At 41.5% G+C, this 144,179-nt stretch overlaps 3 protein-coding genes across 6 annotated transcripts; 1 reads left to right on the plus strand and 2 right to left on the minus strand.

Moving 5' to 3' along the window:
- Window positions 1-796: 796 nt before the first annotated feature.
- Window positions 797-28,192, minus strand: mrpl1 (mitochondrial ribosomal protein L1). 3 transcript variants are annotated; one of them, XM_078411171.1, is made up of 9 exons: window positions 27,884-28,192; window positions 22,150-22,249; window positions 19,635-19,902; window positions 17,770-17,853; window positions 17,059-17,130; window positions 12,082-12,193; window positions 11,034-11,134; window positions 2,141-2,222; window positions 797-1,001 (listed from the first exon to the last, which is right to left on the minus strand). In XM_078411171.1, exons 2-9 carry the CDS (start codon window positions 22,230-22,232, stop codon window positions 880-882), a joined length of 924 nt encoding a protein of 307 aa, XP_078267297.1. In that variant the 5' UTR covers window positions 22,233-22,249; window positions 27,884-28,192; the 3' UTR covers window positions 797-879. The 3 variants fall into 3 exon arrangements, with proteins under 3 accessions (XP_078267297.1, XP_078267294.1, XP_078267299.1); XM_078411168.1 differs by lacking the exon at window positions 27,884-28,192 and adding an exon at window positions 25,030-25,090; XM_078411173.1 differs by lacking the exon at window positions 27,884-28,192 and adding an exon at window positions 24,090-24,240.
- Window positions 28,193-29,031: 839 nt separating this feature from the next.
- cnot6l (CCR4-NOT transcription complex, subunit 6-like) lies at window positions 29,032-104,393 on the plus strand. Of its 2 annotated transcripts, none has more exons than XM_078402264.1 (12): window positions 29,032-29,153; window positions 56,498-56,620; window positions 58,102-58,288; window positions 66,670-66,755; window positions 68,315-68,404; window positions 69,413-69,481; window positions 84,110-84,267; window positions 88,580-88,734; window positions 94,392-94,540; window positions 97,196-97,429; window positions 97,860-98,062; window positions 99,999-104,393. In XM_078402264.1, exons 2-12 carry the CDS (start codon window positions 56,509-56,511, stop codon window positions 100,206-100,208), a joined length of 1,653 nt encoding a protein of 550 aa, XP_078258390.1. In that variant the 5' UTR covers window positions 29,032-29,153; window positions 56,498-56,508; the 3' UTR covers window positions 100,209-104,393. The 2 variants fall into 2 exon arrangements, with proteins under 2 accessions (XP_078258390.1, XP_078258400.1); XM_078402274.1 differs by lacking the exon at window positions 56,498-56,620 and adding an exon at window positions 58,771-58,844.
- A 2,453-nt stretch (window positions 104,394-106,846) lies between these two features.
- LOC144599917 (C-X-C motif chemokine 11-1-like) lies at window positions 106,847-112,196 on the minus strand. Its single transcript, XM_078411182.1, has 4 exons — window positions 112,092-112,196; window positions 110,229-110,361; window positions 108,699-108,782; window positions 106,847-108,177 (listed from the first exon to the last, which is right to left on the minus strand). Exons 1-4 carry the CDS (start codon window positions 112,150-112,152, stop codon window positions 108,132-108,134), a joined length of 324 nt encoding a protein of 107 aa, XP_078267308.1. The 5' UTR covers window positions 112,153-112,196; the 3' UTR covers window positions 106,847-108,131.
- Window positions 112,197-144,179: the final 31,983 nt, after the last annotated feature.

Genomic DNA, 144,179 nt, shown 5'->3' on the forward strand with positions numbered 1-144,179 from the left:
ATTTAAGGGGAAATCCTTTCAACATTGGGAGCCATAGCTAGCACAAAGGAAGAGGCCAGTGATCAGTCTCTTTGAAAAATTGCCGAACTGGAGCAGTGTTTTCAGAGAAGTACACTATAGGACTCTTCAAAACAAAGTCTTAATATATTTTTGATCGTTAATTTTTGTAAATATTTTAAAGTAGTATTTCAAGGTAGTTTGTACATATTTTTTTGAAACTATTCATGTTCCATTACATTCAATGCAAAATTTTAACCCAGCAGAATCCTAATATTTAGAGCACAAGACATTTGAGCAGCATTAGGCCATTCAGCCGTTTGAGTCCACTCCACCATTTGATCATGGTTGATTTATTTTTCCCCTCAACCCCATTCTCCTGCCTTCTGTCTGTAACCTTTGGTGCCCATACTAATCAAGAACCTATCAATCGCTGTTTTAAAAATACCCATTGACTTGGCCTCCACAGCTGTCTGTGGCAATGAATTCCACAGATACACCACCCTCTGGCTAAAGAAATTCCTCACCTCCATTCTAAAAAGGTTACATCCTTTTATTCAGAGGCTGTGCCCTCTGGTCCTAGACTCTCCCACTACTGGAAACATCCTCTCCAGATCTACTCTTTTTACCACCTGTTGAAAGAGAATCCTATCCATTGAGCAAACTGGGAAGGATTAATTCCATGGAACAGAAAGTAGGATTTTTAAATAAATATTAAGATGCATATACTCGAGTTTAGTTCCCACAACTACTGTTAAAGCAGTTAATGAACTAATGAACTCAACATAATTTATGTCACATTAAAAAAAGATTTATTGCATAACATGCCATATCGAAGCAAAACAATATTTTACAGTCCATCTGTACATAAAATATCAATAATTAACCATTGTGCTCTTGATTCTCTTCATTGTCTTCTGTTATTTGAGGCAAGTAAGGGTCTGCATTAAACAACAAGGACTCGCTGGTTGCACTGCAAATAATGGCTCTTTTAACAAATGGACCTGAGGAAAAGGAAACAATTGAAATTAGCCAGTGTTTATATTAAAAGATTGCAAATTCTAAACTATTCATTTGAGTCATTGGAAATATGTAATTTTTTGTTTTCTTATTGATATTTGAAGCTCAAAATAAGAAATATAATCTAAAATAGCCAGATATAATACAGATTAATTGACATTTATAAATAAATTTGATCATTCCTTCTAATCTGGGAATTTACAAATCATTTCAAAAGTTGTTACATTTTGCCTTAATAAATATCTTTGTATTTGGAATAGAAGAAAAAAACAAAAACGCTGGAATAACACAGCAGGTCAGGTAGCATCTCTGGAGGACATGGATAGGCAATGTTTCATATTGGGACCTCTCTTCAGAATAAAAGACGTAAATATATCTGCTAATTTTATAGAGGCCCTTTCACAATGAAGTGCTGTTACTCTACTTTGAGGTGGGATACAGCTGAATAACACATACACGTTGAGTGGGGATTGCTGCACAAGTAATGAATCTGAAAGTTGGATACAAAATGCTGGAGTAACTCAGTGGGTCAGGCAGCATCTCTGGAGAACATGGATGGGTGACATTTCGGGTCAGGATGCTTCTTCAGACTGATTGTAGGGTGTGGGAAGGATTGTGGGAATAAAGCTTGGAGAGAGGAGGGGCAGGACCAAGTGTGATATGTAGAGACAGGCTGGGGGGGGGGGGGGGGGGGGGGTTGATAAGCAGATGGTTGGAACAAAGCCCAAAGATTAAAACAGAAAGTGTGAGATAAAACAATTGAAGAGTTGTGAAGCCAAAGGAAAGAATGTAGGAGGAGGGAGAGGGGGATGGGAGAAATAGATGCGAGTCCAGGTGTGGCCCCGGGGAGGGGGAGGGGTTGCAGGGGTGACCTAAAATTGGAATCCCAAATGTTCATACCGTTGGGCTGTAAGCTACCCAAGCGGAATTCAAAATGCTGTTCTTCCAGTTAGCATCTGGCCTCATTCTGGCAAAGGAGGGGGCCCAGTTCAGAAAGATCAGTATGGAAATGGAAAGAGGAGTTACAATAGTTAACAATCGGGAGATCCACGAGTCCTTTTGTCTTTTCATCTCTGGCCTTTGTTCCAACCATGTGCCTATCTAAGCTAATATTTTTACTCACCAAAACTCACTGGTCTTTGTGTGCAAACATCCTTGATGATTTCAGCAACATTAGCTGCAATGTGTTCCTTTGACATGTCCAGCTGAAAAACAATTGAACAGCTAATAAGCATGCAACCAAGGGGACTATCATCATGAATAAGGGCCAAATGGTACTGAATTGGTCGCGGGCCTTTCATCGCCCGGTTCGGCCGCGAGACGTTTCAGCGCCCGGTGCGGGGACTGTGCGGGTCGGTCGGGGACGAGCTGTCTGTCCGTGGGCGTGGGGAAGAGAGTGGAAGTTTTGTTGCCTCCATCACAGTGAGGGGGTGTTTGGAGTCACTGTGATGGACGTTTGTGTTGGGGCTATGTGTCTTGTGTTCTTTTTTTCTATGACTGCTATGTAGTTTCGTTCGGTACTTCGGTACCGAACGACAAATAAAGCTCTGTTATACCTGTTATAGTTCTTCATCCCACAACTGTTGAACTTATTGATTGTTAATCGTTCAGATTTTCATTCCATTCCATTCTCCAGCCTTCTACTCATCTAGCAGTTATTTTTTTAAATCGTGCTTCTCCCTCTTATATTGCCTGTACAACTATAGTTTAAATAAGCTCTTTCTCTCCCTGATGGAAGTGCAGTAACTCTACTATTCAGTGGCGTGTTGCTGAACTTTATTTTGTCCAAGTCCAATACTCATAGTCTTATGTTCAGCAATTATTGTGAAAGCTAGTCAATTTTGCCCTCTGGATCGAGATAATATTATCGATCCTCTGCCATTTGAGCAAACTCACCACAGACATGCAAACCAGGATTCACGCTGCTCCCAACTACAGAGCCTTGATTTTTACATTAAAACAAACTCTGCAAATGTGCACAAAACATTGAAAATTTATGCTTTTATGAAAATAAAGATGTCTGAACTGGAGTTGAGAACACTTTAATACTTTTGAAATCTAAAATCTGGCTCTAGCGCTGTCCGAGTTAACAATTATCTCTTTTCTCAACAACCCCTGTAAAACTGCATCAAAAGTAATGCTGTTCAAATTTTTATAAAGTGTTTTAATTAAGACAGAAGCGTTTTGCAATAAAGGCATCACTTAAGATACAAATATTATTTCTTCTGAAACTATTAATTCCCACTATTTGACACCATCTCAACCTGATCACATTTAATGTTGTAACGTTTGATTTTAATTTCGCTCATATGCATCTGAGCTTGGTCGATGATAGTTGAATGATTCAAGTGAGCAAAATCTCAAGTTAGTTCCAATGTCCAAAGTAAGTCATCAGATCAATTGTACCTGTAATAATTAGTGTCAACATGTCAGGGGTACAGAAAGCAGAGAAAAACACAGGTGGAATCTGGATTTCTAACCACTGACACTTCCTGGAAATATATGAGTGAGGTTATCAAGTAATATTACGTGCTCAATGGCAACAGCTCTCACTACAAAAATGAGATGACAATTTCAAACCATACCCAAGGAGTGATTGGGAGAAAACTTAATGAATATCAACAAGTGATAGAATGCATCTTAAAATTATGCCTATCATAAAACCCCTTGTGATAATGTTGAAGAAATATTTCGCTGAACAAAGAATCTTAGCACAAAACTGTAATATAGATTTGGAAATGTATAACAAGTTTTATTCTAATATAAACTAACAACAGGATGTCACTGAACAGCTGCTCTCATTGATACAAGACTGTTATGAATTATATATTCCTCGATTTGTCACAACTGGACCAGAAATCTGCTATTTACTTGTACAGAAAGAAGAATAAGTATATTGATAGATTTTTTTTAAATTAAGGGAATCAAAAGATATAGAGCACTGAATTTGGCACTGAATTTTTCACGAATTTAGCGAATAAATGGTTTTATTCGCTGAATTCACAAGTATCGTGCAATTAATAACCAAGATTTAATTTTACTTATTTTTAGCAATAATTGAATGGGAATGTGTGTAGAAGCGTTTTGGTATTGTAGAAGCCTCTGTAGAAGTCTGTGGTATGACGTTAAAGCTTAATGTCTATTACTCTAATGTTTTTATTCTAATTTTTTACATTAAAGCTGATGGATGTGAGTACCCAAATTCCCATAAAAATCTGTATAAAATATATATCTCAAAATACTTCACTAGGCTTCCAATGTATACGAGCATTAATTAATTCCAATAAACATGGCAGCATCTCCTTAAACCTCCATTCCCAAATAGGTCCAGATATGATGATTAAATAAATGATATGAATTGAAAGCACAAGTATATAGTTATCCCATCAATATATAACCAAAAATAAGGGGGAAAAAATGCTTTTAGTTATTCTCAAATTAATATATTATAGTAATCATTTCTAATCATCACAGATTTCTGATCAATTTTGATGTGGCTTGAAAATTGCTGCTTGCTAATGTACGCTTCAAATGAGTATGAACTAAATGGTGTTTGGAAAACCTCTAAAATTAACATTTAATCTAAATTATTATAAAATTCATAAATAGGTACAAATATGTCGACTAAATAAATTATATGAATTGAATCTGAATCCACTGTTAAATATGCAGTTAAATTATTATATCACAATCTTGCACTAAAATCTATCAGTGTGAATTACAATAATATAACCCTTCACAGGCACAGAAAGTTCACAAGCAACATCCACATCCTTGTTGTGGGGCAAGAGAACTCTCCTATCCTTTGTGAGCACAAATTTAATGCCTACTAGACCAAGTGGACCCGTGGGCCCAAATCTCTCCTGCATTGGTGCAGCACCCTTTCCTCCCCCCTCCCCCTCCTATCCCCCTCCATCCTCTCCCTCCCCCTCATCCTCCCTCCCTCCACCCCTTCCCCCATTCCATCCTTCTCAACCCCCTTATCCTCCATCCTCCCCCCCCCCCCTCCACCCCCCCTCCCTCCCTCTCTAGGAGGCAGCTTTAAACTTTAAAATGTGAATAACTTTAAATATATAACACCGGTTTCAATAAAACTACTTGCATTACTATTAAAGCAATGACAGTGAGTAAGGTGGGCCTAAAATTGTCGCGCTATCGTGTACCGTTTTGGCTGTAGTTCGATCACAAACATACAAACAAACGAGAGTTTTAGTATACAGATATATATAGATTATGAAGGATGAGGTTGCGGAGTATTTAGAAGTTCACGATAAAAGTCAGCATGACTTTGTCATAAGGAATACTAGAATTAGGCCATTCGGCCCATCAAGTCCATTCCACCATTCAATCAAGGATCGATCTCTCCCTTCTAACCCCATTCTCCTGCCTTCTCCCCATAACCTCTGACATCTGTACTAATCAAGAATCTATCTATTTCTGCCTTAAAAATATCCACTGACTTCACCTCTACAGCTTTCTGTGGCAAAGAATTCCACAGATTCACCATCATCTGACTGAAGAAATTTCTCCTCCATCCTAACAGAACGTCCTTTAATTCTGAGTCTATGACCTCTAGTTCTTGACTCTTCCACTTTGTGAAGAGGAAGTCTTACTTGACAAATTTGCTGGAATTCTTTGAAGAAGTGAATAGCAGTACAAAGGAGAGTCGGAAGATGTTGTTTACTTAGAATTTCAGAAAGCCTTTAATAAGGTGCCACACGTTAGGCTGCTTAGGAAGACGAGAGCTCACCGTATCAAAGGGCAGATACTAGCATGGATAGCAGGTTGGCTGGATGGCAAAAGACAAAGAGTGGCAATAAAGGGGGCTTTTTCTTGTTGGCTGCCAGTGACTAGTGGAGTTCTGCAAGGGTCGGTGCTGGGGCCGCTACTCTTCACATTGTATATTATGATTAGGACGAGGGGATTGAAAGCTTTGTGGCAAAGTTTGTGATGATACAAAAATAGGTGGAGGGGTAAGTAGTGTAGAGAAAGCAGGGACTCTGCAGAAGGACAGGTTGAGAGAATGGGCAGAGAAGTTGCACATAGAATATAGTGTAGCAAAGTGTGGAGTCATGCATTTTGGTAGTAGGAATAAATGTGTAGACTATTTTCTAAATGGGGTGAGAATCAAGAAATTGGAGGTGCAAAGGGACTTGCGTGTGCTGGTGCAGGATTCCCAAAAAGTTAATCAGCAAGTCGAATCGGTAATAAAGCAAAGCAAACTCAATTTCTTATTTCAAGAGGGCTTGTATACAAAAACAGGGATGTAATGTTGATGCTCTATGAGGTGCTGGTACGGCTGCATTTGGAATATTGTGAACAATTTTGGGCACCATATCTGAGGAGAGATGTACTGGCTCTGGAGGTTTACAAGAATGATCCCAGGAATGAGTAGTGTAAGAAAATAACTGCAGATGCTGGTACAAATCGAAGGTATTTATTTCACAAAATGCTGGAGTAACTCAGCAGGTCAGGCAGCATCTCAGGAGAGAAGGAATGGGTGACGTTTCGGGTCGAGACCCTTCTTCAGACTGATGTCAGGAGGGCGGGACAAAGGAAGGATATAGGTGGAGACAGGAAGATAGAGGGTGAACTGGGAAGGGGGAGGGGAAGAGAGGGACAGAGGAACTATCTAAAATTGGTGAAGTCAATGTTCATACTGCTGGGCTGCAAGCTGCCCAAGTGAAATATGAGGTGCTGTTCCTCCAATTTCCGGGCTTCACTATGGCACTGGAGGAGGCCCACCAGTGGGAGGGGGAGTTGAAGTGCTCAGCCACCGGGAGATCAGGTTGGTTAAAGCGGACTGAGCGAAGGTGTTGAGCGAAACGATCGCCGAGTAGGTTATGAGTAGGTTAACCTATGATGAGCATTTGTCAGCACTGGGCCTGCACTCGCTGGAGCTCAGAAGAATGAGGGGGGACCTCATTGAAACATACAGAATAATGAAAGGCTTGGATCGAGTGGATGTGAAGAGGATGATTCCATTAGTGGGAGAGTCTAGGACTAAAAGTCATAGCCTCAGAATTAAAGGACATTCTTTTAGGAAGAAGATGAGGAGAAATTTATTTAGTCAGAGGGTGGAGAATCTGTGGAATTCTTTGCCACAGAAGGCTGTGGAGGCCAAGTCAGTGAATATTTTTAAGGCAGAGATAAGTAAATTCTTGATTAGTACAGGCATCAGAGGTTATGGGGAAACGGCAGGCGAATGGGGTTAGGAGGGAGAGATCGATCAGCCATGATTGAAAGGCAGAGTAGACTTGATGGGCCGAATAGCCTAATTCTACTCCTATTCCTTATGATTCTTTTGAGATGTTTATTTTCCACATACATTCCCTCTTTGTGATACCGTCAAAAAATAATTGCACGTGCAATTCCCATAACCCCATTATTCTTGGACTAAGTGAAACCTTCTGAGTAATTAATTCCTATTCAAACAACATATCGATAATGATCCCCCGTAAATCGAAGTGAGGCAAAAAAAAGTTACTTGCCTGCTGGCACTATGATTGTGGAACTTCATAAAATTAAATCAGAATATGTCATCTATTATAGATTTTACATAGTAATTTGCCACAATGTCAACTCTGTGTATTCAAATAACATTGCACATTCACGGTGCTGACCATAACGTTATCCCAAAGATACGTGACTATTAATTAATTGAGCTCAAATCCATTGTTAATTCTCATTGCAGTACTTCAATTCATCATGAGGCAGTGAGAGTAATACTATTATTAAGATGACTACTGCAGTGTCATAGAAACATAGAAAATAGGTGCAGGAGGAGGCCATTCGGCCCTTCGAGCCAGCACAACCATTCATTGTGATCATGGCTGATCGTCCACAATCAACAACCCTTGCCTGCCTTCTCCCCATATCCCTTGAATCCACTAACCCCTAGAGCTCTATTAACTCTCTCTTAAATCATCCAGTGATTTGGCCTCCACTGCCCTCTGTGGCAGAGAATTCCACAAATTCACAACTCTCTGGGTGAAAAAGTTCCTTCTCACCTCAGTTTTAAATGGCCTCCCCTTTATTCTAAGACTGTGTCCCCTGGTTCTGGACTCCCCCAACATTGGGAACATTTTTCCTGCATCTAGCTTGTCCAGTCCTTTTATAAGGATGTCAAAGCCATCTTTAGTTTTTTGTTGTGTGTTATCCAGTCAAAAAGACCATACACCATCTCAACAGGGACAGAATCCCTCCAGTCCTCACTGTCGCATACAGCACATAATCCTCTGGCATTTCGCCACCTAGAATGAGATCCCACCACTAGGCACATCTTCCCATCTCTTCCCCTTTCCACAGAGACGATTTCCTTCCGCAACTTCCTGGTTAACTCATCCCTTCCCACCCAAACCCCCCCTCCCCTGGTACTTTCCCTTGCAACCAAAGGAAATGCAATACCTGTCCCTATACTTAATTTTAAGCAGCTTTTGAAATAATTTTCATGAACAACAATCATGAAGTATTGTTTTTGTCCCCGTATTCTATTACATTTTTTTCTCATTCCACATAATCGATCCTTAAGTTATGAAATTATTCATCCCCACAAGACAGCTCACCCAACACAAACTCATAAGTTTGGAGACTCCTAATGAAACAATTATCCGTGCTCCCAATCTAATGATTCACCCGTTTTAAACATATCAACACATTACTTCTTATTTTACACAACTGGGATATTTCAAATCAAAATCCAAGGATGAGTCTACATAAAATGTTTACTTTATTTGCACTTTTAACCTGTATATCATATGTGCACATGTAAAACCCAATTATTAAATGTTTAATTAGCAAACACTTAGCAAGTCGTGTAACAACTGAGCAAAAGGAATGAATATCAAAAGGGTCATGAACCTGATATGTTAATAATTTCTCTTTCAACAGTTCTTGCTTGACCTGCTGAGTCTTTCCAACGTATACTGTTTTTAATTTCAGATTTTCAGCATCTGCTGTTTTCTTGATTCCCGTTAAGTTATCGGATTCTGTAAATATGCAGGGAAATGAGGGACATGGAAGATAAACACAAAAAGCTGGTGTAACTCAGCGGGTCAGGCAGCATCTCCAGAAAAAAGGAATAGGTGAAGTTTCAGATCAAGACCCTTCTTCAGACTGAGTCAGGGGTGAGGGAACTGAGAGATACACATCTCTACTTAAACTAACTTGTATCTCTGCTTAAACTTGCTGGAAGGAACTGCAGATGCTGGTTTAAACTGAAGATAGACACAAAATGCTGGAGTAACTCAGTGGGACAGGCAGCATCTCTGGAGAGAAGGAATGGGTGACATTGTGGATCGAGACTGAAGAAGGATCTCGACCCGAAACGTCACCCATTCCTTCTAAACTAACTTGTATCTCTATCTGCTTAAACTAACTTGTATCTACCTCTTTCACAGTTCTGGTGGAGGATTGCAAACCTGAAATGTTGACTGTTTCTCTTTCCGCTGATCCTGCCTGAGATGTTGAGGTTTTTGTTCCAGCATTTTTTTGGTAAATTTCAGATTTCCAGCATCTGCAGTTTATTAACAAAATACATATTTATTGTTAAATTCACTACCACATCTCTTCCAGGAATGCTAACCTTGAAGTTCTCCTCTAGTTTCTGGATGGATTTTCACCTGCGCTTTTGTTTTGTTCAACCACAATGGTTTCATTCGTTTCTAGTCTTCAACAATGTGGTGACCAAGACTTGCGTCCACAGCCACATGTTTCTCCTTTGATAATGGCCTACCATTAGCAACATATTACACGAACGATGAAGCTTCACATGCTAGTAACTACAATCATTAAGCTATTCCTTTTTAGATATACTTTCTGATCAACATATCTCTGTCCCACCTTATTAAACCAATTTGTATCTCTTTCCCAGTTCTTATAAAGGGTCATAGTACCAAAGCTGCTTATTTCTCTTTCCACAGATATTGCCTAACCTGCTGAATTTTTCCAGTTTTTATTACATGCTTATTAAAGCTTTTATTTAATGCTTTTATTGTTGGACTGTGGGTGACTGAATTTCGTCCAATTTGGATGACAAATAAAGCTATCTTGAATCTTGAATCTACACAATTCATATTAGCGCCACAAATAATGTTTTAAAGGCTCCGACTATAACAGCCTGTAAAATAATTTCATCCTCCGAAAGGAAGTTAGTTCTTCTAAAAAGTTATGAGCAAGAATATCTGCCGAACATGAAAACAATAATCTTTAATCATCATCATCACACATTACAAATCTCTGTAATTTGTCGTGAAGCTACTAGTTGCTTTTGAAATAATGACCCAAAGAAATAGTAAAATAAATAGCACAGATCAATTTGTAACTTACTCAGGTCTGGTTATGACATGTAATTGAATAATTGCCAGCATTATAGTAATAAACTAACATTAACCAAATCCCATTCACAACTGTTGCTTGAGCAAATCTATGACGACCTTTTCATGTGGGGTATGGATGGCATTAATGCTGATATCATCAGCTCATGGGATACAAGTCATGTGTCCTGCCATGAGTGCCAATGAACAATAAATGGCATGGATTTAGACTTGAGATACAGCATGGAAACAGGCCCTTTGACCCACCGAGACCACGCTGACCAGCAATCACCCTGTACACTAGCACTATCCTACATACTAGGGACAATTTACAATTTTTACCAAAGTCAATTAACCTACAAACTTGTACATCTTTGGAGTGTGGGAGGAAATCGGAGCACCTGGAGGAAACCCATGCGGTCACAGGAAGAACGTACAAGCAGCACCCGTCATCAGATTGAACCTGAGTATCTGCCGCTGTCAGGCAGCCACTGCCTGACCACTGCATCGCCCCATTTCCACCACAGAGTTAGTCTACCTAACAGGATCAGAAGTTCTATTGATTCAAAGGACACCAAGCACCAGGTATTGCAATAACAATTTAGAAGTATGTGACAGGCAGACATCAAGTCAGATAATTGGACTTCAATTTTAAGTGAAGTTGGGTGTAAAAAAAGTATTTGATTTTTAAGTTGAACTCACCGTTCCCACTTTAGAAAGAACAAAACAATCACGCTCCACCTGATATTCATGGCCAGTTTGAAATATTTTTATCATTTCAGGAATATTGTGTCCAACAGAACCTGGATACAAAATTACAGAAAATATACTGAGCTTGCTGCATTTGATTATAACATGCTTTATTTAAAATCCAACAGCAAAAACCTGTCATATTTTTAAATGAGAAAAAATAAGTTAGTATTTCCAGATTGAATGTCAGTAAATTTCTGATGAAGGATTTTTCCCTCCATACTAAAATAATATTTCTGCCTCAAATTCCAAGTACATTACCATAAATAGTTTTGCCTTTAATATTAGTTATGCAAAAGAATTCTGTTAAATGTTTGAAATTGCATACTACTGCAGATTCAGTAGACTAGAGGGATGTAGATTACAGTGCCCTGAACTGTCAGTGTTGGAACCAATATAAAATTATTTACATAAATTTAGTTAGAAGAGCATAGCATGAACATGCTAAATATGAAAATTATCATGAGTTTTGGAGAATGAAGTCAAAATAAATTTCTGAATTCAAGTATATTGATAAGATTTTGAATACAAAACATAGCAAGCTGATCAATATATTACAACAAATGCTGCATCTTAAAAGCAGATGCAACACAAATAAATCAATGGTTTTGGTTGTTAATGTCACATTTTCAAATAACATCAAAGTAAACCCCAAAGCAGAAATGATCCGCGAATTACACTTTCCCTTCATTTCCTTTCACACTGCAGTTTGGTTCTAATTATCAGGAAGAAAGCTTGGAACTGGTTTCAACTATAATAGGAAGTTCATAAGTTCAAAAGTTCATAAGAGATAGGAGCAGAATTAGGCCATTCGGCCCATCAAGAAGTGTAGTTTAACTATTTGAGTAAGAATCATTTAGCGATCTTCTTGGGCTTTGTTAGTTTCTGAAGGAAAGTATTACAATGGGTAATTTTATATAAACTCCAGTGGAATTATTATATAGTCTCACATTTTCATTTCTGAAACACGAGCATATGAACGTAGTCATTATTTTGTTACCCCGTTTGGTCTTGGGAAATTGTTTTCTTAGCTTGTTTTTAAGAGGCACTAGTTTGGATACCATATCAGGAGTAGAGACATAGAAATCCCCTTGAACTTCTTCATCCAAGATCTGAAAATAAAAAAAAGAAAAGATTGAGTGATGAACAATAGGTACTCAAGTGGGAAAAGTTACATATCTGCTTACAATGTGTCCCAATTCAACGTGCTTGTTACGTTAGCTATTTGTATCACAACATCCTTTGTAAGCTCTTCACTGTTTTCATCTTAAAATAATTTCCAGCTATTGGGATATAGTTTTAAAACATCTAATAAAAGACAACCAAAATACTTCTGAGAACTGTTTCCGCATTTAGACACGTTGATGGATCAATATTTCTTCCATATTAGGTGCAAGCATCTTATTTATTTGAAATAAGTTTGGAAACCCAACCCTCATTAAAAGATCCTATAAAATTTGACTATAATAATTTCACAAAACAGCAAAAGGAAAGATGTGAAGGAAATGGAAACATGCACGAGATGAAATATTTCTCGTTGATGTAAATTACTGAGAAAATTATTTAACTTTGCCTTGGTGTAGGTGTGCCAAGAATTTCCAATACTGCCAGGGATTTAGTAGAGCTGAAATCTTCACCAATTAATTTGAGAGAAAAAAAATCAAACTCCAAAACAGGAGGAAACATATGGAATAATACTGTCAATTGATGAAATTGTGAAAAGATTCTAAAGCAATCATTCGTTACTCATGTATACCAATATCAACACAATGTATACAAACAGCTGACTGGATAGCACGTCACAAAAAAAACCTTTCACTGTACCTCGGTATATGTGAAAATAAACGAAACTAAAAAAATCTTCAAAATCAATATTTTAGTTTCTTCCCAAAATTTAGTTAAGAATGAATTTATCCAATTTTCAGTTCCCTTATATAAAGCGGATAGCGGAGTCAGGGGATATGGGGAGAAGGCAGGAACGGGGTACTGATTGTGGATGATCAGCCATGATCACTTTGAATGGCGGTGCTAGCTCAAAGGGTCGAATGGCCTACTCCTGCACCCATTGTCTAAAACCTATACACTCTTTTGCCTTGTTGACCATCTTCACTCATTCAGTCATGTTCCTCCTCCCCATTTGCCAAAAAAGAGAAAGCTGTCTAAACTATGTTTCCTTGCCTCAAAAGTTTATAATTTCTTCAGAAAATAAGATTTGAATGTAGATATATATACTTTTACGCAAATAAACCCATATTGCACAGAACAATTGACGAGAATCTAGTACTGGTCATGTATCATTGAATGAAGAATGTTACATTCTTAATATCCTTGCAAAATCATTTACAATATGCTTATAAAAACGATAAAATACAAGGCACATCTGACAATATAACATGATCAATTTAATGGGGACAGTATAATTCAAAATCCTTATATTTGTTATAACCACACTAAAGAAAGCTCTGCAGGCTACTGATTCATGGCTCATCCCAGGCAGCATTCCCAATCGTCCCATTCCCTCACTCTTCATTTCTCCATTCGCCTGTAAATTGCTTTTCTCTTGCATATGCTCATCGCTGCCTCCCAACTGTGAAAGATTCCAGTTAGCAGGTAACTTACAAATGCCAAATGATCTTCCAACATGTCTTTGGAACCAGAACACCCATAAAAAAATTCAGACAACCATGGAGAGAATGTGCAAACTCCACATGGAGAGGATCAGAGATCGGCATCAAAGTGTTGGAGTCAGCAGTTGTGAACTAACAGAACCATCTCCTGGGCCATGATGCAATTCCTTAAAGAAGAACAGGTTAATCATAATCAGCAAAAATTTGCTCGGGGAAGATTGTGTTTGACTATCTGGCTGAATTTTCTAAGGTAGTACAAGGAAGGCCAAAGATGCACATATGATGGATATGATTCTCTACCCCAAGAATTTTAACAAGTTTGACAAAGTACTCCCTATGGAAGTAATAAGAAAAAGAAAAATGTTTGAATAAATATTGTATTTCTACTTCACTTTTGTAGATCAAAAAGGCATTTCGAAAAACATTGGGTAACAATGGGGCAAGAGCAGGAGGAACTTAAAACAATATCAATAAAGATATTAAGTACCAGGCAAACTACTGAGATGAATAACTGATAAATCCACTGGCCTGATAGCCTACATGTGAGGATTGCTACAGAAATAGTGGATATTCTGGTCAAGATCTTCCAAAACTTTCTACACTGGGAAGTTCCCAATGGATTGGGGAACTGCAAAGGCAGCACTATTATTCAAGAAAGGATGGAGGTTAAGAGTAATCAATCAACTATGTTTTATTGAGGGAAAGAGCACTGAACAAACTTGATTGAATTTCTTCTTTTGGTGCAGATCCCCTGGAGCGAAAACAATTAGTTTCCACTCAGATTTTCTGAGTTCTGTGGTGGCAAATGAAGAAGTGGCTGATCTCTCCCAGAATGTGGCAGACGGTGGCCAATGAGATGTACAACTGGTCACTTTGTGAGGTGGTCTCAACATCCACTACTTATGCCTAGTGCATATTATCAATATTCTGAATACCATTCCAAATACTTCTTCTCCATTTAGAGTGGTCACAGACAAGATATTCCTCCGAATCACTGAGAATGTTACATTTCTTCAAAGGAAGCTTCGAGCACATCCTTAAATCTTTTTCTCTGCCCACCCAGTAACCTAATTTATTAAGGAAATTACTAGCAAGGAAGATAGAGGAGTTGGAGAATGCAGCGTTTTCAATTTCTGAAAGTATTGAAAAAGGTGCCAAGAAAAAAAAGCTTACTTCACAAGATAGTAGCTCATGGTGAGTAATATCAGTGTGGACTGTAAACTGGCAAATGCACAGAAACAGAGGAAAGATAAATGGGTATTTTCAGTTGGCGAGCTGAAACTAACAGAGCATACTGCTGGAAGCTCAGTTATTTAGAATCTATACCACTGAATTAGATGAAGAGGCCAAGCATAGTGTAGTCTTTGTGTTGTCAGCAAACCTGAAAAGATGGAAATTACATTGTGAGATCGACAGAAAATGACTGCAACGGGCTAAGGACAGATAAAGTAAGTGGGCAAAATAATGGAAGATAGTGTACATGGTGGAAAAATACAAGATCATCCTCATCTGGGACTATAACAGATTTTTAAAATTGTGTACACATTAAATGTTAGTTTAAATGTTTGGGCTACAAAATACATTTTCCTTCAATCATAAGCGGTCTAGGGAGATATTCCTGCACATATCATATCATATCATATATCTACAGCCGGAAACAGGCCTTTTCGGCCCTCCAAGTCCGTGCCGCCCAGTGATCCCCGTACATTAACACTATCCTACACCCACTAGGGACAATTTTTACATTTACCCAGCCAATTAACCTACATACCTGTACATCTTTGGAGTGTGGGAGGAAACCGAAGATCTCGGAGAAAACCCACGCAGGTCACGGGGAGAACGTACAAACTCCTTACAGTGCAGCACCCGTAGTCAGGATCGAACCTGAGTCTCCGGCGCTGCATTCGCTGTAAAGCAGCAACTCTACCGCTGCGCTACCGTGCCTTTTAACTGAGTTTATTTGCCAGGAAAGAGGTGAGGATTCCTGGGATTGCACCACTATCCAAAGACTGAATAGAACAGGTACATGGTGTCAATGAAACATTCATGTTTCTGACCGGACTTGACGGACTAGGTGTTGCAAAGACATTTCCCCCGGCAGAGACTGCAGTATTGCAGGTTCAGTATTGAGCACCAAATAACATACACTGCACAATGACACAATAAGATCTAGTGCAGGATCTTAAGTAATGTGCAAATTTTGACAAGACTATGTTTAACATTTGAGTCACAATGAAACCTCTCACCTATAGAAACAAGCCTGACTTTCAAAATTATCAAGGAATATACAGTAAACATTGTTAATAATCTTAAAATCAGCTGAGATTTTGTTCAGAAATTCATCAGTTGCAACAACATCGATTCCCATTCCAAGTCAACAGCATTCAGCCTAATCCATTCTAAGTTCCAACTGCTGATGCTTGAAACAGATTACAACTTCAATGAACTGCAATTCATATCTCCATTTATTAGGACGATCACAGAATAAAAATAAATAAAAAGGGGTTAAGCATGACAACCGGTTGTGATGATATATCAAATCTTCTAAAGGCAAGCTGCAGAATGAATTTAGAGGGATTTGAGAGGGAAACTGCAATTATGTATACGATTAATTGCATTTTCAGGTTGAGTCTTGGGGAAGAGTAACTGATATCTGGGACTCATCAAACAAATCCACCTCTCCAGAAAAGCAGAGACCTGCAATAACTATCGATCTTAACTCCCAGATCCAAAGGTCCCCAAGCTAATGGATCCACAATTAAAAGCCAAGGGAAAGAATGATGCCATTGTCAGAGATGAGGAGTGTGAACAACTGCTCAAAGAATGCAGAGGCATGTGCACTGGGGACAAGATGGCCCCTCTCAATCATTACATGTGGGAAACCAGTCAGCACATGTCTGAAGTGCACTTCAAAAGCAATAATTATTTTTCAAAAGAGTACTCACCCTCCATGATAGAGGAAAAACAAATCATGTTTGAGAGTCATGCTGAGAGTACTCAGTTATAGATAAAGCAAGTTCTCTTCCACTTAATATCCCACAAAAACTATTTTCCTCCAAAACTGTTGCATCCTTGCATTCTGATTTGCACCGAGAATTTTAAGGAGACACAGCCTGCAAAGAAGGCCCTAATGGTCCCTAAACAGTGATAGCTCCAGAAACAGTTTTTTGTGCTGTGCTCCAAAGTCTATGTTATAATAGGGCACAATGCAGGATGGTTCTCAATCATGTAATTCTAAAAACAAAATCACTACATTAAGCAAGCTTCATTCATATTTCAGTATGATAAAAATATTTTTAATGATGCATTCATTTTAAGCTGTGAAAAATGAATACAAATTTATTACATACTTTCTGAATGAGCTCCGTTCCTCCCACGACATCTGCTCCATTCTGCTGAGCAACAGTAACTTCTTCTGGATTCTGCAGGAATAACAGTATTTCAGATACAATATTATCCACCATGGAAGAGATTTTATACATCCTGGTACGTTCAGCAGGGCAGGCGGCATTTGCAGAAACAGAGTTAACTTTCATCTTGCATGCAATTGGATAGCCTCTTTGACCCGAATAATTAACTCTACTTCTCTTTCCACTGATGCTGCCTGATCTGCTGAGTGTTTCCAGCATTTTCTCTTTTTCTTTCAGATCTACAATATCTGCATGTTTTTCAAAAAATATCTTCAGTACATCCTAATTGGAAGACACTATCCTCGAGGTTATCCTATACCTGAACAACAAAATCAAAAGCAGAACAAGCATAATAAAAGTTGCACATTTTTCATGGGATGACTAGTCAACTTGCAGCTTCATGGCAGTCAGAAAAGATATTATGTATAAACAGTAGATAGATCAAAACTGAAATGTTCACTTTTTGGCAGTCTCCCTTCTCGCATTTATCATGGAACTCCAGAATCAATACACACATCATTCATGTTTGTGCATTGTCAGAGTGCTATCCACATTTACACAACATCCATGGGAAACTCAAGAATTTGCATCATTCTCGATTACAAAGTATTTCCGAAACTAATCAAAATTAAACTGCTATACAATTCTTACCTCTGTGAACACAACCACGCTGTTGAGCTGTGTCCTAAAATTATACGGCAACTGTAATATTCTCAAAAATGGATCCACTTTTTTCTGGAATACAAGAAAAAACTCAAGTCATGAATAAAGTATCACAAAGTGGAATGAACATTTCTATCCAAGATGGTGGTGGGGTATTATTTTTTTTGTCACTATCATAACCCGCCTGCCCAAGTTTCTAATATTAAATAGGTTAAGTAGCTGCCATAAAGAAATATTCCAAAGAATAACTTAATAAGAAGTAATCCACAATCCATTCTCACCCCTTCATGCAGCTGACTAATGAACCACCAACAATGGAACCTTTCAGCAATTAATCCTCATGCTCCAATGGAAAATTAAGCAGTGTAAAATGGGGAAAGAAAGTTGAAAGAGGATTTAATTTTAAATTATATATTTCGTATGTACAAAAAAACTAATCTCTCAACCAATTTCATGCAATTTTCCAGCACAAAAAAGATTGCAGTTATTTATCCATTGGCATCACTCTCTACTTACAGTGCCCTTCATAATGTTTGGGACAAACACCCATCATTTATTGATTCGCCTCTGTGCTCCACAATTTGAGATTTGTAATATTTTTAATATCACATGCGGTTAAAGTGCAAATTGTCAGATTTTAATAAAGGCCATTTTAATACATTTTGGTTTCACATAGTTTATAGATAGTCCCCCCATTTCAGGGCACCATAATGTTTGGCACACAGCAATGTCATGTAAATGAAAGTAGTCATGTTTAGCATTTTGTTGCATATCCTTTGCATGCAATGACTGCTTTGAAGTCTGCGATTCATGGGCATCACCAGTTGCTGGGTGTCTTCTCTGGTGACGCTCTGCCAGGCCAGTATTGCAGCCAGCTTTAGTTTATGCTTGCTTTGGGGGGCTAGTCCCTTTCAGTTTTCTCTTCAGCATATAAAAGGCATGCTCAATTGGGTTCAGATCGGGTGATTGACTTGGCCACTCAAGAATTGACCAATTTTGGCTTTGAAAAACTGTTGCTTTAGCAGTATGTGTGGGATCATTATCTTGCTGCAGAATGAGGGGGAGTGGAGGGGAGGTGGGGGGGGGGGGGGGGGGGAGGAAGGGAGGGAGGGAGAGGGGAGGGGAAGGAGAGGAGGGGAGGGGGGTAGGAGACAGTGCTGCACCAATGCAGGAGAGGTTTGGGCTCAACAGGTCTAGTAATCCATAAAATCTGTCAGTCCAGCACCAAAGCCCAATGTATGCTTAACACAGTGTTATGATTAACAGAGTTTTACTATACAACATTTGTATCCAAACGAAAGACCTGCAAAAACAGAGGAACTAATATAGCATGGGGGTTCAACAAATAGTACTGCTGCCGCACAGTTCAGGTGTCGGGTTTAACGCTGAACCTCAGCTGATGTCTGTGTAGAGTTTGCATGTTCTTTCTGTAAACCATGCAAATTTCTGTGTGCTCTGGTTTCTAGCCATATCCCAAAGAGGTGTTAGCAGGTTAAATGGCTGCTGTAAATTACTCCAGGTTTGTGGCAAAAAGAACCAATGTGAAGTTGACAGTCACAAAGAAAGAGAATAAATTCAAAGGGTTACAGTGGAAAGATAAGGGGGAGGGGGGGGGCAATGGTTTTGCTCAGCTGGGAGGTGGCATGGAACCAATGAACTGAAAGACCTCCTTTGGCCATAATAAACCTAAACAGCTATTTTAGTAAAATATTACATAAAACACTTGGAGAACCATCAATTCTTCTTGAAAGCAACATTAAAAAAACAGCAATTTAGCAATCCATGTCTTAAAGCTTTCTATAACATCATACTTTTAGTCAAGAATATAAAGCAGGTACTTGTGTGAACATCACCTTTTTTTCCAATTTCATGTCAAGCTGCAAATCGATGTAAACAGGCTGCTTTGGGTGTGTGAAATCTAACTGCTGAAACTTCTTCAGAGAGTCAATTGCTGTCTCAATGTCAAACACTGGCTTTCGATAATACTGGACCTGATAAACATCATCAATCGGTTCCAAGGCTGTCAAACCACGTGCTCTATTCCTGTAGGAATTGGTCTTTCTCTCAATTTTAGGCTTGTTGCTTTCTCTCTTTGGATCAGTCTGTACTTTTTTGGAAGCTCTGTAATATCAGAACAAATAAGCAAAATATTATGCAATGCTTTAGCACTTTTCATAGGACATTCTGAAACTCTTTTTAAAAAGAAAAAAAAAACTTGGAAAAAAAATACTGGTTTTCTTCAGTGTCTAAAAAAGGGTCCTGACCCAAAACGTCACCTATCCATGTTCTCCAGAGATGCTGCCCGACCCGCTGAGTTACGCCAGCATTTTGTATCTTTCCTCACAACATGCTCTAAGCCAATGAATAACATTTGATTTTCTAGTATCAACACAGTAAAGATTGACAAAAAAAAACCCCGATGTGATTATTTGTTTTTGCTTCAGGGAGAACCAATAAAATTAATCGAAGCTCCTTTAATCTTCAAAATAGTTTAATGGGATCTTTTACATCCAGCTGAGAGGATAACGGAACCTTAGCTGAAGTGGCGGAAGTGGCGGCGCCTAACGGCTGCGGCTCGCTAGCAGTCTGTTCGTCTTTTTTCCTTTTTTTGTTGTTGTGTGTCGGTGTTGGGATGTTTTTTTGTTTTTTTTGGTTGTGTATGTGTGGGGGGTGGTGGTGTGGGTGGGGGGGTGGTGGTGTGGGTGGGGGGGTGGGGGAAACTTTTCTCTTTTAGGTCTCTTCCTCATGGCGCAGGGTGCGGCTCGGCCGCGGGGCCTTCCATCGCCCGGCGCGGCTCGGCCGCTGGACTTAACATCGCCCGGTGCGGCTCGGCCGCTGGACTTAACAGTGCCCGGTGCGGCTTGGCCGCGGGGCCTTCCATCGCCCGTGCGGCTCGGCCGCGGGGCCTAACATCGCTGGTGCGGCTCGGCCGCTGGACTTAACAGTGCCCGGTGCGGCTCGGACGCGGGGCCTAACATCGCCCAGCGCGGCGCGGCCGCGGGACTTTTCATCGCTGGTGCGGCTCGGCCGCGGGACTTAACATCGCCCGGTGCGGCTTGACCGCGGGGCCTTCCATCGCCCGGTGCGGCTCGGCCGCTGGGCTTAACAGTGCCCGGTGCGGCTTGGCCGCGGTGCCTTCCATCGCCCGGTGCGGCTCGGCCGCGGGGCCTAACATCGCCCGGCGCGGCTCGGCCGTGGGACTTAGCTGCGCACGGCTCGGTCGCGGGGCCTTCAATCACCCGGCTCGGCCGCGAGACGTTTCAGCGCCCGGTGCGGCTCGGCCGCGGGAACTTCCATCCCCTTGCGGGGACTGTGCGGGTCGGTCGGGGACGAGCTGTCTGTCCGTGGGCGTGGGGAAGAGAGTGGAAGTTTTGTTGCCTCCATCACAGTGAGGGGGTGTTTGGAGTCACTGTGATGGACGTTTGTGTTGGGGTCATGTGTCTTGTGTTCTTTTTTTTTTGTGTGACTGCTATGTAGTTTCGTTCGGTACCTTGGTGCCGAATGACAAATAAAGCTCTGTTGAACTGTTGAACTGAACTAAAAGTTGCATCCAACACACAGAAATTCCAGTTTGGATTTTTGTCCACATTTCTTTTTGAATGGAGAAAACTTGAACACACAACTACTGATTTAAAGCTTCAGTGCCAGCAACTGAGCCTCAGCTGACAGTTTCAGAGCCAGATTGTTACTAAATTCCACACCAAAAGCAGGCTTCACAATGCAAGGGAAATAAAAATGTTCAATTATACAATAAAAGAAAACGCAAAAATTGGAGGGCGACTCGTGCAGTTCGACTTTATCAACAGGAGTGACATGATAAAAAAGAGCTTGCAAAAAATCAGGCCAACTCTTGCGCATCACCGCCCCTCATCTCTTTCTGCAGGCAACTACCCATCGGTCTGATGAAAAGTCCCACCCTGAAAAGTCGTCTGTCCATTTCCCTCCACGGATGCCGTCTGACCTGTTGAGTTCCTCCAGTACTGTGTGTTTTTTTGTCCATTCAGACATCTACATTACCTCCAGAGGAGATAGAAACTGATGATTCTGTTCCCCGCCTGGCAGTTGAGACTAGATCAACTACGAAATTTAAATCTGAGCTTGAATGACTTTTGTCAAGATATTATCGGTTGTGGAAAAGGTAGGTATTTGGAGTCAGGTTACTGATTACGCATGATTTCGTTGAATGGCAGGAGTGTAGGAGACTCATGAAGACTGCACAAAAAACATCTGAGAGATCAAAGTTACTTCATTAACCTCATAACCTTATACCATTAATGCTGGATAAAGGCCTCATATGGAGGTTAATAATACATCTAAAAATACCCAATACAAAATTAAATGTTTTAATAAATCTAAACAATATCATACTTCACTGCAGCAAACTGTCTGATTGGACACGCTTTCTTCAATAACGATGTTCCACAGGTGTGATCTCTCATTAATGCATGCATGCGGCATCCAGTAAGCACTGAAATAAAAAGAAAATCAGCTAGATCATCCATATCGCCAGTTAGATATTATGCAATGAAGCTTTGCATTTGTGATTATGTCACTACGCCTGCTATTATTACTGCTGTATTTTACATACTTACAGGCAATGTTTGTTTAGCAAGTTTCAGACTAAGATTTAAAGGTCATGCCTGGCTGCCTTCATAGCTCACTCACAATAAATGGAATAAAAGACGGAAAACAGGAAGATGCGTCACTACTTGGCTCTTATTTTTATCTTTACCGACACCCCTAACCCCGAGAATGAACCAAGGAGTTGCAGACGGTGGAAGATGGAAAGAGGTGGAGATGGGAAGATGTGATTAGTAATGGGATCACAATGGAGATGATTGAAATGTTAGAAGATGATGTGTTGGATGCGGAGGCTAGTAGAGTGAAAGGCGAGGACCAGGGAAACCCTATCTTTGTTACGTCTGGTGGGAGGGGAAGCGAGAGAGGAATCACGGGGCACAGAGGAGACGAGCGCGAGGGATCCATCTATGACAGCAGAGGGAAAACTAAGTTTACCAAAGAAAGAGGTCATAGAGTGGGGAAATAGGCCCTTGGACTCAACTTGCCAACCAACATGCCCCATCTACACGAGTCCCACCTGGCCGCACTTGGCCCATAACCCTCTGAACCTATCCTATCGATGTACCTGTGCTAATGTCTTTTAAATGCCATGACAATATCTGCCTCAACTACCAGACCCCAACCCCCCCGCCCGAGTTCCCATTGAATGTTTCTTCCCTCTCCTAAACGTATGTCCTCTGCTTCTCGACTCCTCCACTCTGAGCAAAAGACTATGCACTTACCCAATCTATTCCTTTCATGATCTTGTACACCTCTATAAGATCACCCCTCATCCTGCTGTTCTCCAAGGAATAAAGTCCTAGCATGCTCAACCTCCCCCATAGCTTAGGTCGTCGAGTCCTGGCAACATCCTTTTTTCTCACATCTCATCCTCATACTTCATATTTCAGATGTCCTACAATAGAAAACCTCATTTTGAGAGCCAGGTGAACGAGTGCACGGTGGAAGTTGGTGGTGATGTCAGTGAAATCAACGAATTCAGCATGGGTGCAGGAGGCAGCCCTGATGTAGCAGATAAATAGTTGGTGGATGGTGCCAATGTATGCCTGAAACAAGGACTATTCAACGTAACTGACAAAAAAGCAGGCAAAGCCAGGGCCCATGAGAGTGCCCATGGCTACACCTTTAACTTGGAGAAAGTGAGAGGAGTCAAAAGAGAAGTTGAGGACATGGACAATTCTGGCAGATGGAGGAGAGCATTAGTAGAGGGAAATTGATTGGATCTCTGTTCGAGGAAGAACCGGAGGGCCTCGAGACCCACCAAGTGGGGGAATGGAGGAGTAAAGAGACTGGGTGTCCCTTTACATAAATGTAGCTAAACAAGTTCCTATCAGGTTTGACACCAGATACTTCAGCTCATTTTGACAAGCAGAAACATACGAGGTGAAATTTTATAGATATGTTATTATATCCAGGGAAAGTATAACTGCAGTAGATCCTACAAGCTTAGGATCATTGCCAGCCACCTTCGTAGTGACAATTTGTTTTCTTGCACACCATGAAACCACTATCCCTATCCCTCATAAGACGGAATTTGATCGCAAAAAAACCCCACATCAATTAAAACACTTGATAAAATCACATTTTCAATCTCCCTCCTGTACTCTGACACAACATAATCTGTAGGGACCGAGCGCACAGCTTTGAAGTGCTCCTGTCAGAGGAATTTATTTTTGGGAGGGGGTTATTTAGAAGTTACCTAAAATTGGATAATTCAGTATTCATACCATTAGGTTGTAAGCAGGTCGTAAAACAGAAATACGTGGTGCTGTTCCTCAAGTCTGTGTGGCCTCAATCTTGCAATGGAGGTGGTTTTGGACAGCAAGGTCAGTGTTGGAATGGGACTTAAAATGGTGAACAAGATCCAGGTGTACTTGGCAGACTGAGCGCAAGCATGGCAGCAGTAACTAAACTGATATCACACCTCAAGCCATATGACATGTTGAGTAAAGGCATTCCACATTGGAGAAAGGTGGTTATTTTGAAAAGACCACAAACCCTTGCTTGAGAGAAAGAAAACTATTGGAGGCGAGGGTCGGAAGCTCAGATGAGGGTCGAACTGTGGAGGATACATCAATGAATTTGCAGCATAAGAACATCACAACTAAACACAGATCCTGGAGAAGTAGTTAGGACCAAATCTTCAGAGACTGTCTACTAACCCAAGTACCTAGAAAACCTGGTGTTAAGTAAAGCAGACAGTTATTTTAATGCGTTTCTGCCTTCTTATTAGAGACAAATCAATGTAATATTTAGTGGTCAATGCCTCTTCAATAGTGGTACCAAGAAAACAGCTGCTTTCTGCATGTTAATACAACATATCTTTGTAGAAGCTGCGGGAAAGTCTGTCGCGAAAATGACTGAATGAAATGCTGATTTGCACCGTGTAACATTGTTTTAAATGAGGTGGCTTTCTTAGATTCAGTTAACATCTCGCCTCCTGTGGCGTATTGAATGAATGGTAGATACTCAAGAGCAACGTCCTCTGCTCTGCCTCTCTCCCGGCTACTAATGTCCAAGCGATTCTCTCCCTCCCTCCCTCCCTTTTCCAGCTCCCTCTCTGCCCCACGGTCTCTCCGCTCGTTGCCCAGGCGGTGACAGGTGCAGCAAGCGTTACTGAGACCGAGCTGGAACCTGTCTTGGACCTGAAACCTTTCACCCACTGACCTCGACACCACCTGCCCGCCGCCATGCCTGCTGTCCTCCAGTGTTCGTGTCTTTAACGTCCTCCGCGCTGCAGCTCCCGAGTATTGGTTCCTGCAACTTTCTACCGGCGTGTGCAACCACAACATATCCCCGCTGCTTCCTGAATATTGGAAGATACCCATCATCTCAACGCCTCAGCAACTTGTTCGCCTATATCTTTCTTAGCCAACACCTCAGGCAGATTTTTAAAATTATACTAGCATAGATGGCACATGTCGGTTGGTGTGGACAGGTTGGGCCGAAGGACTTGTTTCCATGCTCTATGACTCTAAGATGCTGCCTGATCCCGCTGAATTCCTCCAGCACTTTGCTCAAGTTTCTTGCAATTCCTTCACAGTACGTGATAATAAAAAACCGTCAAACCATGCTTGCTGTCCTGCCTATTGCCCACTGGAATCTCACTCAGGACCACAGAACCTGTGGACCTGCCTCGACTTTCCTTCCACAGATGCTACCTGAACCCACTGAGTTCATCCATCACTTTGCTGCAGATTCCAACATCAGGGCGGCCTAGGGGCACAGCGTTAGTGTTGCTGCCTCACAAAGAGACCCGGGTTCAATCCCGACTAGGGGTGCAGTTTCTATGGAGTTTGTATTCTCCCTGTGACCGTGTGGGTCACCAGGTGCTCTGATTTCCACCCACACTCCAGACGCACGGGTTTGTAGGTTAATTTGCTTCTATAAATTGTCCCTCGTGCGTAGGATAGAACTGGTATATGGCTGGTCGTTGGTCGGCGTGACTCGGTAAGCCGAAGGCCCTGTTTTTATGCTGTATCTCTAATCCAAGAATAATCTAATGTTCAGTTCCTTATGTCCATTGCTGCTGCAGCAATTTGCTGCGCATTACATTGTTTAATAGGGTATCGTTGCACAAGTGTCAATAGAAACAAAGACAGACATTCTGAAGAAGGATCCCGACCCAAAACATCACTTATCCATGTTCTCCAGAATGCTGCCTGATCTGCTGAGTTACGCCAGCACCTTGTGTCTTTTTTTTGTCAATAGGAAAGATTATCAATTACAATGGTCACCTGCTGGTGTGTTCTTAAGTGACAAGATATTACATGAAAACAGACACAAAATACTGCAATAATTCAGCGGGACAGGCAGTATCTCTGGAGAGAAGGAATGGGTGACGTTTTGGGTCGGGACTGATGTCGGAAGTGGGTGGGACAAAAGTCATTACATGAAGTCATTACATCATTACATGAAGTCAGGACAGCTTTTTTTCTCAAACAGAACACTAAGTACTGGAGGATCGCAGCGGATCAGGCAGCAACTGAGGAGGTAATGTACTGAGAAGGCAAATTTTTGGCAATTTGGCGCAGCAGCGGGTTATTGGGGCCAACAACCAGCTGCTGCTGCTGCTGCTGCTGCTACCGTCGCTGCCGCCGCCGCCGCCACCACCCCCCCCCCTCCTCCCAAGCAGTGGATACAGTGTGGAAACAAGCCCTTCGGCCCAACTTGCCCACACCGGCCAACATGTCCCAGCTACATTAGTCCCATCTGCCTGTGTTTGATCCATATCCCTCCAAACCTGTCCTTACCATGTACCTGTCTAACTGTTTCATAACATTGTGATAGTCACAGACTCAACTACCTCCTCTGGCAGCTTGTTCCATACACCCACTACCATTTGTGTGAAAAGGTGTCTAGAGGATCCAAAATTAAAAAGATCATTTAAAACCATAACTAATAGCATTAATGCATTAAATTTATGCATCCTTCTAACTTGACAAAACTTCTGTGTGGGTAAAGCTAACACAAAGAAAGCTCTGAATTGCAGTAACTGAATTAAACTGTATTCAAATGTATTTCTGAATTCAAAGCAAACAATTTCAATTTAAACTATGAACTTAATTTCACTCTCCATCAAACTACAATTGATCAGTCACTTTGCCACACACACATGGTACTGGGTGTGTCTGATTAGCGTCTAAGCCCCACTCGATTTTATCAGACTTTTTTTTCCCAATATGGCCTGGGGCATTTATTACAAACCAAGGCTTGGATGCCATTCCCATCCAGATGATGGATGTCAGTCCTTTCTTCATGCTTCTGCCAGAAGTCAGCATTCCATTTTTTTTTTCAATGTTCGCAGTTCTTTTTATGTAGATTCTGTCCCGTCCAAGTATGTCACATGTTCATACTTTCTCTCCTATCTTTCTGTTATTTGTCCCAATGTTCACTCTGGTCAGCTCAGGTACCATCCCATCTTTCTTTTCATTTAGTCAAGAGGGATATGGACAAGCGCTGGCAATTGGGACCAGCATAGGTCGGCAAATTGAGAATAAGCAAGTTCGGTATCTCGCTTCTTCAGACTTCTGAAGAATGGTCTCGACCCGAAACATCACCCATTCCTTCTCTCCTGAGATGCTGCCTGACCCGTTGAGTTACTCCGGCATTTTGTGTCTACCTTCGATTTAAACCAGCATCTGCAGTTTTTTTTCTAGAGTTTGAAGGGAGGTGGGCAGAAACAGTTTCCCATTGCAAATTGACAGTTGTGACTGTCACGCACATTCTGCATCCACTTATTCAGGTGATACGCGCTGCTCCCACAGCCCCAAACTGCACAAATGCGCATGGCTTTGCCCAGTAACATATAAAACAAAATAAATAACAAAGTCAATCATATGTTAATTCAAATAAGGTCCTGTAAACATGTCCATTACAAGTTACAATTCAAAAGAAAATCGTCACGATCTCGCTCACTCACCGAAGCATAAAGCTATAAAACCAACAAAATCATCGTAGTTTTGTACAAATTAACCATAAATACACCTAGTTAATAGTTTTGAAAGCAGTGTTTTCTTACCTTGAAGAAGCAAAACTGGAAAATACGGATGAAACGCAGGTCTGTATACATGCAGCAGCTCAGCCGGCGAGAATGTTTAGCACAAGTGATCTATGACCTGGGCATGCGCAGTCGAGATACCGAACTCGCTTGTTGGATCCAACTGATGTAAAATTATGTGCTGAACTCAAGATCCATGAGCTTGGTATCCATGGGCTCTCCTTAATTTATATAAAAATAAGCCTCACATCTTTTAAAGGTTGGTCTGTGTCGTTTCTGAAGCATAGATACAGTGACTTCAAAATGCATGCACATGTGTGTGCATTGATTGTGTGACTGGCGCTGACAATGGCTGCCACAGTGTAGTTTAAATTATAATGTTTCATTCTTAATTGTTTATTGTATGTCGTGTTGTTATTTGCGAGAAAAGCACCAAGGCAAATTCCTTGTATGTATACATGCTTGGCTAATAAATTTCTTCAATTCAATTCAATCACACAGATGGAGGCTCTAAAACAAATTTGACAACAAATGGACCAGTGCTCAAAGGAGATGATTGTTATTTTTTTAATGTGTTTGAGGTTAATTTTTTTAGTGTAGCACACAAAAGTACCTGTGTATCTCAATTAGGTTTTAGTTGTGTAAAAATAATATGGAATCCATGTATACCTCCATGAATAATTATTGTGTATATATTTTCTAGATTGCAATATTTATATAAGGTGCAGTTTGAAAATGTGGATGCATCATGTATCAATCGTGGATGTATCATGGATGTCATATATATTTGGCGTCCTACACTATAAAAATATACAGGGTAGAATCAAACATATTGCATTTTGGCAATGTTTATCTGTGCACATTGTGTAAATATTGCTGTTTCTATATTTAAGAATTGTACTCTGTATACTCTAAATATTGTGAATTGTTCATATAATGTCCACATACTGTGCAAATATTGCACATTTATCATCTAATGTGGACATATTATGCACATGCTACACACATTGTATTTTGTGCAACGTGTGTGTATTCAGCACAGCCTATCCTTCGGGTGCACTGAAAGCATTGGGCAGCGCACACGCTGAGCAGACAGTGCCCAGCGCACACGCTGAGCAAGCAGACAGTGCCCAGGTAGCGAGTGGGTGGGAGGGAGGCGGAGGTATCGCCATGACAGCGGCTCAGTGAGTCGGCGCGGCGCGGCCTGGGTTGGGCTCGGTGCCGGCGGCCACCTTTCGCTTTCCTTGTCTCTCGGACAACGGCGGAGATGTGAGCGCCACAGCAGCTGAAGGTGAGTGCGGGGCCGGGGCCTCTGGACGCGCATCCCCGGTCGGGGAAATCCCGAGGCTTCTGGATCAGCCGAGGCCGACTTGGGGTGGGAGGCGGCCGGGCTGGAGCTCGGCTCCGGTGCTGGGTGAGCGGCGGGGGGAGTGAGGGCCATCCCGGTGTGGGGGCGGGGGGAGTGAGGGCCATCCCGGTGTGGGGGCGGGGGGAGTGAGGGCCATCCCGGTGTGGGGGCGGGGGGGGGAGTGATGGCCATCCCGGTGTGGGGGCGGGGGGAGTGAGGGCCATCCCGGTGTGGGGGCGGCGGGGGGAGTGAGGGCCATCCCGGTGTGGGGGCGGGGGGGGGAGTGATGGCCATCCCGGTGTGGGGGCGGGGGGAGTGAGGGCCATCCCGGTGTGGGGGCGGGGGGGGGAGTGATGGCCATCCCGGTGTGGGGGCGGGGGGAGTGAGGGCCATCCCGGTGTGGGGGGGGGGGGGGAGTGGGGGCCATCCCGGTGTGGGGGCGGGGGGGGGGGAGTGAGGGCCATCCCGGTGTGGGGGCGGCGGGGGGAGTGATGGCCATCCCGGTGTGGGGGCGGGGGGAGTGAGGGCCATCCCGGTGTGGGGGCGGGGGGAGTGATGGCCATCCCGGTGTGGGGGCGGGGGGAGTGAGGGCCATCCCGGTGTGGGGGCGGGGGGAGTGAGGGCCATCCCGGTGTGGGGGCGGCGGGGGGAGTGATGGCCATCCCGGTGTGGGGGCGGGGGGAGTGAGGGCCATCCCGGTGTGGGGGCGGGGGGAGTGAGGGCCATCCCGGTGTGGGGGCGGGGGGAGTGAGGGCCATCCCGGTGTGAGGGCGGGGGGGGGGGGAGAGACTTGCCATCCCGGTGTGGGGGCGGGGGGAGTGAGGGCCATCCCGGTGTGAGGGCGGCGGGGGGAGTGAGGGCCATCCCGGTGTGGGGGCGGGGGGAGTGAGGGCCATCCCGGTGTGGGGGCGGCGGGGGGAGACTTGCCATCCCGGTGTGGGGGCGGCGGGGGGAGACTTGCCATCCCGGTGTGGGGGCGGGGGGAGTGAGGGCCATCCCGGTGTGGGGGCGGGGGGAGTGAGGGCCATCCCGGTGTGGGGGCGGCGGGGGGAGACTTGCCATCCCGGTGTGGGGGCGGGGGGAGTGAGGGCCATCCCGGTGTGAGGGGCGGCGGGGAGAGGCTGGAGGAGGCTGTTGCGGGGCCGGGCCAGGGCCGGGGTTCCCGCTGGCGGCCGCGACAGGTTCACTGTCGGATCCTGCGGAAAGTTGAGTCCGGAGGCCTTGCGCCTCTTGCTCCACGGTCGCAGCCCATCAGCCAACCTGAGGCAGCAAATAACAATAAACTTTCTGCCTGTGAGCGAGGAGTTTTGGAGTTTGATTTGTTTGGCTGGTGATTGGCCGAGGGCCCTGTACACAGGGACTTGGGTCACCTGAGGGGCTGTAGAAACTAATAGAAAGGGAGAATGAAGTAAACATGAACTAAAGCTTCGTGTTCCAACTGCGTTGTTTGATTATCAACCGCTTGTAGACTGTTCTGCAATTGACACCACACATATTTGTGTGATACTTTCAGTTGCCTCAACGTTTTACCTTGCGAGGATTAACGATACGCACATTCACCACATCTGTAATATTAGTGTAATGAATTTAGACATGTCTCAGTTAATCTTGTTGCCGCTTAGTCAGGAGATTACTCCAAAGACGTACAGGTATGTAGGTTAATTGACTGGGTAAAGGTAAAAATTGTCCCTAGTGGGTGTAGGATAGTGTTAATGTGCGGGGATCGCTGGGCGGCACGGACTTGGTGGGCCGAAAAGGCCTGTTTCCGGCTGTATATATATGATATGATATGATTAGACAATAGACAATAGGTGCAGGAGTAGGCCATTCAGCCCTTCGAGCCAGCACCGCCATTCAATGCGATCATGGCTGATCACTCTCAATCAGTACCCCGTTCCTGCCTTCTCCCCATACCCCCTCACTCCGCTATCCTTAAGAGCTCTATCCAGCTCTCTCTTGAAAGCATCCAACGAACTGGCCTCCACTGCCTTCTGAGGCAGAGAATTCCACACCTTCACCACTCTCTGACTGAAAAAGTTCTTCCTCATCTCCGTTCTAAAAATGGCCTACCCCTTATTCTTAAACTGTGGCCCCTTGTTCTGGACTCCCCCAACATTGGGAACATGTTTCCTGCCTCTAATGTGTCCAATCCCCTAATTATCTTATATGTTTCAATAAGATCCCCCCCTCATCCTTCTAAATTCCAGTGTATACAAGCCTAATTGCTCCAGCCTTTCAACATACGACAGTCCCGCCATTCCGGGAATTAACCTAGAAAGTAAGAAACAGGACCAGGGGTAGAATATCCCGCCCATTAAACCTGCTGTACTATTTATTCAGAACATGACTGATCTACTTCAACATCACTTTCCAATATTATCCCTGTATCGCTTGATTCCCTTAATATGAACGAAAGTTACCAGCGTTTTCAATGAATGCCAGAACTTGAGATCTCCGACAGAAAACTCCAAAGGTTCATCACCCTCTGAGTGAAGCAATTTCTTTTCATCACAATCCCAATTGTCCTTTGGTACTGAATTCCCCAGACAGAGGGAATATCCTTCATACATTTAGCCTGTCAACCCCGTTTTAAGAATATTGCAAGTTTCAATTAAATTTCCTCTTTTTCTAAACTAGAAAATACACTTTCCAATCTACTCTGCCCCTCCTCATGTTTTTCCAAGAATCCTTTGAGTGAATATTTGGTCCACATCCTTTATGGCAAATACATTATCCTTGGGCAAGGAGACAAAAACTGCACACTGTTCTCCAGGTGCAGTCTTATGAAGGTCCATAACCATTGACATTCAAACTCTTTTATAATAAATGTTAAAACTATATATTTTTAAATTGCTTGCTATATCTAGATGTTGGCCTTCAGTGACATGTACAAGCGTGCCTTTGAACATCATTCTCTGAACATTTAACAAATGTTCTGCTTTTTTTTTCAAATTCCATGTCCTCACCCACTCCCTAATCTGGTCCATGTCCCTGTAAAGTAATTTAGTGTCACTGACAAATTTGAAAATAAGACACTTTCTCCCTCAAATCTTTGTTATAGATTGTAAAATGTTTGCAGCCTGAGCAATGTGATAATCCCCTAGTCACACCCAGCCACTTTGTTTATTCATCCTCTTTGTTTTGTGTCTGATAACTAATTTCCAATCTAGGTCAGGCCAGGTCCAAAATCTTTGTGTGCCAATCCTGTCCAGGAAGACCATAATGAATCTATATACTAAAACTCTCGTTTGTTTGTTTGTTCCTGAACTACAGCCAAAACGGTACACGATAGCGCGACAATTTTAGGCGCACCTTACTCACTGTCGTCCCTTTGGTCCTAATGGAAGAAGTTTCATTGAGATCGGTGTTATATTTTTTAATTTATTCACATTTTAAAGTTTAAATCTATGTTACCTTGCAATTCACTGGACCGGAAAAGTTCCAGAGATGATAACCAATGCATCCATTATCACTTCTTTCAAGACTGAGATATAAAACATGGAATTTATCATTATATAATCTCACCAATTTTTCTACCACTAATTTTTGACCAGTGCTTTATTCTTGTGTTAATTCCATAATCTCAATGTAAATTGTCCTGACTGTCTGTCTGTCTCCAAGACATCGATATTTGTGCTTGCTAGTCTTTTCCTTTTTATAAACCAGGGGAAGTCTTTTGCATATGTATTTATGTCTCTTGCGAGTCAACTCTCAGATTCTGTCTTGCATTTCTTTATCAATTTCGTAGTTGTGTGTTGCACTTCAGAAACTTGATCCCAAAAATGTACACTGGCTCCAGAGAGGTTCCTTAGCATTGTTGGAAGTGCCATATTTTGGATTAAATGTTGCAATAAACAAGAGATGTATGTGCCGATCATGTAGCAGTGCAGAGGGTTACAGGATTGAAATTCACACACTTAGAAATATATTTGAGCTTTTTCAATTAAACTATGCTTTTGCAATCCACGTTTTTATGTTAAGAGTTACAGAAAATGAAAGTTGGTATCTGTGGGTAAATCTATTTTAGAAACATAGAACATAGAAAAATAGGTGCAGGAGTAGGCCATTCGGCCCTTTGAGCCAGCACCACCATTCAATATGATCATGGCTTATCATCTAAATCAGTACCCCATTCCTGCTTTTTCTCCATATCCCTTGATTCCTTTAGCCCTAAAAGCTAAATTTAACTCTCTCTTGAAAACATCCATTGAATTGGCCTCTACTGCCTTCTGTGGCAGAGAATTCCACAGATTCACAACTCTCTGGGTGAAGAGGTTTTTCCTCGTCTCAGTCCTAAATGGCCTACCCCTTTTTCATAAACTGTGACCCCAGGTTCTGGACTCCCCCAACATCGGAAACATTTTTCCTCCATCTAGCCTGTCCAATCCTTTAAGAATTTTATATGTTTCTATAAGATCCCCTCTCATCCTAAATTCCAGTGAATACAAGCCCAGTCGACCCATTATTTCATCACATGTCGGTCCCGCCATCCCGTGAATTAATCGAGTGAACTTGCACTGCACTCCCTCGATAGCAATGATGTCCTTCCTCAAATTAGGAGACCAAAATTGCACACACTACTCCAGGTGCAGTCTCACCAGGGCCCTGTACAACTGCAGTAGGACTGCCTTGCTCATACTCAAATCCTCTTGCAATGAAAGCCAACATGCTTTCTTCACTGCCTGATGTTCCTGCATGCTTACCTTCAGTTACTGATGTATAAGCACACCCAGGCCCCGTTGCACCTCCCCTTTTCCTTATCTGACACCATTTCAGATAGTAATCTGCCTTCCTGTTCTTGTCACCAAAGTGGATAACCTCATATTTATCCACATTATACTGCATTTGCCCACTCGCCCAACCTATCCAAATCACCCTGCAGGCTCACAGCATCCTCATTGCAGCTCACACGGCCACCCAACTTTGTGTCATCTGCAAATTTGGAGATGTCACATTTAATTCCCTCGTCGAAATCAACCTCACTGAAACTCTATACATATCCTGTAACCCTAAGAGCTAAATCTAACTCTTGAAAACATTCCCTAAACCAAATTTTGGGAGCCATTTGAGTGGAAGGATGTCAAAAGAATAGCATGGAAACAGCTTAAAAGTGCACAAAGATATACTGCTTGGTATTTGGAGGGTGAAGTACTGACTGTTTCAGTGGCCTCGGGTAAAGGGATGTAGAAGATTAACTATGTTTGAGGAGATAAAAAGCAGGAGTAGGCAACCTGGACCTTTGAGACTGCTCCACCGTTCATCAAGGTCATGTCTAATCTTTTAGCTTTGTACCATTTTCTTGCACTATTCTAATGCACCCTGTTATATCCTTAAGCCACTGATATGTTTAAAATATGTTCAATGACTGAGTTCCTGGGGTCTTTGGGGCAGAGAAATTCCTGGGGTCAACCCCCTCTCAACAGCTTTGTCCTCATCTAAGTACAAGATGGCCCACCCCTTATTCTGAAACTGTGATCATTAGTCTTGCACATGTTAGCCATGAGAAGTATCCTCCTCGAATCCACCATGTTGAGTTTTGAAAGTTTCAATGAGGTCACCTTTAATTATTTTAAACACTGGAGAATACGCACACGGTTTACTGAGTTTCTCCCACCACTTTGGCAAATACATCCCATTTTATTGGATTGCTGAAGACCAACACAGTACTCTTGGTGTGGTCTCACTAAAGTTCTATTTCATGCTTCTGTACTTGAGTCCTCTTGCTTGGCTATAAAAGATCAAAGTTCAAGTTAGAAGGCAGGAAATATTTCTTCTGGAGATGATGGAAAGCATTATTTGAGTTAATGATTGAAGCAGAGACTTCTTGGATATAAATGAGGCATTTGAAGGTAATATAAAAACAACTCATGTTTAGGATAAAAGCCTATGCTGTTGAGGTAAATGTGGACTGATTAAGTTGGCAAGCTTTTTCCTTGCTTGTTATTTTATGTAATTCTCTTTAAGTTGTCCCGGGGAAGGCCCTTTTAATGGCATGGTATTGTAAAACAACTGTACCTGTGCTTTGCTGCTCGCCTAACATTTGAAGCTGATTGTTATAACAGCTGTTTGTGGCATTGTAAAGTACTCATCGCCGTGGCATTTTTTAAGAATCAGTTTCGATTAAATTAGCTGACAAGTGGAGTTTGTACTGCCACTGTAAGCAGCTGTTGGAGTAACCAAGTGGAAATGCCTTTCATTCTTGAATAGTTTAAGATGCCGAGAACAAAGCACAATGCCAATTAAAGCTAAAGTTTCATGGTGTGTTGCACTTCTGTTATAAAATAAAAAGGCCTGACCAGGTATAGGCAGAATTCCTTCTTAAACAATGCCTTGAGATATCAATGTCCTTGCCTTTCAGAGGTTAGTACTGCGTATGCAAATTTCTGTATTTCATATCTCATCTGATCTCCAGTTAATGTGAGTAAATCATTGCAAATATGTGCGCAACTCCAAAATGACACTGGCACTATTGTTGCAGAAATTTACATTTTAGTGGCACAGTACATGTAAATGTTGAATGATGTATTTTTAAAGAAAAATGGCAGAACTAGAAGAGGGTGTCGAAGTGGTAGAGCTGCTGCCTTAAAGGCCAGAGACCCCGGTTCTTTCCTGAGTTTGGACGCTCTTCTTGTAACCGCGTGGGTTTTCTCTGGGTGCTCCGGTTTCCTCCCACATATCAAAGACCTACCGGTTTGTCGATTAATTGGCTTCGGTCAAAATTGTAAATTGTCCTTGATGCGGAGGACAGTTAGTGTATGGGGATAATCACTGGTTGGCACGGACTCTGGGCCAAGGGACCTGCTTGTGCACTGTATGTCTAAAGTCTAAACCACTGACCTGTTGGAATCAGTATCACGTGTGATGCTTTAGTCCATTTAAATGATTCGACCTCTTGTTATTCAGTCTCAGATAGTGCTATCACGGTAAAGAGAAGCTCGGCCATTACATCGTGTCTAATAAACTGTTGGAGAAGTGTGCTAACTGTTGTTATATAGGGGGAAATATCAGTAATTTTTTCAACAACCTCTCATAAACAGCATTGTGTTAAATGGTTTGTTTTTGTGATTTTGGTTGAGGCAAAAATACTGATCAGGAAATTAGGAGAATTCCCCAACCTCTCTTGGAATGATGCTGGATTGTTATGACTTTTGGGGCCCTAATTTATTGTCTAAATTGAAAATGACTCCTCTGACCTCCAGATTTTCAGCAGTCCTACAGTATCGACATCCATGAACTGCAACCTTCTGATTGGACTGTGAGTTCCCTCACTAAGCCAACACCAATATTATTACAAGCATTGTTTATTGAATAAGTCAAATAGTTTTGTTTTGCAGGAGCTTCTTAAATATTTACTTCTACTTGATATTGGTTTATTGTAATTCTGGCTTGATGTCATAAATTAACAACAGTTGTTTAGCCTTGGGATTTCATAATGATCTTTCCAATTATGTATGTGCTACTTTCAATTTTTAACCAAAATTCCAAAACCTTCAGTGACAAATAGTTCTGAAGTGAAAAATTCAGTTTGCAATTTTATTTATTTTTGATCCACGTGAGGATGAGTGAATGGATCAACTTGACCTGGCAGCAATTTATCTGGGTCACTGTAGAAAATCTGGAGGTCAGGTCTGACTAAATGCATGAAGACCAATTTGGAGGATGAAATCACAATATGTTTGGGAAGTAAATATGTAGTCTGCATTTTTTAATGACCTGAAAATTGTGCCTTGATGCTTGCAAGGTGCATGTTTTTGAGATCTTAGTTAATGTGTTTATTAAATAGAATATTTCTGCTGATATTCCTTATGGAATGTTTGGGTTGTGGAGCATTGTTGCAAATGCACACACAAAATGTTCTGCGGACATTTGTGTGTCCATTTTGCACTTCAGCATTATCAAGCTAATTGTATTTTGTGAAGTGTTTGAATACATTTAAGATAAATAAGTTGCTCAGGCATTTCAGGCGTAGTTTTGTTTTGACATCAAGGTTGAGAAAGATGTAGCATATTCAGGCATGATATTCAACTACTTTGTTATTCCTACTAGTACGTAATAACAAAGTGCAAATGTCCAAGAAGAATAATCTGAGGATAAATGGAGAAGGGACGGAAGGGGAACCAATTACTGATGATGGTCATTTTGGTTAGCATTTCATGTTTCGAGGCAGAGAATTCCTTGTAATGCTGTGTTTGATAATGTTTTGACATAACCAAAACAAAATGTGCTTGTTTATCTGCATTGTTTCCTGGTGCCTTGAAGTTTAACAAAAAATTGCATTTCCTGTCCTCAATGATTTTGCCCCTTGCCTTGGTAATCTCCTCTGCCCTACAACGAGATGAATGCTCTTGTGTTCTTTGAATGTTAGCCCTTCTACATTTACATTGTCTCTTGGAGGCTGTGGCTTCCACTTTTGAGAACAAATACTCTAGAATTCCATGCATAGCAGCAATCAGCAGCAGAGCAGCAATCAGCAATAGTAGCAATCAGCAATAGTAGCAGCAATCAGCAGCAGTAGCAGCAATCAGCAGCAGCAATCAGCAGAGTAGCAGCAATCAGCAGAAGTAGCAGCAATCAGCAGCATAGCAGCAATCAGCAGTAGTAGCAGCAATCAGCAGCAGAGCAGCAATCAGCAGCAGTAGCAGCAATCAGCAGCAGTAGCAGCAATCAGCAGCATAGCAGCAATCAGCAGCAGTAGCAGCAATCAGCAGCAGTAGCGCAGCAATCAGCAGCAGTAGCAGCAATCAGCAGCATAGCAGCAATCAGCAGCAGTAGCAGCAATCAGCAGCAGTAGCAGCAATCAGCAGCAGTAGCACTAAGCTCTGTTGCTTGGGAAGTATTGTGTGGGGATAGTAAGGAGTAAGACCTGTGTGATCTCCAGGACAAGTTTCGATCGCCTAGCTTGGGGTCGGAGAGGAATTTCCCGGACTTTTTCTCCCAAATTGGCCTGGGTTTTTTAATCCGGTTTTTCGCCTCTCCCAGGAGATCACTCAGTTCTTTTGGGTGGGCGGTTGGAGCAGCGGCCGGGCGGTAGGTTTAGAAACCGAGCACGGGCCTTTGTTTGGGGAGTATGAGTGCCAGGGCAGTTTATTGTTCTGGGTGTCGTATGTGGGGAATCTGGGAGTCTGATAGTCTTCCAGACATCCACATCTGCGCCAGGTGCGACGAGATGGGGCTCCTAAGGGACCGTATTAGGAACCTGGAGCGGCAGATTGATGACCTCCGTCTGGTCAGGGAGAGTGAGGAGGTTATAGATAGGAGTTACAGAGAGGTGGTCACTCCAAGACCACGGGAGGTAGACAAGTGGGTCATGGTTAGGGGGGGCAAGGAGCAGAGGCAGGGACTAGAGAGTACCCCGGTGGCTGTACCCCTTGGAAATAAGTACTCCTGTTTAAGTACTGTTGGGGGGAACAGCCTACCTGGGGGCAGCGACGGTGCCCGGGCCTCTGGCAAGGAGTCCGGCCCTGTTGCTCAGAAGGGTTGGGAAAGGAAGAGGAGAGTGATAGTAATAGGGGACTCTATAGTGAGGGGGTCAGATAGGCGATTCTGTGGACGCAGTCGGGAGACCCGGATGGTGGTTTGCCTCCCTGGTGCCGGTGTCCGGGATGTGTCTGAGCGTGTCCAGGATATCCTGAAAGGGGAGGGAGAGGAGCCAGAGGTCGTGGTACATATAAGTACCAACAATATAGGTAGGATAAGGGAAGAGGTCCTGAAAGGAGAATTTAGGGGGCTAGGAAGAGAGTTTAAAAAAAAAGGACTTCCAAAGCAATAATCTCAGGCTTACTGCCTGTGCCACGCGATAGTGAGAATAGGAATGGAGTGAGGTGGAGGATAAATACGTGGCTGAGGAACTGGTGCAGGGAGCAGGGATTCAAGTTTCTGGATCATTGGGACCTCTTCTGGGGGAAGTATGACCTGTACAAAAAGGACGGGTTGCATCTGAACCTGAGAGGAACCAATATCCTGGCGGGGAGATTTGCTAAGGTAATTGCGGAGACTTTAAACTAGTACGGTTGGGGGGAGGGACTCAAACACAGATAGCTAATAGGCAGTGTGTGAGTCAGGAGGCAGAAAAGGGAAACACTCAGACCCAATATGTAAGAGAGAAAGAAGTGAAAAGAAATAAACTGAGAATAGATGGGTCCCTTAAATGTGTATATTTTAATGCTAGGAGCATTGTAAGAAAGGTGGATGAGCTTAGAGCCTGGATTGATATCTGGAAGTATGATGTTGTGGCGATCAGTGAAACATGGTTGCAGGAGGGTTGCGATTGGCAATTAAATATTCCAGGATTTCATTGTTTCAGATGTGATAGAATCGGAGGGGCAAGAGGTGGGGGTGTTGCATTGCTTGTCAGGGAGGATATCACAGCAGTGCTTTGGCAGGACAGACTAGAAGGCTCGATTAGGGAGGCTGTTTGGGTGGAACTCAGAAATGAGAAAGGTTTAGCAACACTTATAGGGGTGTATTATAGACCGCCAAATAGGGAACGAGAATTGGAAGAGCAAATATGTAAGGAGATAGCAGATATTAGTAGTAAGCACAGAGTAGTGATTGTGGGTGATTTCTATTTTCCGTATATAGACTGGGAATCACATTCTGTTAAAGGGCTGGATGGTTTGGAGTTTGTAAAATGTGTGCAGGATAGTTTTTTGCAACAATACGTAGAGGTACCTACCAGAGAAGGGGCAGTGTTGGACCTCCTGTTAGGAAATGAGACGGGTCAGGTGACGGAGGTATGTGTTGAGGAGCACTTTGGGTCTAGTGATCACAATGCCATTAGTTTCAATACAATTATGGAGAAGGTCAAATCTGGACCAAGGGTTGAGATTTTGGATTGGAGAAAGGCTAATTTTGAGGAGATGAGAAAGGATTTAAAAGGAGTGAAATGGAACTTTTTGTATTATGAAAAGGATATAATAGAGAAATGGAGGATATTTAAAGGTGAAATTTTGAGAGTACAGAGTCTTTATGTCCCTGTTCGGTGGAAAGGAAAGAATAATAATTTGAAAGAGCCGTGGTTTTCCAGGGAAATTTGGACACTTGGTTCGGAAAAAGAGGGAGATATACAATAAATATAAGCGGCAGGGAGTAAATGAGGTTCTTGAGGAATATAAAGAATGTAAAAGGAATCTTAAGAAGGAAATTAGAAAAGCGAAAAAAAGATATATAACAGTATAACAGAGCTTTATTTGTCATTCGGTACCGAAGTACCGAACAAAACTACATAGCAGTCATAGAAAAAAAGAACACAAGACACATAGCCCCAACACAAACGTCCATCACAGTGACTCCAAACACCCCCTCACTGTGATGGAGGCAACAAAACTTCCACTCTCTTCCCCACGCCCACGGACAGACAGCTCGTCCCCGACCGACCCGCACAGTCCCCACAAGGGGATGGAAGTCCCCCCGGCCGAATCGCACCGGGCGCTGAAACGTCTCGCAGCCGAGCCGGGCGATGAGAGGCCCCGCGACCAAGCCTTGCGCAGCTAAGTCCCGTGGTCGAGCCGCACCAGCGATGTAAAGTCCCGCAGCCGAGCCGCACCGGGCGATGTTAAGTCCCGCAGCCGAGCCGCACCAGCGATGAAAAGTCCCGTGGTCGAGCCGCACCAGCGATGTAAAGTCCCGCAGCCGAGCCGCACCGGGCGATGTTAAGTCCCGCCGCCGAGCCGCACCAGCGATGCAAAGTCCCGCAGCCGAGCCGCACCGGGCGATGTTAGGCCCCGCAGCCGAGCCGCACCCCGCGCCGTGAGGAAGAGAAAAGTTTCCCCCACCACCCCCCACCCACACCACCACCCCCCACACATACACAACCAAAAAAAATACAAAAACCATCCCAACACCGACACACAACAAAAAAAAAAAAAAAGGAAAAAAGACGAACCGACTGCTAGCGAGCCGCAGCCGTTAGGCGCCGCCACTTCCGCTGGCAAGTAATGTAAAAGTAAACCCCAAGGGGTTCTACAGATATGTCAATAGCAAAAGGATAGCGAGGGATAAAATTGGTCCATTAGAGAGTCAGAGTGGACAGCTATGTGCTGAGCCGGAAGAAATGGGGGAGATATTAAACAATTTCTTTTCTTCGGTATTCACTGAGGAGAAGGATATTGAATTGTGTGAGGTAAGCGAAACAAGTAGAGTAGTGATGGAAATTATGAGGATTAAAGAAGAGGAGGTACGGACACTTTTGAAAAATATAAAAGTGGATAAGTCTCCAGGTCCTGATAGGATATTCCCTAGGACATTGAGGGAAGTTAGTGCAGAAATAGCAGGGGCTATGACGGAAATATTTCAAACGTCATTAGAAACGGGGATGGGGCCGGAAGATTGGCGCATTGCGCATGTTGTGCCTTTGTTTAAAAAAGGTTCTAAAAGTAAACCTAGCAATTATAGACCTGTTAGTTTGACGTCTGTGGTGGGAAAATTAATGGAAAAGATACTTAGGGACAATATAAACATAGCACAAAAAGTAAGGAAATTTGTGTTTGGTAGATTATTTCTTTGTTGTAACAATGCTTCTTGGCAATAAATCATATACCGTTGGAAAGCCTGTTTATTTCCCTTTTAAATGGTGCCACATTTGTAAGGAACATGCATTTGTGGGATGAGCAGCAGAGCTGAGTATGTGGGTTGCGCCCATGAAAAATCTGCCAAATCTTCTCTGCCAATGCCAAACAGCTTATTCTGCCATTGACTCTTGTTCGGTGTTGTTTGGTAGATTGGATGATTGAAGTCTGAAGAAACAAGACATATTGGCAATTTAACAATTTATTCATTTAATAAACAGGAGCCTCAGTAGCATGTGGAAGAACCATACACAGCCACAACAGCCTGGCACCTCCTCCTCATGCTGGTCACCAGCCTGGTCACACACTGTTGTGGGATGGCATCCCATTCTTCAACCAGCATTTGTCGCAAGTCAGCCAACGTGGTTGTGTTGGTCACTCTGGCACGAACAGCACGCCCAAGCTGATCCCACAAGTGTTCAATGGGGTTGAGGTCAGGACTGCTGGCAGGCCATTCCATCCTCTCCACTCCCAAATTCTGGAGGTAGTCTCTGAGAAACCCTGCTCTGTGGGGGCGAGCATTGTCATCTTGGAGGATAGAGTTCGGTCCCAGACTGTGGAGATATGGGATTGCCACTGGTTGCAGAATCTCATCTCGATATCTCTCTGCATTGAGATTGCCTCCAAAGATGACAAGCCTTGTTTTTCCAGTGAGGGAGATGCCGCCCCACACCATCACACTGCCTCCACCAAAAGATGTTACTCTATCGGTGCAGCAATCAGCATAGCGTTCTCCGCATCTTCTCCACACTTTGACCCTATGATCCAACTGCCGTAGGCAGAATCTGGACTCATCGCTGAACATAACATTCCTCCACATGTTCAGGTTCCAGTGCACGTGTTGCCGACACCAGCGCAAATGGGCCTGACGGTGAAGGGCAGTCATGGCAGGCCTCCTGGCAGCCCTATGAGACCGGAGATCGGCTGCGTGCAGTCTGTTCCGAATTGTCTGGGCAGAGAGCCGTCGGCCATATTGTCCTGCAAATCTTGACTGCAAATCTGTAGAAGACAGCCTACGGTTCCTAAGTGCTGACAGGGTGAGGAAATGGTCTTCTTCGGGTGTCGTCTTCTTGGGACGCCCACTTCGCGGCCTGTCCATAACCTGGCCCCATCCTACTTGACCGACCTCCTCCACAGGCACACTCCCACCTGCACCCTCCGCTCTGCTGCTGCCAATCTCCTATCCCCCCACATCCGGACCAAACTCAGATCCTGGGGGGACAGGGCTTTCTCCATCGCTGCTCCCTCCCTATGGAACTCACTACCTCAAACCGTCAGAGACTCCTCCACACTCACCACATTCAAAACATCACTGAAGTCTCACCTATTCAGTACTGCCTTCAACCACTGAAGGTCACCCCACCCTCTGTCTCCTTTCTCTGTTCGTTTACTTATTTATCTATTTATTCACTTCCCTATGTTCTCCAAATCCCTGTAAAGCATCTTTGAGTATATGAAAAGCGCTATATAAATGTAATGTATTATTATTATTATTATTATTATTATTATTATATGGAACTTGGCCTTCACTTTGGAGATGGTACTAGGGCTCACTCCAAATAATGCCGCAACTTGGTTTTGCGGAATACCAGCTTGAAGTTGCCCTATCGCACGGGCCCTATCCAGATCAGTCAAACGTGGCATGCCGATTCTTGGAGCAGACACCTACTGACCACTAGCAGGGCCCATGCTCACAGATGCTGCCAATCAGGTGCCAATCAGGCACCTGATTGTCAGCACCTGGGGGTACCAGAAGCTCAAAACAAGAGTCAATAGCAACAGCAGAATAAGCTGCTTTGCATTGGCAGAGAAGATTTGGCAAATTTTTCATGGGCGCAACCCATATACTCAGCTCTGCTGCTCATCCCACAAATGCATGTTCCTTACAAATGTGGCACCATTTAAAAGGGAAATAAACAGGCTTTCCATCGGTATAAGATTTATTGCCAAGAAGCATTGTTACAACAAAGAAATAATCTACCAAACACAAATTTCCTTACTTTTTGTGCTATGTTTATATAATTATTTGGACAAACAAGGCCTGATTAGAAACAGTCAACATGGATTTGTGCCTGGAAGGTCATGTTTGACTAATCTTCTTGAATTTTTTGAAGAGGTTACCAGGGAAATTGATAAGGGCAAGGCTGTGGATGTTGTCTATATGGACTTCAGTAAGGCATTTGACAAGGTTCCACATGGAAGGTTGATTAGGAAGGTTAAATCGTTGGGTATTAATAGTGAGGTTGCAAGATGGATTCAACAATGGCTGAATGGGAGATACCAGAGGGTAATGGTTGACAATTGTATGTCAGGTTGGAGGCCAGTGTCTAGTGGAGTACCCCAAGGATCTGTGTTGGGTCCACTGTTGTTTGTCATTTACATTAATGATCTGGATGATGGTGTGGCAAATTGGATTAGTAAATATGCAGATGATACTAAGATAGGTGGTGTAGTTAATAATGAAGTAGAGTTTCAAAGTCTACAGAGAGACTTGGGCCTTTTGGAAGGGTGGGCTGAAAGATGGCAGATGGAGTTTAATGCTGATAAGTGTGAGGTGCTGCATTTTGGTAGGACAAATCAAAATAGGACGTACAGGGTAAATGGTAGGGAATTGAGGAATGCAGTGGAACAGAGGGATCTGGGAATAACTGTGCATTGTTCCCTGAAGGTGGAATCTCATGTGGATAGGGTGGTGAAGAAGGCGTTTGGTATGCTTGCCTTTATAAATCAGAGCATCGAGTAGAGAAGTTGGGATGTAATGTTAAAATTGTACAGGGCATTGGTGAGGCCGAATCTGGAGTATGGTGTGCAGTTCTGGTCGCCAAATTATAGGAAGGATGTCGACAAAATGGAGAGGGTACAGAGGAGATTTACTAGAATGTTGCCTGGGTTTCAGCACTTAAGCTACAGAGAGAGGTTGAACAGGTTGGGTCTTTATTCTTTGGAGCGTAGAAGGTTGAGGGGGGACTTGATAGAGGTTTTTAAAATTTTGAGAGGGACGGACAGAGTTGACGTGGGTAGGCTTTTCCCTTTGAGAGTGGGGAACAAGGGGACATAGCTTCAGAATTGAGGGACAAAAGTTTAGGGATAACATGAGGGGTAACTTCTTTACTCAGAGGGTGGTGGCTGTATGGAATGGGCTTCCGGTGGAAGTGGTGGAGGCAGGCTCGATTTTATTATTTAAGAGTAAATTGGATAGGTATATGGATAAGAGGGGATTAGAGGGTTATGGTCTGAGTGCAGGTAGATGAGATTAGGTCAGGGAGAGTGGTCGGCGTGGACTGGTAGGGCCGAACGGGCCTGTTTCCGTGCTGTAGTTGTTATATGGTTATATGGTTATAACTAAATCTGCTACTTTTCCCTTTCAATCAAACTTTTGAAAATGTATCCTGATAAGTCTTTGCTGGTTCAGAATTTTGAATCAGAACTCTAGTGGAGCACTTTGGAACATTGTGAATAATTAAAGAGGCCAAATAACTATTTAAATTATGTTTAAGCACAATGAAGGGGTTTATGGTAGGCAGATTCATTGTTATTTGTACAAATTTATTGAAGTTAAGGCAAGATAATTTACCTTGGGTAAATCTGAATGTTATAATTCGCAATGTCTTTTTCAATTAAAATAAATCTATATTTTTGTTTTGATTCTACATCTGCAAGCATCCCAATATAACAACCAAAATTACTTTGTGATGTTCAATGGTAAATAATTGTCTGATCGCATAAAGAACAGAAATGATCTTGTTCATTGTTCTGTTGTCTATTTTTAATAAGTTACCAGTTTGATCCAAATATAGTTTGTATTTTGATGTGAAGTATTGATCTAACAAAGTGTGATTACAGGGACAGGCCTTCTTCCTAGGATTTTGAAAAAGTAGTTTTTGTTTCTGGGAGAGATGTACCCGTTTCTCTCTTTTTTTGCAATGTGCTTCTTAGCTTCTCAAAAGAATGGCCTTGTTTCCATTTTAGTATTGTGTACACCTTTTCTACAATCTCCTTGGAACAGATGATACTGTCAGCTACCCTCTTGGTTCCTTAAAAAATTAAGACTGATTAAATTATCCTTCCACTTTTATATTCTCATTCTCGTTTATGTATTCGCTTTGTAATGTACCACTGCTGCACCCATTCCAAGGTCATTATATCCTTAGCAAGGTGTGGTGCCAGCAACAGTACATGATGGCCCAGATGCAGTCGAGGTCTCGTTTCACCCAGCTTTAACAAAACTAGCATCCATTTTTAAACATTATGACCCTCAATGTAAGTGTCTATATTACATTTTTATGTTTTTATATATGTGCACATGTTCTACATGTGCATGTTTTTAAATTTTCATTTACTATGTTCAACTGATTGTGATACATGAAAATGGAATATTTTGGGGTTCCAGTGTTTCTAATTCACAGGTGAATTAATATTGATCTTTCTCTGTATCAATTCATCCGTACACTTGTCCGCTCTGAAGTCTGCCACAATGTCACCCATGTGCTTAATCTGTGAATGTCACTGCATTTTATGTACCTTTCTCTATTAGCTACCACATCATATCTTTCACTATTATTCTCAGTAATCTTATCTCAGCCAAAACTACTTTGATTCCTATTCACTTTTTCCCCAATGTGTATAATATTTGTTTTAAAAGATTATTTATTTGTACGGGTGACTGACTTTTACACCTTCTCCTTTGAGTAATGGATGTGGATGTTTAATAACGCTCGAGCAAAACAGAATGCTAGTTTGGCACTTGGGCATACCAAAGGGATAGTGTAGAGAGCTTCACGTCACAGTGCTGCTTCTGATCTGCTCTGAACACTAATGGTACTGATCATGCTGTATAGAACCCTCGGCTGGCCACCTTTTTTTAGGGTATGGATTTGCGAAGAGGGTCTGGAGAATGGGTCCTTGTCATGGTTTATTGCAAAAAGCTCTCTCATTTATGGGCTGTTCCGAGGGACGCATTTGGAGATGTATATCAAGTGGTGCTGGAAGGCCATCAATTTGCTGAAAGACACTCTGGTCTGCAAAAAACTTGTTGGTCTCCCTGCAGAGATTGCGTGGGATCCAAGAAGAGATGGATGACTGGATAGAAAATTGGCTTCATGGAAGGAAGCTGAGGGTGATAGTGGAAGGTTGCTCTTCAGACTGGAGGCCCATGACTATTGGTGTGCCTCAGGGTTCGATGCTGGGCCGATGGCTGATTGTCATCTATATCAATAGACAATAGGTGCAGGAGTAGGCCATTCGGCCCTTCGAGCCAGCACCGCCATTCAATGTGATCATGGCTGATCATTCTCAATCAGTACCCCGTTCCTGCTTTCTCCCCATACCCCCTGACTCCGCTATCCTTAAGAGCTCTATCTAGCTCTCTCTTGAATGTATTCAGAGAATTAGCCTCCACTGCCCTCTGAGGCAGAGAATTCCACAGATTCACAACTCTCTGACTAAAAAAGTTTTTCCTCATCTCTGTTCTAAATGGCCTACCCCTTATTCTTAAACTGTGGCCCTGGTTCTGGACTCCCCCAACATTGGGAACATGTTTCCTGCCTCTAACATGTCCAACCCCTTAATAATCTTATACGTTTCGATAAGATCCCCTCTCATCCTTCTAAATTCCAGTGTATGCAGTGACATTCACAGATTAAGCACATTGGTGACATTGTGGCAGACTTCAGAGCGAACAAGTGTACGGATGAATTGATACAGAGAAAGATCGATGTTAATTCAATGATTTGGATGAGAAAGTACAAGGCATGATGAGCAAGTTTGAAGATGAGACTAAAGTAAGTATTGAGCATGATTGTCAATAGTTACAGCATGATCTTGATCAGGTGGGCTGAGGAATGGTTGATGGAATTTAATTGTTTGGGCAACCTAACAAGGGCAGGTCCAACACGGTGAATGGCAGGGCTCTGGGGAGTGTTGTAGAGCAGAGGGATCTAGGAGTACAGGTACATTGTTCCTTGTAAGTGGCATCACAAATAGGTTGGTCAAGAAAGCTTTTGGCAAATTGGCTTTCATCAGTCAGAGTATTGAAGTTGGGAGGTCATATTACAGTTGAATAAGTCATTATTCAATAATGTGAGGTCATATTACAGTTGAATAAGTCATTAATCAATATCAATAATGTGAGGCCACATTTGAGTATGATGTTCAGTTTTGTGTCACCACGTTAGGAATGGTTAGACAATAGACAATAGGTGCAGGAGTAGGCCATTTGGCCCTTCGAGCCAGCACCGCCATTCACCGTGATCATGGCTGATCATGCACAATCAGTACCCTGTTTCCTTAAACTGGAAAGTATGCAGAGAAGATTTACGAGGATGTTGCCAGGACTCGAGGGCCTGAACTACAAGAAGAGGTTGAGCAAGCTAGGACTTTATTCATTGGAGTGCAGGAGGATGTGGGGTGATCTTATAGAGATGTGCAAAATCACGAGAGGAATAGATCAGGCAAATACACAGTCTTTTGCCCAGCGTAGGGCATTTGAGAACTCGAGGACATAAGTTTAAGGTGAGGGGGGGAAAGATTTAATAGAAACCTAAGGGATAACCTTTTTACATCAAGCTGCCAGAGGAGGTGGTTTGTGGGAGGCACTATCATAACATTTAAGGGATGTTTGTGCAGGTACATGGTAGGATAAGTTTAGAGGGTTGTGGTCCAAACGCGGGCAGGTGGGACTAGTGTAGATGGGGTAAGGTGGTTGGTGTGGGCTAAAGGGCCTGTTTCCATACTGTTTGACTCTATGACGGATTGAGATGTCTGTCGGGGAATGTTGCCAACTGACCCATTCCAGAGTGCATTGTTATGTGCTGAGGGACACACTGAAGCTTGGTGCAGCCAACGCCCAGGTTCTTTGGGGAAGGACCACAGACTAGAGTTTTTTGATTGCTGGACATTCAGGGGCAGAGTACAGTGGGGCCAACCCCTCAAACAAGTGAACGGATATCACTCCAAGGGCCCAAATGAGTGGCATGGGCATTTTGCTTAAAGCTAGGTGTGAACACTACTGAGTATGACGCTAATGGTTATATAAATGTTGAGAATTTTTGGAGAGTTTTTGCACAGCTTTTTAAAAACATTTTTTAATTTTGAATATTTTTTTTATTTTCTGGTGAGTACATTCTGAATGTAATTGACAATGACACCTTCTCGGGAATGTTTTGGGATTGAGAAGAAAATTGATAAGCAGAAACTTATATCATAATCTCTCCACAACTCTCAATAGAATTCAATCATCAGTATACGTGCAGGAGATAAGAAAAGTTGATGCAATGAAAGAAATGTAATGTAAAATGTAATGGTAAAAAGCAGGAACGGGGTACTGATTTTGGATGATCAGCCATGATCATATTGAATGGTGGTGCTGGCTCGAAGGGCCGAATGGCCTACTCGTGCACTATTTTCCATGTTTCTAAATGTAAATTGTCCCGAGGGTGTCGGATAGTACTAGTGTCCGGGTGATTGCTGGTCAGTGTGTACTCGGTGGGCTGAAGTGCTTGTTTCCACACTGTCTCTAAAGTAAACCGGAGGAAACTCCACATGCACACACCATTTGGGTCAGGATTGAATCTACTCTGGTGCTGTGTAGTTATGCTTAATCAAAGTCAAGAACTTTGAGCTTGATGAAGCAGCTGGAATCACAAGGGGCGAAGATTTTGCTGAATTGTGCAAACCAGGAGATGGTCACTTGGTAGAACTGCAGAGATATTAGGAGGGAAGCAATGGGTAGAGGAGAGGCAGACGGTGAAGATATTCTTGGGAGTACATTCTAAATGTCATTAACACTGACAGTTTTTCTGGCATGTTTTGGGATTGAAAAGAAAATCGATAAGCAGAAACTTAAGTTGTAATCTCTACATAACTCTCAATGGAATGCAATCATGAGTATACGTGCAGGAGAAAATAAAAATTGAGATGAGAGAAATAGTATAGGATTGAAGGCTGTAGCTTCTTTGGCATGAGACCTGATCAGGATGGACATGCAGTCGGGTCTGCCGGGCATGCTGGGAGCAACACCTTTGTGAATGTAGCGCGTATTGTGGAGGAAAATTTAAATGATTGTGTGTGAGTTTGGGGAAGTGGTGGGTGGGTGGATTAGTGTTGGGAATGGCTCTGGTATGAAACTAATGACATAAAAGAATAGTTCCCGAATAAGATAAATGGTGAAATGCAAAGAAGTCTTGAATACATTAAGATTACTTGTGGTGTGGGAAGCTCTCAGCACAAATTGCAATGGCATGTTGCAACAAAAGAGAAAATACTAAAACAAAAAAAGGACTTGATTACACTGAAGTATTTTGTTTAATTCTAGGCACAACTCCTTTGACAAGGCATCAAAGAACTGGATGCAAAAGATGAGAAGTGATGTTTCTCAGTGATATATTATTCTGTGATCAGTAATGTCTGTTGAATAGCATCAATATAATTTGAAAAATGAGGTACACTCCACCTTTAAATTATGTTTTCTCACCTGTGCACTAATACATCACATCCAAACTTTGGGTAGAGGTTGAGATCTTTTCATCACATTCCATGAAAAGGCAAAAACTAATGTAATATTTAAGTTTATATGGGAAATGTACATTTAAGCTGGCTTTGCTGAACAATTCAGACATGGAAACATTGAGTTTGAAAAGATTTTTAAATTATGTTTACACATCTTTTTAATTATGCTTGTATTGGCACACACAAGATAGCTGTTTTGAATCCAAAAAGAATGGCATATTTTGTCTTTGAAGAACCCTGCTATCTGCTGATTTTGTTTTTGTACAAATAATTTTCACCACTAGATTGGCATAATCATTATGCTTCTGTGAAATCTCACTTTTATATTTTCTTAGGTAGACAGAACATTGTTTAATTTAACAATTGTGCTTGAATGTTGAGGGCACAGTGATGCAGCTCAGAGAGCTGCCATTTTATGGTGCCAGAGACTCTGTTTCAATCTTGACTTTGAGTACTGTCAGTGGAGTTTGCACATTTTCCATGTGGCTTCATGAGTTTCATCCATGTAGTCCGGTTTCCTCTCAAAGGCAAGCATGTTGGTTGCATGACCACTTCAAGTTGCCCTGAGTATGCAGGCAAAAATTAGAATCTGAGAAGTTGATAGAATGTCAGGAGAATGGGATTAGTGCAACTTTGGTATAAAGGGTGGTTGGTTGATGGTTGGTTGGCATGAACTTGGGCTGAAGGGCTTATTTCTTCTTGTATCCCTGAATTTCTTCTTGTATCCCTGAATATGTAGTCATCAGCAAGAAGCTGCATAAAAAAACAATTTTTGCAAGTCTTTCTTTTTAAACTCGAGTGGCAATAATTCATTTTAATTGATTTCAGGATACCTTGTTTGTTATGCATTTCCACACACAAAGATCGCCGAGTATATTTCTGCACCACTGGTAAAACTGGATAGCTTTTTTTTTTTTTTTATCATTGTGGCCATCTGACTTTGGCAGGTGTTATTTATTCACTAGCTTTTGTCTTGCTAAATAGTCTTATGTCTTCTGAAGGCATCACAAAATGCTGGAGTAACTCACCAGGTCAGGCATCATCTCAGGAGAGAAGGAATGGGTGACGTTTTGGGTCGAGACCCTTCTTCAGACGGATGAACTGACAGATTGTGTCTTCTGAAAGCAGCCCCAGCAAAAAAAGTGCTTATTGAGAGTTGAAATCGTGGAAGTTCTCAAATCACAAACAACAGTCTTCAATGTACAAAGCCATATTATAGTATATAGTATATGACAAGACCAATTTTAGGAAAATTTAGGGTTGGAATTTAAATTTCTGTCTGCAAATTCTTGCCATCTGTTTATCTCAGAGTGAAGCAGCAACAAATAGTTTTGTAGGATGGCAAGCTCCTTACCCAATGCAAGTAGCGCTATCTTGATATAATGCAACTGATGATTTTGTGAACACTATTTATCCTATGCAGATCAAATTGGTTATAACATGATTTTGATCAGGAACTAATGAACCACTTAAAAGTCACTTCGGAAATTGACAAGCAGAAAATTAGTGCCTTGGGTTGCACCTAAATTGGAGGGGAGTGAGGGATATCCTGGCAGAGAGATTTGGTAGTGCCATTCAGGAGGGTTTAATCTAGTTTGGCAAAAGGGTGGGACCCAAAGCAGTAGTGTGGCTGATGAGAACGTGGGATGATAGGATAAATTGCATTTGTTTTCATGCAAGAAGCCTCACATGTAAGATAGATGAACTTGGAGCATTGATTGGTGCATGGGATGTTGAAAGCTTTTGCAGAAACATAATTGAATAATGGGCAGAACAAGTAGCTCATCGCTCTGGGTACAGATGCTACAGGTGTGATAGAAATGGGAGTAAGAGAGGAGGGGATTATAGGATGGCAAAAGGCAGAAAAGAAAAAAAAATTGTTATTGAGATGACCTTATCCAAAGAAATTTGTTTCATCCTTGTGATTTAACGCTTGGACAGCTCTATAACAAGAAGAATGGGTTTTCTCTTTTACTATATAAAATCTAAAAACAGCAAATGGTTGAAACTAGAAATAAAAAAAGATGATATTATAAATATTCAGCATGTCAGAAAGCTTATGTGGAAAGGAAAACAGTTAATATTTTAAGTTTGAGCTTTTGTAAAACCTTTCACATCTAATGACATTAATTCTTCTCTGTCAATGTGGCTCATGGGATAACATTCCCATGTATGAAAGTCAGGAGTTGTCATTGTGAAGGTGGCGGGGAACTTCTTCCACTGGTGGAAGGTTCAACAACGAGGGGACATAGATACAGGGTAAGGGGAGGGAGGTTTTGGGGGGATGTGAGAAAGAACTTTTTCACCCAGAGGGTGGTTGGAGTCTGGAACTCACTGCCTGGGGTGGTGGTGGAGGCGGGAACACTCACAACGTTTAAGAGGCATTTGGATGGGCATTTGAAATGCTACTACATTCAGGGCTACGGTCCAAATGCGGGAAAATGGGATTAAAATTAGACTGTGTTTGGTAACGGGCGGCGCGGACACGATGGGCCGAAGGGCCTCTTTCTGTGCTGTAGGACTCTATGACTCTATGACATGGGGACAATGAAATGTAGCGTAGCTTGAATTAAGAGAAGTAAGGAGTAAGTGCAGAGGTCTGGTCTAGGTGGACAAGAGGCAAAGGCAGTGGTTTTTCCTTTACTTTTGGTGTTCCTGCTCCAACGTGTTGTCAGCTTCTTGGAACTTCATGTCCAGCGGCTCTCTTAAAATAACTGCCACAATTTTTAACTGTAATATAACCATTGTATTTCCAACAATTTAGACATATTTTGATTTGACCACATATTGCCAAGTCAGAATTTGGTCACTGATAGAAAATAGAAGTAAATCTTGCATATTAAAAAATACACATTTGTTCATGGGGTAGTTAGTTTATGCAAGGTGTTTCTGAGACGCATTTTAGGAAAATCTCAAGTTCAGTCATTTGTCATTTGAATTAGCTTGGGTTATGGTAATATTGCTGAACTTGGACTTGGTAACCCAAAGTAGGGAATGAGAGAGAGAAATATCTTCTGATATTATTCTGTCATCTTTTTGATTTGGAAGTATTAATGTAGTGCAATAGCAGAAAATAAGAAAATACCAATCTGGCCAGATCATGATAATGGGTAGTATAAGAAAATAACTGCAGATGCTGGTACAAATTGAAGGTATTTATTCACAAAATGCTGGAGTAACTCAGCAGGTCAGGCAGCATCTCAGGAGAGAAGGAATGGTGACGTTTTGGGTCGAGACCCTTCTTCAGACAGATAATGGGTATTCCATTCGGTCAAGTAACTGGCAACTTTGGTGCTGTTCCTGACTGGTACTGCAACTAATAAATATTACTGTTGCAGTGGCACCAATATCCATAGACTGTGAGGAAGGGCTAAAGCCGTCAAATATGAGCTTTTGGCATTATATTATAGTGCAATTTCTTGTAGCAACATTTCACTTCTTAACGTGATCAAAACAACGATAATTTGTTTTCTTCTTTTGTGAGTTGATGAATACTTTGTGTGTAATGAGAGTGACTCTCTCATAGCATGGTTCGAAGTCATTTTGTGCCATCTGCAGTCCATAGGGTGTTCCTTATAAAAACATGCATTGAAATGTACCCCATAAAGAAACAGTTGTGGTATTGATCAGACTAAACCTGAAAATAAACAATAAAGCAAGGTTTTGACAAAGTAATTTTTCATTGGGTCGCCAGCCTTTTTATGTTGCACGCTCAGAATAGTATGATTGACATCTTTGTAAAATCTTCTCGAATGGCACAATGTTGAGATATTTATACATTGTGGGGAGTTAGCTTTGGGGTCTTCAATGTTACCTGAGGATGTAAAGAAATTCAATTATGTATGCATGGGCAATGAAGCAGGATGATTACCAGATGGTGCACCTTCTCACCTAAACCTCTAAAAATCAATCTCTCTAAAATATAACTGAAATAATTTGACTTATTTGGTTATGATGACAGTGAAATTGATGGGGGTTTAGAGTCGTAACATTGTGAAGTAGATGGTTTAGTTTAGATTTTTGTACTCATCTGGAATTTCAGGAATGCCTTCCACTAGTTTCCTGGACTTTCACAGTTTGTGTTTTGGATGTTCTCCCGAACAGTCAGTGTTGATGTGAATTTCAGGAATTTACAAACTTTTGGTGTTGTGAAATATCTAAAAAATGTTACACTTTGAAAGGTGTGAATATTTTTAATGGTGTATTCTTTTCACGGTGTAATCACTCTTAATAAAATCTCCGGTCCTTGTTGTTTTAAGTTTTAGTTTTTAGGGATACAGCATGGAAACACATTCTTTGGTCCGCCAGCCCACAGCAACCATTGATCACCCGTTCACACTTGTTCAATGCTATTCCACTTTCCCATCCACTCCCTACACACACACAAGGGCCAATTAACCTAACAATTTGCAAGCTTTTGGGATGTGGGAGGAAAACGGGGCACTTGGAGGAAGCTAGGGCTGTCACAGGGAGAACATGCAAACTCCACACGGATAGCACCCAAGGTCAGGATCTCTGGCACTGTGAGACAGCAGCTCTACTGTGCTGCCTGAAAACTAATTTTATGCATGTAGGTTGTAATATCCTCATTCTTCAAAATTTATTGAATTTCCTTCCCTTTAACATTTATTATATCATGTAGATTTTCCAGTTTTTTTAATTTTGAAAATGCAATTTTGTCGATATTGCTAAAATGGGATATTGCTTGTATATTTTATTTTTTGTTTGCTGTTAGTGAAGATTCTTTAAATTGACTGGGTGCTTGTTGATCACATTGATAATATAGGTGCTAGACACCATGGGATACCTGATCGCAACTGATGTGAATAAAGCAGAAGTGTGCATAGATTGTAAGCCCCTTACGGGTAGCTTTCTTGGTCAGTGAGCAAGGGTGATTTGCTGCTAACCACAAAATACAAAAAATATTGAATGTAAGAAAAAGAAGCAGATGTAGGTTGCAGATGATTTTTTACCTTGGTGTGGCTTTCCTGTATAAATCCCAGATCATTTGATTCCCTTGGCATCTAATAATCTATTGATCTTTACCTTGTTTGTACACACTGATTATCCCTCAAGAGTAGTGGGTTCCAAGGATTCACTATCTTCCGGATGAAGACATTTAGTCTCAACTCTGCCTGAGTGGCTAACAAAATAGAGGGTTTGATTCCCTGGTTTTGGACACCTCAATAAAGGAAATATCAACTTTGTGTCCACTCTATCAAACTCCTTGAAAAGCAGCCTCTTTCTAGTACACTGAGTTTTGCTGATTAAAAACTAATGTCCCATCAGTATGCAATGAGAAAGAAATTGGGCCTAACTCGATCATCTTGGCTTTCTCAATTCAATCCTCCTTATCTGACCAATGCATTTTCACAGTACCTTATGTGCTTTTTAACAATTGAATATACCTTCATTTCCATGGATAGATTTCTGTGGGACATCTTATTGAATAGCTTCTGAAAATATAAATAAAATCATTTTCTGACCCGAGAAACAAAACGAACAGCTCCATCCAGGTTCCAGAGCTCGCTTTAATGAATCTTTGTAGAATCAAAAATACTATCTTTGTCCCATTGCAGATTTTATTTTCCCTGTTGGCTCTGATTTGCACCCTGTTTGTGACAGTATTCTGACCTTCGCAACAAAACTCATTGCATATTGAACCGTGAGCAACCTTGTATGTAATTGTCAAAGGAGCATGGTTTTAGAAGTCCATTGAAAAATAAACATCCTTCAGTCTAAATTGTGAACTGTTTGTTCATGTTTACATTATGGTACGTTTTCAGACATTATGGCAGATTTTCAGTGGTTATAAATGAAAATTCCCGGAAAAGTAGAGTACTGGCTCTATTTTTAATCAGATGTCAAAGAGCAGTCCCTATCACCCAAATAAATAAAAAATCCCTCCCCCTCCTAATTAATGCTACAAACGAACTTCTGTGGTTGAAAAACAAATTTTCATCAAATTATAATCCCTTTTGTGTAGTTCATATCTGGTCCATCTGACACCTTGTAATGAAAATTATGTTATTGTCGAAGTATTTGGCTGTTAACGTCGATACTTGAATCTTGATATTGTGCAGATGCCAATTAAAATTGCTAAATTTGATGTTGCATTGGCATGTGATAAAGACATTTGCATTTTTACATTCATAAAAAGTCAAAAGAAGCAGTGTTAGTGATTGGATTGGAAAACTGACTATTTTTCTTTTCTAGACTTAATAGGAATGCCAAAAGAAAAATATGATCCAAAAGATCTACGTAGAATATATGCAATCATGTCATTAGAAGAGGCAGCTAATGGGAAGAAATCACAATGGGCAGAATTAGAAATCTCGGGTGAGTAGCTGTGGCTCTGCCAAATGCTGCTTTTCTCCCCTCGTGGAGTGCATGAATTTATAGAGCGTATTATGCCTGCAACTCTTGGAAGCCCTGAATGTTAATGTTCCATTTGTGAAATGTAAAAATTCACTCTTTGAACTTTCTTGAAGGTCTAGTGTTGCTGTGGTATTTTAGAAACATAATTAGAAATTGTGGCACCTGTTGTTTTGCATGTGCTCAGACCTTTTGCTTGAAAATTTGTTGATCACAGTCGTCCAAACACTGTAGATTAAACGCAGTGTGTTATTCAGCTCTGGAAGACCGCGAGTTTTTTCAACTTGGAAAGTGTTGAACTGTTGATCCTGGTTCTCACGGTGGTACAAATGCCAAAAACTGCACCCACAGCCCAAGGTGACACAAAAGACTGCAGATGCTGGTATCGTGAGCATAAAACAAACTGCTGGAAGAATTCAGTGGGCCTACCAACATCGGTGGAGTAAAATAGATTATGTTTTAAGGTAGACCATTGTAAAGACTGATGGAGTAGAGAGAGGGCAGATAGCTAGTAGAAAGAGGTGGGGTGAAGAGGTGGAATCGTAGCTGATAAGTGGTGGATGGATGCAGGTCAGGAGGAGTTCATTGGCAGAGTCGTGTGGGAGAGAGAAAGATGGTAACTAAGGTTAATTGATAAGTGGAGAAGACAAAAGGGAAAAGGTGGGGAGTGAAATGTAGATCGAGAGGAAAGAATTTACCATCTACACCCTTTCGTCTTCTCCACGTATCACCTCTAGCCTTGATTACTGTCTCCACCCTTCTCTCCCTCATATGGAAACATCTGTCACTTGCCAGTTCATGCTCCACATTTTGCATCACTTCTTTCTTCCAATGACTTCCCCTCCATCCCATCAGTCTGAAGAATGGTCCTAACCTGAAACGGCATCTGTCCATCCACAGTCCAAGGCTGGGAATGGCCAAATTCTCCTGAATTTTCACTTTTGTCTGGTGTGACATACAGGGTATGTTTAAGGTTGAATTCAGCATCACTTCAGGAGACCAGCCAATAAATATCACAAACGGTGTTAAACCATCCTTTGGCAAAATGGCTATTGGCGCTGAAATGCAAAACATTTATAGACACAGAGATCTTGCGTAGAACAAAAAGTGCTGGAGTAACTCAGTGGGTTTCAGGTCAGGATCTGAAACGTCGCCAATCCATATCCTCCAGAGAGCCTGCCTGACTGAATTGCTCCAGCACTTTGTGTTCTATGCTAAACATTTATTCTGGATTTATAGAGGAACCTTGGCCACATGCCAGAAATCAAGCTAATTCCGATTATTTGCCTTAACTTGTAATTCTCTGTCAGGATGCAGATAATCAAAGAAATACGGCTGACCAGCAGCAAATGCTTTGTGCAGCTAGTATATACTTGATTTTAAAAAATAATTCACCGTTAAACTCCTTGTAACTTATTGTGTTTCTAAATTCTTTCTTTGTGTAGGTAAAGTGAGGAGTTTGAGTACTTCACTGTGGTCTTTGACACACTTGACTGTACTTCATTTGAATGACAACAACCTGACACGCATTCCACCTGATATTGCCAAACTCTATAATCTTGTTTACTTGGATTTATCATCTAATAAACTGCGCAGTTTACCAGCTGAAATTGGAATCATGGTGTCACTCAGGTAAGTAACTAAGTTCGATTTCTGTACAAGCACATTAGCAGCAGTTCTTGTGGACTGTTTAACCACTCAGCAGTTCACAGCTGAACTATGCCTTCTACATATTAGCATGGAGCAATAAATATTTTTCTAAATTCAGGTTTGATGTTTTACTACCATACATAAAAGTGATCTCAATAAGAATGTAATTATTAAATGGTTTTTGATTGTTTATAATTTGTTTGATGCTGCTTCAGCATTTAAGAATTGTCTTTAGCTTGATGTAACCCACAGTGTGAATAAAACAAGTCAAATTGTCAAGCTGGGTAGAATTCCATTCCCATGTTCCAGATGTTTCTAGCTGAGTGCACATTGCTTTGTAATAAAATAAAAAGGAATAAATAAAATAAAAACTAATAAAAAAGAAGTTTGGATCTAACTGGTTTCTAACTGCGTGGAGCATTTGGAACTGCGATTCTCTTTTTCGCTTTCTCCTTTTGTTGTAGTTGCTCATCAGAAGACTTTAAAATGAAACTTTACCAATTCAGAAGTTCTGGGAAATGAATGGAACATCATGCTGGTGAGACAGTCGTGCAAAGTCTAATGAAATGTAAAGTTTAAATCCCAAAGAAAAGAAGTCTTTCTCATGGGCATCATTGGTGTGTACAAGAATTCTGGAAGAATGCAGTATCAAACCAACTTGCAAACCAAGTACAGCATCACCAAGAAATACCTCAGTGTTGATTCAAACTTGCTGTGCCAAAGTGGAATTAAAAAGTTTTAAAAACAACTACCCTGTAGATTCTGCTGGAAGAATAAAAGCTGCTGACATACCTGAAAATAAATCGGTTTGATGGAACTCATAAATCTTGAAATGGGGGGGGGGGGGGGGGGGGGGGAGATTTGTCTGAAATATTTTAATCGTATACTAGTTTAAAATAAAGTAGGCTGAAGTAATTGCCTACTCCTCCAGGATAACTAATTGGAAGAGGGGTTGGGGGTGCATGCTGGAAAGGACAGCCATCAATGATGAACCAGAGTATCTGGTTTGGAAAAAAAGAAGTGGATGGCTCTCAAAGTTACCTTTATTATGAGGGTAGACAATAGTCCTTCAACTCCCTAACACAATATTTTACCTGAAAAGGTGAAATTTTTCAATTTTACTGGAATGGCATGTTTCTTAAATTAGAAGATTCTGCTTGTATTATCTGAATCTCCAATTCACATGAAATCTGCTCATTTGAACTTAGTACCAATGAAAAACACTTGATTGGGGCGAGATGTGCTCGAATTGCTGCATGTCCTTAGCTGTCCGCAAGACACATAATAGTGTTCGGGCCTAGCACAGGTGTTGACACCTGAATTGCTCTGACCACAGATTGGAAAGTGAAGTGACATCTAGTTCCTTCAGTTGTCATCCAGATGTTCTCTGCCATTCACGTCATCAAGGCCAACAACATTGTTGTGGATTTCAAAGGAGTGAACCTAATAATATAATAGTGGTCATGGATGGTCAAGACCATCAGACAACATGCAATTTCCGTACTCTGTTGGTGAAGAGATACAGTCAGCTTCTTCAAAGGCATGAATTTCATGAAAAAAGTGCCGTCTTGTTGCATTCAAGATATGTATCTGACAGAATAACGTTTCTGCTCATCGTTTGAGAGGAACTAAGAAATCTCATGTTTGTCGGCTCTGAAGACGTAAAGCTGCCACCTGGCTCTGATCACCCACATACCTGATTGTGTTACTTTAGTGCTACATGGTGAACCATAGCTCAATCTAAGTACTTGTTCTTGATACAAGTTGAATCAGGAGATAAAATTGGCGTGTCACAAATGTAATGCTACGGTGGTTATGGGAGATTTCAACATGCAGGTAGACTGGGAAAATCAGGTTGGAAATGGACCCCAGGAAAGAGAGTTTGTAGAGTGCCTTTGAGATGGATTCTTAGAACAGCTTGTACTGGAGCCTACCAGGGAGAAGGCAATTCTGGATTTAGTGTTGTGTAATGATCCTGATCCGATAAGGGGACTAGAGGTAAAAGAGCCATTAGGAGGCAGTGATCACAACATGATAAGTTTTACTCTGCAAATGGACAGGCAGAAGGGAAAATCGGAAGTGTCAGTATTACAGTATAGCAAAGGGGATTACAGAGGCATGAGGCAGGAGCTGGCCAAAATTGACTGGAAGGAGGCCCTAGCAAGGAAGACGGTAGAACAGCAATGGCAGGTATTCCTGGGAATAATGCAGAGGTTGCAGGATCAATTTATCCCAAAGAGGCGGAAAGACTCTAAGGAGAGTAAGAGACACCTGTGGCTGACAAGGGAAGTCAAGGACAGCATAAAAATTAAGGAGAGGAAGTATAACATAGCAAAGAAGAGTGGGAAGACAGAGGATTGGGACTCTTTTAAAGAGCAACAAAAGTTAACTAAAAAGGCAATACGGGGAGAAAAGATGAGGTACGAGGGTAAACTAGCCAATAATATAAAGGAGGATAGCAAAAGTTTTTTTAGGTACGTGAAGAGGAAAAAAATAGTCAAGGCAAATGTGGGTCCCTTGAAGACAGAAGCAGGGGAATTTATAATGGGGAACAAAGAAATGGCAGACGAGTTAAACCGTTACTTTGGATCTGTCTTCTCTGAGGAACATACACACAATCTCCCAAATGTTCTAGGGGCCGGAGAACCTAGGGTGATGGAGGAACTGAAGGAAATCCACATTAGGCAGGAAATGGTTTTGGGTAGACTGATGGGACTGAAGGCTGATAAATCCCCAGGGCCTGATGGTCTGCATCCCAGGGTACTTAAGGAGGTGGTTCTAGAAATAGTGGAAGCATTGGAGATCATTTTTCAATGTTCTATAGATTCAGGATCAGTTCCTGTGGATTGGAGGATAGCAAATGTTATCCCACTTTTTAAGAAAGGAGGGAAAGAGAAAACGGGTAATTATAGACCAGTTAGTCTGACATCAGTGGTGGGGAAGATGCTGGAGTCAATTATAAAAGACGAAATTGCTGAGCATTTGGATAGCAGTAACAGGATCATTCCGAGTCAGCATGGATTTACGAAGGGGAAATCATGCTTGACAAATCTACTGGAATTTTTTGAGGATGTAACTAGGAAAATTGACAGGGGAGAGTCAGTGGATGTGGTGTACCTCGACTTTCAGAAAGCCTTCGACAAGGTCCCACAAAGGAGATTAGTGGGCAAAATTAGAGCACATGGTATTGGGGGTAGGGTACTGACATGGATAGAAAATTGGTTGACAGACAGAAAGCAAAGAGTGGGGATAAATGGGTCCCTTTCGGAATGGCAGGCAGTGACCAGTGGGGTACCGCAAGGTTCGGTGCTGGGACCCCAGCTATTTACGATATACATTAATGACTTAGATGAAGGGATTAAAAGTACCATTAGCAAATTTGCAGATGATACTAAGCTGGGGGGTAGTGTGAATTGTGAGGAAGATGCAATAAGGCTGCAGGGTGACTTGGACAGGTTGTGCGAGTGGGCGGATACATGGCAGATGCAGTTTAATGTAGATAAGTGTGAGGTTATTCACTTTGGAAGTAAGAATAGAAAGGCAGATTATTATCTGAATGGTGTCAAGTTAGGAAGAGGGGGTGTTCAACGAGATCTGGGTGTCCTAGTGCATCAGTCACTGAAAGGAAGCATGCAGGTACAGCAGGCAGTGAAGAAAGCCAATGGAATGTTGGCCTTCGTAACAAGAGGAGTTGAGTATAGGAGCAAAGAGGTCCTTCTACAGTTGTACCGGGCTCTGGTGAGACCGCACCTGGAGTACTGTGTGCAGTTTTGGTCTCCAAATTTGAGGAAGGATATTCTTGCTATTGAGGGCGTGCAGCGTAGGTTCACTAGGTTAATTCCCGGAATGGCGGGACTGTCGTATGTTGAAAGGCTGGAGCAATTAGGCTTGTATACACTGGAATTTAGAAGGATGAGGGGGGGATCTTATTGAAACATATAAGATAATTAGGGGATTGGACACATTAGAGGCAGGAAACATGTTCCCAATGTTGGGGGAGTCCAGAACAAGGGGCCACAGTTTAAGAATAAGGGGTAGGCCATTTAGAACGGAGATGAGGAAGAACTTTTTCAGTCAGAGAGTGGTGAAGGTGTGGAATTCTCTGCCTCAGAAGGCAGTGGAGGCCAGTTCGTTGGATGCTTTCAAGAGAGAGCTGGATAGAGCTCTTAAGGATAGCGGAGTGAGGGGGTATGGGGAGAAGGCAGGAACGGGGTACTGATTGAGAGTGATCAGCCATGATCGCATTGAAAGGCGGTGCTGGCTCGAAGGGCTGAATGGACTACTCCTGCACCTATTGTCTATTGTTATCCCCTAATTAACCTAGTGAACCTACGCTGCACGCCCTCAATAGCAAGAATATCCTTCCTCAAATTTGGAGACCAAAACTGCACACAGTACTCCAGGTGCGGTCTCACCAGGGCCTGGTACAACTGTAGAAGGACCTCTTTGCTCCTATACTCAACTCCTCTTGTTATGAAGGCCAACATTCCATTGGCTTTCTTCACTGCCTGCTGTACCTGCATGCTTCCTTTCAGTGACTGATGCACTAGGACACCCAGATCTCGTTGAACAACCTCACACTTATCTACATTAAACTGCATCTGCCATGTATCCGCCCACTCACACAACCTGTCCAAGTCACCCTGCAGCCTTATTGCATCTTCCTCACAATTCACACTACCCCCCAGCTTAGTATCATCTGCAAATTTGCTAATGGTACTTTTAATCCCTTCATCTAAGTCATTAATGTATATCGTAAATAGCTGGGGTCCCAGCACCGAACCTTGTGGTACCCCACTGGTCACTGCCTGCCATTCCGAAAGGGACCCATTTATCCCCACTCTTTGCTTTCTGTCTGTCAACCAATTTTCTTTCCATGTCAGTACCCTACCCCCAATACCATGTGCTCTAATTTTGCCCACTAATCTCCTATGTGGGACCTTGTCGAAGGCTTTCTGAAAGTCGAGGTACACCACATCCACTGACTCTCCCCTGTCAATTTTCCTAGTTACACCCTCAAAAAATTCCAGTAGATTTGTCAAGCATGATTTCCCCTTCGTAAATCCATGCTGACTCGGAATGATCCTGTTACTGCTATCCAAATGCTCAGCAATTTCGTCTTTTATAATTGACTCCAGCATCTTCCCCACCACTGATGTCAGACTAACTGGTCTATAATTACCCGTTTTCTCTCTCCCTCCTTTCTTAAAATGTGGGATAACATTTGCTATCCTCCAATCCACAGGAACTGATCTATAGAACATTGAAAAATGATCTCCAATGCTTCCACTATTTCTAGAACCATGTGGGACCTTGTCGAAGGCTTTCTGAAAGTCGAGGTACACCACATCCACTGACTCTCCCCTGTCAATTTTCCTAGTTACATCCTTGGACACATTAGAGGCAGGAAACATGTTCCCAATGTTGGGGGAGTCCAGAACAAGGGGCCACAGTTTAAGAATAAGGGGTAGGCCATTTAGAACGGAGATGAGGAAGAACTTTTTCAGTCAGAGAGTGGTGAAGGTGTGGAATTCTCTGCCTCAGAAGGCAGTGGAGGTCAGTTCGTTGGATGCTTTCAAGAGAGCTGGATAGAGCTCTTAAGGATAGCGGAGTGAGGGGGTATGGGGAGAAGGCAGGAACGGGGTACTGATTTGAGAGTGATCAGCCATGATCGCATTGAATGGCGGTGCTGGCTCGAAGGGCTGAATGGCCTACTCCTGCATCTATTGTCTATAAAAGTATTCAAGTAAACTTTCTCTGGATCCTGGTTACATACATTAAGAGGTGGAATCGGGGATACAAGCCTGCAATAATTCTAATTGCGCCAAGTTTGTTTACATCACAGCTCAACTCTTGTGGACTTTTCCTAAATGCCCCAGTCCAACACCTGAGACAAGCAGTGATCTTGCCTCCAATTCTGTTCAGTTTATTGGACAGGATTCTTTGGTACAATCCCAGAAAGATCATATCAGGTATCCTCTTGGTGAAAGCCTGAAGCACCAATGCTTGCGAGTTTGCTTGCCTGTAGTTTAATGCCTTTGCCTAGGAGTTCTTTCCAGAAGGTGCAGCAAAGTATAGCTGCTGGCACCTGCACAGCTATTTACAGGTCGTGAAATTGCTCTTGGTGTGGAAAAGACATTCTTTATATCCAGCTTGTGCAAGACCAGTTTCAACATGGAATTTGTGAATGCAGTGGAAAGAGATGAACAAGATTAGTTATGTTCAGTTTATTTGTTTAAGAAAATGTAACACTATGTATATATTGTGCTTTAGACATATTTTGATTTGGGGGGCAACTAATTTCAATACATATATCTTGGCTAAGATGTCAGAGCATGTGGGCTTTTGTATATATTGATCGGCTTGAAATGTTCTGCAAAGTGAGACAAATTGGCTCGACACTGACATCCATAACGTGGCAGATCGTGGGCAAAAGCCTTGTGAGATACTTCTCAGATTAAGTATTTGGCACCATTTGTAAGCCTCGTGTGCTTGAATTGTGCCTCCCAATTGGAAATGAGAAATGTTTATTTTATTGCTGTTAAAACTGGAGGAACCACATTGGTAGCTTACAACCCAGCGGTGTGAACATTGAACTCACCTAGTTTAAATAATACCCTCCCTACCCCTACTCTCTCACCTGTGCTCCACCCAACCCTGTCTGCATCCATTTCTCCCACCATTCTGCCCCAGCCACCCTTGTTCTTTCCCCTCCTTCGTCCACTCATCTCACATCCTCGAGTCCCTTATTTCCTATTTATACTCCTTTTCCCCTTTCACCTACATCCCTCCCTCCCTCCTCCTCTCTCCTTATCTATCACCCTTTTGTCTGTCTCTCACCTCCAGTCTTTGTCACCTATTCCACCCAGCAACCAACCAAACCCCCCTCAACTCTATACCCCCCCCCCCCACTACAATAAGTCTGAAGAAGGGTCCCAACCCAAAACAATGTCTGTTCATTCCCTTCATAGATGCTGCTTGACCAAGTGTTTTGTGTTTTGGTCAGTGTCACAGCCTGTTTGGTCAGGTCAGTGTCACAGCCTGTTGGATATGATGGGGCTGCAGAACGATACTGTTATGTTGGTACAAAGTGCTGGAGTAATTCAGCAGGTCAGGCAACATTTGCGGAGAACATGGCTACGTTCCTGTATACCCCCACAACAATCAATCCTTGACCCCGCGAAGGGTCCCAGATCTGAAGCATCACCTATCCATGTTCTCCAGAGATGTTGCCTGAACCCCCCGCTAAGTCACTCCAGCTGTAAACCAGCATCTGCAGTTCCTCATTTCTATTTCTTGATATAGTGATGTTGGTGATGGGGCTGTTTTGTTTATTGGCATGCAGTTGTCGATGTTTCGCATGTAGGTAGACTTTCTGGAAATGTAACTGGAAATTCACTTTATAAACTTTAATAAACTTTATACTGTGAATGGGCCAGGCAGCCACACGTGCGCAGTTGGGGGAGGCTTGCTGGGCCCAGTATCTGCGCTTGCGCAGCAGCGCCGGGAGGACCGACGCCCGTCCTGGCGTGCCCTGCGCCTGACCTTCCTCCCATGGTGCAGCGCGGCGGCAGAGAGAAGGCCAAAGAAGATGGGAGCCGGCAGGACGAACATGGGGCAGCATCTTGCGGCCGCTCTCCTGCAGCAGGGCGTCACTAAGGCTGCCCGGGGCTTGGGTGAGTGGCTCCCTCTCCTCATTCCTCTCCCCCGCCCCCAGCCCAGGGGCTGTCACAACGGGAACCCAACGGGTCCACCGGTTGTGTTTTGTTCAAATTGTTGCGCTATCATGTACCGTTTTGGCTGCTCTCTGCCCAACCAATTGTTCAAGCGCTTTTGATTGCAACATGCGTTTTAATTTGGTTCAACAAAGAAACTGACAAGTTACTAAACAACCTTTAGTAACAATGGGAACCCAACGGGTCCATGGGTTGTCTAGTATTTACTAATATTCTATTTTTATTTTGTTTAATGATATCAAACTATCACTGCCCTTTTCAAATGGGTTATTCCAGCATAATGGCAGTTACTTCAAATAGTGATAAATGTTAAACTCAAAGTTATCTATAGCAAAATGATTAAAGTCCATCTGACTTCTAACCAACATCAACAGATAAAAGTCCAGAAGCAAAACAAGCTTGATTTAAAAAAAATATATATGCACATAATTTTGTCACAAGGTTAGCGATGTTGTGAAGTGTTCCTGTCCCATGATTCTGGAAACTAGCTTTTTCTTTTGCCTGATTATGCAACTTGATAACCAAGATAAAACTTGATAAATCACATTCTAGGAGGAAAAATGAACAGAAAGAAAATGGAATTCTTAATAAAACTTCACATTCAAGTTTTTTTTTCTCCTTCTGCAGGGATTTGCTTTTAAATAACAATCTGTTAAGGGTTTTGCCTTACGAACTAGGACGACTGTTCCAGCTACAAACCCTGGGGTTAAAAGGTCAGGGCTGCTGCAGATCTTCCATGTATTAAGTATTGTGTCTTGCGCTTATAACATTTAGAACTTTTAGATGTTGTTGTTGAACACTCATTTTAAAAAATAAAATTCATCTCAACTGTTGACAAGGTATGACCATTTTCTGAGATTTTATTGTATATATTTATGAGGCTCGTTATCTTGAGGTACATTTGCAATTTTAAAAGGATAGATGGATGTGATTGAGTAACAGGTGTCAATGTTTTGCAGCTTTTCTGTGAAGTACGTCAATTTTAAGTGAACCAAACACTCGTAAAATCCAAGCTGTGTCTGTATTTTTGTGTATCCTTAAAAGTGAATTTGTTGTGTGATATCTGCCACATTCACGTTTGAAGTACACATTTGCTGAGTTCCTTGCTGTCTGTGATTTTGTAGTTGATCAGATCACAGTTCAAATGTTTCTATTTTAATTACTGATTGACATATTTTTCAAAAAATGTTTCTCGAAAGTAACTCATCAAAAGGGTGCTTTTCAAATACTTGTGCGGAATCTTCATACATAACTTTTGCTTTGAGTTTTTAAGAAACCTCATGACAGAAAACTGCATGAGGAAAAACTTGTATCAATACAGAAAAAGGGGACGGGGATGGAGAGTTTCAGATTCGCAATAACAAAGTTATTTTTCAAGCATGATGTTCAAATATAAAAATAATTTTAACAGCTGTAAGTTTATTTTTGTTACTACAAGCTAGAAGTACATTATGTAATACAGTATTGTTCCAGAAGTGTCGATAAGTGATTCTTTTTTATCTCTAGACTTTTTTCCTCCCAAGTGAACTTTTTCTCTGCTTGACAATTTCCATCTTTTAAATCATTGTCCAGTTCGTGATCCAAATCTCGTTATAACTAATTTGACCTGCGTAACAGTTCCCTAATTCGCCCATTGTGTGATGTCTAATTAGCATTATGCAAGCGAGTTCTCCAGCAGATTTCCCTGCATCAAGGATTTACTGCTGTAACCTGTGATATTCCACAACAGTTATAGTGTATAGCAATATGAGAAATATTCAAGAAATGTAGAGAAATGAAAAATATCTTGACACATTTTGTGCTGTAGACTCTTAGTCATAGAAGGGTACAAGGTCATGTTTGCCTTGCTTTCGTAGTCTCTGTCTCATTTCAATTTGATTAAAAATGTTAAATCTGAATACAAGTATAGGCAGCAAACATCCAGGAGATTAGAGAGACATGTAATTCTTTCACTAAATGTATTGTGCTATTAATTCACTTTTGCTATTTTTTTTTAACCTTGGTGTCTACTGATTCTTCAGTCAAAATGCCAATTCAGATTTTTTTTGGGGGGGGGGTTGCACTGACGGCTCAGGTTTTTGCTAACTATGATCAAGCGAATGGTCTTTTCAGATTTTTGGTACATTATTCACCTTGCCTATTCAGTAGCGATTTAAAAATATATATTTGTCAGGGAGCTAAAAAATAATTAATTTCACTTTTGGTCATGAGTCAACTGCCATGTTTTTAACAAATAGAATTTGATGGGATATCAATATTTTTCTGGTGATAGGCAATCCTTTGTCACAGGATATATTGAACCTCTATCAAGAACCAGATGGAACAAGGAAGCTACTGAACTACATGCTTGACAATTTAGCAGGTATATCAATAATAATTAATGTCTATAGCAATATTGTATTGGATTTATTTTTAAAGTCAGTATACCTTATTTTTGAATCGGTCATATAGCATGGGGACACGTCAGCCATCCCATCGCATCCACGCTGACTCGTGGGCACCCATCCGTATTTATGCCATCTTCCAGCAGTTGGCCATATCCTTCATTGCGTGGGTGATTCAAATGCTCATCTAATCCCTTCTTAAATGCTATTAGTGACTTTGCTTCCACCGCTCTCTCCAGCGGAACATTCTAGGCACTCTCTGCTGTCTGGTCTAAAATGTTTATCTTTCAGTCCCCCAATCTATTTTCTCTTGTTTTATTTATTTCTGATACGTTTCCTGCACCATACACTCTCTACACCCCCCAATTCTACACTCACAATGCTCTGTATTTCAATCATTTCACCTCATAACCTTGTCCACAACAGGGAAGCAGACCTGGCCTCTCCATTCTCTCGTTACTAAAACGCTTCACCCCAGGCAGTGGTCTCCCTCTCAGTCTGAAGAAGGGTCTCGATCCGAAACATTACCTATTATTTTTCTCTGGAGATGCTGCCTGATCCACTGAGTTACTCCAGCATTTTGTGTCCACCCCAGGCAATATCATGGTGAATATTTGCTGCACCTTCTCCAGCACTATCACTTTGTAACTATTTAAGTTTAAAATGGGTTATAAAAAACACATATATAAGCAGTTGTTAGAGGCTTGATAAATGATTGCCTCTCATGTTTTTATACACTCACTTGTTGACCTTTCGATTTTCCCTTCTCACCAAGACACATTATGCATGGATGTCTTTGAAAGGTATCAGGGGAAAAAACAAAGCAGTATGAGCAAGGTTTTGTTTTTGCAATTTCTATTGAATATTTTAGAACGTATTATTACTGGTTGTGTTACAACCCTGAAGTTACAATCCTGATGTGGCCAAAGCATGGATAAAATGGAAAAATCCTGTATTTTTAAAGAGCTTTTATTTTCTCTTCAAAGTTCATCCAGAGCAGCTTCCTCAGCGACCATGGGTCACATTGACAGAAAGAGACCAAGTATTGCCAACAGGTATAGTGACTTTGGTAAACTTGAATTATTTTAAACGTGAATTGAATACTTGCTGCACTTCTATCAAATTCCTGATTGCATGAGTAATGTGAAAGAACTATCTTATGCAGTTTAATTGATTAAAAAAATATATGATATTCATCAATTTTTTTAATGAATTTGATTAATGAAAAGTATTTTTATGTCAGCAGTTCAGAATTGAAAGGGGGATTTGCATTTATAGAGTGTTTTGCCAAGGTCTCTGACTGTGTTAAACCCTGTGTCTTCAGCTGACCAAGATGCCAAAAGCCAACTGCAGACATGTAGTTATACTTGCTGCACCGACATAGTAGGGGGAGTGTTGAACCAGTTAGGATAAAGAAGGTAGTGGGAAATAAGAAGGTGTAGTTCAAATATTAAATTAGTACTTTTCAGTTTGTCGTAAAGGAGAGGATTCTGTCAGTGGAGGGGGCGATGGAAGAAATAAAGGATGGTGTGAAAAATTAATGGCAAAATGCTGGAAAAGCTGGTCATGCTTTGGCTGACTTGATGAGGTGCATTAAATTTTGCCGAGGTAGGTAGAGCAGAGATTGGAGAAGCGCAGGCATAATTTTCCTCCCAGACGAACATCCTTCGTATAAAGACTAATTACACTGAGCCAGTTCATAATGAGCTGGTCAGATTGTTTGCGTTCCTGACTGCAGACTCCCGAAACAAGGACTGCAACTCTTGTCACAGCTAAACAAGGGACAATACAGAAGGCGGCACCGGTAGTGTTGCTGCCTTACAGCGCCAGAGACCCTGGTTCGATCATGACCAAGGTTGCTGTCTGTACAGAGTCTGTACGTTCTCCCTGTGACTGCTTGGTTTTCTCTGCGTGTTTGGTTTCCTCCCACATTGCAAAGATATGCAGGTATGTAAGATAATTGGTTTCTGTAAATTGTTCCTAGTGTGTAGGATAGTGCTAGTGTATGGGGTGACTACAAGTCGGTGTGGGCCGAGGAACCTGGTTTCATGCTGTATATAGAAAAATAGAAACATAGAAAATAGGTGCAGGAGTAGGCCTTTTGGCCCTTTGAGCCAGCACTGCCATTCAATGTGATCATGGCTGATCATCCAAAATCAGTACCCTGTTCCTGCTTTTTCCCCATATCCCTTGATTCCGTTAGCTGAGAGTTAAATCTAACTCTCTTGAAAACATCTCTAAAGTCTAAAGGTAAAGGCTTTTAGGATGATAAAGAAAAGCCTCAAGGATGTTCTAAAATTGTCCTTGGAAATAAACCTTCTCATTGGCTTTTGAGAATTCCTGGTTCATAACCTAAAATATATGTAGGTCTTATCAATCACTGCAGAACACAAAGATTAGGACCATAGCCGGGGAAATGGTGTCTGTATTTGCCAATTGTCTACTACAGTTTAGTTTATTGTTACGTGTACTGAGGTACAGTGAAAAGCTTTTGTTGCGTGATCCAGCCAGCAGAAAGACAACTGAGTAATGGATTCACCCGCAGTCACCTCTGTGAAACAACAAATTGTTTTCAAATACAGTCTTTTTAACAGCTAAAAATGTATTTTTTTTAACTGCAAGCTAAAAATACTAAAGGCTGTTTTGTTATATTGTTTCATAGAGTATCATAGCACAACCGTCGATTGAAGCAATTGCATGTCAATTTCTATAGCTTCTATAACTTCCTGCAGTGTAACTAGCAGCCTGTGTTCTTAAAGATAAAGATATCTTGAATCTTGAAGAAACGGTGGTATCTCGATTACTGTGGGGATGTTCCTTATTTTTCGTAGCCGGGGATTTTGTCTGGACTGTATGCAAGAGTATGCTACCAAAATACTACAATACGTTTTCTGTTCCACTAGAGCCCCAAACACCCTCAACCACTGTTACACAACCAATAAAGAAGCAAATTGGAAGAAAGGGAAGTGTGGGGAACAAATGGGTAGGCTGTTATTGGAGGTTGCCTAAAATTGGAGAATTAAATTTTCATACCGTTGGGTTGTAAGCTGGGGGGAATGCAAGACAAGAAGAAATGGAGGAGACTGGAAAGGGGTCGTCACTAGTATTCGTCATCATAGAAAACCGCAGAAGCGAAAGGAGAGCTCTTCATCTTGGTGGGCCTGGAACTCGGTGAGGTCAGTTGGTGGAACTGGCCCATATTCAAGGACTGTGTGACCAACCTGAATGAATATACCACCACTGTCACAGATTTCGTCAGTAAGTGTGTAGGGGACTGTATGCCAGTGAAGAAAATCCAAGTGTTCCCCAATCGGAAACTCTGAGATTCACATCATGGTGAAGGCCAAGTCTGTGGGGCAAGAAATTCATCCATGACCTTCGCCAAGCCATCAAGGAGGCCAAGAGAAAATTCAGGGCCAAGCCAAAGACCCAGAATAACTGGTCAATTTCAACAAGGTTTGAATGCTGTAACGGGCTACAAAGTAAAGTCAGGCAGTCTGCTGTCAACAATGCATCCCTCCCCAACTAGCTCAGTACAATGAAATGAGATCACCCGTCCCGACAGCCTCGGGTACCTGTGCAATAGTCACCATTGCAGACCTCTGATCGGCCTTCCAGAAAATAAATCCACATAAAGAAATGATGTGGCAGAAGTTTTTGCAGACATCTTTAACCTCTTTTTGCTACATTCTTAGCTTCCCATCTGTTTCAGATGGTGACCATTAGCATTCCAGTGCCAAAGAAAAGGAAGCTAGAATACCTCAATAACTTCACCTGGTGGCTGACATCCGCCATCATAAAATGCTCCAGCTTTCCAGACATTGCAGTTTGCCTAGCACTGCAATTCCACAGCAAATATAATTTCTCTGGCTCTACACATCCCTGGAACATCCTGATAACAAGGCCATCTACAAAGACATATTCATGACTAGCTTCACTTTCAACACCATAATTCCAACCAATTTCACCCCAAAGTCCTGGATCTAGCACTTAGAAAACCCCTTTTTCAACTGGATTCTTGACTTCTTAACTTATGGGCCACTGTCAGTAAGGATAAGCAAAGATACATCCACCAGATTCATTCTCAACACCCACAATCCGCAAGACTGCGTTCTCAGCCCCTTACTATACTCCATGTGCACCAACAACTCTTTTACCAAATTCTGCTCCAGCTCCATTTACAAGTTTGCAGATGACCCCGCCGTAGTAAGCTGAATTTCAAACAATGATGAGACGGCATACAGGAAGGAGATGGTAATGTGGTGTCAGGACAACATTGTCTCCCTTAACAAAATGAAGGGGCTGGTTGTCAACTTCTGGAATTGAAGTAAAGTATACTACCCATTGTACATCAATAGTGTTGAATTGAGACGGTCGAGAGCTTCAAGTTCCGAGACATAAATATCACTAACAATTTGGTCTAACTATATTGATGCTACAGCCAAGAAAGCACACCAAGGCCTGTCCTTGGAAGACTAAGGAAAAAAGACATATCTCAAATTACTTTTATCAATTTCTGGAGATGAGCTATAGAAAGCATTCTATAAGGATGCATCGCAGCTTGGTTTGACAGCTGCTCTGCCTGAGATTGCAAGAAACTGTAGAGTTGTGCTTGCTGCCAAATACATCAAGCAAACAGTCTTCCATTGATCCAGACTATCTGCCCCTCACACTCCTTCAGGAAGACAGCCAAAGCAAACAAGGACCATACGCATTTTGGTCATTTCCTCTTCTTTCCACTCTTGTTATTGGGTGGAATGTGCAAAGACTACTTCTTCCCCACTGTCGTCAGATTCTTCAACAGACCTCTCAAAACGTAAGGACGTATTCCCACTCCCCCACACCACCGCCAATCTATCTCAATGTGGTGATTGCACATTTTTATCTGCATTTTCTCTGTAGCTGTTATTCTGCATTTTGCACATTTTCCTTTTTTGCATCAGTAGAAATTAGTGCATTATTGGAGACAAGTCGCATTTCCTTAGTCTTCTTGGGAAGTAGTGGCATTCATGTGTCAGTGTGGTTGAGCCAGGACAATTTGTTGGTGTCAACAAACATGGAAGTGGCAACGGTGAGGAAGTTGGCAATTAATAATTGGATGATACATATAAGTGAAATGTAATACAGAGATGTATGAGGTGATGCACTTTCTAAAAGTCAAGAGTGTTTTATTGTCATGTCAAAAAGCAAAAACTAAATGTTTACTTGCAGCAGCACAACAGATATGTAAACATACAGTGCCCTCTGTAATGTTTGGGACAAAGACCCATAATTTATTTATTTGCCTCTGTACTCCACAATTTGAGATTTGTAATAGAAAAAATCACTTGTGGTTAAAGTGCACATTGTCAGATTTTATTAAAGGGTATTTTTAAACATTTTGGTTTCACCATGTAGAAATTACACCTGTGTTTATACATAGTTCCCCCATTTCAGGGCACCATAATGTTTGGGACACATGCCTTCACAGGCATTTGTAATTACTCAGGTGAGTGTAATTGCCTCCTTAATGCAGGTATAAGAGAGCTCACAGCATCTAGGCTTTCCTCCAGCCTTTCCATCATCTTTGGAAACTTTTATTGTTGTCTATCAACATGAGGACCAAAGTTGTGCCAATGAAATTCAAATAAGCCATTATGAGACTCAGAAACAAGAAGAAAACTGGTAGAGACATCAGCCAAACCTCAACTGTTTGAACCATAATTTAGAAGAAAGAGAGCACTGGCGAGCTTACTAATCGCAAAGGGATTGGCAGGCCAAGGAAGACCGCCACAGCTGAATTCTCTATCATAAAGAAAAATTCCCAAACACCTGTCTGACAGATCAGAAACACTCTTCAGGAGTCAGGTGTGGATTTGTCCGTGACCACTGTCCACAGAAGACTTCATGAACAGAAATACAAACCACTGGTTAGCTGCAAAAATAGGATGGCCGGGTTACAATTTGCCAAGAAGTACTTAACAGAGCAACCACAGTTCTGGAAAAAGGTCTTGTGGACAGATGAGACGAAGATTCACTTATATCAGAGTGATGGCAAGAGCAAGGTATGGAGGAGAGAAGGACAGCCCAAGATCCAAAGCATACCACCGCAGCTGTGAAACGGTAGTGGGGGTGTTATGGCCTTGGCCTGTATGGCTGCTGAAGGTACTGGTTCACTTATCTTCATTGATGATACTTCTTTAGATATGTTAAGAGAAAAAGAGTAGCGAAGTCAAATGTAGGTCCCTTGAAGGCAGACACGGGTGAAATTATTATGGGTAACAAGGAAATGGCAGAAGAGTTGAACAGGTACTTCGGATTTGTCTTCGCTAAGGAAGACACAAACAATATCCCAGATGTACTAGAGGACAGATGATCTGGCGGGGGTAGAGGAACTGAAAGAAATTTTCATTAGGCGAGAAATAGTATTGGGTAGACTAATGGGACTGAAGGATGATAAATCCCCTGGGCCTGATGGTCTACATCCCAGGGTCCTCAGGGAGGTGGCTCTAGAAATAGTGGACGCATTGGTGATCACTTTCCAATGTTCAATAGATTCGGGATCAGTTCCTGTGGATTGGAGGATATCTAATGTTATCCCACTTTTCAAGAAAGGAGCGAGAGAGAAAACGGAGAATTACCGACCAGTTAGTCTGACTACGGTGGTGGGAAAGATGCTGGAGTCAATTATTAAAGAAGTAATAACGGTGCATTTGGATAGCCGTAAAAGGATAAGTCCAAGTCAGAATGGATTTATGAAAGGGAAATCATGCTTGACTAATCTGGAAGTTTTTGAGGATGTGACAAGTAAAATGGATGAAGGGGAGCCAGTGGATGTAGTGTATCTCGACTTTCAGAAAACCTTTGATAAGGTCCCGCACGGGAGATTGGTGACGAAAAATTAGAGCGCATGGTATTGGGGGTAGGGTGTTGACATGGATAAAAAATTGGTTGGCAGACAGGAAGCAAAGAGTAGGAGTAAACGGGTCCTTTTCAGAATGGCAGGCAGTGGCGAGTGGAGTGCCGCAAGGCTCGGTGTTGGGGCTGCAACTATTTACCATATATATTAATGATTTGGAAGAGGAAATTAGAAGCAACACTAGCAAGTTTGCGGATGACACAAAGCTGGGTGGCAGTGTAAACTGTGAAAAGGATGTTAGGAGGTTGCAGGGTGACCTGGACAGGTTGAGTGAGTGGGCAGATGCGTGGCAGATGCAGTATAATATAGATAAATGTGAGGTTATCCACTTTGGCGGCAAAAACAAGGAGGCAGATTATTTTTTCAATGGAGTTAGGTTAGGTAAGGGGAAGGTGCAGCGAGACCTGGGTGTCCTTGTACACCAGTCACTGAAAGTTGGCGTGCAGGTACAGCAGGCAGTGAAGAAAGCTAATGGAATGTTGGCCTTCATAACAAGAAGATTTCAGTATAGGAGTAAAGAGGTTCTTCTGCCGTTGTATAGGGCCCTCTAAGACCACATCTGGAGTATTGTGTACAGTTTTGGTCTCCTAATTTGAGGAAGGACATCCTTCTAATTGAGGCAGTGCAACGTAGGTTCACGAGATTTATCCCTGGGATGGCGGGACTGTCATATGAGGAAAGATTGAAAAGACTAGGCTTGTATTCACTGGAGTTTAGAAGGATGAGAGGGGATCTTATAGAAACATAAAATTATAAAAGGACTGGACAAGCTAGATGCAGGAAAAATGTTTCCAATGTTGGGCGAGTCCAGAGCCAGGGGACACAGTCTTAGAATAAGGGGGATGCCATTTAAAACTGAGGTGAGAGAAAAAAAATTCACCCAGAGAGTTGTGAATTTGTGGAATTCTCTGCCACAGAGGGCAGTGGAAGCCAAATCACTGGATGGATTTAAGAGAGAGTTAGATAGAGCTCTAGGGGCTAGTGGAATCGAGGGATATGGGGAGAAGGCAGGCATGGGTTATTGATTGTGGACGATCAGCCAAGATCACAATGAATGGCGGTGCTGGCTCGAAGGGCTGAATGGCCTCCTCCTGCACCTATTTTCTATGTTTCTATGTAACTGCTGATGGTAGTAGCATAATGAATTCTGAAGTGTTTAGGTACATCCTATCTGCTCAAGTTCAAACAAATGCCCCAAAACTCATTGGCCGGCAGTTCATTCTACATAAAGACAATGATCCCAAGTATACTGCTGAAGCACCAAATGAGCTTTTTAAAGCTAAAAAATGGTAAATTCCTGAGTGGCCAAGTCAATCACCTGATCTGAACCCAATTCAGCATGCCTTTTATATGCTGAAGAGAAAACTGAAAGGGACTAGCCCCCAAAACAAGCATAAGCTAAAAATAGCTGCAATACAGGCCTGGCAGAGCATCACCAGAGAAGACACCCAGCAACTGGTGATGTCCATGAATCGCAGATTTCAAGCAGTCATTACATGCAAAGGATATGCAACAAAATACTAAACATGACTACTTTCATTTACATGACATTGCTGTGTCCCAACCATTATGGTGCCCTGAAATGGGGGAACTATGTATAAACACTGCTGTAATTTCTGGCAATGTGCACTGTAACCACATGTGATTTTTTTCTATTACAAATCTCAAATTGTGGAGTACAGAGGCAAATAAATAAATGATGGGTCATTGTCCCAAATGTTATGGAGGGCACTGTAGATCTCTGTAAACACCATACTAAACGACAAAAAATGTTCAGCATTGTGCAAAGACTAAAAGAATGTCCACAAGTCTATGTAAGTCGGAGATTATTTGGAGATTGTAGTGCTTAATAGCCTGATGAATGTAGGGAAGAAGCTGCTCTTGAACCTAGACTTTACAGTTTTCAGGCTCCTATACCTTCTTCCTGATGGCAGGAGTGAAATAAGAGTGTGGCCACGGTGTGGGTCTCTGACAATGCTGGTTGCCATTTCAAGGCAATGACTCCGTAGGTCCCTTCGATGATAGGGAGGTCAGTACTCATGATGGATTGGGCAGTGTTCACCACTTTTTGCAATCTTCTTCGTTCTTGGGCGTTTCAGTTGCCGAACCAAGCCATGATGCAGCCAATCAATATGCTACCAAATCTTGATCTACCAAATCTCCTCAATCTTCTAACGAAGTCGAAGCATTGATGGACATACTTTAGATTGCATTATGTGTTGAGTCCAGGACAGATCTTAGAGATATGCATGCCCAGAAATTTGGCATCTCTCGGGCGCTCAACTCTCGCCAACGTCCCCCCTCGGTTGCTGATGGTCATCCTCGCTGGGTCGGCGGCTATGCCAGCTCTTGGCCGGCTTAACCCTGGCCGCAGGGCCGTCTCTTCGCCAGGAACTCCCTTCTGTGCTGGCGCAGTGCTCACCAGGCTCTCCCTGTGACCGTGAATTTCATCCGGTGCTCTAGTTTTCACCCACATCCCAATGACATGTGGGTTTGTATGTTAAATCACCTTTGTAAAATTGGCCTCAGTATGTTGGGAATGGATAAGAAAGTTGGATAACATGGAACTAATGTGAAGATAGACACAAAAAGCTGAAGTAACTCAGCGGACAGGCAGCATCTCTGGGGAGAAAGAATGGATGATGTTTCGGGTCGAGACCCTTCTTCTGAAGGAGGGTCTCGACCCGAAAAGTCACCCATTCCTTCTCTCCAGCGATCCTGCCTATTCCGCTGAGTTACTCCAGCTTTTTGCGTCTATCTTCGGTTTAAACCAGTATCTGCAGTTCCTTTTTACACATGGACGTAATGTGAACGGGTGATCGATGGTTAGCGTGAACTCGATGGGCCGAAGGGACTGTTTCCATGCTGTATCTCTAAACTACACTCTAAACTCAGGTGGAGGACTGGAGCTGACATGACGTTTCTTGGAGCAGCCACTAAGTTGATCAATTCGATGATTCTAGTTGTGGTTGAGAACTCAATATTTGATAGGGTTGTGAGTGAGTTTAATTTTTTTTTTATAAGATCTCTGAAAGAGTACTTAAAGACCTTCACCTCAGTGCAGCTGGTATACTTCCATGTACCATCTTTAACAGCAGCATTTCCTACTAACATGGGCAGAGTTCTTGTCACCTGGTGGGCTGTATAATTCTGTCACTCGTTCTCTAGATTTGAGTCTTGAATTCATATTTAAACTTGGGGAGGGAAAATCCCAGCATCTGGGTCCACTGATACCTAACAACTGTTTGTGAATTAAATTGTGTGTGATACTATGATAAGTATTTTTCCTGCATTCAAAGTAATTTTCAAATGGGTTAATTTAAAGTTAAAAAAATTTTTAAATATTTATAGATGACTTGAAATAGCAGTTCAATGTTCAAAATGTAAGATGCCAGTCATTGTCATTGTCAATATTAGACATTGAAAAATTAAGACCTGCTGTTGTATTTGCCTAATGAATAACTCATTGGATAACTATATTGATCAAATTTCTCTGCTATTCTGGTGTGTTGTAAAGTCATCTGATACTTGATAAACCATATTGTCAGATTCATATTTCCATTTACCGCACAAATATCCTGCTCTTCCTGTTCAAGTGTGTTGTTCTCATAGGTTTCCTCTTTTTCCTCTTACCTCGAAGATCCATAAACCATTTACTTTCATGTTTCAACCATTGCTCTTACAATGTTTTCCCCCCTCATTGTAGATTTCTTGAGCACAGATGTGCTTAACTGATTTCTTCTCTGGGCTAATATTAGCACAGTGAAGAATTAGTCACAATATAGACCAAGAAAATCACACTATAAACCAAGACTGTTATTTTTGCACGGCACTGTGTGCCTGAAATTTGCTTGTATCTGCAAAGGAATGTGATTATGAAGATTTATGGGTTGAATCGAACCACTTCTGGGATTGTGGTGGTGAATAACCTGACAACTGTCCATGGGGCAACATTATTTCTTGCGACGTATTGACTGAGAAATTAGATTATATTGTCAGATCATCTGAAGCTGTTCTCGTTGATGGCCCAGCCCCGGTAGATCCTCTTTAATCGTCTGCTCTCCACGTGTTCCCTAGACCCTTCCACCTCTTTCTTGCATCCACTCTCCCCACCCCCCGATCCTCCAAGCTCTGTGATTCATAATTAAGAGGGTTAAGATGGCGGCGCGTCCAGACGCAGCGGCTTTGCGCTCCCACATTCGATGCAATTCGGAGCAGCCCAGCACCGAATGCGGCTGCGAGAAAACAGGAAAAAGTACAACCAGAAAACGTAACGTACTTACCTTCACCACGAAGAATTCCAGGGCGACAGCACGTCCTCACACAGCAACATCGTGCTCTCCAAAGCGCTGCAAACCACGCACGGAGCAGCCCAGTAGCGGTGGGAAAAACCCTACCTGCACCGGAATCCAGTCGAAGCCCGTGGCGGTGAGTACAGACCCAACGGCAGCGGCAGGTCCAAATCCAACGGCAGCGGCGGCAGGTCCAACGGCGGCGGCAGGTCCAACGCCGGCGGCAGGTCCAACGCCGGCGGCAGGTCCAACGCCGGCGGCAGGTCCAACGGCGGCGGCAGGTCCAGCGCCGGCGGCAGGTCCAACGGCGGCGGCAGGTCCAATGGCAGCAGCAGCAGGTCCAACGGCAGCAGCAGCAGGTCCAGGTCCAACGGCAGCAGCAGCAGGTCCAGGTCCAACGGCAGCAGCAGCAGGTCCAGGTCCAACGGCAGCAGCAGCAGGTCCAGGTCCAAAGGCAGCAGCAGCGTGTCCCCCAAGGCACCGCAGCTCCCGGAAGGCGGATCGCACATGGAGCCGCATGGAGCTGCTCAACATCGGACACGGCTGCGAGAGACTGGCTGGTGAGTACCACAAAACCCTCACCAAAGTCCCGACGGAGCTTGGTAGAACAGGCCCCTGGACCACCACACCGGGGGGTTGGAGACGGAGCCAGCGCAGGGAGAGGAAGCAAAAACGTGGTCGGAGAGCGGGGGTGCAGGCCAGGCTAAGGAGGGCCCCACAAAGACCATCCTTACCAAGCATCTTTCTCGCCAATGTCCGGTCACTCTCCAACAAGCTGGATGAGGTAAGGCTGTGGATCAACACCCAGCTATCCCTGAAAGACTGCTGCACGCTGATCTTCACGGAGACGTGGCTCAACGCGCTGGTCCCCGACGGGGCTGTGGAGCTAACAAACCGCTCACTACATCGTGCTGATAGAACAAAGGACTCCGGTAAGAGCAAGGGCGGTGGGCTCTGCATCTACATTAACAATGACTGGTGCACCAACCACTCCGCAATAGAGAGCTACTGCTCCCCAGACCTGGAGTACTTACTGCTCAAATGTAGGCCATTCTATCTGCCGCGGGAGTTTACGGTGGTCATCATCATGGCCGTATACATTCCCCCACAGGCTAATGCTAACCTAGCACTAGCACAGCTACACTCGGCCATCAGTAAGCAGCAGGATGCCCACCCCAACGGTGCCTTCATTGTTGCAGGGGACTTCAATCAGGTCGACCTACGAGCCTCGCTCCACAAATTCCATCAGCATGTGCAGTGCCCTACCAGGGGCTCAAACACACTGGACAAGGTGTACACCAATGTAAAGGACGCCTACAGAGCTCTCCCGTGCCCACCTCTGGGACAATCCGATCACCTCTCACTGTTTCTACTGCCCGCATACAAACCCCTCATCCGCAAGACCAAACCCACAATAAAGACGGTCAAAATATGGCCCGAGGATGCCACCCTACAACTCCAGGACTGCTTTGATCGCACCGACTGGGACCTGTTTGCACAACAGGCCACCTACGGTTCAGAGGTAGACTTGGAGGAATACGCATCCACTGTGCTCTCCTACATCAACTGCTGTGTGGAGAATGTCACGGAGGACAAGGAGATAAAGATGTTCCCAAACCGGAAACCCTGGATGAACAAGGAGGTACAGAACCTGCTGAGGGCACGCAACAATGCCTTTAAATCTGGTGACACTTCAGCATACAGTGTTGCCAGGTCAAACCTGAACAAAGGTATTAAAAGGGCCAAAGACACCCACAGGCAACGGGTGGAAGACCACTTCAACACCACGGACACCAGAAGCATGTAGCAGGGTGTCAGGGACATCACTGGCTACAAGAGCAGCCCTGCCTGCCCCCACAGCGATATGGCACTGACCAACGAGCTTAACACCTTCTTTGCCCGCTTTGAAACTGGCAAAACCACCTTGAGTGAAAGAACCCCAGCCGAGGCGGTGGGACAGGTCTTGCAACTGAACACACAGGAGGTACAACGCGCTCTGCAAAGGGTCAACCCACGCAAGGCTGCAGGACCGGATGGAGTTCAAGGAAGGGTACTGAAGGACTGTGCTGAACAGCTGGCTGAGGTATTCACCAGGATCTTTAACCTGTCATTATCTCTAGCTACGGTCCCCAAGTGCCTGAAGTTGGCTATCATAGTTCCGGTGCCGAAAAAAGCGAAGATCTCCAATCTGAACGACTACCGCCCGGTTGCCCTAACGCTGATAGTCATGAAGTGCTTTGAGAGGCTGGTCCTCTCACACATCAAATCCAGCATCCCTGATTCACTGGACCCACATCAATTTGCATACAGGGCAAATAGATCCACAGAGGACGCCATCTCTCTGGCTCTTCACACTGTCCTGACTCACCTAGAGAGACAGGGCACGTACGTGAGGATGCTATTCATAGACTATAGCTCCACCTTCAACACGGTCATCCCCACCAAGCTCATCACCAAACTCCACCAGCTAGGCCTCAGCTCGTCATTATGTGACTGGATCCTGGACTTCCTGCTGGAACGACCGCAGGCAGTGAGAATGGGCCCGCACCTGTCCTCCACCATCACCCTGAGTACCGGCACACCACAGGGCTGTGTTCTGAGCCCCATGCTCTACTCCCTCTTCACACACGACTGTGTTCCTGCATTCGACACCAACACCATTGTCAAGTTTGCAGACGACACAACGGTGATCGGGCTGATCACCAACGGGGATGAAACAAACTATAGAGCGGAGGTGCAGAACCTGGCGGACTGGTGCTCGGATAACAACATGTCCCTAAATACCACCAAGACCAAGGAGCTGATCATCAACTTCCGTAGGTCACATAACGGGGAATATGCCCCGATCTCTATCAACGGGGACAGTGTGGAGAGAGTGTCCAGCTTCAAGTTTCTGGGCACTCACATTTCGGAGGACCTAACATGGTCCAATAACACTGCTGCGCTGGTCAAGAAGGCACAACAAAGACTGTTCTACTTAAGAACACTGAAAAAGTCTGGTGTACCCCAACAGCTGCTGACGACCTTCTACTGCTGCACCATAGAGAGCATCCTAACGCATGGCATCCCTGTGTGGTACCTCAGCTGCACGGAGGCAGAAAGGAAAGCTCTACAGCGGGTAGTCCATAGAGCTCAGAGGGCCATCGGAACACAGCTACCAGACTTGGAGGGCATCTACAACACACGATGCCTCAGAAAAGCCACCAGCATCCACAAAGACTCTTCACATCCCTGCAACAGTCTGTTCGAACTCCTTCCATCGGGCAGACGATACAAGGCCTTCTACGCCCGCACCTCCAGACTCAGGAACAGCTTCATCCCCAGGGCCATAGCTGCTATGAACCGGTCCTGCTGAGCCGGATGGCCACAACGCATAGATCAACTTGCACTTTACCCTGTCTAAAAACTGTTACAATTGTTTCGTTTCGTTGGGTTGCTGTTAATTACTTAAATTATTGCATCGTATGGGAGGCGCATTCCCAATCTCGTTGTACCCCTGGGTACAATGACAATAAAGATATATTGTATTGTATTGTATTGTACAGTGGCCAGTCAGTCTCCGTTTTTCAGCAGCTGGGTTTCCAGTATTGTGTGGCAGCCGGCACAAAACTGCACAGTAAGTCCACAGCAGGCTTTTAATAGTGCAGATCAATTTCTAGGTAAGGAGTTACCAAAATAGTCTTGGTATGTTTCAAGTGAGTTGTTCTTAACCAGGGATGCAGTGGAGAATCTGCTTTTTTTGCAGTTGAACGGATGCACTGAGACTATTTTGAAGTGCTAACTATTTATTCCTGTTAAACATAAATAGACAGAGCTCTCTACCTCCATTGTAAAATACTGTGTTAACTTATCAATGAGCAGCCAAGTGCAATATTGTGAAAGAATTGGAATCAATGGATAATACATCAGCAAGAATTCGTATTATCAACAATTCAGGGGGAATACAAAGATTTGGTCTTTTAAAGCCCAATGAAACTAGTTCCTTTAAATCTTTGTTGAAATTGCAAACAGGAGAGGCACCAAATAGTGCAAAGCTATTGATGTGTTGTAAAAAAAGTAAAAATGATATAACCTGGTACTTTTTCTTGGGTTCTCTCAAGTATATAAGTATTAAGGAAACATCACCGTTATTGAACACATCTTACATCTGATCTAAACGTGTTTTACATTGCTAACATTGCTTTTAATTGGAAAGTTCAACAAAAATATTTATTTTGTATTTGATCTCGTCACACCAATGAAGTTTAGATATCAATTAAGTTAGCATGTTTATATGTATTTTCATATCAATATTTTAGAAATTTGTTAAGTTATCCTCATGCTTTTTTAAGCCACTGATATCCATATGTGATGTCCATGCACTCTTGTCTTTTGTTCTGCATTAGTTGTTTTATTTTGTTTGTTCATTAGTCCATCAAATCCAGTGCGATCCCAATGTTAGTTAAACTGATGATGGTTTACTCCTTTTAATGATGTATGGATTTTCTTTACAGCATTGTTCACTGTCATGTGTTATAATGTTCTATGTGACAAGTATGCCACAAGACAGCTATACGGCTACTGCCCATCCTGGGCTTTGAACTGGGAGTACAGGAAAAAAGGAATCATGGAAGAAATCGTAAACTGTGATGCAGACATCCTAAGCCTTCAGGTAGCCAGATGTGCATATAAACAAATATTATCCCTCCCTGCAAGCACTAAATAAATAAAAGTTATACTCGTTGAGGAAGGAGATCTATATCCCTCAATGGCTTGATGGGTTGGTCTTAACACCACAGTACTAATTGGGTGTTCAAATCCCCAATTAGAGGTCTGAGTTTACATAGTAACCTTCATTGCACCGAAAGGCTAGAGAAAAAAAAAATTGGGGGAAAGTGTGACGGGTTATGTTGCACATGTTTTATTTCGGTTTCCAATTCTGTTTACAGCAGGCTGAAGCCAGGAAGTGAAACTTGTGCACATGCACATCCATATCTGTAATTGCACCTTCCTCGTTTTTCTTTTAACATTGTCTTTCAAAGCCATTGCAAATATTGTTTCCAAGAAAAATGAAATTACCATGCTTGCTTGTCAAATGTAGCTTACCTTTCCAAGTAGCTTCATATGATTTATCAAACGAAATACAAAGCTGACTAAGGTGACATTATGGCTATTAAACTGCAGTTGTAATATTTTAGTGAGCAGAAGAAAATAAATATGTAGAGTTTTAAGCCTTCCATTCTTCAGGACCTTAGCAGAGAAGTCATAGTTGGGGAGGCAGTGATGAAGTAGCTGGAATAGGAGTCTTAATCCCTTGAAAGGTTTTAGGACTAATTGTAATTAGAGATATCGAGGAGACAATGTCATGCAGGGTAAGATTTTTTTAATTGAGAAGAGTTTAACTGGGAGCCAATGTGCGTTTGCAGAATATGTAGTCTAAAGTTAATCCTGGGGTGAGAACATGGACCAAGGTTATGAATTGAGGCACAAGGCATTCCAGGTGCTGGAATCTGGAGCAACACAATCTGCTGGAGGAAGTCAATAGGTCAAGAAGCATCTGTGGGGTGGGGTGGGGTGGTGAGGCGGTGAGGCGGTAGAAGAAATCTTGATGTTTTGGTTGAAACCCTGCATCAGGGTTGAGAGTGAAAAGGGAAGATAGACGGTACAAAGTAGAGAGGGCAAGTGGTGAGACAGGGACTCGCTGGTGATCGGTGGACTGAGGAAGGGTGAAGATGAAGTCAGGTGGTTGTTAGGTGAAGGCTGAGGAACACCAACATCATTCCACCTGGATCTGTACAACCCAGTGCTACGAACATTGGATTTCCTAATTTCATCTTTACTTGCTATGCTTTCCCTCTTTCCAATCAACCCCCAGCCCCCATCACATTTCCTATCCCCATCTTATTTTTTCCCCCACTTCTCTCCTCATTATTAGTTGTTATTACCCTCCTTACCTATCAGATTCCAGCCTTTGAATTCCCACTTACTACCTTCCTAATGGTCTCCACACCCTGCCTTCCTCTTACCTGGCTTCATCTGCCTTTTGTTTTGGTCTTGTCCATCTGACTTACAGTTCCCCCTCCCCCACCTGGCTCATTCTGCCCATCATCCATCAACTTTCCTCAGTCCACCACCACTTACTGGCCCCCGTCTTCCTCTTTTAACTTCATTCTTCCCACTGCATTCTCAGTCCTGATGCAGGTATTTCAACCAAATGTTGTTCTTGTTGCAAATAGTCTGATTTGGTTCAAAATGTGGACTTTTTTTTTCTGCCCACCAATTCTGCTGGGCCCCGCTGAATTTCTCCAACATTGTTTGTTGTTGAAGGTTATGAAACATCTGCTTCAGTTTCAGAAATACCATGGGAAAGACAGTTTGGTGAAAAGCTTTAATTTTGATGGGACTGAAAAAAAAGGTTTACTTTTTATTTTTAGCCCGTGAACTATTTTGCTCATTGAATACAGCATGTGGATGAGCAATAAGAGATTCTTTGGAGACGATAGATAAAACCCTGCAGCTGTGGGAAGAAATATATTGTAGGTAATTCTCTGAATGCAGTGGAGAGATATTGTGAGGATGGACAACCCTTTCAGTGACTGTACACATATAAAGACAACAGATTAAGTCTATTTCAAGTATGTCTCTCATTTCCAATAAAGGACACAAAGTGCTAGAATAACTTAGTTGATCAGGCAGCATCTCTGGAGTACATGGATTTGTCCATGTTCCAATATACTAAATGCACCTTCAGGTCCATGCGGGGGACAAGGAACATTAATGGAGTGGTTCAAATAAGCACGAGGAAAGACTGGGAACCACAAGTAACATAATGGAAAATGGCAGAATTGAACTGACAACATCGAGTAAACATGGGCATCTAGTTAACTTGGGCATTTCTGTGTCCTCCACTTCATCCCAGGCCACTTGAATTGTGCCAGTTCATCATTCTGAGAACAAATTATGGTTTGCAGCTTGCAGGTGTACTTTAGAACATGCTACCTCTTCTATTGTCTCCCCTATAACTAATAATTATTGGTTTATTCTACAAAGGCTGCCTATATGGTACTGCTTTGTTTGACCTTGCCTTCCTTCTGGGTTTTGTCCAAGGTTTAATGGCAAACAATAAAATAAAATAGTACCAGAATTGGATATGGTACATAACTGAACTGAAAATTTCCTCCTACCATAAAACATTTAAATTTACCTTGACAATTGATCCACCTCTGCATTGTTAGCTCTTAAGATTGTAAGAGATTGTTTCCATTGTTGTCTTTTGGCAACTAATTCAAGGAACAAAGCCATCTTCACCCTCTGTTTTGAATACTGTAGAGTATTTGTTCACTCCTTGGTAAATCAGGTAAATGTCATTGTAAGCAGCTACAATGCTTGTGTGTGCCAATTTTTACAGATGAAAGAAATAGGAGAAAATTGATTTTCCCACCCAATAACGCGTATCTCACGATATTCAAAGGTATTATTTCTTTGAAGGCAGATTATTTTTTCAAAAATAATCACAGTTTAAAGAATAGGAAAGGAAGAGTGGTCATCAAACGATTCTCACCTTGTAAAGGCAGAGGGCATGTACAAAATACCAGTGCAATTTGCATCAGCTGCCAATAAGTTAGAGGTTTCTACCAGTTCTGGGAGATAATTCAATTTAAAGAAATAATTTTAAAGTTTGGCTGTACTCAAGTTAGAAAGATCAAATAATGTGAATGTGGTGCATTTTCAGTTGCTGTGGGAATAAGGAACGAGATTCCAGAACTGGCCATATACAGTGAATGAGGCCACAGCATTGAACAACTGCAAATGTGGTTATTGTTAAAGAGAAAGTGATTAGCCAAGCTGCTTGGTAATACATTGAAAGTGAGAATTTTAGAATCCAGGCTAAAATTAATGATTTATTGAAAGTAATTTATGTTTGATTAACTTCAGTTCTTTGAAGTGACCAATGGTTGTCCTGAACGGCGTGGTTGATTGCAAGTAAACTTCTAAGAAGATATTTTTTGAAGTTGTGCATTATATGTTGTGGGAAATTACATTTTGTGGCAATTAAAAGAGCACCCCCAAAATGAATAGACAATGGCCAGGGACAGGGGCAGAAGATAGTGCTGAAAATGTTGTTTAGACTTGCACAGAGTGTACATTGGCATCCCTCAATTGACAGTTTTGTGGCCACTGCATTTTTCAGAATGTGTTTTAATGGCCTGGTCTGTGGTATATTGAAACCAAAAATATCGAGATGAAGAAAGTGAGAGTGTAGACAGATTGGTGAAATTGTAAATAATTTGCAGATGCAGTGAAGTGAATCATTTAGCTGGGAACAATTAAATTGTGTACGTTTGGAAGGAGGGTATCAACAGATATTCGGGGATGTTGGGAGAAGGCAGAGCAGGACACGGAAGTCGTTGATCAGCCATAATTGTGTTGAATCTTGAAACAGACCCAAAGTTTTGAATAGCCTACTACGTCTTCTACGTTTTCTTTTGAGTATGTTACCTAGACAAATCCTTGAAAGTGAATGGAGTTAAGACTTGTATATTAGTGATGCTTTGACCTCATAAATATATGACTAGTTTCCTTCTTGGTACTACCCCATGGAGCGCCGGTTGGTTTTCATGCTCTTAGTCCTCCATCGCAAACACTCGCAGGTAAGTATCCCCCTGTAGTTTTAAAAAAAAGACTTGTACTTCTACTGTTGTGTACAGTGAACCGCCTGCCTTTTATTGGCACTCTTGCAGTATCTCCTCTGTACTCGCAGACCGCCCAGGTGCTTCTGTCTCTCATCACATACTCTTTAATGTGTTTCTCTGCGCCCCCTCCCCCTTTCGTTCTCCCCGCAACAGGGAGGGATGGGGTTTGTGTCTGATTTCTAGCACAGCAGCACCAATTTAAAAATAAAAATAAATTCAAGCTATTGCCATTTAATTTTTTTCTGTCTTGATAGATGTGTAAAATTTAATATGTTTCTGTTTCTTCAATAGGAAGTAGAAACGGAGCAATACTTTAACCTCTTTTTGCCTGAGTTGAAACAACGAGGCTTTGATGGGTTCTTCTGTCCCAAATCTCGTGCCAAACTCATGTCCGAACAGGAAAGGAAGCATGTAGATGGATGTGCAATATTCTTCAAAACAGAGAAGTATGTTTTGGCTGATAGATTTTTTTTAAATGGTCTATCTTCCAGTTAACTTTCATTGATGAGAATTTTTTTAATTGTTTGTCTAAATCTTATCTGTTTCACCAATAACGCAAATGCATTTGGTAATATTAACTTCATTCATCATGGATGTTTAAATTAATTGTCATGATTAACAGAAGCTCCTCTCTAATTGATATAAGGAATTTATAGCATGTATTTGTACCATTTTATAATTATGCATTCACTATAATTAAAGTCCATAATCACAATTTGGTCTGAAAATTACAGCAAGTGTAGTTTGGATTTACTTGAAAACGCTCTTGAAATATTCCTGGTCTGGCTAGATGTTTGCTCACATTCTTTCTAGAAAATGTCATGTTATTTTTTCCAATTTGATGTGTGTTGTTTCCCTGCTGACAGTAGTTTAAAAAAAAATCATTCAGAGGATTCCAGAGCATGTTCATGCCAACGTGCTGTTACTTTTGTCTGAGGGGCAGAGTGTAAGCAGAAGATTGGTGTCAGTTCAGTTGTCGGTTAGCTTGGCCAGGGATTGTTCATTGAAACAACATGATCATAAAGAACTGCAATGGAGAATATGAACCAAAATTTGAGTTTAAATACCATTAGATAAATCTGCATTTTGAGATTTGGTATCATGAATTCCTGAAAATCTATGTATTTCATTATTGTACCAGTGTCCAATTATGCTCCAATTTTCTGATAGTTTTATCATATTGCACTGAAGAGTATATTGATTGTAATAAGGAAGAACATTTGGGATCACACAAAAGCATTGGACTCTTATTTAAATATTTATATTATAAATTCAGATTACTTAAACCATAATTCACAAGCAAGATATTTCAGAATGTGAAATTGGCCAAGCTTTTCTTTTTGCGGGGTATTTATGTCATGTTGCGTTATAAAAAAATTGCAGTGCAGGCGAATCAAGCACGGTTGCTGCAAACTGAAGCATGTAATTATGGCATTTGGACATTGTTATGGGCAGACGTGCATTTCAGTTCATGGGTCAATAAACAGTGATAGAATGTTGAAAATGTTTTATGCTTGAGCTGGAAAACATATTTACAATGTTATTTTTAAGGTTGTTTGTTTGAATTGCATATAGCTTGTTCATGTCCCTGCTTATCAGTATGGAAGACATTTAAGGGTTTGATTATTAAAATCCCAAGGTAAATGTACATACAAAATTGAAATTAATCTAACAGATATTGCTCAATTAATTAAATTAAATCCTGAAACTCCAGCTCTCCTTTTCCAACCAAGATGTTTTAATATATTTATGCTCCTCAGTATTTTAGTTGTGCAGATGGCCTTTTTTAGGAATTATAATTTTGATTATGTTGAATAATGTTGAATTAAGTTGTGAATAATGTAATATTCATTCATTTACGTGGCAAGAAAAAATTGTTATGTGAAGGGGAGGAAGGTTATAACGTAAGATAATCCTAAAGAAAAAATAATGTGCAGACTGCAGCCAAAATACTGCAGACCGACAATCTTTCAGCATATGTTGGAAAAGTTAGAAATCAAACATTTTGGATTGCAGAGATGGGGAAGAATAATGAGAACAAAGGGAATGTCCATCATAAGGTGCAGTCCAAGAGAGACGAACTGACACTGTTCCATCTAAGAAATGGTGGTGAATGCATGATCAGTACAGTGGTTAATCAAGTCAAGTCAAGTTTATTTGTCACATACATATACAAGATGTGCAGTAAAATGAAAGTGGCAACGCCTGTGGATTGTGGTAAACTACAAAACAGAATAGAAAAAAAAATTTTGACACAAAAAATAAATTAATACAGTTAATTTAATTAGTCCCTGGTGATATGAGAGTTAACAGTCCTGATGGCCTGTGGGAAGAAACTCCGTCACATCCTCTCTGTTTTCACAGTGTGACAGCGGAGGCGTTTGCCTGACCGTAGCAGCTAGAACAGTCCGTTGCTGGGGTGGTAGGGGTCCCCCATAATGTTGCTGGCTCTGGATCTGCACCTCCTGATGTATCGGTCCTGCAGGGGGGGCGAGTGTAGTTCCCATAGTGCGTTCAGCCGAACGCACTACTCTCCGCAGAGCCTTCCTGTCCTGGGCAGAGCTGTTCCCAAACCAGATTATTATGTTCCCGGACAAGATGCTTTCTACAGCCCCAGAGTAGAAGCACTGAAGGATCCTCAGAGAGACACTAAATTTCCTCAACTGTCTGAGGTGGAAAAGGCGCTGCCTTGCCTTACTCACCAGTACGGCAATGTGTGTTGTCCATGTCAGATCTTCCGTGATGTGGACTCCCAGGTATTTAAAGCTGCTCGCCCTATCCACAGATATTCCATCTGGAGAAAGTGTGCGAACATGGATGAAACCAGGAGATGAGAGTAAGAGAGGAAAAAAACAATACTGGAAATGTGAAGTCCAAGCCACTGCAGATATTGGAAATCTGAAAGATAAAAGAATGCTGGGAATACTCAGCACTTAAGTCCAGATAATAGGTTATCACCTGTCACCGATCAGTTATGATGCAAGCTAGAAAGAGTGGTTATTGGGGTAGTAAATTCATTGAACACTGAAGGTTTTCATTTCCCAGTATCCAGGACCCCAGTTGTACCTTTTCCAACACAAGCTTGAGGAACAGCATCTCATCGTGCAATTGAACACATTATAGGATCTAAAAATGGCCACAATAACTTCATGATTTTCAGGTGAACTATCTTTCTGCTTAGAATTAGAACTAGTGAGTTCTGATGAAAGATTAACTCCTGCTACAAATTCAGAAAATGCTACAAACATTTTCTATTTTTGTTTGAGTTACGGCATTGGCAATTTTAAACTTAATTTTGCCTTTCGTTCTCAATAGATGATGTGTAACTTGCTGATTATGTCCAACATTCTGATTTATTTCAGATTACCAGCATCTGTTGTGTTCAGTTTCTTTTTAAAAAATTTCCTTCCTCCTTTTCTGTTTTACTTTATCTTCTCCAGACAAGGTGGCTGTAATCAATAAGTCTACACCCCAGTCTCCTGGCCAGTTTCCCCAATACTTGTGTCACACTTAGTTTCAATCCTATTACAGACATTTCCTTCACTTTATCCACTCCTCCTACTCCTCTGCTACTTGACATGTGTTTAATTTCTAACTTTCTCAGTTGTAATGGAAGTCCTTTGCCACTCTTTCTTTCACCAGAAATGTTACTAGATTTGCAGGGTGTTTCCAGCATCTTCAGTTTTCATTGCAGGTTTTATTCTTTGTGTAGGAACGAACACTTGAAATCCTTTTAATGGTGAATTTGAGTTTTAAAGCTTTCTTTCTATTTGTATAATGTTAATCCTGTTGTGGTTGATTTCAAGTTAGAAATCCACTAACTACTCGCAACACAGAGATCCATCGTTTTCTTGAGAAATTAATATTTTTCCTGATGACACATGATGACATTTGCAATACACTGCTACTTTCTTTGTAGCTTATCTTCAGTAAGCATGACTTGGGTTTAACACCTCTCATCTGGCCATATCCATTAGGATTTCATGGAGTGGGAAAAGAGCGGACAGCAGCAGTGAAGAAAGATTGATCATGCTTGTTAAACGAAGGATGAGCAATAAATGAGAGTGAATTAATAGCACCAGTATTTATCACATTTATTTTAAAAATATCTATCCAGTAATTGGTATTTAGTTAGACTGAATACAATGGAAGATGCATAATCTTGCCTGTCTGATGTCATTACCATGGCAAGAGGATGTACAATGCTAGATGTAGTGAAGGAGGGTACTGCATAAATTTCTAACATGAAAGGACAAGCAATATCTGTGGAGACAAAGGGATGGTTGAGACCCTGCATCACCTAACTCAATTTGCCTAACTTTTGTTTGTTTTACATAATTGTGTCCACCCATGAGCCTCTATTTTTAAACTGCACCCTTCCCCCTCCCCCACTTGGCGCCATCCTCGCATGATGTCCCACCTCGCATGGTTCCACCAATTAGCCAGTGTCTCACCTCTCTAGCACACTTCTTTATTCATCTCTCTTCCCTCTATACTCGCAGATCTCCTCAGATGCTGTTTAGCTGCTGGGATCTGAGAAGTTTTTTTGTTTAATTCCAATACAGTAGTTATTACTAAAACACGTGTTATATACAACGTGATTGCTGAATCAGGGGAAATTATTTGTATTTCTCTAGGTCTAATTGGTTAAGATGTGATTTTAACTGTGAATAAGAAAACTAAGTTACTTTGGAAACTGACAAGCAGAAAATAAATGCAGACGGGGGATTGTCTTGGGGGAGGGGAATTGTTTCTTTGTAACTCCCAGCAGTAATCAGACTCTTTAGTTTTGGAGATACAGCATGGAAGCAGGCTCTTCACCCTACTTCGTCCACACTGACTATCAATCACCCGTTCACACTGGTGCTTTGTTATCCCACTTTCACATAATTCCTTGCATACTAGGGGCAATTTGCAGAGACCAGTTAACCTATAATCTCGCATGTGGGGATGTGGGAGAAAACTAGAGCACTCGGAGGGAACTCGTGCAGTCACAGAAAGAATGTGCAAGTGCCGCACAGCCAACACCCAAGGTCGGGATTGAACCAGAGTCTGGTGCTTTGAGGCAACAACTCTGCCACTTGCGCCATCGTGCCACCATTGTCTCATATGAGCAAAGTCTGAAAGCATCCATAGCTGGCCGTTGAAATAAACAAGCAATAGTATCCATTCACATTTTGTAATGATACTCTGTAAAACAATGCAGCTATAACTTTTAATGTTTTTATCTTGCAGTAACAAACATAAATGTATAGTAATTAAAAAGACCTTGATTTTTGAAAATGCTGCAAGTGGGGGGGGGGGGGGTGGCTGCTGGGAGACTTTCTTATTGTGATTCTGAAATTCTCTAGCCCCAGATGCTCTTTTCCCCATTGGCACAATTGTTTTTATATGCCAATTTTCTTTAATGCAAGATTTCTTATGAGCGCTACTGTTGTGTGATAGCAGAACTTGCTGCATCTCAAAATTTTAGGTGTAATAAGTAAATTCCACCAGCTGAGGGAACTCTTGATTTTTATGTGATATTCAACACCAGATTGTTGCAAAATTGAACGGAAACTTTTGTTTCTTGGCTTTGGATTTACAAATATATATATATCGTAAAATCTTTGAGAGTTTACCTTAAGATTATTTTAAAAGTCATTAATTGGCACTTGTTGACTTTGTGAATTTAGAAATTTTGTTTTTTTTCCCTACTAAATAAATTTGGGCGTTATTTTAAGTAATTGAGTTATCTATGTTTTGGTGCACACAGTAAAGTTAGAATAAGCTAATTATTAGAATTTAATTCGAAAGCTTTAAATTTTATACCCTTAATGAAGCCTATCACTCATTGTCACATCCCTATTAGCAGAAGATAGAATAACAGGTTATGTTACCACTTGAACTGCTGTTAAAAGATCATTTTGATAGTACAATTCAATTATTTCATCTATGATATTTCAGTTTTGATAAATTTATGACTATTTACTTGATCTTTTTTATTTAACTCATCAGTCTTTTTAAAATTAATCCTCAGACTGTCACGTGTTGCCCATGTATGCCTTGGTTTGGTTGTTAGAAAACATTTGGTAAATCCTACCCACTCTCTTCACTCCCTCAGATTTGCATTGGTGCAGAAGCACACAGTGGAATTCAACCAATTGGCAATGGCTAATTCAGATGGATCCGAAGCCATGCTAAATCGTGTCATGACAAAAGATAATATTGGAGTCGCAGTACTATTGGAAGTCCACAAGGATCTGTTTGGAGGTATATGTTTTGTATTCTTAAAACAGCAAATAAAGTTAAATGGATTTACTATTTGATAAGGCTCATACATGTAATGCTTTTACTAAATATTTAATCGGACTTCGCTGGGCTTTATCTTGCAGTAAATGTTATTCCCTTTTATCTGTACACTGCGGATGACTTGATTGTAATCATGTATAGTCTTTCTGCTGACTGGATAGCACGTAACAAAACGCTTTTCACTGTACCTCAGCACAGTGACAATAAACTAAACTTATAAGAAAATAACTGCAGATGCTGGTAAAAATCGAAGGTGTTTATTCACAAAATGCTGGAGTAACTCAGCAGGTCAGGCAGCATCTCAGGAGAGAAGGAATGGTCGACGTTTTGGGTCGAGACCCTTCTTCAGACTGAAGAAGGGTATCGACCCGAAACGTCGCCCATTCCTTCTCTCCTGAGATGCTGCCTGACCTGCTGAGTTACTCCAGCATTTTGTGAACTAAACTAAACTGCTCAGTGCTGCTTCATAGGATGATTTAATGTCTATTTGGAAATCTCTCCTGAAGGAGCAGTACATTTGCTACTCAACTAATTTTGGCATATGAAATTTCATTATCTTTTGCCATCCTACTTTCAGAAAGCAATATTGTTTTCTACAAGGTGTATATATATTTCAGAACTAAGTTTGTTCAAGAATCTTTCTCCATTGTTGCCCCATTCATTAGGTAAAAGGGAGGGTTATTGTTGTTTGTTCATTTTGTTCCTTTAAAAAAAAATGGCTGAAGTTAACCCAGGGTGACTTGTAGAATATGTTACTTACATTGTTATCGTTATCTGGCACTAGTGAAAAAAAATCATAATTTATAATATTTATAATATTTATAATATTTGGATAAAGAAAGGCTTTTGGGAGTCAACTTTTATTTTGTTTTTGTTTTTCTGTAATATTTAACAATGAAGTGTACAGTTATAGATTCCTCAATGTTTCAAACTTTAACAAGGCCATTCATTGTTTCCTCTCCATGAAGCAGGGAACTAAGTTTTTTAAAAAAACAGATTTCATGAGATTTATTTATTCGCGTCATCACCCAGCTGTTTGCCAATAGCGAGCAAATTTTAGTGCCATGTCATTGGCCTCTGCAAGATCCTTTACAGTGCATGTGTCATGCAGCATGTCACAGCTGAGGAGATATTCCATAGTCTGGAGGCCCCGTCCGCACTCACAGTCTGCCGCTTCAGCATGTTCGATTTGCTTCTCCCCATGCCTGTCTGCAGTCTGTTGAGACTGTGCCAGGTTATCCACAGTTGGTCGGAACCTGGTGGGAGTTTCTCAGAGGGATCGATTGCCATGTGAGTGTCTTCCGGAGATTTCTCTAGTCTCTCTTCCCAGAGTTTGAGCCTTCTGGACGATGCACTGCAGTCCAGGGGATGGACAGATGAGAGGAAACTTCTGCGTGATTTCAAACGCTGAGGTAGCAAAGGGTGGTCATGTAGGGGGTGTCTTTCATCCTCTGATTGTCTGAGGTGTTCTTTTTGACTGGCTACAGCTCTTCTGATTCCAGGAGGTGCAATGCCAGAGAGTAGGTAGATGTTGTCAGTCTTGGTAGGTTTCATGCATCCACTGATGCAGCGACAGTTTGTGTTTAGCACACGATCAATCTTCCCTGCATGAGCTGAGTGCTCCCATACTGCACTGGCATACTCGATAGTGGAGAAGCAGAGAGCCAGAGCTGTTGATCGAATGGTTTTAGAATTTGCTCCCCATTTTGAGGTACTCAGCTTGCTAAGAAGAGCATTTCTGGAACTGACTTTTTCTTTAAGCATACATTTTATCCATTTCATGAGATTATTGTGTATTTTATTGGAGGGCGAGTCCAGTACTGGACAACCTGTCTGAGGGATATTTTTCTATGTACAAAGATTACTCTTGGCTCTTCAAAATTTGAACACATCTGTAGTCATGCCCATCAAGACCAATTGAAGATATTTTCCACCAGACACCTTCCCCAAGGATAGCATAGTAACCCAGTAAAATGTGCCACTCAACACTTCACTGCTGGAATCTAGCCTAAACATCATCCTTGAATCACTTTCAAATACACATGTCAGTTAATAAAAATAAAGAAGGGCCTTGACCCAAAACATCACCTATCCTTGTCCTCCAGAGATGATGCCTGCTCCGTTGAGTTACTCCAGCACGTTGCGCTTGTTTTTTGTTCAGAACAAATGTCTGCTTTGGTCCCAGATGTTAAATGGATATCTCCTTGCATAAAGTCCATCTGGTGTAGCACTGTAGGATGTGCTGCTACTTCAAATGTGTCAGTAAATCAATATCCCATTCATCCCTGGGTGGATGTTGACCATTGTACACCATTGTTCAAAGTAGAGCAGAAAGATTTTCCTTTCAATCAGTGTTTTGCTTTTAGCCAACATTTAAGAGATTTGTCTTATTGCTGTGCATGGAATCTTGCTGTGTGCATTTTTTTAGCCACACTTCCTGCGATACAACAGGTGAACAGACATAAGAATCAAGTTACTCCAGCACTGTATCCATCAGAATTACCTCTGGCTATAGAGCGTTTGGGATGTCCTGAGATTGTAAAAGACACTATGTAAATCTAACTTTGTTCTCTTTGTTCAATTGCTGCATACATTTAAAGGCGTCATCCCTTTCAGGTGCAAAGGCACTTCATGGAGCAGACAAGCAGCTAATTCTGGTGGCTAATGCACATATGCACTGGGACCCTGAATACTCTGATGTGAAGCTCATCCAAACCATGATGATTATTTCTGAACTCAAAGCTATTCTTGAGAAGTCAGCCGTATCTCTTAGGCCAAGTTGCCCTTCTACAGACCCTAACTGCATCCCATTGGTGCTGTGTGCAGATCTCAATTCACTGCCAGATTCGGGTAAGATTATTAAGAGCAGTATACAATGATTATTACCGAAACTAATTTGTGAATTATCTCGTGAATTTTAAAACATAAATGTCTGCACATTTGACCATGATTTGCTCTAAAGTCTAGAATTATAGATATAAAATATCTCCAGCATTATGCAGAAAGAAATGTCCAGTTCAGTTTTAAGTACTTCGCTTCTAATCTGTGTTCATGTGTTTCAAAAAAAGTCTTTATCAGTTTGATTTAAACTTCTTTGTATTCAATAGATTATATTGTAAAATGCTTTGTGTAATCCATTGTGTAGTTCAAATTGCTGTGTAAGACAAAGCAAAATGGAGGGAGGAAGCTGTAAACCAGTTACCAGTCTGTGAGCAGCGCTTTTATAATAACTAACATGCAATGGCTTAAATGCACCACATTAACTCCACTTGATGTGTAGGTGTTGTGGAATATTTGAGCAGTGGAGGTGTTGCACAGAATCACAAAGACTTCAAGGAGTTGAGGTACAATGAGTGTTTGACCAACTTCAACTGCAATGGAAAGAACGGAACTTCAGATGGCAGAATTACTCATGATTTCCAGCTCCAGAGCGCCTATGAAAACAACTTGATGCCTTACACAAATTACACTTTTGACTTTAAGGTAAGTAATAGACTGCACTGTGGTTTCATTTCTCTTGAACTTGTGTTTTGCAGATTTTATTTTGCAGTTCGTTATTTGCTGCAGAGTTTACTTACTCCTACTTATGAAATTGTTTCTGATGAATTTGGTGGCGATGGTGTAGAATAAAAATTTGCATGATTAAAAATTAAGATTGTGTGCTTACTTTGGAAGAAAAACCATACTCCAATTAGTACTTATGAACATTCAGCTGGCTTGTTGATAGAATATTTCAAAAATGTTTTTTCCTGCATTATTAACTTTAAAACCAAGACCAGTGTTTTTGTGATTTGGTGGAGGGGGTAGGGGGCGGGCAAAGGGAGGTGGGTGGGCAGAGGGTTGAAATCTTGAGCTTGCTGATGTTGGACTCCACATGGAGTCTTGCAGCCGAATGCCAGCTTCCACAGTTCTCACTCGTTCTTTTGAAAATTGGTATGTTCAGGAATTCTATTTGTTTCCATTGACAGGAATCACTCTGAGAGGCAAGTGTCAGATCATTTAGATTTTTAAGTGCACCTTATTAGTGTTTAAATTATATAACTGTATAAACTCGCGTTTTCATGGATTTTAATTAAAAACTATTCATTTTAGTTCTAGTTTTTAGTTGCATAATCAAATTGTTAGACAGCATTGCCAAAAACTGAAATGAAATATTTGGGAAGAGTTTGTAAATATTGACAAATTGGAAGAGAATATGGTTAATTTAGGTTTATTATTATCGCATGAGTTGAGGTACAGTGAAAAGCTTGGATGTGCATGCTATCAGATAATGCAATCAAGTCAAGCTCAAGTACAATTGGTAGAGCAAAGGGGAAGATCGGGTGCAGAATATAGTTTTCAGCATTAGTTCGCAATGGGGTAGAGGTGAATCGAATAGTACCTATGGATTGACCGTTCAGAAGCCTGATAACAGAGGGGAAAGAAGTGTTCCTGAATCTAGGAGCAATAGGAGCAAAGAGGTCCTTCTACAGTTGTACCGGGCCCTGGTGAGACCGCACCTGGAGTACTGTGTGCAGTTTTTGTCTCCAAATTTGAGGAAGGATATTCTTGCTATTGAGGGCGTGCAGCGTAGGTTCACTAGGTTGATTCCCGGAATGGCGGGACTGTCGTATGTTGAAAGGCTGGAGCAATTAGGCTTGTATACACTGGAATTTAGAAGGATGAGGGGGGATCTTATTGAAACATATAAGATAATTAGAGGATTGGACACATTAGAGGCAGGAAACATGTTCCCAATGTTGGGAGAGTCCAGAACAAGGGGCCACAGTTTAAGAATAAGGGGTAGGCCATTTAGAACGGAGATGAGGAAGAACTTTTTCAGTCAGAGAGTGGTGAAGGTGTGGAATTCTCTGCCTCAGAAGGCAGTGGAGGCCAGTTCGTTGGATGCTTTCAAGAGAGAGCTGGATAGAGCTTCTAAGGATAGCGGAGTGAGGGGGTATGGGGAGAAGGCAGGAACGGGGTACTGATTGAGAGTGATCAGCCATGATCGCATTGAATGGCGGTGCTGGCTCGAAGGGCTGAATGGCCCACTCCTGCACCTATTGTCTATTGTCTATTGTCTAGTGGTGCGCGCTCTGGGTTGCAAGGGGCAGTTTATGGGAACATTGTGGGCTCACAGAAACATAGAAATAGGTTTATTCACAAAATGCTGGAGTAACTTAGAAATAGGTGCAGGAGGAGGCCATTTGTCCCTTCAAGCCAGCACTGCCATTCATTATGATCATGGCTGATCATCCAAAATCAGTACACCGTTCCTGCTTTTTCCACAGGAACCCCAGGGTTCCTTTTGAACCCTGCGATGTTGATTTCAGAATGTTTTTGTTCTGTGAACAGTTTAATATTTTTTCACAGACCATGAATGGTTAGTCACAAGATGCAGGTTAATGTCAAATGATTTTCTTTTTGTTTTCTCTCTTAGGGTGTTATTGACTACGTTTTCTATTCCAAGACGCTAATGAAAGTGCTGGGTGTTCTTGGTCCTTTGGATCCTCAGTGGCTTGCAGAAAACTCCATCACTGGATGTCCGCACCCTCATATTCCTTCCGACCACTTCTCACTGTTAATACAGCTTGAACTTCAGCTTTCCTTGCCACCTTTGAATGGCGTGCACTTACCCAGCAGGAGGTAGTGGAGCCCTGACCTGGAGGCACTGCCTGCTTTTATGGACATGTACAGTTGTAAAATCAAAGTATGACGGAGTGAAGTATGGCCTGTAAAAAAAAACCCTGTTTTCTTTTGTTTTAATGTGTGTCCGATAGGTTTCTAGTGTTACTGTTTCATAGTTTATTTCACTGTATTGTCACTAAGTCTGGTGCAAACAAACTTTAAAAGCTGTTTTACCCAGTTCTTTAGGGACACTGGAATTAACATTATTCATAACTGAAAGTTATCAATCTCACAACGTTATGTGTTGTATTCGTGGTTTCCTGTTGGATTATATACCCAAACTGGCATTGAAACAGCAGCATTACATGCTTTGCTATACAGTGCTATTGATTCTACTTCCAAACAGTTTTGACTCATTTCACAAATTTGAATGAAAATTTGATGCTTTTCCGTTTGTCATCCTCTATTTCCTATCCCATGTCAATCACTTGATCTAATTTTTTGCTTTAATTCCTTGATACGTTTAATTCTTCAATATGTTTTTGCTTTTGTTGACCAGTATTCCCTCTTTATTCTGGTCTTTTAACTGTTGAGTAGATTCTCTTTTTAGATCTTGAATGAAAAGTTAATTGAAGCCATTGTGAATTCTGTCCAGCTGTGATTTGATTTAATGCTATTCTGTGTATGTTTTTCTTTTGCATGATATGTGGTTTATACTTTTTTTCATTAAAGGTACCAATTATTTATTGCTTTGAGGAAAGAGAGGCAAGGTTCAAATTTTTCACATTGATTACTGAAAATGTATTGAAGGAATATGTCTTTACAGTTCAGTTTATCCTGGCGCAGTGAAATAAACCATAGAGCAAGCAGTAATTGATGTGCATCAGAAATAATTTGATCACAACATCAAGTGAAGCACCTTTAAATTACTGTACAACAAATTTGCACCATCTAATGGTTGTTAATTTTCCAGTTGTTTATTCCAACAACGTATTGCACTTTATAAAGAAATAGGTTTTGGTTGTGCAGTAAATATGACCTGTGTCTCATGCGTCCCCACAGCCAGTTTAAAAAAAAGACTGCATTTCAAGAACCAATGTAACGGGTTATTTGAATCAACAGAACAACATAACTTCTGATATGAAAAATCTGTTTTTAGTTTAATATATAATGCTAGTATTACATTGAATAAAGTTTACAAGTGGTCAAAGCCTATTTATAGTATTACCAAAAACATCCTCTGATATCTTTGACTGGTCTTTGACTTCAAGATTATCTGAAGTTTTAAGTCAGCACTTTATTTCTATGACCTACATTTTTGAAATATTGTCATCTTTTTAAGGATCTAGATTGTGTAGCAAAATAAAATTGATGACAGAGGTCAGGAGGACTAAGTAAGTCATAAAATAGTTTTTTTTTGTTGAGAGAATTTGAACATTTTAGTCCCTTTTATATATCCCATGCCTTGTGTGTAAAATCAAGGTGGTCTTGCTTCTTGAAACATGATAACTTTGTTTCATTCTTGCATTATTTTAATAACTACAAGCAATATTATCTTCCCATACTTCACTCCCAATATTTTGTCAGATCTGTATGTATAAAATGGAATTTAAAATTCATCTGTAATGATTGTATACGAACTTCAGAAGAGCCCATCTACTGAATATTGTTTTCTTTTTTATAATTGAAGAGGAAAACAGTTTTTGGGAAAACTTAAATGTTAACTTTGTCTGCTTTCCATATAAATGAATTGAGACACTATAGCAAGAGGGTGTTTCTCAGGTTTTCTTTGCTTCTGTCTGTATTTTTCCAAAATTCTGATAACTGTACTTTAAAAGAAAAATATACATATAAAAAAATTGACGAAAAGAACATTTAAAGAAAAAACAGTGAAATGTAAATGTGAGCAAATTTGGCAAATGTGTTTATCAAAGTTCAGGCAAAAAATAAAGAAAGCACAGTCAGATTCATGTATGTTTCTGTCCTGTTTATGTCAATTGTTTCATTACAATGTGCCTCATTCGATTTGCTCAAGCAGCATCACTGCCCAAGCAAGCAGAGAAAACCTGACAGGCCTTCTCCAGGCAACTTTTAAAATTCTGTACAATAAATCTATTAAGATTTGTGAGATTTTATGTAAAAAAAACATGGAGAAAAACAACTTAAAAACAATTTTGTACAAGCTCTGTAATGTGTTTATCTTTGGTGTAAGGAGTGTGAGACATTGGAAACTGTACCATAAGTCAGGTATGGCACAATGAGTTTTGAAACCAGCTGTTTTTTTTCCATCCCATTCCTAGCATGGCTTGTCTTTTGTTTTTACCTTCATGTAGGGCAGAAGACCTATTCTCAATGACAAAGCTGCATATGCATAAAGGTCTTCATTACTTTTTGGGTATTGTGTATTTTGATGTGGAAAAGCTTACCCTTCCTTGCTAAATAATAATTTATCTTATCAAAAGTACTTACTAATTTCAATGGATTGAAAAGCTACTGAATTCCAGTCTTTCAAGGTTTCATATCACTCAGCATTTCTGTTAACATGTCATTTAAAACAAAGTACGGGTTTCATGACTTAATTCAGTTCTGAAAGGCAGATTTTGATAGAGGTACTTGTATATTTCTAGGAATTGTTCAGAGCCTGATTGTACGCTGCAGAGAGCCAAAAATGTGTTTAATTAAAACTATATACCAAAAGTCAACCACTTCATCAGATTTTAATTCACTGTGTGATTTTAATGGTAAATTAAAGGACTCTTAAATTGATCAAATTAAAATTGTATTTTCCACATCAGTTCATGGGGGCTTTTTCTAAATACCTCTTTTTAAATTAGATCAGACTCCAAGAACTGAAAAAGATTATTGCACTTTTGTTAATTTAATTGACTTAAAGTTGATTTATATTCACATGCCTCTTTCTTGATAAATTGTAAATGAATCTTTAAACACTTAGTGGTTTTGCCAATCAGTAAATTCCTCTCCCACCCTCCCCACCCCTATGTCATAAGTGATGACTGAGTTCAGAAAATGGCTGAATAAATGGGATCAGATTTTTGAAAGTTGTACATCAGCTGTTTAGCCTCCACTGCAAGATTTATGTTGAAGTACAAGCCTATCTTAGAAGGCAACGTGATTCTTGAATTGATGTACTGTGCTGTGATGGATGCCCATAGAGACTCTTTTTGAATTTGTTTCACCAGTTAGTCTCTGGAAAGTATAGGTTCAAGACCTCCGATACACAATTTTAGAAGATTTAACTTGTATAGGGAAATGTAGTTACAATTTGAAAAAAGGTCTTGGAATATATTTCGCAGAGTGGCCAGTGGGTCTTCAGAGTGAACTATTGTTAAATTGCAACATAATTTGGATATTGTGCATGCTTTGAGATGATCAATTGTTAATTTGCAATACCAAAAAAAAATGAGTGATATGACTCTTTGAGACCCGTGGTGCTTCTGTTTGCAAAACTTGCTTAGATTGTATTAAAAGATTATAGTTTGTAAAAGTGGTAGTAGTGATTTAGTTTTTTAAACACTGATCAAAAATGTTCAGCATTTGGCCACCTTTATTTTTTTTACCCAATTTTTTTAAAGAAAAAAAATTGATTATCAAGGTGGTTAATAGGAAACAAAAATTGTTTGTTCTGCGTCATCAGAGTCTGCATTAAAATGTTGGATAGTATTTATTCTCCAGAACTATGAACAGTGAAATATTGCTCCCACTCCTTCCACAAAAATGGTTGTGTTCCTTTCCAACGTCAATGGATTAAAATGCAATAGTTGAGTATGCGTAAATTAACACTTACTGATCTATTAGGTTGCAATTTACAAGGATTGTGTATGTAATAGGAAGTTCCTGAATTTTCACCAGCTGAATTTCTTTAAACTTTCAAAAATGTGATACGAATGAAAGTGAAAACTTTGAATTTGAAAAGACTCTTAAATATGGTGCATTATCTGATCTGCTCTTGACTGCAGTTCGTTCACTGTAATTTAGAATATACGAACCAAGCCAGTAACTGTTCACACAATCTGTCTTTAAACTTTTGGCAGCTCAGATGGTAGTGTTTCACGTACTACTAGAAGAAAGTTTTTTGAAAGGTAATTTTTCCATATGGAGGTCAGGTATTGCTCTCAATGTGTGGGGCTAAATTATGTCTGCTTGTTCCCTTGCACCTGTGTATCTTTTCCTTTAACTGTAGGCAATAAACAACCATTTAAAAATGTTTCTTGCATGTTTAATGAGTCTTGAATGATAAAATGAGCATCTTTGGGAGTCTACCAACCACATTAACACCCCCGGTAAGTTGGTTTTATATCTAAATTAATACTAATTGCCCCAGAATTGTGGTTCTATTTGGCAATATAAATTGGAAACACAGTTGTGAATGTTTAGTTATTTAATCTTATGTTTTCTGAAGTTTCGTTATTGTCTTGTAGCAGCAAAACATTCTGCAGAATTAAACTATATTTCTTTAACCAGAGATTAAAAGAGGAATTTATAGCCAAAAATTACGCAGCATTTTGTGTCTATCTTTGGTATAAACCAGCATCTGTTCGTTCCTACACATTTAATACAAAAGTTGTTTTGGTTTGGTAATATTGTGTGCATTGCTTTCTTTTGACCCATGATCTTTTAAATATATTTCCTTGAGCGGCAGATTTTAAAACTGCATGTGGAAACGTTCATAACGTTTGATGTAATGATTCCTATTTATTTGAAATTAATTGAAAGCCATTCCTGCCATTTTAGGGCTAGTATAGAGAACGGTCATTCTAAATGTCTCAATGGTCAGGGGGTCACTCTTGGAAGTCTAAAACTGAGATTCAAGTAAATCTGCTATGTCTAAGAGTAGGAAATTTCTGGTTATTCATCCATCAACAGTGGTTTGTCAGTGAATTCAAAGATGGTGTTGTCACTGTGTCCGGCTGCACAGTCTTGTGCATAGAGTGAGTAGAGCAGGAGACTGAACACACTGCACTGCAATGAGTAGCTAGCACTGATGAATATTGAGAAGGAAGTGTGGTTGCCAATTCATACTAATTGTGGTCTGCCAATGAGGAAGTGGAGGAGCCAGTTACATAGGAATGTGCAGAGATCCAGTTGGACCTGGACAAGCTCTACTTTGCATCTGTACTTTTTGAGAAGGCTCCGCTCCTTCAACATCTGCAGTGAGATGCCAATGCCATCTTTGCTGCTGTGTGCTGGGGCCGCGGACGCCAATAGGATCAAGAAACTCATCAGGAAGGTTGGCTCTGTCCTGGAGCGGAGTTGGATTCATGGGAGGTGGTCTTGGAGGGGAGTATGCTCCTCAAACAGCGGAGCATCCTGGACAATACAACTCACCCCCTCCATGACAACTGGTCAATCTTCAGCAACAGACTGGTTCCACCAAGATGCAGCACAGAACGCCACAGGAGATCCTCCTTTCCCGTGACTATCAAACTTTACAACTCCTCCCCCTTCTGTCATGGGGTAGACTAAGACTGACTCCCCTCACCTCTTCAATCTTTGCACATCCCCAAAGGCTTTCCACTCGTCACTTTAACTTCATGTTTCATGGATTTTCTGTTTTTTATGATTGTTGGCAGATTAATTTCCCTCCTGGGATAAATAAAGTTCTATCGTATCGTATTGTCGAGCTCTGCTTGCTACTACCATCAAGAAGAATATATTGGAACCTTTATCTCCAGGTTGATGAACTGTTTCTATCCATCAACCATCAGGCTCTTGATCCACAGTAAATAAACTTAACCCCAACCCTACCTCAACAACAAACTACTGTGTACTTTTATGGGTTGCACCACATACTTCAGCTTGCACTATTATGGTCTAAATATATAGTATAAGAAATGGTTCATTGTATTATTATTCATTGCGCCTGGAAATCCTCAGCATATAAGAGTTTCATTATTCTGTTATAATGACAATTAAATACAAGTTACATATGACAATTAAACACGTTCTACTCTTGTCAATACCAAAAAACCCATCTCTCTTACCTCACAGCAACATCTCATTCATGTCTCCGGCACAGTGGCGTAACAGTAGAGCTACTGCCTTACAGCGCCAGAGACCCGGATTTAATCCTGACTGCGGGTGCTTGTCTATACAGAGTTTACGTGAGTTCTCTCGTGGCCTACGTGAGTTTTCTCCGAGAACTTTGGTTTCCTCCCACACTCCAAAGGCGTACAGGTTTGTAGGTAAATTGGCATGGTATAAATGTGAAATTGTCCCTAGTGTGTGTAGGGTAGTGTTAATGTGCGGGGATCGCTGACCGGTGCGGACTTGGAGGGCTAATGGTCCTGATTCCGTGCTGCATCATTAAACAAAACTATACTAAAACTAAGATTTATTGATTCTTTTATATTACTGATCAGTAAAATGATTAACGAGGATAGAGCTACTAAACAAACATCCTCTGTTAAAGGTGAACAATTAACAGTAGTGCACAGTATATCAAAGCAATAATATTTGTATCAATTGGTACACAATGTCTTGAAGTTGCATACAAATTCAGATGCTCTGTAATTCCTGAACATTATTCTATTTATACGTGTAAATTTGTTTTAAAAAAATCAATTTGTGAGGAATTGTAATGATGTACAAAAAAAGTGCAATGAAAGATGAACAGAATGAGCAATAACTGGAATTGTATATTAACATTGTTTTATTTATGAAAAATATTTCACATACTTTAAACTGTTGACAGAAAAAAATATATAAACCCACAATTTCAAAATAGCTCATCAACCTGTTTTCCACAATATCAAAATGTAGCTGTGCTAAATTCAGGACACTGAACAATGGGCGTGACATTTTCTTTTTCTGGTGCAGGTTATGTACCAGGCAATTAAATGTTACCATTAATTACATCTGGAAATTTATCTTGAGCCTGTCATTTGTATGATGTCCACAGTGCTGGTGATTTCATTGGTATCCAAAAGGTATTATGCCTGGTTTGGCATCATTTGGGAAGAAGTATTTTTCACATTCCTGGCCTTGCATGCAGATGCATGGTTGAGGTCTGCTTTTGCATCAGTAAAAGAGAGACTGATGTGCCCTTTCTCTTCTGGATAGCTTCCACATTGTGAATGCCTTGGTCATTGTTCCCTGCTTTGGTTCTCGGAGACCATAACATTTATTTTGCCTAATCTAGAAGCTATATCCATCCATCTTAAGTCCAGTCCGATCACGTATCTTTTATCCATCATTTTCGCTTCAACTCAACCCACCACCTCCAGCCACAACCTGCAACCTCTCTGGTTACCTCCATCAGCAACCCAATGATCATCTTGCTGTTTTGTTTGGATGGTGGGATGGGTTTAAGGGAAAGGGAGACGTGAGCGGCTCACACAAAACAAACGTATCTATCCCGTCCAGCCACAGTGCCACCCAAACATTTTTTAATGGAAGCCCTTCAATTTCTAGCCCAATATTTATTCGAAGTATTACACATCGCGTTGTTTTCACATTGCCATTATATCTGATTACTTTGTAGATCTGGAAATCCTAGAGTAAAACACTGGTCAATAACAATTCAAAACATGCAGGTATTAGCATTTAATCCATTTAAATCCATTGAGAGAATAATTGTTTCAGATATTTATGAACAGGAGAAAAGTATATTGCATTGCATTTTTACCTTTATCAATTTGTTATATAAAACTATTTTGATTATTAAAAGAATGCACAGAAGCTATCATATGAAAGAGTAAAACACGATTGAAAGATTTCTGTGGATTTCTGAATATCGTGATAGGACCAACATACAGGTGAGAGAATCAGAGATACGAGAGACTGCAGATGCTGGAGCCCATGGCTGGAAACAGAATACATTTCAGCTATGGGCCTGTCTGTTACAATGCACATTTAATGGGAAAAGCTTGGCTCAGTAAGGATGTAATCTGTTCTTTTGAAGTTGTGCTTTGTTTCATTCAGCCAGTTAACCCGCATTAGGTCTCAGGGTAGCTTCTTCAGCATTTCTTTTTCTAGGAAATAACCCAAAAAAATAGGTGAGCTTGAAACATGAGATTGCTTTTAATTGCTGATCACATTTATTAAAATACACCAGATATCATTTTATTCTACTCATTGATTAGTGATTGAATCTTTTGGATGAATTGTGAAATGAAGGCATACAAAAGTTGCTCATCAAAGATCATCAGTATCACTTATTCTTCAATCAACACAAATAAAAATAAATTATCTGGTCATTTTCATAATGCAGTTTCCCAAGTGCAAATTGGCTACTGCACTTCCTACGTAATAACACAAATGTAATTCATTAGTTGTAATGACTTTTGAGATGTCCAAGACCATGAAAGACATTCTATAAATTTGTATCTTTTTCACATCGATGATTGTACATTGTTCTTTAAATGGCTGTCATCTCACACTGCACATGACCTTGAGAAGTGTATAGTCAGTGTTTAGATAGCTGGCACTATAGACAACTAAGATTCAGATGATATTAAAAGTAAATAACTTTGTAATAAAGATCATGATTTACCTGTCGATCAGAATATTAATAACTTTTTTGACCCACGTAGTTTTGGGATTCACACAGATCTTTGCATTGTTCTTCAGGGTAATTCTGTAATGCATAATGAGAAAATCTGTTGGGTAAAATGTCTACCTGCCTCCTGCAAGTAAGTTTTGTATTGCAATTTAAATGAACAGTGATTTAATATTTCTACTAAACAAGCGATACCCAAATGTAGAAGAATAAAATTAAACAAATTGTGTATTGTAGCTACCAAAAGAAAGAACATTATGTGCCTGATGTAAAATTCAGATAAACTTCAAACGTTTCTGACATCTGTAAGCTTTGTTGACTGAAAGTACTTAATAACAATAGAACTAACTCTTATCTTAAGACGTGTGTGTAGGAAAGAACTGCAGATGCTCGTTTAAACTGAAGATAGACACAAAAAGTTGGAGTAACTCAGCGGGGCAGGCAGCATCTCTGGTGACGTTTCGGGTCGAGACCCTTCTTCAGTTCTGTGCTATGTTCTGTTTTAATGTTGATTCTCAGGTCATTCAGGACTTATTTCCCTGTAGCCTATTCCCATACACATGCTCATTAACTCATGATGGTTCTGCTGCCCACCCATCAGTGACATTTTGGGTGGTGGGGGGAACTTTTTAAAAATCTCTTACCTCGACGGAGATGCGATTTAAAAAAAAAAAAAAAAAAAAAAATTTAAATTAAAATTTAATTTTTTTTTCCCTTATCTCCATCCGCACTGCGGCCTAACATCGAGGAGCTGGGCTGTAAGCTGCCCAAGCGAAATAGGAAATGCTGTTCCTCCAATTTGCGTTCAGCCTCACTCACAATGGAGGAGACCGAGGACAGAAAGGTCTTTGTCGGAATGGGAAGGAGAATTCCGACAAGGAGTGTGTCCGTCGACCGGGAGATCAGGTTGGTTCAGGCGGGCTGAGCGAAGGTGTTCCGCGAAACGATCGCCAGTCTGCCTTTGGTCTCGCCGATTTATAAGAGTCCAAATCTTGAACAACGGATACAGTAGATGAGGTTGGAGGAGGTGCAATTGAACCTCTGAAAGGACTGTGGATCCCTGGACAGAGTCGAGGGAGGAGGTATAGGGACAGGTGTTGCATCTTCTGCGGTTGCAGGGGAAGGTACCTGGGGGGGGGGGGGGGGGGGTGTTTGGGTGGGAAGGGGTGAGTTAACCAAGGAGTTGAGGGATCGGTCTGCGGAAGGTGGAATGGGGTGGAGATGGGAAAATGTGGCTGGTGGTGGGATCCCGTTAGAGGTGACGGAAATTTTGGAGGATTATGTGTTGAATCGTAAGACATTTGATTATATTTATATCAACATTTTCCTACAATGATTGTCTAAGGAATCTATAATACATATATCGGTGTTAGTTCATTTGCCCATTTACAATATGAAAACATTTATCAATTAATCCTGCTAAGTCTACAAAGATCAACCAGAATATAATTTTTCAGACTTGTGAAATTGAATTTGTAGATATACTGCTAAAATATAGGAAATTACATTTACTTTTATACTTACACAATCTCTACCTTTCTGCAGTAGGAGTTCTGAGGAAAGATATCAATGTGCTGAAATTTTCTTGGTTGAATGAAATGAGATGAGACTTTCACACATCTGCATCTTGTGATTTTTGGATTTACTAAACACAGACCTATGGTGAATGAAAAAGAACAAGAAAGTCTACAATGGTACCAATAATGCTGAAAGTAGGTGAATAAAATTGTCACAATGATCCAGACTGCCCCCTAAATAAGAATTTACTCTTACAGTATAGAAGGTTCTATCCACAATGCAGTCTTACAATTCTTAACCAATTGTGAGATTTTGCAAGTTGTGTAAGTTCATAACTTTGACTTCAGGCCTCAAGGTTTTTGATATGATCAATTCAAGGGAGAATTCCTAAACTACCTGTATTTCACAGAACACAATGTTTGTGGTTTGTAGTGTCTCTTTATTCTGTGGTATATTTTATTCTCTTCAGTTCCTTTACTAATTAAATCATCACTACACCGATATTTTGTTTGCATTTCTGAAACTTCATCTACCATTTATTACGTTATCATCAATCCAGGGATTCAAGCAGTCGCCACGATCTATCTGTTTCTGAGCCTTGTCACTTGTCTCCTAACTAATAAAGTTTAAATGAGTGACGTATAAATGTCAGGAAAATTACTGTGCCACTTTATGAAAAATATATATATTCTTGTGAATCCTATAAAAGGATTTTATTCTCTGCCTATCAAGGTGAATGGCATTGACACTGAGAAAGGGAACACATTCTCATTTCAGGCTGGCAGTATCAGTAGCTTGAAGGCTCCAGTTGGATTGCAGCACAGCAAGCTACAGAACAAGATTATACCCTATTAGTTCATTTACAAAAAGATATTGAAGTATGGTTACTGAAGTGCTCTAAATTGGAAAAGGCTGTGCCGTGCCTTAAACATGAAATGGTTTGAAAGGAACGTCTTCAGTCCAAGAATGAGAAAACTATCATGATCGATTGCTTTTAACTTTAATTACCAAAAGTGAATTCACTCTGGTTTTTCATCAGCCCCAAATCCCCTGATACCATGAAAGAGAAAGTGAAGCACAGATTCATTACTAGGTTCAAAAGAATGAGCTCCAGATTTTGAATCAATGTGAAATTCTACAGTGAATGACTTACTTTACAATTTCTTTCAAATCTGTTGGGGATGTAGGACTATATGGATTTAATTTGAGAGGGTGCTAAGTTGATTTACATTTTGTAAGGAGTATTACAGGTATACTGAGGATTAATTGGTTTGCTTCGACAAACCAAAAATGTCAAGTTGCCAATTAAAATTTCTCACAAAATTGAATTAAATATAACATGAATGACCAATGTTTCACTGAGATAGCTTAGCCATTCTGGTACCCATTCTGTGAATTGGTAGCCATTATGTGACCGGCAACACTCACTACAAAGTGACAAACAGGAGAAAGGGTCTGAATAATTTGAAATTGAAATATTTAAAGTTTTAAAATGTTTACACCTTAATTGCAATGGGACAATGTCCCTGAAAACCAATCGTGAATGCTACTGGTTTCAGTTTAAATTAACAGATTAATTAGATCAAAAATTATCTACATTCAACATAGAGCTCGATATCATCCCCTGAAATTCTCAAAAAAAAGTCAGTTATTTCAGTAATACATTTTTCCTGTAAAATGAGAAGATGGTGCAAAATATTTCTCTGAAAGTATTCTTGCAGATAATAGATACATTCCAAGAATTTACATTTATCATTTAATGTCGATAAAAAATTAATGTTAATTGTACATGCCAATCGTCCTGTTTTAACTAGTTGATAACAATGCTCAGAAAAGCCACCATGCCAATACATGGCGACTAATACTTACCATGAGCAGCTAGGCAAATGACAACTGCTGCTGTCAACAAGAATGTTGTCTGAAACTTCATTGTCAATGAGTCGGTATCACTTTTACTCTTCAGTCAGCAGCTGCCAGTCTTCAGAGTGTGCTGGTTTTGCGCTTCAACTCTTGTATTTATCTGCAAATGCAGAGGAAGTTATGACATCAGACCTACCGAAGTAATTATAATTTCTTCCAAAAATAATGATGCAATTCTGCATTTTCTCCAATTTTTTATGCCTTGTTTTAAAAACAATGATTCAGGACATTGGTAACCTCTAAAGATGATTTATTGGCTGCTAGTGCTTCTTGTGATTTTAGGAATATAATGCTTGAGTTCCTATTGCAATTTCTCTCACTCTGCCAGTCTTTGTGGAATCAATGCAAATTCCAGTTCAACCATCCCATCACAATATAAACATTAACATTTCTCTTCCAACAAATGCTACTTGACCAACAGATTTCCAGCATCTTGTTTTTATTTCAGATTTCCAGCATTTGCAGTTCATGCACACTGAGATGTAGTGACTTTTGTGATGTGAGTTTACAATTCACTGCATTTAAAGACTATCCATTAACATGAGCATCATTGAAAGCAATGCACAATGTTTTGTGGCCTTGCGACACCTGTCCAAAATGGACCAACCTGCTGGATTTGCAGGTGTGCAGCTTACTGAACCTCATCAGCTATTGGCATTAGCTGATTGGTCCCATTAGCTATTGGTCCCTTGTGCAATCGATACACTTACTGCTCCTCCAGCTTGGCTTTTACAGAGGGGCAAGTTTACTATTATTGCAGCCAAGAGGTGGCTGCCTACCAATTTTAATCATAGTTGTAATGTACAAAAATATTTTGCTCAAGCTTATCAATGTCACTGCCTTCACTCTGCAGAATGATGACTGGCATCTTCCAGCAGATCAAACTGCCACATTCCTTGGAAGTCACAGTATTTGTTTTTGGCAGTGATTTTAACTATCTTCAGTCTGGCAGAGAGCTAACAGCTAAGTGCACGTCGGCTTCAGACTGTAACTGTAAAATATGCCACGTTGTGCAATGTCTTTAGTAAACCAGCAGGTGGAGCAAGACAGCAGTATGTCTGCTCAAGCTGTTCCACATTCTTCCAGTTTGTATCCCAAATACTCATGGTCAGATCCATTGACCTCGCATCACTGACCATTGTCAAGGATAAAGGAGGAAATTAATGGTTTGAATCTGAAGATGGAGGAGAGGTACCTAATGGCTAGTGGCGGCGCCTAACGGCTGCGGCTCGCTAGCAGTCTGTTCGTCTTTTTTCCTTTTTTTTTGTTGTTGTGTGTCGGTGTTGGGATGTTTTTGTTGTTGTTTTGGTTGTGTATGTGTGGGGGGTGGTGGTGTGGGTGGGGGGGTGGTGGTGTGGGTGGGAGGGTGGGGGAAACCTTTCTCTTTTAGGTCTCTTCCTCACGGCGCGGGGTGCGGCTCGGCCGCGGGGCCTTCCATCGCCCGGTGCGGCTCGGCCGCGGGACCTAACATCGCCCGGCGCGGCTAGGCCGCGGGACTTAGCTGCACACAGCTCGGCCGCGGGGCCTTCCATCGCCCGGCTCGGCCGCGAGACGTTTCAGCGCCCGGTGCGGCTCGGCCGCGGGGACTTCCATCCCCTTGCGGGGACTGTGCGGGTCGGTCGGGGACGAGCTGTCTGTCCGTGGGCGTGGGGAAGAGAGTGGAAGTTTTGTTGCCTCCATCACAGTGAGGGGGTGTTTGGAGTCACTGTGATGGACGTTTGTGTTGGGGTCATGTGTCTTGTGTTCTTTTTTTTTGTGTGACTGCTATATAATTTCGTTCGTTACCTTGGTACCGAATGACAAATAAAGCTCTGTTGACTGTTGAGTATTTTGCATCTGTATGCAGTTTGCAGGTTGCACCAAATTGATGAAGTTGCAGACAGTGAGGAAGGATAAAAGGATATTGCGGGCTTTATAACAGTTACAGATATGGGTGTAAATAGGGAAAAGAGGTATATTGCAGCCTGCTTCTCGTCTGTGAGGTGTTGCACTTCGGGAGGTTGAATGCAAGGGAAAATATAAAGTTATTTATATTTATAAAGGCAAGACCCATAACATCATTGATGTACAGAGTGATCTTGAGGTCCAAATCCGTAAAGGAGTACGGTATGCCAACCTTCATCGAATGTGGCATTGAGTATAAGAGTTAGGAAGTCATGTTGCAATGTTATAAAACTTTGGTCAGGCTACATTTGGAGTATTGGGTACAGTGACAATTGCCCCATTACAGGATGGACTTGGTGGCTTTGGAGAGGGTGCAGTTGAGGTTTATCAGGATACTGGATTAGAAGGTAAAAGATTTGAGAAGAGGTTGGACAAACACTTGGATTGTTTTCTGTGGAGCATCGGAGGTTGAGAGGAAACCTGATAGAAGGATATAGAATTCTGAGCTATATTGATAGGGTAGACAGTCACCCTTTTTCCCAGGGTGGAAATGTCAAAGAATGTCAATGGCAAAGAATTGCTGGCTGAGTTGAACATGGTTCTTGGAGTCTGGATTGACCTGAACCTGTTATAAATGTGCAGCACCTTACCTCTAGGTGGGGCACTGTCAGGGTCCATTTGGAAGGGGATCATCACCCTCATCTGCAAGTAGAACTAGGAGAAAGAAGAGATTGGAAGCTGATGACTCATCTCATTTCTTACTGTAATGTACAAGATTCAGTCGAAGGGCATTGCCAGTTGAGGAACTCAATGAGTCGAGTAGCATCTGTGGAGGCAAATGGATGTGCAATGTTTCTGTGCAAGACCTTACCAGGATGAAGAGAGTGGAGGGGAGAGACCCAGTATAAAGGGGTGAGAGGGAGGGGTGAGGCAAGGGCTGTCAGGCAATAGGTGGAGCTAGATGAGGAAGTAGTTGGATGGGTTCAGGTGGGGGAAGTGCAGGGATGCCCTTGGGAGATGTTAGCTGCTGGATAATAGGTAGAAACAGATAAGAGAAGATTAAAAACAGAGACAGATGAACTATGGTGACAGAACAATGGCAAATCTGAAAGAGGACAGGAGGGTCATGGTCTATGGACCCTCTGCCAGTCACCATGATGGCAAAAGTCTGAATCACGTGGCAGCGAGCTGACCTTGCATCACAGTAGAATGGGGGTGCACTGAAGCAATTGGACATTGAAGAAATGAAAAAGAGTTTGGACCAGAAACATCTCCTATTCCTTTTCTCCAGAGATGCTGCCTGACCCACCGAGTTACTCCAGCATTTTGTGTCTATCAGCTGGATGTAGGTTGCTTTCTGTTTGCGTGGCATGGAAGCTGATTCAGTAACTATTAATGCTGTGTAATGGTTGGATCTGCATTTGATGACTGGAAAGGATGATCTCCAATTACTGCACAAAGCCTCCTGTGAGTCTGGTGCTTGGCTCCATCATTGCATACATTCAAGTTTATGCCCCTGTGGATACTATGTACCACCATGCATCTCCTTCTGTTCAGTGCCATAATAGACTGGAGTCCATGTTGTGTGCAGTCCATGAACATTACCTGTCCAGAATCTTTTTGTAAAATGTAATAACGCTTTGGAATTACTAATTGGTAGTGAGTCAAGTCCAGTTTATTATACAGTGAGATAGAGGTACAGTACACATCATGTTTACAGCAGTCACAGTCATATCATCTCGGGCAACACACAAAAAATAAATTCTACATAAATTCTACAAGACAGTGAAAAGAAAAAGATTGCGGTTACAGAAAATGGTAGTGGAAAACACAATTAGAAAACTAGTTCCCAGAACTAGATGTAGCCATGATAAAGGAACAGAAGCACAATTCCACATCAGAATGTACGTGGCCTGTCAGAGAACCAGCAGATGCTGCTGTTCAGGTGCTTGCCAGAGGCTCCAGTCCCCTTTTTATAGGTTGAGGCTGGCTTTTAAGTAATGCAGGTGAGCTTTACATGCTGCTGCTCATAACTAGTGAATAGATTCTCTGCTGAAGCAGAAAGTCAGTGAATTGTGCCGTTTGGGCTGGATGCCACGAGCAATTGCATAAATGAGCATGGAGACACAAAGGACTGCTGCTAGAATGTGAAGCAAAATTAAACTGCTGGAAGAACTCAGTGGGTCAGATGGATCTGTGAAGAGAAAGGTTTGGTTGACATTTTGGTTTGAGACCCTGTGTTAGGGCAGAGATTGTGGGACGACAGGCTGTATATAGATGGAGGGCTCAGACATAGGCTGATAGGTGATAGGCAGACCCAGATGAGATGGTGGTGGGTAGACAGCACCTGTTTTGGACTTGCTTATCTTGGGGAAAAGATGTGGCTATTCAACTTATCTTTGAGTCTCATAATATTGCTAACATCTCCCCTTGTCACCCCTTGGCCTCCTAAGCTCTAGGGAATAAAGACAAAGCCTATCCAACCTTTCCTTATAACTCAAACCTTGCAGATCTGGCAAAACCCTCCTCAGCATCTTTTCTAGTTTAATGACACCCTTCCTTCTGCAGGGCAACCAGAACTGGAACCTGTTTCTCAATTATGTCCTGGTTAATGTGTTTTGCACAGCTGTAACATGACATCCCATCTACTGACCTCAATACCCTGACCAATGAAGGCAAGCATGCCAAATTCCTTCTTTGCCACCCAAAATACACAATCAGCCAAAATATTATGACCACTGACAGGTGAAGTGAATAACATTGGTTATCTTGTTACAATGGCACCTGTCAAGGGGTGGGATATATTGGGCAGCAAGTGAACAGTCAGTTCTTGAAGTTGATGTGTCGGATGCAGAAGAAATGGGCAGGAGTAAAGACCTGGGCGACTTTGACAAGGGCCAAATTGTTGGGACCAGACGACTGGGTCAGAGCATCTCTGAAACGGCAAGGCTTGTGGGGCGCTCCCGGTCAGCAGTGGAGAATACCTACCGACAGTGGTCCGAGGAGGGACAAATCACAAACCGGGAACAGGGTGTTGGACGCCCAAGGCTCATCGATGCGCGAGGGCAACAAAGGCTGTCCCATCGGTCCGAACCGACTGTGGGAAGACGATTCTGGGCAATGTTCTGCTGGGAAACCCTGGGTCCGTCCATTCATGTGGATGTCAATTTGACACGTGTCACCTACCTAAACATCATTGCAGACTCGGTACACCCCTTCATGGCAATAGTATTCCCTAATGGCAGTGGCCTCTTTCAGCGGAATAATGTGCCCTGCCATACGGCACACATTGTTCGGGAATGGTTTGAGGAACATGATGATGTGCTCACGGTGTTGCCCTGGCCTCCACATTCTCCAGATTTCAATCCGATTGAGCACCTGTGGGATGTGCTGGATCGACAAGTCCGATCCATGGCAGCTCCACCTCGCAACTTACAGGACTTGAAGGATCTGCTGCTAATGTTTTGGTGCCAGATACCCCACGTTCAGGGGTCTTGTAGAGTCCATGCCTCAGCGCTGTTTTGGTGGCACACGGAGGACCAACAGCATATTAGGCAGGTAATCATAATGTTTTGGTTGATCGGTATACCTGTATCACCATGGAAATTCATCCATGTTCTGGTATTTGATCCATGCACCACAGACTGCATAGCTTTCCAGAGTATCCTATCCTCCGTGGAACTATGTTCCTGCGCCTCTTGGTATCACTGTTCTACAACACCCCCCAAGGCCCTACCATTTACTGTGCAAATCCTTTCCTGGTTTGTACTAACAAAATGCAACACATCATATTTATCCAAATTAAATTATTTTTGCCATTCCGTGGCCCATTGGCCCGTTGCTCAATATCTCACTGTAATCTTAGTTAAACTTCTTCAAAGTCAATGATACTGCCAATTTTGGTGTCATTTGCAAACGTACTAACCATGCCACCTACATTCACATCCAAATTGATAGTATAAATAACAAACAGCTGTGGGCCCAGCATCAACTCATGCTGCACCACTTGTTACTGACCTCCATTTTGAAAAACATCACCCTACCACCACCCTCTGTCTCCTAACTTCAAGCCAATTTTGTTTCCTAATAGCTAATGCACCCTGAATCTCATGTGTTTTAAACCCTTCTGGACTTGCCTACCTTACAGCACCTTATCAAATGCCTAGTTAAAGTAATGTAGGCAACATCTACTGCACAGCCCAAATCAGTCATTGTGGGAACGGAAGGGGAGTTGAATTGACACGCAACAAGAAGATTGCTGTTTCAGACCGAGCGCATTGATTCACCATCGAAGAGGAGTCCACGTTGTTAGCATTGAATGCAATAGCTTCTCTGCCTCATCTTGACGTGTACATGTGTAGGCAGCATAAAGCTGGTAGATTGTGTGCATCAAAGGGAAGTGGGTATGGAATCATCTCATGTGATGATCCTCTTGAAACTATCGAAATCTGGCATTCAGCCCCAACACCCTCCCACCTTCTAATTGAGTAACGTCGTCAGTAGAACATCATGCCAATGGTGAGAATGCGTGGTACTGAGCAGATGTATTTGCACTTTAGAGAGTAGACAAATGAAAGATAAAATAAGTAAAATGAATTCAAAATCATTAAAACAAATCCAAAAATTGATCAACCTGTTAATTAAAATAAAATCAATAAAATTAGTTTTAAGGAACTAAGGTTTAAAAAAAAAAACAGACGAAAAGCTCAGTGGATTATATCTAGAACCAAAACAAGTCAAACAAAATTTTCCTTGCTTCAAAACTTTTCATAACATGGTTATCATGATGTAATAATCAAATTAGTTGATACTACAGTTGTGATGATAGTAAGGAGTTATCTAGAAGTTGCACCATTTATGTAGGCAATGTAGAGGTTTGGTCAGGAATGGCAACTTGTTTGGTTAACATGTACAGATGACATTCCCCCCCACCCCCCCCCCCCACATCACGATCATTTCGCTAATGGAAATTCATCTTATGAAGTTCACAAATCACTACCCACATATTAGATACGGAATAAAATTCGGTCTTAGACTTTTATGTGGGAGAAAGGGTAAATTAAATAAATAAGTAACAAAATATATTTCTTTACAACTCTTGTTTTTTTTAATGCATGTGCACATGACATGGCTTAGTGTTACAGAAAATTCTAGAAGCGCAACCACTCTGGAACAAGGGTGTCACCTATATATGTTGGAGGGATCTCCTGATCAACTTCTTTTGAAGATGTCGTAAAATATATTGATGGGAGTAGTATTGTTGATGTAGTCTATATGGACTTCAATATGGCCTCTGAGATGGCCACATGGGTTCAAGAAGTTAGAGCCTGCAGCGTTCGAGGCAAGTTGGCATGCTGGGTCCAAAATTAGCTAGGTTGTAGGAGACAGATGTGGAGGGTTGCTTTTGGAAGCCAGTATCCACTGGTGTACCACAGGGATTGGAACTGGGAATTTGGATGTGATTAGGTGGTTTAATTAGTAAGACTGCAGATGAAATAAACATTAGCGCTGTTATTGATAGTGAAGAGGATATTCTTTGGTTGCAGCTAATGGCTGATCAGCAGGGCGATCAATGATATTGATCAGCAGGACTGCGCAACATTAGAACTGCTGCCTTACAGTGCCAGGGATCTGGGTTCGATCCTGACTAAGGGTGCTGTCTGTACGCAGTTTCTACGTTCTCCTTGTGACCTTGCAGGGTTTTCTGGTTTTCCATGTGCTCTGGTTACCTCCCACATTCAAAAGAGAAGAGTTTGTAGGTTAATTGGCTTTGGGAAAATTGTCCCTAGTATGCAGGATAGTGTTACTGTATAGGGTGATTTCTGGTCGGCACGGACTCGACGGATTGAAGTGCTTATGTCTGTGCTGTGTCTCTAAATGTCTAAAAAAAAAATTTTTTTTAAAAAGCTATTAAATGTGGAGGAGGAATGGGAGAAGGAATTTAATGCTGATTAATGTGTAAGTGGGGCATTTTGGGAAGTCTAGTTAGGGTAGCACATACATCATGAATGGCAAGGCCTTAAGGAATTTTGAGGAACAGAGAGACCATGGTGTAGACAATAGACAATAGGTGCAGGAGGAGGCCATTTGGCCCTTCGAGCCAGCACCGCCATTCAATGTGATCATGGCTGATCATTCTCAATCAGTACCCCGTTCCTGCCTTCTCCCCATACCCCCTGACTCCACTATCCTTAAGAGCTCTATCTAGCTCTCTCTTGAATGCATTCAGAGAATTGGCCTCCACAGCCTTCTGAGGCAGAGAATTCCACAGATTCACAACTCTCTGAAAAGTTTTTCCTCTTCTCAGTTCTAAATGGCCTACCCCTTATTCTTAAACTGTGGCCCCTTGTTCTGGACTCCTCCAACATTGGGAACATGTTTCCTGCCTCTAACGTGTCCAACCCCTTAATAATCTTATACGGGGTGTACATGTCTACGGATCCCTAAAGCTGCCAGTGTATGTCGATACATTGGTGAAGAAGAAATACAAGACTCTGGCCTTCATCAGCTCGACCATAGAATATAAGATCATGGAGTCCTGGTACAAATTTAAAACATTGATTAGGCCACAACTTGGGTATTGTGTATTTTATACTGGAGTATTGTGTGGATGTTTAGCTGCACACTATAAGAAGGACGTGATTGCATTGAAGCGATGGTTCTCCAGGATGTTTTTTGGGATAGAACATTTCAGTTATGTGGAGATATAGGGTAGGCGGTATTTGTTTTCTTTTGAGTGTAAGAGGCTGAGAGGGCATTGTTTTGGCAAGGCAATCCAATCTGATGAAAGTTTCTTTTTACACTCAGCGGTTCATTGCAATCCAGAATGCATTGTGAGGTTACAGACCAAGTGCTGGTACCGCAGCGGTAGAGTTGCTGCTTTACAGCGAATGCAGCGCCGGAGACTCAGGTTCGATCCTGACTACGGGTGCTGCACTGTAAGGAGTTTGTACGTTCTCCCCGTGACCTGCGTGGGTTTTCTCCGAGATCTTCGGTTTCCTCCCACACTCCAAAGACGTACAGGTATGTAGGTTAATTGGCTGGGTAAATGTAAAAATTGTCCCTAGTGGGTGTAGGATAGTGTTAATGTACAGGGATCACTGGGCGGCACGGACTTGGAGGGCCGAAAAGGCCTGTTTCCGGCTGTATATATATGATATGATATGATGATAAATAGGATTAAATAGACAGAAACTTGATGGTCAAAATGAACATAGGAACAGGGCTCTCACTCAGTCCACTATGCTGTTACCTGGGTAGCAGTGGGTTCAGTATATGTGACTTTATAATTTCCAGGTTTGAGGTAAGTGAGCTCATCCTTACCATTATGAAACTAGTAAGTATGTAACCTCATACTTCACATAGTTTAGATGATCATTGTGGAAGGTGAATGTCTTTGTATGTTCCCTACCCTTGCGGTGCCGATCCGTATACCTCTTAGACAGCACCTCTCAAACCCATGACTGCTATCAGCTTGAATGACAATGGCAGCAGAAACATTGGTAACACCACCACTTGGAAGTTGCCCTCAAAGCCAAACCCCATCCTAACTTGAAAATATATCACCGTTCCTTTATTGTCTCTGGGTAAGGGTTTTGGAACTCAATCCCCAGCAGCATTATGGAACCTCAAGGACTGCAGCGGTTCAAGACAGCAGCTTGCCACCACCTTCTCAAGGGCAATACGAGATGGGCAATTAAATACTGGCTCAGCCTGCAAAGCCCACATCCCTTGAATGAATAAAGAACTGCCAGGAACTCAGAATATTCACACACAGCTGTACTGAGTTGAGAGATACAGCATGGAACACAGGCCATTCAGCTCTCTAAGTCCACAATGACTTTCAATCACCCGTTCACACAAGGTCTATGTTGTCCCACTTTCTCGTCCACTCTCTGCACATAAGGGGCAATTTAAAGAGGCCCATTAACCTACAAACCTCACATGCCTTAGATATGTGGGAGAAAACCAGAGCACTCGAGGAAGACCCATGCATACACAGGGAGAATGTGCAGATTCCACACAGACAGTATCAGAGGTCAGGATTGAGCTGTGAAGCAGCAGCAGCTCCACCAGCAGTGCCATTGTGCAGCCCTTATAAATTGCATATATGATTGAATTATAAATCACCTGCTATGTCACCCATGACAAATAAATCAAATATTCAGCATTATTTTGGATCACAAAAATGTTCACTATCTCAGTACAATAATAATAAACAAAATCAAACCAAACCAAGTTAGTTTAGTTTAGTTTAGAGATACAGCATGGACACAGGCCGTTCGGCCTACCGAGTCCACACCAACCAGCGATTCCTGCACATTAACACTATCCTACACACACTAGGGACAATTTACCTTAATACCAAGCCAATTAACCTACAAACCTGTACGTCTTTGCAGCGTGGGAGGAATCTGAAGATCTCAGAGAAAAATCATGCGGTCATGGAGAGAATGTACAAACTCCGTACAATCCGTAGTCGGGATTGAACCCATCTCTGGCGCTGTAAGGCCAGACCTTACTCTACTACCACTGTGCCACTGTGCCACCCTACCAATGATGTGAAACACCAAAACCAGTTATTTGGAGAGTTTGAAATTGTGCAGTAAAGTTGAAATTGTTCTGTGCACTAATAATTGTGTTAATAGATTTAAGATAACAGGGCAATCCTTGGGCATACATTCATTCCTGGTCTTCATGGACTGATTCGACATGCATGATTGCAGTTTTGGCAGTTGTTGTGATTCTGAGTTTCTATTGTGAAAGGCTGGTTACAATGGAGACACGAGGAGCTGTTGTCACTGGAATCTTGTGCTGGTGTAACCCAAAGGATCAGGTAGCATCTATGGAAATCAAAGGACAGGCTACGCTTCAGGTTGGGACCCTTCTTCAGACTCGATCCAAAATGTCATCTGTTCATTCTCTCGACAAATGCTGCCTGACCCGCTGAGTCTTGTTTAGTTTAGAGATATTGCATGGAGACAGGTCCTTCGTCCCACTAAATCCTCACTGGCCATTGATCACCCTTACATTAGTTCAATCCTAAACACTAGAGACAATTACAGATGCTAATTGACCTAAAACCTGCACGTTTTTGGAATGTGGGAGGAAACCCAAGCACCCAGAGAAAATCCACGCGGTCACAGGGAGAACATACAAACTCCATAGAGACAACACCTGTAGTCAGCATCGAACTCGGGTCTCCTGTGCTGTAAGGCAGCAATACCATGGCGTCATTGTGCCACCGTAATACTTTGTGTTTTGCTCAAGGCTAATTAGACAACTGTTTCATCATCATCTTTAATGTCTAAAGTGTGATGAGATTAATTGTGAAATATGTTTAGATACTATAGAAACTAAATAAAGTGCAGGTAATATTAAATGCAGTGAATGTACTGATGATGGGGTTTGGTCAGCTGCTTAGCATTCTCTGAATTATTTACATAAAATAATAACAAATGGAGGCTAGAGGCTGTGGCACTGTGGCACAGCAGTAGAGTAACTGCATTACAGTGCCAGAGACCCGGGTTTGATCCTGGCTACGGATGTTTGTCTGTACGAAGTTTGTACGTTCTCCCCGTGTTTGTGTGGGTTTTCTCTGGGATCTCTGGTTTCCGCTCACACTCTAATTGTCCCTAGCATGTGTAGGATAGTGTTAGTGTGTGGGGTCGCTGGTCGGCGTGGACTAAACTAAATTAAACTAAACTAGAAGTTAAGGCCAAACTTTAATGTTAAAATGGGAATCAGGGTAATAAGGTAATAAGATGTTTCTGGTCCTTGTGATCTTTGGAGTATACATTCAGGTGATTTTACTTTCCATATCCTGGTACTTACTCCCAGGTAAAGTCAGAAGGAATCACGTCACCTCTAACTAAACCAAAACCTATGAGTGCTCAGGCCTCCACAAGAACAATTCTTACCAAGGTGTGTTATGAAAGGAATCGAGGGCGGAAATCTCCATTGTGGAATTTTGTAAAGTTCAAAGCATGGGGGGAGGAGAGAATTTTGCTTGACATCCTGCCCTGTAAGGAAGTTTTAAACTAATAGCTTTTGCTGTTTAAAGCCTGAGAAAGCGTAAAAAGATTAAAATAGTTCTGGTAACATCTTCAGGAGATATATTTGCTCCTTGATACTGGCACATGCTTCTCTGAAGTGGGATGTCTTCTCCCTTGCAAGTGGCTGCAATGGTGCAGAAATTCTGAGCAATATTTTGTTTTAAAAACAACAAGGTTTCTTTGAGATCCTTAAACTGTAGACTTTAATCATTGATGGGTCTTGCCAGCTGCACATGGTAGCCAAGTCTTCTTTAAACTTCTTACTGGAAACTTTTTAATACATCTTAACGGTATTTACCACAACCAAGCCATATAAACCACAACTCTTAAAACAGGAAAATAGCTATTTAAAAATAAGCTACTACAGATCTATGAATTTGGGTATATTTAGGTGCAGGTGGTTCAGAGATGAATATCAAAAACAAGGTGGCAACTTCTGAGTGAGAAAGTTATTTCACTCACAACAGGACCATGGCCCTGTGAGTTAGTGAATCTTTTGAAGGTATAGTCATTGCAAGATTTGGTTCTGCCGTATTCATTTTTATGGCATTATGATCTGGTTTTGATCCAAAGACCTGCAGAGATGGCAGAATTTGACATTTTTTTTTTTTTTAATATTTTATTTAATTTTTAACAGAACCCATACGTTATACATTATACATTTCATAGTAAACAATAGTAAACAATAGCCACTAACCTATAACTTCGATTATACACGTATTGTTCTGTATTTTCTCCCCTCCCCCCACCCCCCCCCCCGCCCCCCCACCCCTCAGTTGAAAAGAAAGAAAAAGAAAAAGTAGAAGAAAGAAAGAAAGAAAGAAACCTGGAGTCCCGAGGGGGTCACTTCCGAGTAATTTCTTTTAAAATTCTTGCTAGGTAACAAGGCAATCCTGAATTTAAGTACTTCCTATTCTTAATCCTAACTTTGCCATGAATGGGTTCCACACCTTCAAAAAGAAGTCGTATCCGTTTCTCAGATTATACGTTGCTTTTTCTAATGGGATACAACTCCGCATTTCTGCATGCCATCTTTCGAATCTTATTTCATTTTGTTCTTTCCATGTAACCGCAACACATTTTTTGGCTACTGCTAATGATATTTTAAGAAATCTTTCCTGATGTTTATCGAGACTTAGCTTTGGTGTTATTCCTTTTGTATCTCCTAGCAAAAACAACCTTGGATCCATTGGTATAATCTTATTCATCAATTGCTCTAAAAACTTTTTTAGGTCTTGCCAAAAAGGAGTTACCTTCTGACATGCCCATGTAGAGTGTATAAAAGTGCCCACTTCTTGGTTGCATCTAAAACAGCTTTCAGTTGAATTTAGTTTAAATTTATTTAATTTTTCCAGGGTTAAATATAGTTGCTGCAAAAAATTATACTGTACTAAGCTGTATCTCACATTAATAGTATTTTTCATAATATCTAGACACAGTCTTTCCCAACTTGGTTCATCAATAATAATATTAAGATCTGTTTCCCATCTTTGTCTTGCTTTATTAATTCCTATCTTTGGACTAGCTATCTGTAGTAGTTTATACATTGATGATATAAAATTTTTAATTCCCTTACCCTGAATCAAGGATTCGATTCCTTTAATCTGAAATAGAGACATTGAATTTCCTAACTTTTCCCTTAAAAAAGATTGTAATTGATAATAGAAGAAAATACTATTCCCTGGAATTTGATATTTATTTCTCAATTGAGAAAATGTCAAAAAGATATTCCCTTCATAGCAATCTCCTATATTTTTAATACCCTTCTGTTCCCAGAGTTGTAGTATTTGATTATTCCAAGCAAACGGCAATAATCCATTTTTTACTAATGGAGTTTTAGCTGTTAAAAAAAAATCTTTTATCCTTAACTTTAACTGTTTTCAACCATGTATTAATTAAATGTTTTAGCAAGGGTGACTCTTTATCCTTAACTAATATCTTCGCTTCCCATTTATATATAAATTCTTCTGGACAAGACTCTTTTATTTTATCCATTTCAATTTTAACCCATGCTGTTTTTCCACCCTCTTGATAAAAGGATGAAATTGACATTAATCAATATGTGCACCCCAAGCACCTCGACCTAGGACTGGAGTTACCAATTTAGAACTCAGTACCAAAATGCATGAATCCACAATTTGCTACACTGAATTTCATCTGCCATTTCACTGCCTGCTCTCCTTACCACTGGTGCATGTGCATCAACCACTTCTGCTTCAATCGATGCCAGTAACATCCTGCTGACAGATGTGGACAATCTTGCAGAATTACTCACTGTGATGGAATATGAGCCACTGTATACTCTTTCATCAATATAGTGACTTAAGAATCTATGCTAGACACTAGGTTACAGTGCCCAGTAAATGCTAATACCTTGCCTGGCCATTTCTTAAGCACCTCTGGCTGTTTAAAGGAGAAATGTGGGGCAAGTTTTTTTTTACTTCGAGGGTGGTGGGTGCCTGGAACATGCTGCCAGGGATGGTGGTAGAAGCAGATAAGCAGGTACGGTTTAAGAGGGTTTAAGTCATAGGCACTTGCATATGCAGGGAATCAAGGGATGTGGTTTATACCCAGGCAGAGCAGATTAGTTTAACTTGCCATTTTATTCGGCATGGGCATTGTGCGCCAAAGAGCTGTAAAGAAAAGGAGGAATATCCTATTTGCAAAAATTACTTTCCCAGTCTTATGATCTATTGGCCGTGTTAAATGATTACTCAGCAAGCGAAGAAAGATACTACAAAACAGTAAGAGGAATTCACCATGAGAGATTTGTTTAATTGTTGATTTGCAATAGGTGTGAAATGGTTACTGGTGTTTATCGATGTAAGAATATCTTTCTGCTAATTTTTAAATTGATTCTAGGTAGAACGGCCCTGTAATGAGAAATGATGCACATGGAAAATATGCATCCTTATGGTTTATTTAATTAAAAAAGACATACTATTTCTGTTATTTTTGCTATCTTAAGCATTCCTGGTATTTGGCATTTCAAATCCACCAGCCAGATGAATCCTGTTTGTTTGACAAATGCAACAGATTCATTAAGTCGCAGGCCTGATTCATAATACACTTGATTGATATATCTGCAAGGAAGTTCCTTCAGTTGTGCCTTTGCCAACTCTTTGAGATGGCTATCCATTTAGTCTTGATCTTTCCTTAAACCCTGCATAGAGTAATAGAGTGATACAGTGTGGAAACAGGCCCTACGGCCCAACTTTACCACACCAGCCAACACGTCCCAGATACACTAGTCCCACCTGCCAGCATTTGGTCCATATCCCTCCAAACCTGTCCTATCCATGTACCTGTTTAACTGCTTCTTAAACGTTGGGAGAGTCCCTGCCTCAACTACCTCCTCTGGCAGCTTGTTCCATACATCTACCACCCTTTGTGTGAAAAAGTTACCCCTCAGATTCCTATTAAATCTTTTCCCCTTCACCTTAAACCTATGTCCTCTGGTCCATGATTCACCTAGTCCGGGCAAGAGACTAGTGCATCTACCCGATCTATTCCTCTCATGATCTTATACACCACTACAAAATCACCCCTCATCCTCCTGCGCTCCAAGGAATAGAGTCCCAGCCTACTCATCCTCTGCCTATAGCTCTCAGACCCTCCAGTCCTGCAAATCTATGTCTTTCATGTACTCATTAAATTCACTTTTGAATTTGATTCCACGACTCCTTCAGCCTGTGCATTTCATATTGTGATATGGAAACAGGCTCTTCAACCCAAGGAGTCAACAATGACCCTCAATCACTCGTTCATACAGTTTTATGGTATCCCACTTTCTCATCCACTCCCTCCACACTGGGGGTAATTTACAGAGGCCAATTAACATCTTTGGGATGTGGGAGGAAAGCGGAACACCTGGAGGAAACCCATGCAGTCACAAGGAGAGTGTGCAAACTCCACACAGACAGCACCCGTGGTCAGGATTGAACCCGAGTCTCTGGCACTGTGAGGCAGCAGCTCTACCAGCTGATGTCTCACAGCATTTATGCCACCATTATGCCACCCTTTATTTGAAAGGGATACGGTCTCTTCTTTCTGACTAGCTGATGCAATAGCAGTGGCAGATCCCTGACACTGTTTTTTTTAGTTCTGGTGGTTTCTTCTGGTTGTTTTGTCAATTTGCTTATATCTATGTCAAATCCTTCTCTTATTGGAAACATCTTTCTTGTTTCATCCATCTAACCCTTCATGATAATGGACATCTCAATCACATATTCTCAACCTTCTCGGCTCTTAGGAGAACATCCCCACTTCTTCTAAATATAATTGAACTCGTTCATCTCTGGCAATATTTGAGTAAATTTGCTTATTATCCACTCTAAGGCCTTGACATTCTTTCTAGCATGTGGCACTAAACATGAGCTGAAGGTTGGATAGTTGTTTTGCATAACCTCGTCACCTCCATAATCTGTTATTCTGTGACTGTTTACCAGGTGTCATTTAAACAGCCTCCAGCTTGTTCTGCCACCTTCATGGTCTTGTGTATCTCATTTTGTCTATGCACATCTCCAATCCTCCACAGTTGGCATTTGTATCATCTGCAAACTTTGAGCATGGACGCCAATACAGTCATAGTTTCCAACATCATTACCCGAGTAATGCCACTGAACATTTTCCCCCTTACTCCCTCACCACCCCCTCCCCCCGCCCCCACTCCCTTCCCCTGAGCTGTGACTGGTTTTGCACAGGATTCTCTTATCCCCCCACCCCCACCACCACCACCCTCCCATCCTCCCACCAAAACTCTTTCAATTACCTTCACAATTCACAGCTATGTATCCCTTTTGGGCTCCACCTGTTTCTATTGTACAACATTGTACAACAATCTGCCTATCAGGGAACCTCCTCACCTGAGCATATCTGTTGCCTGCCGAGATTTGTTCAGCCCCTTCTCTCTTCCCGTTTTTTTCCTGCTCCTCCCTACAATCAGTTGAAAGAAAATCCCAACTCAAAATGCCACCTGTCCGTTCTCTCTGGAGATGCTCCCTGCCCCGCTGAGTTACTCCAACACTTTGTGTCGATCTTTACTATTGGTGTTTGCTTTCTATTTCAAAGCGAGTCACGGAAGCCTTGCTTGCTGACCCCTAATTTGGACTTTAATTTTGCTAACAAATGGTTACAAAGCTTGGCTGCAGCTAACACCTGAGAATCAATGGGGAAGGTGCTGGAGATTTTGACCGCCAATTACTTTGAGGACAGGTGATTCTGCACATGGGGAATGGACCAGAATTGATGGAAACTAGATTCAGTCACTTAATTTTTAGGTGGTTGAGTGTGACCATTCGACTATAGGCGGATGCAGAACTGCAGTACTAGGGATGCCGGCAAGCTTGGTCTGTGTCAAAGTGATGGCCATTGATTTTGCCCAGACGTCCGATGTTCCCCAGACCTTCTATATTGGTCTTGTCTCTGACCAGCAATAATGAATTGCATAAGAAAGTCAATAAGCAAATGCACCACGTGCAGCTGCGGGTAGGGAGGGCTAAGGGGATTTTACATAAACTGATATATTTTTCGGAGAAAGTACATTTTATAAATAGGCACATTTACTGTACAAGTTTCTAAATTATAAATTTTCACTTTCATAACTTTGCAAAGGCGGGTAGCACAGTGGCACAGCAGTAGAGTTGTGGTAGAGTTGCTGCTTACAGCACCAGAGACCTGGGTTTGATCCTGACTACAGGTGCAGCCTGTGCAGAGTTTGTACATTCTCCCTATGACTGCGTAGGCTTCCTCTGGGTGCTTCAGATTCCTCCCACATTCCAAAGACATGCAGGTTTTTAGGTTAATTGGGTTTTGTAAAATTGTTCCCATGTTTGTAGGATAGAACCAGTGCACGGACTCAGTGGGCTGAAGGGCCTGTTTCCATGCTATATCTCTAAATAAATCAATTCAATTTAAAATGCTTCCATAAATTGCAAGAAATTGAGGTAGTAGTCACAACCAGGCATTTCTAAACTCAACTGAAATATATTATTAAAACTTGAGCTAAACTACGTTTCTATGAATTTATATTGCATTTAATTTAATTGTAAATACACAACTTTTTAATAAAAATAATAGTAATACATTGCGATATTAAGTCAGGAATTTTTTTTAATTCAGAGAAGTGAAAATGTTACAGTGAAGGTATCACGGCAGTGAACACGGATCGATTAAAGAGGAAAGATTAGATGTTGCTGTTATAAGAAATGTGAGCAAAGTTTTTATCTCCATGTCCTCTGCTTTTTCACGTTTCAAGAACTCCATTGCTTGACGTATTTGCAATGCTAATATTTTAGCAACACATTGGCACACAATTCCTACAACTCCTCAGATTTGTTGCTGGAATTCCTACACAATTCCAGCAACTCCTCAGATTTGATCCTGTCCTCGGGTACTGTGTGCCTTGAGTTTGCATGTTCTCCCTGTGACTACCTGATATGGGAAGAAGCCAAATGCTCTTTCCCAAAGGAATGTCAGTAGGTTAATTGAAACCATCCTTAATGTGTGTGGGTTACCGAAGGATCAGGAGATCTACACGAGTCACTGCCTCAAGATGGTGGCATCTATCATTGAGAATCCAGGTAATGCCATCTTCTCATTGTTATTGTCGGGGCAGGAGGTTCAGAAACTTGAAGATCCACACCAGTAGATTCAGTAACTGCTCCTTTCATATAACCAATGTGTTCTTGAACCAATGCACAACTCTGATCCTACCTCAGCAATTAAACATTACAGAGCACCTCTTGCGCTACCATGGACTTGCATTCTATTTGTGAATTTTTACACTCATGTTTTTTTTTGCAGTCTTTTGATAGAATTTGGGTGTAATTATGTATCATTTATCTTTTTACCTGTTGCTTGAGTAGCTGTGCCTGGATGCATGCAGCTGCAAGCAAGATTTTCATTGTCCTTTACCTCACCATACTTCTGCATATGATATAAATTCAAGAGCTGCGATGAGGTAGGTTAGAAGATCAGGACTACTAACTTATGGAAGGACTGCAGTAATCTGGAAACAGCAGGGAAGAAGCTGTTCCTGAACCTGGTGGTACATTCTTTCAAGCCTTTGTATCTTCTGCTCAATGAGAGACGAGAGAAGAGGAGTGACTAATCTGAAAATGGGCCTCGATTATGTTGGCTGCTTTCCTGAGGCAGCATGAAATGGAGATGGTGCCAAAGTGGAGATGGTCGAGAGCTTCTAGTTCCTAAACGTAGATGTGTTGATTGGGGTAAGACTGATTTGTATGGACTGGGCAATGCGGTAATCTCTTGGGGACGTGCACAGCTGTTGCAAAACCAAGCTCTACTGCATCCCAATAGGATGCTTTCTATGTTGCATATGCTGTATAAATTGGTAAGAGTCATTGGAGACATGCCGACATTCTTAAGGGCCTGTCCCACTTAGGCGATTTTAAGGCGACTGCCGGCGACTAGGCTGTCGCCGACAGTTCGCCGGGGTGTCGCGGGCAAGATCGTGAGGAGTCTTCTAAAGATCGTAGTGGATCTCGGCGCGTCGCTGAGAAATCAAACGGTTTGAAATTTCTCGGTGACAGCTGGCTTGTCGCCAGGTATCGTAGCTTATTGCGGGCGCTGTCGCATGCTGTCCCCAGGTTTGATAGGTTCTCTTAAGATGCATTTAGAAGCACATAATATTAAAATAAGTAAAGTCATTTCAAAATGCCATAAAATGCTTGTGTTTAACCAATTTATTTTCCGTCAGGACATTTGACAGGTAGATTGGAGGCAACAGTTTGACGGTCAGGTAAGCGTGGGAATTTTCTAGATGTTTTTGGCCTCAGCTATTACATTTAAAGTGGCTCCAAACCCAGATATTCAACCCAGAAACCAGATATGCATCTCCCTTACATTTTCAAAGAATGCCCACACACTTTTCACAAAAATCCACTGAACCACTTAAAAAAATTTTTTTTTTAATATAGCTATTAGTAAACTGGAAGTAAATCCGGTTTATTCCTTGTTACAGTGAAGCTTGGTTTTTAAGTAACGCATACAAGGTGTTATAGTTATAGTTCAAAACTCTCAAGTATTTACTGACTTGTCAGTGATTTCATCGAAAATTCGGACGCGGGAGAAGTATTGACATCATGGGAATTTTCGCGATGTTTCAGAAGACGGTGTAATCTCGACCTGACTCGGCATTGTCGTGGTCATTATCATCGGGTAAAAGAAAAGTTCGGTGATCTGCTACGACTGTGACAGTCGCCGGCAGTCGCCAAAAAATTTCCCTAAGAGGGACAGGCCCCTTAGTCTTCTGAGGATGTAGAGGGGATGATTTGCTTTCTTAGCCATAGCTTCAATGTGGCTGGTCCAGGACAAAACATTGGTCATATATACATTTAGGAACTAGAACCTCTTGACCAACTTCGCTTCAGCACCATTAATACTGACCGGGTCGTGGAGTGTAAGAAAATAACTGCAGATGCTGGTACAAATCGAAGGTATTTATTCACAAAATGCTGGAGTAACTCAGCAGGTCAGGTAGCATCTCAGGAGAGAAGGAATGGGCGATGTTTCGGGTCAAGACCCTTCTTCAGACACCTTGTTTCCTGTAGTCAATAACTAGCTCTGTCATCTTGCTGACATTGTGAGAAGTTGTTATCGTGACAGCATGTTACTGAGCTCTCTCTCTCTCTCTCTCTCTTTCTCTCTCTCATTCCAGTATTCTGTCTTGTTATTGTTCGAGATCAGGCCAACTAGATGGTGCATCCATGCTGGCAAAGACCAGTTTGGGGTTAAATGGCCTATTAATACATTCTGTGTACCAAGCCATTGTTAACATTTCTTCCTCAGACAAAGCTCTCACCCATTGTTCAATTGCTCACACTTTTTTTCTCGGAGTCTGAAGATTCTGTCATCAAGTCCCACTCCAGAGACTTGAGCTGGAATAATATTTATTTAACAAGGGAATTCTACATTCCCAGAAGATGCCATTTTCCAGATAAGTTTATACTTCTGCCTTCTCAATGAAGAGCTCATGCTACATTTTTAATCACTAAAATTAAATGAAAGGTACAAATGCTTAGAAGGATCCAAATAGAGGAACTGGTGCCTTCAAATTCTCATCGTCATTTGGGAATATTGTGTGAAGCACCTTTGAAGCTCATCACTTCAAAAGAACCTTAGAATTAACGTGAAATTTTCAGAATATGTTATTAGCAGACTGACTATGGACCTGGTAAACAGATTTAGAGGTACATGATCACAGTGATCAAATCAAATGCCAAATCAGACTCTGTGACGAAATCCTATTAAGTATGTTAATATTTCATCAGCTTCATGGAGTCCAAACAACAATGACGATGGTGCGCAGCTTTGCTGAAAATACATATACAACAACAAATAATTACTCATTAATGCTCTATTTGCAACCATACCAGTACCTGAACAGCAGTGCTGACAAATTGCTTCTAAATTTATAATTGTGGAAATGTAGGACATTTTTATTTCATTTATTGAAAATAGATTGTGTACAGATTGTGAGGATTTAGAATGAGATCAGAGGCAGTTTCTGGGCAGCTTGAAGTGCAGTGATGCATCTTTCCACTATGTTCAACTGGTTTTCGAATATTCCACCGGTACCTTGGAAATGTCCACCCATGTTTTGGCATGTTTGGTGCATGTTAACTGAACAAGAGGAATATATCAGCCAGCGTGTTTCTGATAACAAGTTTTCAAAACTAATGATATCCCACTTTTCAAGAAAGGAGGGAGAGAGAAAACGGGAAATTATAGACCAGTTAGTCTGACATCAGTGGTGGGGAAGATGCTGGAGTCAATTATAAAAGATGAAATTGCGGAGCATTTGGATGGCAGGATCATTCCGAGTCAGCATGGATTTACGAAGGGGAAATCATGCTTGACTAATCTACTGGAATTTTTTGAGGATGTAACTAGGAAAATTGATAGGGGAGAGCCGGTGGATGTGGTGTACCTCGGCTTTCAGAAAGCCTTCGACAAGGTCCCACATAGGAGATTGGTGGGCAAAATTAGAGCACATGGTATTGGAGGTAGGGTACTGACATGGATAGAAAGTTGGTTGACAGACAGAAAGCAAAGAGTGGGGATAAATGGGTCCCTTTCAGAATGGCAGGCAGTGACTAGTGGGGTACCGCAAGGCTCGGTGTTGGGACCGCAGCTATTTACAATATACATCAATGACTTGGATGAAGGGATTAAAAGTACCATTAGCAAATTTGCAGATGATACAAAGCTGGGTGGCAGTGTGAACTGTGAGGAAGATGCTATGAGGTTGCAGGGTGACTTGGACAGGTTATGTGAGTGGGCAGATGCTTGGCAGATTCAGTTTAATGTGGATAAGTGTGAGGTTATCCACTTTGGTGGTAAGAATAGGAAGGCAGATTATTATCTGAATGGTGTCAAGTTAGGGAAGGGGGACGTACAACGTGATCTGGGTGTCCTAGAGCATCATTCACTGAAAGGAAGCATGCAGGTACAGCAGGCAGTGAAGAAAGCCAATGGAATGTTGGCCTTCATAACAAGAGGAGTTGAGTATAGGAGCAAAGAGGTCCTTCTGCAGTTGTACAGGGCCGTAGTGAGACCGCACCTGGAGTACTGTGTGCAGTTTTGGTCTCCATATTTGAGGAAGGATATTCTTGCTATTCAGGGCGTGCAGCGTAGGTTTACTAGGTTAATTCCCGGAATGGCGGGACTGTCATATGTTGAAAGACTGGAGCAACTAGGCTTGTATACACTGGAGTTTAGAAGGATGAGAGGGGATCTTATCGAAACGTATAAGATTATTAAGGGGTTGGACACATTAGAGGCAGGAAACATGTTCCCAATGTTGGGGGAGTCCAGAACCAGGGGCCACAGTTTAAGAATAAGGGGTAGGCCATTTAGAACAGAGATGAGGAAAAACTTTTTCAGTCAGAGAGTTGTGAATCTGTGGAATTCTCTGCCTCAGAGGGCAGTGGAGGCCAATTCTCTGAATACATTAAAGAAAGAGCTATATAGAGCTCTTAAGGATAGTGGAGTCAGGGGGTATGGGGAGAAAGCAGGAACGGGGTACTGATTGAGAATGATCAGCCATGATCACATTGAATGGCGGTGCTGGCTCAAAGGGCCGAATGGCCTACTCCTGCACCTATTGTCTATTGTCTATTGTCTATTGTCTATTGTCTATTGCACTTCATTTCCCCTCCTCTTCACCCATTCAGCTGAGAGTTCAGCATCAGCACTAAATCCCCAAAGGCAAACGACCCATAGTCACCACTGGGGCAATAAACTCCAGCATATCTTTAACGGTGTCTGCTAGTGTCAACTTGCTGAAAAATACCAGCCTGTTCCAGTTTCGTTTCCTGACATCAATCACAATCTCCTTGGTCTTGCTAACATTGAGGGAAAGGTTTGTTGGCGTGGCACCAGGTTATGAGGTTCTCAATCTCCTTCCTGTACTCTGCTTCATCATTATTTGATATCTGGCCCACTACGGTGGTGTTGTCTGTGAATTTGTAAATTGAGTTGGATTTGTATTTGGCTGTACAGTTGTGGGTGTATAAGGTGCACCAGTGTTGAGGATTATTATAGAGGACGATTTGTCATCTATCCTCACTGATTGTGGTCGATTGGTCAGGAAGTCGAAGATCTGGTTGCAGAGGTGAGTGCTGATTCCAAGTTCCATGAGTTTGGAGATGAGCTTGGATGGGATCATTGTATTGCTCACTGTATTTATATTGACATGTGAATAACAGGAATCCCTAAATGGTACAACTATAAAATCTGTACACTTCCCAAACCCAAGACCTCCACCATCAAGAATGATAAGGCCAACAGGTGTACCGGGCCCTGGTGAGACCGCACCTGGAGTACTGTGTGCAGTTTTGGTCTCCAAATTTGAGGAAGGATATTCTTGCTATGGAGGGCGTGCAGCGTAGGTTCACTAGGTTAATTCCCGGAATGGCGGGACTGTCGTATGTTGAAATGCTGGAGCGATTGGGCTTGTATACACTGGAATTTAGAAGGATGAGGGGGGATCTTATTGAAACATATAAGATAATTAGGGGATTGGACACATTAGAGGCAGGAAACATGTTCCCAATGTTGGGGGAGTCCAGAACAAGGGGCCACAGTTTAAGAATAAGGGGTAGGCCATTTAGAACGGAGATGAGGAAGAACTTTTTCAGTCAGAGAGTGGTGAAGGTGTGGAATTCTCTGCCTCAGAAGGCAGTGGAGGCCAGTCCGTTGGATGCTTTCAAGAGAGAGCTGGATAGAGCTCTTAAGGATAGCGGAGTGAGGGGGTATGGGGAGAAGGCAGGAACGGGGTACTGATTGAGAGTGATCAGCCATGATCGCATTGAATCGCATCAGCTGGCTCGAAGGGCTGAATGGCCTACTCCTGCACCTATTGTCTATTGTCTAAAGCAAGATCACTGGCTGCAGGTTCCTTCCAAATCACACACTATCCTGACTTGGAGGTACATAATTATTCCTTCAATCCTCACTGCAGCTAAATCCTGGAATGTCATACCGAGCAAAACCTTAAGGTTTCTTTCTCTAGAAGAACTGAGGCAGTTCATGAAGGTGAATTGCCACCAGCTTCTCAAGAGCGATTATGATGGGCAATAAATGCTGGCCTTGCTAAGAACCTCCAGACCTTCAAATAAATAATCTGCTCCGGGCAATGAGAGCAGTTTCAAGGTTTCAAGGTTAAGCTTTCAAGGTCAGTTTATTGCCACACGTACCAATTAAGGTACAGTGAAAACTGCCAAGATTTTCCTCATCTCAACCAATGAGATTTACTGTGATCAAAACATTTGAGAAGCTTTGTGCATCTGATGTTCTTTTCTGCAGTAGAATCCACACACACACAGTTGCATTCAAAACCTGCCTCAGCACTACTTCTGAAACTTTTTGTTGTACATACAGATCCAGTGGCATCTCCAGGCCACATGTGCAAAGAAGCTTTTTATGGTGCCTGTGAATCCTGGTTCAATGTGAATTAAGCAGCTCTGCTTCAGTTCTAACTGCAGGAAGATATCAATAGACTGGTCAGATGGACAAAAATGACAATTTTTTATTTATTTCAGAGTCTAAGATAATGGGGTGGACAAACAAGGCAAGGAAATACGTAATAAATGTTAAGATACTTCGGGACATAGAGTTTCAGAGTTAATACCTTCCAATCTTTGAAGAGAGCAGCACAGGTCGATATAATAGATGAGAAGGCAGATAGATATTGCCTTCATTGGTGAGGCATTGAATATAGCAATTGGGAGACCATGTGCTTATATTAAACACTATTTAGTCAAAGCTAGGGTAACGTAAGCAGTTCTGGTTCCTTGCAATCATGGGAGGTTGATGAGGTTATTATTGGGATTGGGGAATTATTGTTGCAAAGAGGCACAGACTAGGCTAGGGATACTTCCATAGAAACAGTGGAGACAATGGGGAGATTTGTTTGATGCAGATCCATAGTTAAATGTCGGGACTGGTGATCAGAAATAAACCAATTCTTCAACAAAGTGGCAATAAAGGAACATCATGAAATCCTAAATTTTCTCCACCAAAGCTGGAAGCTTCTCTGTGTCGTGTCCATGTGCAGGTCAAAAATAATCAGCCCAATTCCATTTTTCAGCACCAGATCTGTCACCCTTCAGATTGTAGCTCTTCAAACACACATTCAGGTTCTAACTCTTCTACTCTTTCAAAGAGTGATGTCCAAACGTCTCCCATTCCCCAAATGAAAATGTATCCCCTCATCTCCCCTTCAATCCTCCCAAATACTTTAAATCCACACTTCTTGGATCTGATCGCTTTACTAACAGGATTATGGCCCAAAAACTTGTTATTCTAGCATGGAACGGATGCTAATTGGCCACCCCCTGTGCCCTAAAGCTCTGAGATTCTATGACACTTTGATTTAATTGTGCTGCAGATTATTTTCTCTAAAGGTTATCTCTAATTAATCATATATTGCAATTATTTTTATTAATTATGCATCAGATTATCTGCTAAGATCAAGCGAAGTACATAGATGAGCAAAGTGGAGGAGTATGATTGCGTAGGTGGCTGTGCTTAACAAAGTCAAGATGTTGCAGATATCAGTGATTCCATCAGTGGAAGCAGTCAACACTCATCAAAAGCAGGTGTTTTTTGTTAAATTGACATTTGAAAATATCTTACTCAATGAATGTGCAGTATTTAATTATAAACACGGCTGATAATTATGATTTGATTATTGAAGTTCATGGTATTGCTGTTAAAATGACTGCTAGTCATTTTGTTATACCAATAATAGAGTCACAATCCTGTCTCCACCCACAATAATATTTGTTTGAATAATCTAAAGATCAGGTAGGTTTTCAACAATGACACCACATGATGCAGAATCTATGGCATTTTATGGAATTGTAAAAATGAAGGACGACAATCTCTGTTTTAATTGAAAACAGCATCTTTTCCCAAATGTCCTGATCACAGTAAATCTATCTCATTGGTTGAGATGAGGAAAATCCTGGTAATTTTGCACAAAGCTGCTCTCATTCCCCAGAACATATTATTTATTTGAAGCTCTGGAGGTTCTTAGCAAGGCCAGCATTTATTGCCCATCCATAATCCATAAGGGCGGCAAGGTGGCGCAATGGTAGAATTGCTGCCTTACAGTGCTTACAGCGCCAGAGTCCCGGTTTCGATCCTGGCTACTGATACTTGTCTGTATGGATTTGTATGTTCTGTGCCCCGTGCCCTACGTGGGTTTTCTCCGAGAACTTCGGTTTCCTTCCACACTCCAAAGACGTACAGATTTGTAGGTAAATTGGCTTGGTATAAATGTAGAAATTGGTGTAAGAAAGTGTTAATGTGCGGAGATCGCTGGGCGGTGCAGACTCGGTGAGCCGAAGAGCCTGTTTCCATGCTGTATCTCTAAACTAAAAACGAAACTAAAACTAAACTATATCTGTTTTAATTGAAAATAGCATCTATTCTCAAATGTTTTGATCACAGTAAATCTACCTCATTGGTTGAGATGAGGAAAATCTTGGCAGTTTTCACTGTACCTTAATTGGTACGTGTGGCAATAAACTGACCTTAAAACCGAAACCTTGAAACCTTGAAACCTTGAAACTGCTCTCATTGCCCGGAGCAGATTATTTATTTGAAGGTCTGGAGGTTCTTAGCAAGGCCAGCATTTATTGCCCATCATAATCGCTCTTGAGAAGCTGGTGGCAATTCACCTTCATGAACTGCCTCAGTTCTTCTTGAAAAAGAAACCTTAAGGTTTTGATCGGTATGACATTCCAGGATTTAGCTGCAGTGAGGATTGAAGGAATAATTATGTACCTCCAAGTCAGGATAGTGTGTGATTTGGAAGGAACCTGCAGCCAGTGATCTTGCTTTGCACCTGTTGGCCTTATCATTCTTGATGGTGGAGGTCTTGGGTTTGGGAAGTGTTCATGGAATATCCTGGGGGAATAAGAGCCACAGATTTTATAGTTGTACCATTTAGGGATTCCTGTTATTCACATGTCAATATAAATACAGTGAGCAATACAATTATCCCATCCAAGCTCATCTCCAAACTCATGGAACTTGGAATCAGCACTCACCTCTGCAACTAGATCTTCGACTTCCTGACCAATCGACCACAATCAGTGAGGATAGATGACAAATCGTCCTCTATAATAATCCTCAACACTGGTGCACCTTATACACCCACGACTGTACAGCCAAATACAAATCCAACTCAATTTACAAATTCACAGACAACACCACCGTAGTGGGCCAGATATCAAATAATGATGAAGCAGAGTACAGGAAGGAGATTGAGAACCTCATAACCTGGTGCCACGCCAACAAACCTTTCCCTCAATGTTAGCAAGACCAAGGAGATTGTGATTGACTTCAGGAAACGAAACTGGAACAAGCTGGTATTTTTCAGCAAGTTGACACTAGCAGACACCGTTAAAGATATGCTGGAGTTTATTGCCTCAGTGGTGACTATGGGTCGTTTGCCTTTGGGGATTTAGTGCTGATGCTGAACTCTCAGCTGAATGGGTGAAGAGGAGGGGAAATGAAGTGCAGTGATTGCATTGGGTCTTGCATTGATTGAAGTGTTATTAATATCCTCCATTTAGTTTTGGATGCTTATGTGGAAATCTTCACTCAACATTACCACAAAAAAACTGAATAAATTGTTTAAAATCCAACTTCTATTTTACTGCTTCAGCAAGATTTAATGCTGGAAATGGAGCTGAGTTTTGAAAACGTTATCAGAAACACGCTGGCTGATATATTCCTCTTGTTCAGTTAACATGCACCAAACATGCCAAAACATGGGTGGCCATTTCCAAGGTACTGGTGGAATATTTGAAAACCAGTGGAACATAGTGGAAAGATGTATCACTGCACTTCAAGTTGCCCAGAAATTGCCTCTGATCTCATTCTAAATCCTCACAATCTGTACACAATCTATTTTCAATAAATGAAATAAAAATGTCCTACATTTCCACAATTATAAATTTAGAAGCAATTTGTCAGCGCTACTGTTTAGGTGCTGGTATAGTTCCAAATAGAGCATTAATGAGCAATCATTTGTTGTTGTATAAGTATTTTCAGCAAAGCTGCGCACATTTGTCATTGTTGTTTGGACTCCTTGAAGTTGATGAAATATTAACATACTTAATTGGATTCAGTCACAGAGTCTGATTTGGCATTTGATTTGATCACTGTGATCATGTATCTCTAAATCTGTTTACCAGGTCCATAGTCAGTCTGCTAATAACATATTCTGAAAATTTCACGTTAATTCTAAGGTTCTTTTGAAGTGATGAGCTTCAAAAGTGCTTCACACAATATTCCCAAATGACTTGATGAGAATTTGAAGGCACCAGTTCCTCTATTTGGATCCTTCTAAGCATTTGTACCTTTCATTTAATTTTAGTGATTAAAAATGTAGCATGAGCTCTTCATTGAGAAGGCAGAAGTATAAACTTATCTGGAAAATGGCATCTTCTGGGAATGTAGAATTCCCTTGTTAAATCAATATAATTCCAGCTCAAGTCTCTGGAGTGGGACTTGATGACAGAATCTTCAGACTCCAAGAAATAAGTGTGAGCAATTGAACAATGGGTGAGAGCTTTGTCTGAGGAAGAAATGTTAACAATGGCTTAGTACACAGAATGTATTAATAGGCCATTTAACCCCAAACTGGTCTTTGCCAGCATGGATGCACCATCTAGTTGGCCTGATCTCGAACAATAACAAGACAGAATACTGTAGAGAGAGAGAAAGAGAGAGAGAGAGAGAGCTCAGTAACATGCTGTCACGATAACAACTTCTCACAATGTCAGCAAGATGACAGAGCTAGTTATTGACTACAGGAAACAAGGTGTCTGAAGAAAGGTCTTGACCCGAAACGTCGCCCATTCCTTCTCTCCTGAGATGCTACCTGACCTGCTGAGTTACTCCAGCATTTTGTGAATAAATACCTTCGATTTGTACCAGCATCTGCAGTTATTTTCTTACACTCCACGACCCGGTCAGCATTAATGGTGCTGAAGCGAAGTTGGTCAAGAGCTTCTAGTTCCTAAATGTATATATTACCAATGATTTGTCCTGGACCAGCCACATTGAAGCTATGGCTAAGAAAGCAAACCATCCCCTCTACATCCTCAGAAGACTAAAGGGCCTGTCCCACGTAGGGAAATTTTTTGGCGACTGCCGGCGACTGTCAAAGTCGTAGCAGATCACCGAACTTTTCTTTTACCCGATGATAATGACCACGACAATGCCGAGTCAGGTCGAGATTACACCGTCTTCTGAAACATCGCGAAAATTCCCGCGCTGTCAATACTTCTCCTGCGTCCGAATTTTCGCTGAAATCACTGACAAGTCAGTAAATACTTGAGAGTTTTGAACTATGACTATAACACCTTGTATGGGTAACTTAAAAACCAAGCTTCACTGTAACAAGGAATAAACCAGATTTACTTCCAGTTTACTAATAGCTATATTAAAAAAAAAAATTTGAAAATTTTAATTCAGGTTCAGTGGATTTTTGTGAAAAGTGTGTGGGCATTCTTTGAAAATGTAAGGGAGATGCATATCTGGTTTCTGGGTTGAATATCTGGGTTTGGAGCCACTTTAAATGTAATGGCTGAGGCCAAAAACATCTAGAAAATTCCCACGCTTACCTGACCGTCAAACTGTTGCCTCCAATCTACCTGTCAAATGTCCTGACGGAAATAAATTGGTTAAACACAAGCATTTTATGGTATTTTGAAATGACTTTACTTATTTTAATATTATGTGCTTCTAAATGCATCTTAAGAGAACCTATCAAACCTGGGGACAGCATGCGACAGCGCCCGCAATAAGCTACGATACCTGGCGACAAGCCAGCTGTTGCCGAGAAATTTCAAACCGTTTGATTTCTCAGCGACGCGCCGAGATCCACTACGATCTTTGGAAGACTCCTCACGATCATGCCCGCGACACCCCGGCGAACTGTCGGCGACAGCCTAGTCGCCGGCAGTCGCCTTAAAATCGCCTAAGTGGGACAGGCCCTTAAGAATGTCGGCATGTCTCCAATGACTCTTACCAATTTATACAGCATATGCAACATAGAAAGCATCCTATTGGGATGCAGCAGAGCTTGGTTTTGCAACAGCTGTGCACGTCCCCAAGAGATTACCGCATTGCCCAGTCCATACAAATCAGTCTTACCCCAATCAACACATCTACGTTTAGGAACTAGAAGCTCTCGACCATCTCCACTTTGGCACCATCTCCATTTCATGCTGCCTCAGGAAAGAAGCCAACATAATCGAGGACCATTTTCAGATTAGTCACTCCCACTTCTCTCGTCTCTCATTGAGCAGAAGATACAAAGGCTTGAAAGAATGTACCACCAGGTTCAGGAACAGCTTCTTCCCTGCTGTTTCCAGATTACTGCAGTCCTTCCATAAGTTAGTAGTCCTGATCTTCTAACCTACCTCATTGCAGCTCTTGAATTTATATCATATGCAGAAGTATGGTGAGGTAAAAGACAATGAAAATCTTGCTTGCAGCTGCATGCATCCAGGCACAGCTACTCAAGCAACAGGTAAAAAGATAAATGATACATAATTACACCCAAATTCTATCAAAAGACTGCAAAAAAAACCATGAGTGTAAAAATACACAAATAGAATGCAAGTCCATGGTAGCGCAAGAGGCGCTCTGTAATGTTTAATTGCTGAGGTAGGATCAGAGTTGTGCATTGGTTCAAGAACACATTGGTTATATGAAAGGAGCAGTTACTGAATCTACTGGTGTGGATCTTCAAGTTTCTGAACCTCCTGCCCCGACAATAACAATGAGAAGATGGCATTACCTGGATTCTCAATGATAGATGCCACCATCTTGAGGCAGTGACTCGTGTAGATCTCCTGATCCTTCGGTAACCCACACACATTAAGGATGGTTTCAATTAACCTACTGACATTCCTTTGGGAAAGAGCATTTGGCTTCTTCCCATATCAGGTAGTCACAGGGAGAACATGCAAACTCAAGGCGCACAGTACCCAAGGACAGGATCAAATCTGAGGAGTTGCTGGAATTGTGTAGGAATTCCAGCAACAAATCTGAGGAGTTGTAGGAATTGTGTAGGAACACCGCTGTGCCAATGTGTTGCAAATACGTCAAGCAATGGAGTTCTTGAAATTTGAAAAAGCAGAGGACATGGAGAGAAAAACTCTGCTAACATTTCTTAAAACAGCAACATCTAATCTTTCCTCTTTAATCGATCCGTGTTCACTGCCGTGATACATTCACTGTAACATTTTCACTTCTCTGAATTAAAAAAAAATCCTTACTTAATATCGCAATGTATTACTATTATTTTTATTAAAAAGTTGTGTATTTACAATTAAATTAAATGCAATATAAATTCATAGAAACGTAGTTTAGCTCAAGTTTTAATAATATATTTCAATTGAGTTTAGAAATGCCTGGTTGTGACTACTACCTCAATTTCTTGCAATTTATGGAAGCATTTTAAATTGAATTGATTTATTTAGAGATATTGCATGGAAACAGGCCCTTCAGCCCACTGAGTCCGTGCACTGGTTCTATCCTACAA

The sequence above is a fragment of the Rhinoraja longicauda genome, chromosome 1 (genome assembly GCF_053455715.1).
Source record: "Rhinoraja longicauda isolate Sanriku21f chromosome 1, sRhiLon1.1, whole genome shotgun sequence".
NCBI lineage: Eukaryota > Metazoa > Chordata > Chondrichthyes > Rajiformes > Arhynchobatidae > Rhinoraja > Rhinoraja longicauda.

Bases quoted from the DNA above. Each gene is read 5' to 3' on its own strand.
- LOC144599917 (XM_078411182.1), bottom strand. From the start codon at position 112,152: ATGAAGTTTCAGACAACATTCTTGTTGACAGCAGCAGTTGTCATTTGC. The intron at 110,362-112,091 runs GTAAGTATTAGT...CATTCACCATAG, and splicing joins CATTTGCCTAGCTGCTCATG to GTCTGTGTTTAGTAAATCCA. The intron at 108,783-110,228 runs GTAAGTATAAAA...TATGCATTACAG, and splicing joins TGCAGAAAGGTAGAGATTGT to AATTACCCTGAAGAACAATG.
- mrpl1 (XM_078411168.1), bottom strand. From the start codon at position 25,054: ATGGCGGCGGGCAGGTGGTGTCGAG. The intron at 22,250-25,029 runs GTCAGTGGGTGA...TTTTTATTTCAG, and splicing joins GGCGGGCAGGTGGTGTCGAG to TGCTTACTGGATGCCGCATG. The intron at 2,223-11,033 runs GTGAGTTCAACT...ATTGTTTTTCAG, and splicing joins TTCTTTCTAAAGTGGGAACG to CTGGACATGTCAAAGGAACA.
- cnot6l (XM_078402264.1), top strand. From the start codon at position 56,509: ATGCCAAAAGAAAAATATGATCCAAAAGATCTACGTAGAATATATGCA. The intron at 58,289-66,669 runs GTAAGTAACTAA...CTCCTTCTGCAG, and splicing joins GGAATCATGGTGTCACTCAG to GGATTTGCTTTTAAATAACA. The intron at 98,063-99,998 runs GTAAGTAATAGA...TTTCTCTCTTAG, and splicing joins ATTACACTTTTGACTTTAAG to GGTGTTATTGACTACGTTTT.